Genomic DNA, 144179 nt, shown 5'->3' with positions numbered 1-144179 from the left:
AAATCAAAAGCTGGCAATGTGGCAAACACAGGTTAGGCAGCATCTGTGGGAAGTGAAAGAGCTAACATTTCAGGGTTGAGACCCTTTGTCAGAACTGAATAAGAAAGTTGTAGCTTATTTCAAGAGAGCCAGACCGTAAAAGTAAGGAAGTTCTACAGCAACTGTACAATGCACTCGTAAGACCACAAACAGTTTGATTCCTCCATTTAAGGAAATTATTTCATTGGAGGCATCTCAGAGCAGGTTCACCAGAATGATCCTGGGTATGGAGGGGTTGAGGAATGGCAGATTAGCCATGATCTTATTGAATGGTGGAGCACGCTCGAGGGGTTGAACAGCCCACTCCTGTTCTTCCTTGTGCTGTCAGACTCCCTCAGGCTTAAATTCTTAATCAATGAGTCGCTGCCTTCGATGGGGAAATAAGGGAAAGAAATAATTCTAGAGGCCTCGATAGTTCCAAGAATAATGTGCCTGACCAAAGCACTTCAGTAATGTCAAACTGATGTAGTGGGAACAGCCAACTACGTGGTCTGCAGTGTTCCACAACCTCCCTCTCCTGCTCAAGGGCAAGATTTACTCCACATTGCTTAGATGCAGGACTGCCCTGCAAGGTTACCAGTGGTCTCCTGGAGCTGTGAGGTTAACTGCTACATCACCGCACAACTCGACTGCTGACCCACCCTGAGAAAACCAAAGCTCCAAAATAGCCCTGCTGGACTGCAGCGAGGTTGAATCTGACTTCCACCAGATCCCCTTGGAATTGTGTTTTACCAACAACAGGATTGAAATGTGGACAATGATCCATTCTTCACACCATACAAAGTTACACTTAAAATAAAAGCACATACTCATCAAAATGATAGAAATTTTATTACAAATGACACTAAACAGACAACGTGTCATCACTGGGAAAGTGACAACAGATTGAAAAAACAAAATCTAGCTTTAATTCCCGAGTATTTATTCCAATGCTATAAGTTAGAACTCTCTCAGAACCTGGCCATTCATTTGCCCGTGATCAGTGGGTTCCTAAGTACAACAATCACAGAGTCCCCTCGAAGGAACATCTTAGAGATGTATCGGTCCTTGTTGACGGGTTTTGACTTCTTCTTGCCTTTTCCACTCTTGGGCACCTCGGTCCACATCTCTTTAACATTTTCTAACACCATGTTGCAATGTCTGAAACAGGAAAATGGGAAACAATGCCTCAAAGCCTTTTCAGAAGAAACCACTATCGCTGTCAAATTTAAGCCTCTACTTGCATTAAGTTCTTACTCTGTACTGACTGATTAAAAAGGCTTGTCTGATTTAATCCAAGATCTTAAAGAGTTTATGACCTCCTTCATTCAAATCATTGATGCTGATTTTGAATGTGGGGATCCCTGCAGCACCCAACAGGTCACAGCTTCGAACCTGAAAATGACCCATGTATTCCTATTCTCCACTTTCTATTGGTTAACCAATACTCAATTCATGCTAACTTATTACCTCCAATACCAGGTCCCGTAGCGTTTAATAATCTCTTGCCTTGCACCTTATTGAAGGCCTTCTGCAAGTCCAAATACAAATGGTTCAACCTTTATTTATTCTGTTAGTTACAGCATCAAAACTAATAGATCTGTCATTCGTGATTTCCCTTTCTTAAATCCATGCTCGATCCTATTATTTTCCAAATGCTTGTTACCAGTTCTTTAGAAGGGAAAATGCTGAACCTTATTGCTAAAGTCAACTTAAATGGTTCCCTGTTTTCCCTGCCTTCTTTCTCAGACTGGGTGGGTTACATTTTTTATCTTCCATTCTGGGGGAACCGCTCTTGAATCTATGGAGTTGAGAAAGATAGCAAGCAAAGCATCATACTAAGATCACAATGAAACAAAATTCTGAGAGGTTGTTTCTTCTGGTTAAAAAAATCTAGAACTAGGAATCAGTCTCAGGATAAGGGGTTAACTAGATTGGAATCAGCAATTTCTTCAGAGGACTGAAAAGCTTTGGAATTTTCTAACACAAATGGATGTGGATGTTCAGTATATTCAAGGCAGAGACCGCCACATCTTCAATGTGGGAAACAGAGTGCATTTGAAATAAAGCAACTGGCTTGCTCTGACTAAACAGCACACTTGAGGCCATATTACCCATGTCTTTTACCTGTGAGCAGCCAATTATACCCGATTACCTCAATAACAAGATTATAAGCACCAAGGGAAGGATTCTGACTAAATGAGATGTCATATTTATTTTAAAAAGGTGGTGGAAACTTGTTGTTTTGGTTTAGCTTTTGACTGCATAACTGGTAAGGTGAATGCAAGGTTGGACTGGATTTCAGAAATCAGAAACTCTGCTGCCCAAATCTGACAGCTCTTCAATCTTACAGCTATTATTTTGCTCAAAGTGAGAGGCGTTGGCACTGATTTGTTTGCTCAATTATTTTACCACCACAATTATCACGTCAATCCCTGCCGAGGCTGCCTAATCCCCAGAGTACACACTATCCACATGCTACCAGATTCATTTCCCAAAGTTTTATTAACTTATTAAGAACATTAAAATGATGACAATAGTTGAAAAGTGATTAAGAACTTATGGTAAAGCTATACAGCATCGAAAGATGCAGCTTGGTCCTTTCAATCTGCACTGATTCTTTTGATAAGACTGCCAGGTAATCCCACTCCCTGACCATATTTCTGCAATATTTTCCTCTTCAAGTGTTTACCAAATAACTTTTTGAAGGGTTCTGTTGAAACTAATCAGGCAGAGCATTCCACATCACAAACACTCACTCTCATACAAAGAGGTTTTTCTTCACATTGCCTCTGGTTCTTTTGCCAATCACCTTAAATATGTGCCCTTTGGCTAGTGACCCTTCAGCCCATTACAACTGACAGAAATTCAGCTTAGCAGCCCGAAGACAGAGTGGAGACTATCACACAATCAGTCTAGGCTATTTTCAAACCCAGCTTTCACCCTCTAACCTCTTTGCTATTACAGGCCCCATTGCTTTAGGTGGCAATACAAAAAACAAAACGATAGAACTAAATAACAAATGGGTAAAAGAATTCTCTTCATACACTTACTGGGAAGCTTACATCGACAATCTACTAACTTTTGCTGAAAGTAAACCCCCTCAAACTGACAGCTCTAACTCTTTCATCCTAAGATGAAGCTGGAATGTGTCACCTGAATTCCTCCTTTAAAACAAAACTGGACCATAATTATTGCCATTATTTAAAGAAATGCTAGAGTGTATCTGGGTCAGCAGTACACAAAACAAGTAACTGCTCAATAAGGTGGTATGTGCAGCAATATGGATTGCTTGAAGCAACCAAGTTGTTTAACACAGTTTGAGCAGTACTTTGTAATGCAGGTTTATCACAAATGGTCAGAGCCGAAACCTGATGTAGGCATCTCCCCCCAAGATCAGCAAGAACTACACCATTGATGATACTTATAGATACTTCTGAAACTTCAAGAGGCAGTGCACTCAAAGGCAAGACCCTTAATAGTGTTGAAGAGCAGAGAGACCTTGGGGTGCAAGTCCATGACTCATTGAAAGTGGCTACACAGGTAGATAGGGTGGTTAAGGCGGCTTATGGAATGCTTGCATTTATTAATCGAGGTACTGAGTATAGGAGTCAAGAAGTTATGATGCATCTCTATATAACCCTGGTTTGGCTGCATTTAGAGTATTGCGTGCAATTCTGGTCACCTCACTATAGGAAGGACATTGAGGCTTTAGAGAGGGTGCAGAGGAGTTTTACTAGGGTGCTGCCTGGATTAGAGGGCATACGCTATCAGGAGAGGCTCTTTTCTCTGGAGCGGCAGAGGTTGAGGGGTTATCTGTGGGAAGTGTATAAAATTATGAGGGGCATAGATAGGGTGGACACGCAATATCTTTTTCCCATTATTGAGCGATCCAATACCAGAGGGCATGCAGTTAAGGTGAGAGGGGGTAGGTTCAGAACAGACGTGAGGGGTAAGTTTTTTTTACTGAGAGAGTGGTGGATGCCTGGAACGTGTTGCCTGATAGGGTGGAGGCAAATTCATTGGGGGCTTTTAAGACGGGCTTGGATGTGGACATGGATGAGAGGAAAATGGAGGGATATGGGCATTCTGTAGGTAGGAGGGATTAGCTACATCGGCACAACATTGTGGGCCGAAGGGCCTGTTCTGTGCGGTACTGTTCTATGTTCTATAAACTACAATATGTCCAATGCAGATGCACTGAAAAGAAAAGGATACTATCATGTTTCGTGATTTGACTGATGAAACCAAGTTCTTTAAGCTATTGTGACAAGCTAACCTTGCCTTGCTAGGAGCCAACAAGACTATGCATGCGCACTGTCAGACAAAATGCAGCACTCTTCCTTAAAGTTGGAACCCAGATACCAAAGACATCTCAATATTGCCTCACATACACATAAAATGGGCACTTACCTTGCCAAGGGCTGGCTTTACAATACAACATGAAATCCTTTGTGATACACAAAGGTGAATACATTATCAGTAAGGATGACTGATATAATTTTATTTGTTATTCAATCATTTAAGAAATGTCACTGGACCAGAATTTGGTGTTTTTGTAAATTAGATACAACCGCAAAAAAAAATCCCAGTAACAAGGTCCACTGATGCGAGATAACACAGCTGTGGATCATTCAAAATGGGACTGGTTCAAGCTGAGGTTGTGCCCTTGTGAACCGCAGCCCCTCACTGTTACTTCACCCAAGCTGTTGCTTCTTACTTATGCTTATAGTGCATGCGTCTGTGTATATCTAGATAGAGAGGAGGAAACCGATTCACAACAGGTCACTGAAGTTCATGTTTGACAAGGTCTGAGATGTTTGAGGGAGATCGTGAAGCCAACTGAGTAAGTGCCTTACCTGAGACACAATTCAGTAATGGGATCTTTAAGCAACATTGCTTTAAACTAGGAATTCTGTAGCCAATTCTAATGCTGCTGTAGCTCATTAAAAAAAAATTCAAAGTTATCTTCCTGGTGTGCCCATCTCAGTCCTACACAGGGAAATATTTGCAAGTCAAACAAGAACTATTATATAATCCTCTCATCCAACACAGATGGCCATCTTATAGAGAAACTCAAATTCCAATCCACCTGGTTTTTCTGGTGGTGACAAATATTTTCGTATAGCCCATGGCATAAAATATATTCCTGAGAAAACCTTCCTCTTATTACATGCATTTTGTTTTGTGTTTGGAAGGGAAGGAGAGCAAGTGATCAGAAAATAACTACCTGTCAAAAGCCTTGACTCTGCCAAGCAGCTTCTTATTGTTGCGACAGTTAATGAGAACCTGTGTATTATTTTTGACAGACTGTGTCAGAACAGAGAGGGGCCCCGTGTTAAACTCCTCTTCCTCTCTCTTCTGAAGCTCCTCAGGAGTCATCTCGCTCTTGGGCTTGTTTAACAGACTCCTAGGGTAAAAAGAACAAAAAATAATTTATGTGACGCTCACTGTTAGGGGTGCAATGTTAGATAGCATGACAGTGAAAAACCACTGGCCTGTTCCACCAATCAGGTGTACGACCAACCAGGTCGTACATCAAAAACAAACTTTCAAAGTCCTTAGGATACCCATGCACTTCATAATCAACTCTTCCATAACAGTCACAGAACAAAATAAAACAGTTGATTTCAGGTTAACGTAATGCTGGAATAATGCAAGAACTCCCTGCTTCTTTTGAATGGAGCTTTTATTCAAGTCAAGTCGAGTTTATTGATTGTAAGATGTACCCAGAGAGGACTGAAAGATGGCATCTCCTTCAATGTTGTACCTTCCCAGCCCTGCACTAAAGCAGCCTGGGTTATTGGAGGGACTATTTGGGATGTGATCTCACAGCCTCCCACTGCAAGAGCAAACATACTGCCAACTGAGCCATGCTGACGTGAACTGATCTGTAAAACAAGCATGTCTATCACTGCATCAAGTGACTGACTGGACATGCACACACTTACATGCACCCACAATGAAGAAAAACAAAATCTATCCAGTATAACATGCCAATTAAGTGCGGGTAAAGCAACCTGCTACAAGTTTCATGCCAATATACTGTGCACCATTCGCTTTGGGGGAAAAAAAAAGCTCAAATGGCAGAAAAATTATCCACAAAGGTTCAAAGCTAATTGATTTCTTTTTAAAACTTATAGGGTGATTTAAGAGAGGTACATGAAATAATTAACAGGCTTGACTGTATTCCAGTGGGTGAACTGGGGAGATCAAAGGATGTATGGAATAATCTATGCAAGGGCAGTGCTTTATCCCCCTAAGGAAATGGGAAAAGACAGTGTGACTGAATTATTTACATAGAACAGTACAGCTCAGGAAGAGGCCCTTCGGCCCATCATGTCTACACCAACTATGACGCCAATCTAACTAATCCCATCTGCCTGTGGTCTATTCCCTGCCTGTTCATGTGTCTGTCTAAATGCCTCCCCTGGAAGTGCATTCCAGGCACCTACCACACTCTGTAAAAATAAAACTTGCCTTGCACATCTACTTTAAACTTCCACCTCTCACCTGAAACTATGCCATCTAGTATTTGACATTTCAATCCTGGGAAAAAGACCGACTATCTACCCCATGCCTCTCATAATTTTATACATTTCTATCAAATTCTCCTCAGACTCCAGTAAAAACAATCCAAACTTTCCTTATAGTTATTACATTCCAATCCAGGCAATATCCTGTAAATCTCTTCTGCACCCTCTACAAAGCCTCCACATTCTTCCTATAGAATGACAACCAGAACTGCACATAATAGTCCAAATGTGGCCTAACCAAAATTTCATGACTTCCCAACTTCCCAGCTCAATGCCCTGACCGATGAAGGCAAGCATGCCGTACACCTTCTTTACCACCTTATCCACTTGTGTTGTCACTTTTAGGGAGCTATGGACTTGCACCCCAAGATCCCTCTGCACATTGATGCTCCCAAGGGTCCTGCCATTTACTATATACTTTCCTCTTGCATCACCTCACACTTGTCCAGATTAAACTCCATCCGCCATTTCTCAGCCCAAATTTGCAACTGATCTATATCCTGCTGAATCATTTGACAATCTTTCTCGCTGTCCACAACTACATTCATTTTCATGTCATCTGCAAACTTACTAATCAGACCACCTACATTTTCATCCAAGAGGCCGCAGCACCGAGCTTTGCGGAACACCACAGGTCACAGACCTCCAGTAAGAGAAACACCCTTCCACCACTACCCTCTGTCTTCTATGACCAAGCCAATTTTGTGTCCAATTTACCAACTCAGCATAGATCCCATGTGATTTAATCTTCTAGACCAGCCTATGATGAGGGACTTTATCAAATACTCTACTAAAGTCTACATAGACAACACTCACTGCCAATCATCTTACACCAATATTGTTCACTGTGAAGTCAATGAGTCAGTGGCAGGTTCAAGGTGTAGCACTCTAACTAATTTTTTGATATTTTAATTTTTAAAAAATTTCACTGTCAAACAAAAAGAGACAACACTACACAAATATTTCTCCCATCATATTCTCCTTTCATGCAGCAGTCACGTTCCAATTGAATCAAAAAGCAACAAGTTATGAGCTCAATGATTAATGGAAACTCTCTGGGCATCTTCAAGAGCACCCCTTGGTCCAGTTCCCACATGGGTGGATGATGGCAGATAAAGCTCTATAATGCATATAGTTTGTAGGATTAATTTTTATTTTAATTACTTGTCCACAGGATGTAGACGTCACTGCTAATGCCAGCATTTTTTAGCCATCCGAACCTGCCTCCTCAGACCAGGGCAGGTAACAATCAACCATAATGGTGGGTTTTAAAATCACCTATCGACCAGAGAGGGAGTGGCAGCTTTCCATCCCTGAAGGGCATTAGTGAACTTTGATGGGTTTTTACTCACAACCTGATAGCTTCATAGTCACTTTTACCAGACCTGACATTTTATTAAAAGTTCCAGATTTATTTAATTACTTGAATTTAATTTACCCAGCTGGTGGGATTCAAAAATCACAGAATAGGATCAATGCTGCTAGTTAACCACTCCACTATCAATCCCCTAGCGTGTAAAGAATTTGAATACAAAGTTCCCAACTTCATCTCATCTCATTGCAAGTCTTCCCCTCCTGCCCAGACACTTTATTTTGTTGTCACTTAGATGAACAATGGTGAGTACGTGAGTACACAAGAGACTGCAGATGCTGGAGTCTGGAGCATCAAACAATGGGCTGGGTGGACTCCCGAGTTCAGAACCGCTGAGTTCCCCCAGCCCATTTGTTGCACGTGAGTATGTGGGTGGTTTTTTTTTTGGGAGGTAAGGGAGCCTAGTCATGACATTCTGAGGCAGGCTAGATGAATCAGTCAGGATATTTTGTATTTTTGCTTTCATTAAACACGAGGAATCTGAAAAAGCAAATAGGATGAAGCGGCGATTGCTCAAACACTAACTTCTATTTTGAAAAAGGCCCGGCTAGTTGTTGAAGGCCGAGGTACGAGACATGAAAGTCGTGAGCAACTGCACAGAGCTCTGTGGAGTGTTATATTTCAGTTACTGACACATTCAAGTGCTCGAGGCTGTGCAGAAAAGTGTGTCAGGAAGGTAATCTTGTGGAGTTGTAATGAGCAATGACATGGATATAGTTAATCTAAATTAGGTCGTAAGAATTGGAAAAGAGGCAGGTGTGAACTAGTAAAACACGCAAGATGCAAGACGTACTCTTGGAAATAATGGTAGCAGTGACTTAAAAACCATATGGGTTGTAAGCTAAGATTTATAACTCAAAATCAAAAAAAATTGCATGTGCTGGAAATTAAAATTTAAAAAAAACAGAAAATGCTACATATAATCAATAGGTCTGGATGCATCTGTGGGAAGAGAAACAGCCTTCCACCTGAAACATTAGCTCTGTTCCCCTTCCCACAAGTGTGTCTGACCTGCTGAGTATTTCCAGCATTTTCTATTTATTTAAAATTTATGCACAAAAACAATTCCACAGCATTGCTCAAAAGAGCTGGGCTGTTCAAATGGTGCACTACACAAATCCGACAATCTTATGCACACATTCATTGCTCTTTGTGGTGTGGCTCAGTGTGTAGTGAGGTGTGGGATTTATAGCCCACTCCAGAGATGGCAGGCAGTGGGTGAACCACCAGACAGGTAGTGCAGGGGTCCCCCAAGCCTATCTTGCTCACCGACCAGTGCTGAGTATAGTGAGGGCAATGGTTCTTCTGAGGAAACTGTCAACACAAAGCAAGGTGCCCTCAGGTTTGCTTGGAACTTATTGATTTTCCTGAGCAAGGCATTGTCCACAACTGAATGCGACAAACTGGACAGCTCATAGGTCCAAGACTATTTACTAAGATACATGCTGAAGCTGGGTATAGCCACTACAAGCAGAAAAGCCACAGATGAGGGCTCTCCTGCCACTGTACACAAATTAGTCAAAATCTGTGTAAAAAAATCCCATGAACTACTTGCTTGAAGATTTTAAATGAATGATAACTGATAATGTGCTAATGTTAAGTAACAGGGATAACATGACTTGTCATGAACAATGAAAGTGTTCCATATTCTACAATTCTGATTTGTTTTAGATGAATAAACTATATTTTGAAGTAAAAAGATGTTTCCTCTGGGGATTGAGTCAGAGTCAAGCTCACAGCAGACTCAGCTGCACGGAGACAGCTATAGTGGTAAGGGATTCAATAATCAGGGGGACAGACAAGTGTTTCTGCAACTACAGACATGATTCCAGGATGGTATGTGGCCTCCCTGGTTCCAGAATCAACGAGGTCACTAAACAGCTACAGGGCATTCTGAAGAAAAGCAAAAGGTCATGGTTCATACCAGTACCAAAGACGTGGGTAGAAAGAGGGATAAGGTCCTAAAGGCAGAGTTTAAGGAGCTAGAAAAGAAATAAAAAAGCAGCATCTCAAAATGTAATAATTGGAAGATAGAACTGATGAGTCTGCATCTGGAGAGATGGAGGGAGGGCTTGAGATTCCTGAGGAATTGGGACTATTTCTTGGGGAAGAGCAACTTTGTCAAGTCAGAGAGGTTGCACCTCATTGGGAACAGGACTAACATCCCAGCAGGAAGTTTTGCTGGAGCTATTGGGAAGTGCCTGGCAGGGGGATGGGAACCCAAGGAGAGTCAGAAAGGAGAAAAGCTTAGATGGAAATAGAAGACAGGTTCAGGGGAAAGGGCCTTTAGGAAGGTAAAGCGGAAAGAGAAGGCAATGGTGCAAGACATTAACAGGAATAATTATACTCACAGTGCATCAGGAAGCAACACAGCTTACGAGCATAAATGTGCACCAACAAATAAAGTTACAGTAAGAAAAAAATGAAAGGCTCTTAATTTGAATGCATGCAGCATTTGAGGCAAGATAGAGGAGTTGATGGCAGGGGTATGATCTAATAGGCATTACAGGCACGTAGTTGCAAGGCCACCAGGATGAGAACTGAATACTCAAAGGCATGCAACATATTGTTCATAAAGGAGTAATCACTGCATTAGTGAGATTGATATTGGCGCAGAAGCTGAAAACACAGAACTAACTTGAGGTCCCAGCACAATGTAACATGGCAATTCAATGGAGGATGGAGACTAAAAACAGGAAACTATAGGCCAGTTAATCTAACGTCTGTCATTAGAAAATGCTAGAATCCATTATTAAAATAATAAAGGAGACATTTGGAAAGTTGCAAGACAATCAAGCAAAATGAACACAGTAATATCAAAAGGAAGTAGTGTTTGACAAATGTTCTAGTTCTTTGAAGATGTAACAAAAAATGGTTGAATGGGGACAACCAATAGATGTCATGCATTTGGATTTCCAGGACACATTTGATAAGATGCCACACAAGAGATCAACTGGGCTTGGGGATATTGGCTAACAGAAACAGGGCTGTGATAAGTGGGTCATTTTCTAATTGGCATTCAGTGACCAGTGGGATGTTGCAGGGGTCAGTGCTGGGACTCTATCTATTTACAAATGCCCTGTAGCCAAATTTACTGATGATATAAAGACATGTGGGTTGACAAGTTGTGAGAAGGACACACAAAAATAGTGCAAAGGAATATTGATAAGTTAATTGAGTGAGTAAGAAGTTAGCCGATTAAATATATGGGGGGGGGGGGGGGTGGAAAGGAAAGGAATGTGAGGCTATCCACTTTGGAAGGAAGAAGCTAAATTATTTAAATGAAATGATACCACAAAATCTTGCAGTTCAAAGAAATCTTAAGATCCCAGTGCACAAAGCACACAAGGTTGGCATGCAAATACAGCACATAATTAGGAAGGCTAAATGCACGTTGGTCTTTATTGCAAGGTGTATAAAACTAAGGAGGCTTTGACATAACATTACAGGGAACTGGTAAGCCACAAACGGAATGCTGTGTATTTAGTAAAGGATATACATGCCTTTTATATACATGCAGAAGCTCTTTCTGTCTGTTTTTATATCATATGCTAGCTTTTCTTCTCATAGTTCATGCTTAATAAAGGATATACTTGCACTGGAGGCAATGCAGAGAAGGATCGCTAGATTAATTCCAGAGATGATAGAGGTTGATATATGGAGGAGCTGAGTCTATATTCACTGAAGTTCAGAAGAATGAGAGGTGACTAATAAATTTTACAATATTCTGAGGGGTGCTGACAAAACTAGATACCAAGAAGATGTTTCACCTAGTTGGGCGAACTTAGAACTAGTTTACACATTTTCGGAATGAGTGGTCACCTATTTAAGATGGAAACAAGGAATTTCTTCTGAGGTTTGTGACTCTGGAATTCTCCATCTCAGAAAGTTATGGAGGCAGATATTCAAGGCAGAGAGATATTTCAATTACAAGGGCGTCAAGAGGTCTGGGGAGGGCAAAGGAAAGTGGCATCGAGGACAAGACTGGATCCACCATGATCTCAATGAACGGTGGAGCACGCTCATGGGGCTAATTGGTCCACTCCTACTCCTGTTTCTTGTGTTGCTCTGAGACTCCAGTACAAAATCAAAGTGGGATATTAGACCAAGGCTTCATCTGCCCTTGTAGATGGAAATAAAAGTTTCCACAACAATACTTCAGAGAAGGTGAGGCTCTGACAAAGGGATAGATTCATTTGCTGAGCCGAAGAATAAGAATAATCTGTCTTTACATCTCTCACAGAGTGCCACAGATCAAACTAAAGCAGTATAACTGGCAATGCAACCACTAGGCTAGAAAAGTCAGATGAAGATTGGATTTAGCTCGGCAGTGGCACTCTATTGTTATTGGCTGGTGAGGGAGGAGAAAAAGGGCAACATAGAAGGAAAGCAGGGCTTAAGGATGGTACAAGAGAATGCAGGAGCTGGAATCTGGAGCAAAGAAATAAATTGCCATGCCGGGAGTAATGCAGGGAGCAATGCAGGGAGCAAGGGGGTACTTACTGGGGGAAATGGCAAGGAGTGGGGGTGGGGGAAATTTACTGGGGGAAAATGGCAAAGAGTGGGGGGAGGGAATTACAGGGGGGCAACGGCGAGGAGTGGGGGTGGAATTACTGGGTGTCAACGGCGAGGAGTGGGGGTGGAATTACTGGGTGTCAAGGGCGAGGAGTGGGGGTGGAATTACTGGGTGTCAAGGGCGAGGAGTGGGGGTGGAATTACTGGGTGTCAAGGGCGAGGAGTGGGGGTGGAATTACTGGGTGTCAAGGGCGAGGAGTGGGGGTGGAATTACTGGGTGTCAAGGGCGAGGAGTGGGGGGGAATTAAGGGGGTCAAGGGCGAGGAGTGGGGGGGAATTAAGGGGGTCAAGGGCGAGGAGTGAGGGGGGAATTACTGGGGGTCAAGGGCGAGGAGTGAGGGGGGAATTACTGGGGGGCAACGGCGAGGAGTGGGGGGGAATTACTGGGGGGCAACGGCGAGGAGTGGGGGGGAATTACTGGGGGGCAACGGCGAGGAGTGGGGGGGAATTACTGGGGGGCAACGGCGAGGAGTGGGGGGGAATTACTGGGGGGCAACGGCGAGGAGTGGGGGGGAATTACTGGGGGGCAACGGCGAGGAGTGGGGGGGAATTACTGGGGGGCAACGGCGAGGAGTGGGGGGAATTACTGGGGGGCAACGGCGAGGAGTGGGGGGGGAATTACTGGGGGGCAACGGCGAGGAGTGGGGGGGAATTACTGGGGGGCAACGGCGAGGAGTGGGGGGGAATTACTGGGGGGCAACGGCGAGGAGTGGGGGGGAATTACTGGGGGGCAACGGCGAGGAGTGGGGGGGAATTACTGGGGGGGCAACGGCGAGGAGTGGGGGGGAATTACTGGGGGGCAACGGCGAGGAGTGGGGGGAATTACTGGGGGGCAACGGCGAGGAGTGGGGGGGAATTACTGGGGGGCAACGGCGAGGAGTGGGGGGGAATTACTGGGGGGCAACGGCGAGGAGTGGGGGGGAATTACTGGTGGTCAATGGCGAGGAGTGGGGGGGAATTACTGGGGGCCAACGGCGAGTTGTGGGGGGAACTACTGGGGGTCAACGGCGAGGAGTGGGGGTGGAATTACTGGGGGGCAATGGCAAGGAGTGAGGGGGAATTAAGGGGGCAACGGCGAGGAGTGGGGGGAATTACTGGGGGTCAACGGCGAGGAGTGGGGAGGAAATTACTGGGGGGTCAACGGCGAGGAGTGGGGGAGGGTATTACTGGGGGTCAACGGCGAGGAGTGGGGGGGAATTACTGGGGGGCAACGGCGAGGAGTGGGGGGGAATTACTGGGGGGCAACGGCGAGGAGTGGGGGGAATTACTGGGGGGCAACGGCGAGGAGTGGGGGAGGGAATTACTGGGGGTCAACGGCGAGGAGTGGGGGGGAATTACTGGGGGGCAACGGCGAGGAGTGGGGGGGAATTACTGGGGGGCAACGGCGAGGAGTGGGGGGGAATTACTGGGGGGCAACGGCGAGGAGTGGGGGGGAATTACTGGGGGTCAACGGCGAGTTGTGGGGGGAACTACTGGGGGTCAACGGCGAGGAGTGGGGGTGGAATTACTGGGGGGCAATGGCAAGGAGTGAGGGGGAATTAAGGGGGCAACGGCGAGGAGTGGGGGGAATTACTGGGGGTCAACGGCGAGGAGTGGGGAGGAAATTACTGGGGGGTCAACGGCGAGGAGTGGGGGAGGGTATTACTGGGGGTCAACGGCGAGGAGTGGGGGGGAATTACTGGGGGTCAACGGCGAGGAGTGGGGGGGAATTACTGGGGGGCAACGGCGAGGAGTGGGGGGGAATTACTGGGGGGCAACGGCGAGGAGTGGGGGGGAATTACTGGGGGGCAACGGCGAGGAGTGGGGGGGAATTACTGGGGGGCAACGGCGAGGAGTGGGGGGGAATTACTGGGGGGCAACGGCGAGGAGTGGGGGGGAATTACTGGGGGTCAACGGCGAGTTGTGGGGGGAACTACTGGGGGTCAACGGCGAGGAGTGGGGGTGGAATTACTGGGGGGGCAATGGCGAGGAGTGGGGGGAATTACTGGGGGGGCAATGGCGAGGAGTGGGGGGAATTACTGGGGGGCAATGGCAAGGAGTGAGGGGGAATTAAGGGGGCAACGGCAAGGAGTGGGGGGAATTACTGGGGGTCAACGGCGAGGAGTGGGGGGGGAATTACTGGGGGTCAACGGCGAGGAGTGGGGGAGTTAATTACTGGGGGTTAACGGCGAGGGGGGGAATTACTGGGGTTCAACGGCGAGGAGTGGGGGTGGAATTACTGGGTGTCAAGGGCGAGGAGTGGGGGTGGAATTACTGGGTGTCAAGGGCGAGGAGTGGGGGGGAATTAAGGGGGTCAAGGGCGAGGAGTGGGGGGGAATTAAGGGGGTCAAGGGCGAGGAGTGAGGGGGGAATTACTGGGGGTCAAGGGCGAGGAGTGAGGGGGGAATTACTGGGGGGCAACGGCGAGGAGTGGGGGGGAATTACTGGGGGGCAACGGCGAGGAGTGGGGGGAATTACTGGGGTTCAACGGCGAGGAGTGGGGGGTAATTACTGGGGGGTCAACGGCGAGGAGTGGGGGAGGGTATTACTGGGGGTCAACGGCGAGGAGTGGGGGAGGGTATTACTGGGGGTCAACGGCGAGGAGTGGGGGGGGAATTACTGGGGGTCAACGGCGAGGAGTGGGGGGGGAATTACTGGGGGCAACGGCGAGGAGTGGGGGAGGGTATTACTGGGGGCAACGGCGAGGAGTGGGGGAGGGTATTACTGGGGGTCAACGGCGAGGAGTGGGGGGTGGGATTTACTAGGAATAATACTCAAGCAGTGGGACTCAACCAATCAGCCCGAGGGTGGGCCCACCAAGCTGGGAAGGACCCTCCTCCTCCCTCTCATCCTCCTCCTCCTCCTCCCTCTCCACCCACCCGGCCTGTCCCTCCCCCCGGCGGTGCCTCGGGCTCCACCAACTCCCGGGGCCTGGGCCTAGGCCTTGGCCTCACACCGTCATCGATGCGGTCTCAGCAGCGCCGCTGGGCCTCGAATGTCTCCGGGCAGCCTGCGGAGAGCGAGAGGAGCGCGGGCCGCGCCCCGGAGCCGGGCCCCCCGCCCGTTCCCCACCGACTCACATGTTTCTCTCCGCCGCCGGCTCGCCGCTTTCAACCCACAACCGCGCTTCGTCTCCCGCCGGAAGAGAAGGGCCTACTTCCGGTCGCCGGCTGTCGTGCAAAGCTTGATGGGAGTTGCAGTTCCTGTTCCACCGCCTTCGCGCCAAGAAAGGCAATGTCGGACTACAATTCCCAGAATCCTCCAACGTCCCTCACGGAGATGTCCAGGCAGGAGTTCTTAAAGGGACAGTAGCATGAAATGTGATTGGGTAAATTGTGCAAATTTCCATTCAAAAGTTAAATTTTGGTGTAAATGTATGGATTTCATTAGCAAAAATACCACAGTTGACATGAACAAACGTGTATTTTGCACAGCATGTAGTTGTGATCTGGAATGCTTTGCTTGAAAAGTAATATTGGTAAATTGGTAAATGGTTTATCATCGTCACAAGTACTGAGGTCGAGTGAATAAACTTTGTTTTGCATGCCATCCAAACGGATCTTTTCATTGCAACAGTGTATTGCGGTCCAATGCACTCTGTACTAACCCAATGTAACTGCACTGTGGAATGCATTGACCTGTACGATCGGTATGCAAGACAAGTTTTTCACTGTACCTCGGTACAAGTGACAATAATAAACCAATACCGATACAGGGGAAAAGCAATAACAGAATGCAGAGTAAAGTGTTACGGCTGCAGAGAAAGTGTATTGCAGTCAAACAATAAGGTGCAAGGCCATAACAAGGTAGATTTTGAGGTCAAGAATCCAACCTTATAGTACTAGGGGATAGCAAAAATACTAGAGTTGATATGAACAAACATATATTTTGCACAGCATGTAGTTGTGATCTGGAATGCTTTGGCTGAAAAGTGATATTTTCCACATGAACTTTCAATAGGCAATGTTTAAAAAAATTGAATATATCAGAATGTGAGATAAAAAATGAAGAACTAGGGTTGATCAGGTGCAAAATTATGACAGGCTTTGTCAAAGAAAGACCTATTTGACAGAGGTAGATAGATTAGAGGGGTGTTGAGGAAAATGTTTTCACTGAAAGAGGTTTGGAACTCACTACCTGAGGAAGTAGTGGAGGTGAAGACCCTCATTCATATTTAAAAGGTACCTGGATAAACACTTGAAGAACTACAATCCTACAAAGCTTCAGCCTCGGATCCGGATAGTGAAATTAACCCAAAGAGCTCAATTTTTGGCTAGGATAGACACAATGAATCAAATAGGTTTGTTAGGTGTTGCAACTTTCTGTGATTCTATGGATTATAGGTGAGGCTTATTGAAAAAAAAGGTACACTTCCTTAATGCCTTTCTTGACATCACGTTCCAAATTCCTTTATAGCTCATGAAGTGCCTCTGAAGTGTGTTCACTGTTCTAATGTCAGAAGTGCAGCAGCCAATTTAAACACTGAAAACTCCAAGAAAAATCAGTGATATAGTGATCAGATCATCAGTTGCTTGGGGGTGAGTTATTGGCCATAAAAAGATGGCGAGGACCTTCTCTGTAGGTGGGATTGTGCAGATGAGATTCCCTATTAATTCTGTCATTTCATTTAAGGAGGGAACCTGTCTACAATATAATCCTTGCCTCATGCTCAGTCCAAACTGCACCCATAAGCAGCTCTGTGGGACCAACCAGCCTGGAGATCTGGATCCCAAAGCTTGCTGCCGTCAAAGAGCTTTTTGTTACAATTTTTAAAAGCCTCTGATAATCAGACAATTACAATTAGTTCAAATAAATTTAAATAATTTTAAAAGATAAAAGTTATTTGAAAATATTTTTACTTAGAAGTAGCTTAAAGTAATAGAAATGGATTAAAAACAAAGAAAAATAAGCAGCCAATCACCAACACTTTATTGAAGTCAGGGACCCTATTGCTGAAGCACAGTTGAGAGGCCAGACGTAGTGTCCAATTTCTTAGCTCAGAACATGTGTTTCACCACTGAACTTTGTACTTCAGTTCACTGGTGTTTCTCTCCAATCCAATACATTACCACAACAATAAAAACTTCTATTTATAATGCACCATTAAAATTGCAAAAATGTCCCAAGGTACTTCATCTGAATGTTGTCAAAACAGATAACATCAAATCATGCAAGGAGATGTTAGGGCAAGTGACCAGAAAGTTGGCCGTACAACTAGATTTAAAGGTACTTCTTAAAGGGGAAAATAGAGGTCCAGAGGGCGATTTCCAGAGCTTTGGGCCGAGGCAGCTGAAGACACGGCCACCAATTCAGGGACGAGCAAGAGGCAAGAATTAGACTACACATACCATTGATGAACATAAGGCTGGAGGAGATTACAGAGTCACAGAGTAATACAGCATGGATACAGGCCCTCAGCCCAACCAGTCCACACCAACCACATTTTCCACCCAGGTAGCCCCAATTTCCTGCATTCGGCCCATATCCCTCCAAGCCTCGCCCCTCCATGTACCTAAGCAAATACTTCATGAATTATACTATAGTACCTGCCTCAACCACTTCCTCTGGCAGCTCATTCCAAACACTCACCACCCTCTGCGTAAAAATAAAGTTGCCCCTCAGGTCCCTTTTAAGTCTCTCCCCTCTCACCCTAAAACCTGCACCCCCTAGTTTTGGACTCCCCTACCCTGGGGAAGAGACTGTTACCATCCACCTTATCTATGCCTCTCATAATTTTAAACACTTCTGTAAGGTCGCCCCTCATTCTCCTACGTTCCAAGGAATAAAGACCTAGCCTGGCCAACCTCTCCCTATAACTCTAGACCTGGCAACATCCTCGTAAATCTCAGTACTCTTTCCAGTTTAACCATGTCTTTCCTATAATAGGACGACCAAAACTGTCCCCAGTGCTCCAAGTGTGGCTTCATCAACGACTTATACAACTGCAACATGATGTCTCAACTCCTGTACTGATGAAGGCCAGCAATGCTAAATGCCTTTTTCACCACCCTGTCTACCTGTGACGCTGCTTTCAACAAGCTATGCACATACTCCTAGGTGCCTCTGTTCCATTACACTCCCTAGTGCCCTACCATACTATAAGTCCTACACTGGTTTGACTTTCCAAAATGTATCACCTCACACTGAAATACATCTGCCACTCCTCGGCCCACTTCCCTAGCTCATCAAGATTCCCCTGTAATCTATGATAACTTTCTTCACTATCAACAACACCTCCTAATTTCATGTCATCCGCAAACTTACTGATCAAGCGCGTCCAAATCATTCATATAAGTAACAAATAACATCAGTCCAATGCCGACCCCTGCAACCTCCGTGTCACCTGCCTCCATTCTGAGAAACAACCTTCAACCACCATCCTCTGCTTCCTAACTCCGAGCCAATTTTGAATCCACCTAACTGGCTCTCACTGGATTCCATGGGACCTCACCTTCAGACCAGCCTACAGAAAAGTCAAGACCACGGGAGAATGAAAATTCAGATCGCAAAGTTTAAATCATAAAGGCGGCATGGTAATGCAGCAGGTAGTGCAGGTCATCTCACATCCCCAGGCACCTGGATTTGATCCTGACCTATGGTGCTGTCTCTGTGGAGTTTGCACAGTCTTCCTGTGACTGCATGGGTTTCCTCCACATGCTTCCAGTTTTCCCCAACACCCCTAAAGTGTTCTAAAACAAAAACAGAAAACGCTGGGAATACTCAGCAGGTCAGGCAGCATCTGTGGGAAGAGAAACAGAGATGACAATTCAGGTCGAAGATTCTTCACAGAACTAGTAAGGAGACAAAAGAAGCTCATTAAGCTGTAGAGAGGATAGTGTATGGGATGCTTTTGATAAGGTAAAACCAAGGTGACCACGGGGATAAGTTGTGAACATGTGGTCAATGAAGGAATGGGAGTAGCACATTTGTCCTCACCATCAGTAGTATCTACATGAGGCGCTGCCTCAAGAAGGCAACATCCATCATCAAAGATCCCCACCATCCGGACCACGCCATCTTCTCGCAGTTCCCATCGGGCAGGAGGTACAGAAGCCTGAAGTCCCACACCACCAGGTTCAGGAACAGCTACTTCCCTTCAACCATTCAGTTCTTGAACCAACCTGCACAACCGTAATCACTACCTCAGCATAACAACACTATGACCACTTCACTGCAATGGACTTTGCTTTTTATTTGTTCTAATTGTGTTCTTTCTTCTATAATTTTATATAATTTATGTTGTTAATTTATGTTTTTCTTGTGAATGTTATGTCTCTGCTGCTATGTACCTGTGATGCTGTTGTAATTAAGTTTTTCATTTCACATGTGCATACATGTACTTGTGCAGATGACAATAAACTCAGACTTTGACAGAAAGTGAGAACATTGACAAAAGAATGTAGGAGTTGCAAAATACAGAGCAGGATGACATGCCCGGCAGTAGCAGTATAGGAGGCCACCGACTGATAGGCCAGAGTGGGAGTGGGATGGAGAATTAAAGTGACAGGCAGCAGGATGCTCTGTGGACTGAACACTGCTGTTCTACAAAGCGACGTTCCAACTTGTGTTCAGTTTCTCCAACGTAGAGGAGACCACTTTGTAAACACCGAATGTAATACAAAGGCACGCTGATTGGTAGGTTAATTGGCCAAATTACCCTGAAGAGCCACGTGAGAGAAAATAGATGGGATAAGTGGGGGAATGGGATTCATGGGAATGATCTGAGAGCCGGTATAAACTTGATGGGCCAAATGGCCTCAGTCTCTGTCATAGGTAAATATGAGGTCGTTAAAATATGTGATTTAAGACTACTCGTTACCTCAGGGCAGTCATTTGCGGGCCTGTTTGAAAGGAAGCTCAATGTTGAACCAGACTGTAGCCCTGCAGTTGCTAATTAGCCTAAGGGATAGATCTAATACTTGTTAACTTAATTTTAGCCATCTTTCCTTCATGCAATCAAAACAGCTTCATACCAGCCCAACACTCAGTGAGTGACGACTGGGCTAAACCGTTGTAACATGATAAAGATTTAAGTAAAATTTGCAGAATGAATTACCTCAACAAGGAGTAAATACACTTCAAAGCATTTGGGTTTCCAGATATCCTCATTGACACAGCCTACATCAAAGACCATGAGAGCTGTCGTTGTGGCTCATTTGGAGAGACACGCTCCCGTTGAGTCTGTGCTGGTGAAGAAAGACCAGCTTAATCCCACCTTTCAGCACTGGGTCTGTAGTTTAGCTGCTCACAGCTTTTCAAGTGCACACCCCAGTACTGTTTAAATGTGACACTCATCTCCAACACTCATTCAGGGCAGTGAGTCCTGGACTCCCACCAGCCTCTGGGTGAAACCATTTCTCCTCATCTTCCCTCTAATCTTGCTCCCAGTTCTCAATGATTCAGAAACACCTTCTTCCCTTCCGCCATCAGAATTCTGAGTGGTCCATGAACCCAGGAACGCTACCTCGTTATTCCTTTTTTTTTGCACTATTTATTTATTTTTGTAAGTTATAGTAAATGTTTGCACTGTACTGCTGCTGCAAAACAACAAATTTCACGTCATCTAAATCAGTGATAATGAATCTGATTTTGATTTTATCTCCCTTTCCTGATTTCTGACCCTTCTGTTAAAGGAGCAAGATCCTTCCTATACAAGAACCCCCATAACTTTAAATGGATTATCTGATTATCAGCACATGGGATCTTGCTGTGCACAAACAAGGTGTCATGCTATCCACATTACAAAAGAAGTCATCGAACAGTTGCAGAACTAAACTTTCAGATGAATTGAAATTTCTTTCTGAAATGAATTGGATTGTACAGAATCCCCACCACCGAAGACAACAAGGGACTGCAGATGCTGGAATCTGGAGTTAAAAAACAAACTGCTAGAGGAACTCAGCGGGTCGAGCAGCATCTGTGGAGAGAAATGGACAGTCATCTGGACTGTATGCATCCAGCACATTATTCTTCAACATTCCCAACCCTGAACCCTTCTATAATGTAACTGGATCTTGCTGTGTCAGGAAATCTCCTGTTAGAAACTGGGTAAAACACACAGGTATATTGCAATAGGTCCGGAGAAGGCATCCTCTCTGCCACCAACAGCTCCTTCCAGCAGTTGCCAAGCACTGCAAACTGCATCAGTGTGAAGCAAACAATTGCTGTTAACTACCTCCAACCAGATGGGCAGACACGGTAGTGTAGCAGTTAGCATAACACTATTACAGCGCCAGTGACCCGGGTTCGATTCCGGCCACAGTCTGTAAGGAGTTTGTGTGTTCTCCCCATGTGTCTGCGTGAGTTTCCTCCGGGTGCTCCGGTTTCCTCCCACGTTCCAAAGACGTACGGGTTAGGAAGTCGTGGGCATGCTATGTCGGCGCCGGAAGCGTGGCGACACTTGCGGGCTGCCCCCAGAACACTCCACGCAAAAAGATGTATTTCACTGTGTGTTTCGATGTACATGTGACTAATCAAGATATAAAGATTTAAAAAAGATGACCCGAGGCAATTCCAGATGGACATCACTCCAATTATTCCACAGGATATTACATATCAAATGTTACTGTCAAGACATCAGACTCCACACGATGGATTCCAGGTGTTAGTCCAGATATCACCCTCCAGGGATTTAAACTCTGGATGTTTCCATCAGTAGGAGAGTCTAGTATCCAAGGGCACAGCCTCAGAATAAAGGGACGTCCCTTTAAAACTGACATGAGGAGGAATTTCTTCAGCCAGGGGGTGGTGAATCTGTGGAATTCGTTGCCACAGACGACTGTGGAGGCCAAGTCACCGGGTGTATTCAAGGCAGAGATTGATGGGGTCTTGATTGGTAAAGGGGTTAAGGGTTACAGCGAGAAGGCAGGAGAATGGGGTTGAGACAAAAAGAATGTCCTGATTCTGCTCCTTTTTCTTGTGACTGCCCATCTAGATTTTACTTTCTAGATCTTACAGTCTAGACATCACATGAGTGTGACACATTTCAGATGTCAAGGACTGACTGTCACTCCAGGTGTCAGCATTCCAGATGTGACACCCTGGGTCTCAGCATTCCAGATGTTGCACATATCATGGATGCCAGAAGTGGGCTGAAACAAGATCTTGAATCGCACATATTAGGATCCAGAGTTATTTCTATTTTTAATTGAGGAGCAGAGCCGGCATTTTGATCCACCACTTGATCTGTAACCAATCTCAGGGTTCCTTCCCAGGATGCCAATCAACTGTATCTTAAAGGGAAGGGCATCTGCTCCCTTAGCAACAGAATTTATTGGTCATTGGTTTATTATAGTTGCACAGAGGCATACAGCACAGAAACAGGCCCTTTGGCCCAACTCGCCCATCTTGACCAAGTTGCTTGCATTTGGCCCATATCCCTCTAAGCTTTCCTACCCATGTACCTGTCCGAATGTCTTTTAACTGTTGATATTGTACCTGCCTCAACCACTTCCCCTAGCAGCTCATTCCATATATGTACCGTCCTCTGCATGAAGAAATTGCCCATCAGCTCCCTTTTAAATCTTTCCCCTCTCACCTTAAAACTATGCCCTCTAGATTTTGGTTCCTTCCCCTGGTAAAGAGACTGTGTATATTCAAAAAAATGTTAATAGAATAAGATAAGATAGATGAGATAAGATATCTTATTTGTCACATGTACATCAAAACACAGAGTGAAATGCATCTTTTGCGTACAGTGTTCTGGGGGCAGCCTGCAAGTGCCACCTTGCTTCCAGCGCCAACATAGCATGCCCACAACTTCCTAACCTGTACGTCTTTGGAATGTGGGAGGAAACCAGAGCACCCAGAGGAAACCCACGCAGATACAGGGAGAACGTACAAACTCCTTACAGACAGTGGCTGGAATCGAACCTGGGTCGCTGGCGCTGTAATAGCATTACGCTAATTGCTACACTACCGTGCCTGCCCCAGAATAGATGGTATAGAATTGGTATAGATAGGTACTTAATGTACTGAGATAGTGAAAAGCTTTGTTTGCATGCTATCCAGACAGATCATACCAAAGGTAAGTACATCGAGGTAGTACAAAAGGAAAAACAGAATACAGAATATAGTGTTACAGCCACAGAGAAAGTGCAGTGCAGGTTGATGAATAAGAAGCAAGGGCCATAACGAGGTAGACTGAGAGAGCAGGAGTTCATCTTTGTCGTACAATTGGTCCTGGATAGTAACACACAAGAAGAGATGGTGAACTGGTGGTTCCCTCTATATCCTGCCAGAATTCTTTTCCTGATACGTGAGGCAGATTGGCGATTTCCTTTCATCCAATTTCCAGCACTAATATATATAATTAACCCATTTAACACATTGAATCTTTAAGTTGTTGGAGCAAACCAAAAGTCTGTGGAAGTATTATAGTGTTGCAAAGCAGACATGCCACTTAAATCTCCTGTCCAATAGGATCACAATATGAGCACACACATGGATCAAAGTCAAAGTTGAGTTTATTGTAATCTGCACAAGTCCACGTGTGCACAGGTGCAATGAAAAACTTACTTGCAGCAGCATCACAGGCACATAGCATCAGATAAGCAGCATTCACAAGAAAAACATAAACATAAATGATGTGCAATTTTTACAAGAAAGGACACAATTTCAACAAAAAAAAGTCCATTTTAGTGCAAAGTGGTCATAGTGTTGCTAAACTGTAGTGATTAGGGTTGTGCAGGTTGGTTCAAGAACCGAATGGTTGTAGGAAAGTAGCTGTTCTTGAACCTGGTGGTGTGGGACTTCAGGCTTCTGTACCTCCTGCCCAGTGGGAGCTGCGGGAAGATGGCACGGCCCGGATGGTGGGGATCTCTGATGATGGATGTTGCCTTCTTAAGGCAGCGCCTCATGTAGATACGACTGATGGTGGGGAGGGATGTGCCCGTGATGTGTAGGGCAGAGTCCACTACTCCCTGCAGCTTCTTATGTTCCTATGAATCTGAATTGCCGTACCAGACCGTGATGCAACCAGTCAGGATACAGGGAGAGCAGTAAGTTCCATTCTTAAAGATACACTCCACCTCTGTGGTATGTTTTACATTGTAGAAAGCTTCTATCCTTAATTCCCTCACTTCCACTGATTTACTATCAACCATGCTCCAGTGAGTTTGTCCATTGGCTTTGAAGTGTATCTGACATATGGCAGATGGCAAGTTGTCAAGTGAGTGGAACATCATCAGGTGAGCTGCCTTTCAGGTGAAATCTTACACTGATAGATGTAAAAGATTTCTTGGAACTATCAGGAGGAGGAAGAGAGATCTCACCTATGTCCTGGGCCAATATTTGCCCTGACCCCAGTGTGGGATCTTACTGTGCACCCATTCTTTGATGCATTCCCTACAATGTAACAGTAACGTACATCGTCGACTGTAAAACTATTCGGGATGATTAGAGCCTATATATGAGACGCAAATCTTTTCTCCTGACAGAATTTCCCTTGGAAAATTTGCTTTGTGGGCGGTGATGCAGTGGTTAAGTTGGCAGATTAGTAACCCAGTTGCTGGGGCTACCAATTCCGGGAACTGGGTTCGAATCCCATCACAGAAGCTGATGAATTTAAGTTGGACAGGTACATGGATTGGAAAGATTTAGAAGGTTATGGGCCAAATGTTGGCAAATGGGACGAGCTTGGATGGGACACCTTGGTCAGCATAGATCAGTTGGACCGAACAACCTGTTTCCCTCCTGTATAACTCAATGAACTCTACGACAGAGTTGTCTCTGCCCATATTTATTTGGGTGCCAAAGGTGACTGCACTTCAAGGTAACTGACTGGTTGTAAAGTTGCAACATGACAGGTCTCCATATAAACCTAATAAATGCTGGAAACACTCATCAGGTCAGGCAGCATCAGTGGAAAGTGAAGCAGAATTTTATATATATATATCTATCTATCTCCCGCTCCCTCTCTCCCTCCCTCTCCCTCTTTCTCCCTCTCTCTCCATGAAGGCTGCCTGAACTGTTGACTGTTCCCTGCATTTTTTTGCTTTTATTTCAGATTTCCAGCATCAGAGGTGATTTGATTTTCCGTGTAAATTCAAATTCTTTCATCTAACCTTGCAGCGTAGAAATTGGCTTAACAAACCCTCTCTCCATCTTCTCCCTTGCAAGTTGTTATCCTGCTTCCTTTCAAGAGTTACCTTTTAATCCTGTTCCTGCAACCTAGGAGGTAAGTGCCTTCCGCATCTCGCTGCTTAAAAGGAATTCTCTCCCCCTCTGTTTTCTTTGTGAAGCTCTAATAATATTTATTTTCTGTTACTAACCCTCACTCTCTCAAAACTCGTCAAAATTTTGAACACCTCGACTAAATCTCCTTTAACCCTTTTTTCTGCTGAGATTGGTCTCAGATCTCTCCGTTTAACCGAATTCCCTCATTCCAGGTACCACCTTGTAAATCTCCTCAGCACCGACCCTCCCCCCACCTCCAAAACTCTTTGACTCTCTTCCTGAAGTGGAAGGAACCTAGAATCGGACACAATACTTTGGCTGAGGAACAACCAGCGATTTATGTAGGCTTAACATAACTCTCTTAATAACTAGGTTCTTTCTTTTTATCCCTTCTGCTTTGGGTCCCCTGGAGGGTTAAATGAAGTTAAGTATTCCAGGAAGTTTGATATGACAGTGGATGATGCATCAGCTTCATTCTTCTGTGATCATTTTGTGGGATGGGTTGTCACCAAAAAAAGATAATATCAAGTATTTGTCTACACTCCAGACACTGTGAAGGAGCCAAAATCATCAGCATGGCCAGATCTAAGGTGGAGTCTCTCTCCCGTGTGCCAGCATTGTGTCAGTATACGTCTCGGTTTTGATCTAAGCCTTTGTTGCTTGTTTTGTGCAGATAAAGTTCTCCCATGTTACTCCCCAAGGTGCTGGATTGCGCCAGGGTACAATTACACAGGCCCTCGAGCACCATATCACTTTTAAAAAATTTATTCCTTTGTGAGATATGGACGTCACTGGAGTTTCTCATCCACCCCTAATTACCCCAGATCTGACAAGGCAGGTAAGAAATAAAAACAAAAAATGCTGGAAATACTCAGCGGTTCAGGCAGCATCTGTGGAAAGAGTTAATGTTTTAGTTGTGACGAAGGGTCCCCAACCTGAAATATCGACTCTGTTCCTGTCTCCACAGACACCGTCTGACCTGCTGAGTGTTTCTAGGATTTTCTGTTTTTATTTCAGATTTTCAGCAACTGCAGTTTTTTTATATATTCAAGACAGTCAACGATATTGGTGGGATCACAGTTAGGCCCAGATTGACGAACAGATTTCCTTTCCCAAAGGTCATTAATGAAACGGCAGGAATTGTACATCAATCCAGTAAGTACATCATTACTGTTAATAGCTCTTGTTTTAATCTAAAAAAAACAAAATTTTACCTTAATTATTTGAATTCATATCACCAGCTGCCATTTTGGGATTCAAATATGCCCTTGGATTAATGGTCTGGAACTTTGGCAGCTAATCTAGTAACATAACTGGATTGAATTTAGGAGCCAAGAGGTAATGTTGCAGCTATATAGGACCCTGGTCAGACCCCAGTTGGAGTATTGTACTCAGTTCTGGTCACCTCACCACAGGAAGGATGTGGAAGCCATCGAAAGGGTGCAGAAGAGATTTACAAGGATGTTGCCTGGGTTGGGTAGCATGCCTTATGAAAACAGGTTGAGTGAACTCGGCCTTTTCTCCTCGGAGCGACGGAGGATGAGGGGTGACCTGATAGAGGTGTATAAGATGATAAGAGGCATTGATCGCGTGGATAGTCAGAGGCTTCTTCCCAGGGCTGGAATGGTGGCCACAAGAGGACACTGGTTTAAGGTGCTGGGGAGTAGGTACAGAGGAGATGTCAGGGGTAAGTTTTTTACTCAGAGAGTGGTGAGTGCGTGGAATGGGCTGCCAGCAACGGTGGTGGAGGCGGATACGATAGGGTCCTATAAGAGACTTTTGGATAGGTACATGGAGCTGAGAAAAATAAGAGGGCTATGGGTAAGCCTAGTAATTTCTAAGGTAGGGACATGTTCGGCACAACTTTGAGGGCCGAAGGGCCTGTATTGTGCTGTAGGTTTTCCATGTTTCTATAACAACAAAGATTTACCAGAATGATTCCAGGGATGTTGGATTTGCCATTTGCAAAGAAGTTAAGTAGACTGGGATGGTGTTTAAGAACTTAGAAGAATAAGGAGAAGTCTCATCAAAACTTACAAAATTGGTAAAGGGTTCGACAAGCTAAACACAGGAAGTTTGATTCCCCTGACTGAGGATCCTCAGATCAGGGAGCACAGTTTGACAATAAGGGGTAGGCTATTTAGATTGGAAGGAGGATGAACTCAGAGGAGGGTGAACCTTTGGAGTTCCCTACACGAGACAGTTGTGGAAACTCTTTCATTGTGTTCATCCAAAAGAGAGATCATCTGAGCCTATATGGGGATGGTGCTGAGGTAGATCAAGATGAATGATCAACAAGTTTGAGATTTGTATGACCTACACCTGCTCCTATTTTATGTTAACCCCGACTCTACTGTACCCCTTAATGATTCAATCACCTGCTTGACAGATGACCCACAAAACGTACTACAGTTTGTACTTACATTATTTCCTTAATGCTCCACAGTCAGAATGAAACCAAAGGAGTTGTTTGGACAGGGAACCAAAACTTGGTCAAAAACAGAAGTCCCTGACTGATTTGGGAATGCCTGGTATTGACGTCGGGTGTTGATACATCTCTTTGACACCGTACAAGCTCAAACCAGAAAAGTGCCAACCAACGTCTGGTTCTGATGCAACGAGTGGCTCAGACAACACCTTAATATTCAAACATCTAATGCCGCAGATGCTAGAAATCAGAAACAAAACCAGAAGAGATACTCAGCAGGTCAGGCAGCATCTGTGGAGAGAGGAAGACTCTTAACGTTAACTCTAACACTTCAAAACAAGCTTAAGTCATCCTTGTTTTCTAGCTTCAGAAGAAAGGTCATGACCTGAAACATTAACTCTGTTTCTCTCTCCACTGATGCTACTTGACCTGCTGAGTGTTTCCGGCATTTTGTGTCTTTGCAACAACTTAAAAGCACTGCAAGTCACTCAGGTAGTTTTTATTTTGATTCCGTTATATTCTCCTCCTTTCCTGAAGGCATTGGAGTCATCAGTAAATTTCTTATCTACCTGGATAAGGTGGATAAGATAAGATATCTTTATTAGTCACATGTACATTGAAACACACAGTGAAATGCATCTTTTGCGTCAAGTGTGATGGGGGCAGCCCACAAGTGTCGCCACGCTTCTGGCGCTAACATAGCATGCCCACAACTTCCTAACTCTTACGTCTTTGGAATGTGGGAGGAAACCAGAGCACCCAGAGGAAACCCACGCAGGGAGAACGTACAAACTCCTTACAGACAGCGGCCAGAATTGAACCCGGGTCGCTGGCGCTGTAATAGCGTTACGCTAACCGTTATGCTACCGTGCCGCCATGTGGAATATCGTGAGCAGTTTTGGGGCCCATATCTAAAGAAAGACATGCTGGCCCTGGAGAGGGTCCAGAGGAGGTTCACAAGAATGATCCCAGGAATTACAGGTTTAATGTATGAGGAGCGTTTGATGTCTCTGGGCCTGTACTTGATGTAGTTCAGAAGGATGAGGGGGAATCTCATTGAAACCTACCGAATACTGAAAGGCCTGGATAGAGTGGACATAGAGAGGATGATTCCATCAGTAGGAGAGTCTAGGATCCAAGGGCACAGCCTCAGAATGAAGGGATGTCCCTTTAAAACTGAGGTGAGGAGGAATTTCTTCAGCTAGATGGTGGTGAATCTGTGGAATTCATTTCCACAGAGGACTGTGGAGGCCAAGTCATTGGGTGTACTTAAGGCCGAAATTGATAGGTTCTTGATTGGTAAGAGGGGGTTAAGGGTTACGGGAAGAAGGCAGGAGAATGGGGTTGAAAAAAGTCAGCCATGATTGAAAGGCGGAGCAGACTCGATGGGCTGAATGGCCTAATTCTGCTCCTATATCTGATGGTCTTGATCGTTCTCTGTCAACACTTGGAGGCTTTCTGCCCAAAACCTCCTCAGTGGCAGTCGCAGTGATCTAGGTAATTCTAGGTAATCTTCACACAGGGAATCCAATTCTAACTTTCCAATGACCAGACAGAATTAGCTACCTGATGCTCAAAGCTTTATTGCAACTGGAGTCGATGAAAAAGGTAATGTGGTGAAGGAGAAGAATCCCAGCTTTTTCCTAATAGACTCTCGTCATTTTGAAAATGATTTATTATATGGATTTGACTGCAATTAGTTTCAGAGTTACAACTGCCTGTTGTTCATTACAATGATTTAGGGTATGGTGCAAAGCAAGTTGGTGTAGAGTTCCACCCTTAGGCCCATAGTACTGGTAACGCCTCATTCCGCAGAGATGATACACTGTGAAGCTGGTTATTTTATGAGTAAGAACATAACAGGTCAAACTCCGTTCAACTCAGTCTTCACCGAGAGGGTTACGTTGAAGAGTTTGGTTCCTCATAACAGAGGACTTCCCATTGATTGTGGCACATGATTGAGCCAAGGGTATGGTTGTGAGGTTGGACTCCCCAAAAAAACCTCAATGAAGAATGGGGAGAAGTAAAATTTTCCCCAAGGGGTCCCATCCAAAGAGTTCCAGTCGTTATCTCACTTCAATGGTCTTCAGTTACAAGATAAGGCATGGTTCATTTAAGACTGAGGGACTTTGAGATTTTTTCTCTCAGGATTCTCTGCCCCTGAGGGTGGTGGAGCCCCGATCACTAGAAATATTTAAAGTGGAGATAGATAAATACTTGAAAGATTGAGGAATTGAGGGTTATGGGGAACTGCACAGAAGAGGAGTTGAGGGCAGTATAGATCAGCCATGATCATAGTCACAGAGTTAGAGTCATACAGCATGGAAACAGGCCCTTCGGCCCAACTGGTCCATGCCCAACCAAGATTCCCATTTAATCTAGTCCCATTTTCCTGTGTTTGGCCCATATCCCCTCAAACCTTTATTATCCATGTACCTGTCCAAGTACTTTTTAAATGTTGTTAATGTACTGCCTCAACCACCTCCTCTGGCAGTTCATTCATATATTGACCATTCTCTGAGTGAAAAAGTTGCCCCTCAGGTTCTTATTAAATCTCTCCCCTCTCACCTTAAGCCTATGCCCTTGAGTTCTTGATTCACCAACCCTGGGAAAAAGACTGTGCGCTGTGACGAGTGTGAAAGGCTGTGTTGAGTGTTGTCGAAGCCACACCCATCCACACAAGTGTCAATTAAAGTTTCCCGATAATTTCAATTCTTAGTCATAATTGCATTTTTTTCCTGTTTTCTAATGTCACAGAAGGAGACAATTCAGCCCATTGAGTCTTAAGCTGGCTCTTGGACTAGTCCTTTAGTGTCTTTCCCTGACTGTGTGATCAATTCTCTCTGTCCTCCCCTTGAAGTATAGAAGGAGGTCATCTTCCTTGATTCCCACCCAACTACATAGTGAATGGTAGGACAGGCTTGAGGGGCTCAGTGGCCTACCCCTGCTCCTATTTTCTTGCGTCCTTTGGTGACCTGGTGAGAAAGTGTTGAAGGGACGATGTGCCTTTATAGGGGAGCTGGATCCAATCCTATGAGTCCCTTGATGCCCACGTTCCATCGTAACATGATCACGTGTTGATTACAAACAGCTTCAGCAAATTGGAGATCAGTTTTTCATCAATCAATGAAATCGCCCTCATGTTGGAACAAAGAAGCAGTGATAAATGACCAGATAATTTGTTCTGGTGACATTGAAAGGAGAGACATTTTTGGCAAGGATCATTATTTGCTATAATCAGGACATTGAGCCACTAATGCCTGTTCCTCCATTCAATAAGATCATGGACGGCAGTTTACCCCAGGGTTACTTTCCTACCGAGCTCTTGACTCCCTCAATATTTTGTTAAAACTGTTCTTTCCTGAGGTACATTAGATCCATTGTATTATTAAAAAAAGTGAAGAAGTTCAGCCATGACCTCAGGATTCCAAGCATTACAAGCACCATTGTAATCTGTGGAGCAGTGGGTAGCTTCCTTGCCTCTGAACCTGAAGACCGTGGGTTCAAGTACAACTCGAGATCGCTGAACACAAAAACTGGAGACACAAGAGACTGCGGACGCTGGAATCTGGAGCAACAAACAATCTGCCGGAGGAACTCAGCGGGTCGAGCAGCATCTGTGGGGAGGGGGGGGAAGAGGAATTGCCGATGTTTGAAATGTTGACAATTCCTTCCCCCTCCCCCCAACAGATGCTGCTCGACCCGCTGAGTTCCTCCAGCAGATTGCTTTGTTGCTCTTGACTTATACTGCACTGTTAGAGATATTGCATTTCAACTATCTTAAAACGATACCCTTGCCTACTTTCCCAGTTTGATCAAAAATATCCCACGGAACTAGGTCAAAGACGAGCAGGGGGTGGCTCCTGGTGCTTTTGACCAGTTTCACCTCTCAGTCAACACCACCTAAAACAGATTATTTGGTAGTTATCACATTGCTGTTTGTTGGATGCAAATTGGCTGCCAAATTTCCTACATTACAACAGCAACCACATTTCAAAAATTGCTTCACGTAATATAGGAAATGCAGCAGCCAATTTGTACAAGTTGACTCCCACAAAAAGTGCTAACGATCGGGTTATCTGGAAAACTTTGGCAGGGTTTAGTTCATTACTCTTATTATCTTGTAGTTAATTTTCCATGGTATTTGTCTCTGCATGTGAAAGGATAATTTTCACAGCCACAAACCTATTACAGTAAAACCCCATCCAACTATTTGGAATCCCAGTTGTTTGACATGTGGCTCACCAGGTAATGTTTGCCGTGCTCCCTTCCAACTTGCCGGGGCCTGGCCTTTCCATGCTTGCTCTAAACTTTACTGGGAAGTTTATAATAATATTGTAGGAATTAAAGAAGTGTGTGGAGTATTAATGAGTAACATCTGATAGTCCAGAAAATCTGCTGTCCAGCGCCACCAAAGTTGGATTATCAGAGTTTTACGTCTACTATGGTTCCTGCTGCTGACTGTTAAACACCCATTACCATTGGTACTTGTGTGTGGATCCCAGGTGAAGGATTAAAGGTAACAACAATGTCATATGATGCAGCTCTATAAAACTCTGGTTACACCACACTTAGAGTACTGTGTCCAGTTCTGGTCACCTCATTATAGGAAGGATGTGGCAGCATTGGAAAGGGTGCAGAGGAGATTTACCAGGATGCTGCCTGGTTTAGAGAGTATGCATTTTGAGGAGAGACTTAAGGGAGCTAAGGCTTTACTCTTTGGAGAGGAGGATGAGAGGAGACATGATAGAGGTGTACAAAATATTAAGAGGAATAGATAGAGTGGACAGCCAGCGCCTCTTTCCCAGTGCACCGATGCTCAATACAAGAGGGCACGGCTTTCAAGTAATGGGTGGGAAGTTCAAGGGAGATATCAGAGGATATCTCTGATATCTCCCTTGAACTTTTTACCCAGAGAGTGGTTGGGGTGTGGAATGTGCTGCCTGGGGCGGTGGTGGAGGCAGGTACATTTGTCAAATTCAGGAGATTGCTAGATAAGCATATGGAGGAATTTAAAATAGAGGGATATGTGGGAGGAAGGGATTAGATAGTCTTAGATGAGGTTTAAAGGTTGGCACAACATTGTGGGCTGAAGGGCCTGTATTGTGCTGTACTGTTCTATGTTCTGTATGGTGTCTTTACTGCAGTTAAAGGAGCTCACAATTATCAGTCAAAACAACATCTGGTGGACAAAAGTTTGGTCCAAGAGGTGGGTTTCAGATTGAAGGAGAGAGTGTCAGGAAGTTTCAGGGAAGGAATTCCAGAGCTCGGTGTCCTGGCAGCTGAAGGCAGGGCCACCAATGACAAGTCTGGGATGTGCAACAGGCCAGAAGTAGAGGGGCACTGATATCTAGAGGGGCTTTAAGGCAGGAGGAGGTTACAAAGAGAGGGAGGAGGCAAAGCAACGTAGGGATTTGACGTTAGTTGAAGTTTAAGATCAGTGGACGGGGAACTAATATTAATCACTGAGTTCATCTTGGCTAAGCATAAAACTCTTAGATGACACTGTCTCTTCTACACACATCAAGCTCAGTGAAACACTCCGTTACAACCTTAACTCCATTACAAATCCTTCAGTTATGATTCTCAAAAACACCCCACCCTCACTCACCCCCCATTCCTCCATTTACAAGTCTGTTCTATGGGTACTGTCTGTTATTGAGTATATTATATTCACTCCTGTTGTTTCTGTGTTACACGTTACACTGTGTGATATGATAGCCACTGATATTCACTTGTTGGAACACGTCAAACTGTTGCTTCTTGCAATGAACATAGAGTGACTTCTTAAAGCTTTGTAACATGAACCTGATGCTTTGCAGCACAATATGTCATTCTAAATGAATATAAAAACATAATTAAATCTCCTCCAGTAGGTTTCATAAAGTGTGCAGTATGTTAGGACATGTTTTGTAACAAAATTGATTCCAACTTCAAGTATAATTGACCGTAAGGAGTATTACAGTGAACTGTAACACTTCAACTCAATACAATTAATCACCTTCACCAGGAACATTTGCATAATATCATATTAATCCAAACATGATATCATAGAGCACAATACCATACTGTAGCAGTGCACAGTGACACAGTGATCTGCTGTAGTGCAACAGTTCACAATACTACCATGATGTGGAATAGCATGGAAAAATGCAACCTGGAATGCAGCTCTGCATAGGAGCCTGGAAAAAAAAAAGGCCATTTACCCTCTTGAGCTTGTCTCAACATTCATGGGACTATGGATGGTCTGTGACCCCATACCTTTCCCACATACCTGGTCGGCAACCGAACATGGTCTTCAGTAGGTTGCCGTGGCCCTTATACTGACCTTAGACCTAAACTACTATTCTTTCTGAACTGTTGCATTAACTTGCAGCCGTGAACTCTTGTCATTCTAGATTACATTAACGTGACCCAGAATCACAAGATCACAAGATAAGGGAGCAGAAGCAGGCCATTCGGCCCATCGAGTCTGCTCCAAGGAAAAGGGAAAAAGAAATGGGGTGGGAAAAAAGAGAGAGAAAAAAAAACTATTCTAATCCCATTTGCCAGCCTTATCCCCATATCCCTTGATACCCTGACTATTTAGATATCTGTCTATCTCCTCCTTGAATACCCCCACTGATCTGGCCTCCACTGCTGTGCGTGGCAAGGAGTTCCACAATTTCACCACCCTCTGGGTAAAGAAACTTCTCCTCATCTCTGTCTTGAAACTGTACCCTCTAATTCTAAGATTGTGCCCTCTGGTCCTGGCAATCCTATTGCTAAACTGAGCCCAGTTGATCCAGAATGGCCTTTCATGGCAGTGCAGAGTAAATTGATCTCTCAACGTTGATTTCGGGCAGAGAGCGGTAAACGCTGCCCAGTCCATCACAGTAGCCTCACTTTCTTCCATCCAGTCCATCTCCACGGTGCGTTGTTTCAGGAAGGCTGACGGTATCGTCGAGGATGCCCGGCACCCCGGCCATTCCCTTTTCTCTCTTCTGCCTTCTGGGAGAAGATACAGGAGCTCGAAAGCCCAGACGACCTAAGAACAGCTTCTTCCCCATTGCTGTCAGACACCTTTTTCACATCCCTTTCCCGGTGGTGCTGACGTGTTCTCGGACTCTTAATTCTCCCTCTCTCGGTTATTCTGTTATCGACCCTTTAGCACTTCTTTTCGCACTATTTCAGACTGCACTATAATCTTCGCACCATTCTGCTGTTCTATGTTCACCGCGATATTTATTGGTGTAGTTATTATTACTGTGTGTACTGTTTACTTTGCGAGCTTCATGCGAGCATGAAATTTCATTGCACCCTGGTGTGTATGACAATAAACTAATCTAAACTGATTTGCTCTGACTGAGCTTGATTGACTTGGGACACTGGCTACCGTCGAACATTGTTCAGTCGAGGTGTGAACGGGAACTTGAGCTACTCCCAGCAAGGGTGGCACGGTAGTGTAGCGGTTAGCGTAACGTTATTACAGTGCCTGCCACCCAGGTTCAGTTCCATCTGTGCGTTCTCCCCGTGTGCTCCGAAGGAAACCCAAGCAGAGGAGATTTGGGCATGCTATGTTGGCACTGGAAGAGTGGCAACACTTGCAGACTGCCCCCAGCACATTCTCAGTAACACAAAAAGACACATTTCACTGTGTGTTTCGATGTACATGTGACTAATAAATAAGTATCTTAAAAGAGCAAAGTGAGGCATTTACATTCCCTGAAGACATTTGTTGTCATGAAAATCAAAAAATCTACAGATGCCAGAATTCTAAACTAAAAACAGGACATGCTGGGAGCACTCGGCATCTGTAGAAACTGGAACAGGATGTTTCAGGTCGGTGACTCTTTACATTCGTTGTTAGGCCTGTGTTGTGATCCTTTTGTCCAACAGCCCCTCTCCCTTGGGAATGATCTACAATGCCCAAAGTGATTGACTCGTAATTTATTAAAAGTGATATGGCCCCAATCCATTATAAATTATAGTGTGGACATTTATATGGACCTGCCTAAGTAAATGTCAGGCTGTAATTACAGCTGCCCCATCAGTGGAGTGCAATACCATCACCATTTTACTTATAGAGCAATAGAGCACAGAAACAGGCCCTTCAACCCAACCGACCAAGATGCCCATCTAAGCCGGTCCCATTTGCCCATGTTTGGCCCATGCCCCTCTAAAACTTTCTTGTCCATGTACCTGTCCAAGTACCTTTTAAATGTTGTTAATGTAAATGTGTTGGTTCATAGGTTAATTATCCACTGTAAATTGACCCAAGTATAGCTAGGTGGTAGGAGACAGGGAGGTGATAACAGGCATGTGAGAGTAGGGAAATAAATTGTGTGTTAATGTACCTGCCCCAACCACTTCCTCTGGCAGCTCATTCCATATACTGACCACCCTCTGGGTAAAAAATTGCCCCTCGGGTTCCTATTACATCTCTCCCCTCTCACCTATGACCTCTAGTTTTTGGTTCCCTTTCCCTGGGAAAAAAGACTGGGTGCATTCACCCTATCTATGCCCCTCATGATTTTCTACACCTCTATAAGGTCACCCCTCAGTCTCCTACGGTCCAGTGAATATAAAGTCCCAACCTGCTCAACCTCTCAGTCACTCCTCCTGCTCCTGTGGAGAAACAGCTTCACTTTAATTACTTCTGCTTCCCAAATTGTTATTAAACAATAAATAAGAAAACATCATCTGAGAAAATAAAAGTAGGGACAAATATGGATGAATTACCCGTGTAGGTAAAATATACTCCATCCTCGAACTATTCTCCACGTTTGCAAAGACATGTTTCCCTGTTTGTAGAAGGTATAAGAAATGAACTGACATATAATGCTTCACTGTTATCCTTCTGAGAAGAAGGAGATCTGCATTTCTTGTCCATTCTGGGGAATGTGTGATGCCGCCACCTCATCACTACCGTCTCGTCACTCCAAGGTACAGTAGGCTATGGACCAAATACATTTAAAAGCTACCTTATTATGATGCTAAACATGGTCAAGTTTCTTGGCTTAGCTTTACACAAAGGTTTATCCATTGCTCAGTGTGCAGAACTCATGCCCCAATTCCCAGAGACTCAAACAGCAGAACCTCGCCCCATCTCCACAAACACTACATTCCTTAATGGAAAGTCAGGTAGATCACCTAATGATGACCTAGGGACTGGACAAGACCTTGAAAACTGATATTCAACACCATTGCAATTTAGCATCAACCATTGCAATTTAGCATGCTCATCTCCTGCTGTGCCTGAGGCATAGTGTTATGGTACAGTAGAGGGAGCTTCACTCTGTATCTAACCCATGCTGTACTTGCCATGGCGTGTTTGGTGGAACTATGTCGAGGGAGTTTATCCCATATCTAATTACTTATATCCTTGTATAAGTCATTGGTGAGGCCACACTTGGAGTACTGTGCACAGTTTTGGTCACCCTGTTATAGGAAAAACTGGAAAGAGTGCAAAAAAGATTTACAAGGATGTTGCCAGGACTAGAGAGCCCGAGTTATAGGGAGAGGTTGGGCAGACTAGGTCTCTATTCCTTGGAATGTAGGAGAATGAGGGGCGACCTTACAGAAACGTTTAAAATTATAAGAGGCATGGCTAAGGTGGATGGTAAGTATTTTCCCCCAGGGTAGGGGAGACCAAAACCAGGAGGCATAGATTCCCAGGAGAGAGGGGAAAGATTGAAAAGGGACCTGAGGGGCAACTTTTTCCACGCAGATGGTGGTGAGTATACGTATGGAATGAGCTGCCAGAGGAAGTAGTTGAGGCAGGTATGATAGTATTATTTAAGAAGCACTTGGATAGGTACATGGAGGGGCGGGGCTTGGAGGGATATGGGCCAAACGCAGGAAATTGGGACTAGCTGGGTCAGCACCTTGGTCGGCATGGACTGGTTGGGCTGAAGGGCCTGTGTCCGTGTTGTATTGCTCTATGACTCTAACATCAGGGGATGTGTCAAAATTGGGAGAAACATCTCACAAGTAATCAAACAATAGTTAACACACAAAATCATACTTTCCAGCCCATGTTCCTCACTCTTCCACCATCATCTCTGGTTCGGTCCTGACCCACCTTCAGGACAGATCCACCCGGGGACTACTCTTTGGTGGACAGACAGGAAGCAGTGGTCTTGGGAGTCTGCAATAGTGACTCTCGACCCCTTGAAGTCTCACAAATGACCAATCCAGCTTCAGCTGATGAACCTTCTGATGGCAAGAGTAGCAAGCATTCAGATTGTACTCTGGGTTAGAGCCTTGTTGCCAAATGCAACCCAACTATACGTGTGGGGTTTGAGTTGGGCTGAGTGTGTACCTTTGGGCTTAAATCGGATCTTTCCATCGCATCCCATGATGTTTCATCCTCAAACATGTTAATAGCAAGTTATATTTTGTTGGATAAGTTGTCATGTTTACAATGATGGCCAGATTATTTCTGATAAAAATTATAAGTACTCGGGTCTGGTTTGGCTCTGGTTCGTTTGGGTTCCCATTTTATACCCAAGCATTTCCCAACACTGGATGGGATCTCCATCACTGAATGGCTCAGTGCTGCCACCACTGGTGGGGTTCTGAATGTCAGGGTGCCAGACTGAATCTGTGGTAGGTGAGGAGTGAACGATAGTGGAACTAACACAAATGCATCCTCACCAAGCTGCAGATACAACTGTCCATCACTGTGTTGCTATAAGTGACCATTGCACAGTCACTTGGAGACAGTCTAACCTTTCCTCAATTGTGCTGTGGGGAACCATCACCGTGCTAAGTAGAAGGCTTAAGATAGACTGGCAGCTCCAAAATGGGCATCTATTAGGTGCTTTGGTGCATTGGCAGAATAGTAGCCCACTGCAGTCCACAACCTCTTGGCCTGGCAAAGCCCTTGCATCTAACCAATGAGGACTGCAGATGGACATTCTGGGACCAACAAAAGGCATAATCTAAAAACATGAGATGCCAACCTGGCAAAGCTACAACACAGGAGCACATGTATGTCAAAGTGCAAAAGTGGCATGTGATAGACAGAGATAAGCCATCCCACAAGAAAAAGATCAGATCAATGGTTGGATTATTAATATTATTGTCACATACACTGAGATGTTGTGGAAAAACTTGGCAGATCATGCCATGCATAAATACATTGAGGTAGTAAAAGAAAACAATGCAGAATATAGTGTAGTATAGAAAAAGTGCAGGTAAATAAAGTGCAAGGTGGATTGGAAGATCAAGAGTTCATCTTTAGCATGAGAGGTCCTTTCAAGAGTCTGATAACAATGGGATAGAAGCTGTCCTTGAGGCTGGTGGTAAATGCTTTCAAACTTTTGTATCTTCTGCCTGACAGGAGAGGGAAGAAGAGAGAATGAGCGGGGTTCTTGATTGATTATCTTGGCTGCTTTGCTGAGGCAGCGGGAAGTGTAGACAGAGTCAGTAGAGGGGAGGCTGGTTTGTGATGGACTGGGCTGCGTTTGTCAAGTGGGCTGCTTTGTCCTGCTGTTGATTGCACAATGTTCAGTTCCACTACAACTGCAAAATGAATATGGCAATATCTGCAATGCAACAAGATCTGCATAACATTTGGATGCACTATTGTAATAACAGGTAATATTTGTACCACATAAGTTCTAGACACTGGAGAGTCTGTAACTGTTTCCAATTGATGTTCAACAGTACTACCATTGGTGAATCTCCCAACATTAATATCTGAAGAATCGGCATTGACCAGAGATGTAAAATAACCAGCCACACACTTCCTTTATCTACAAGAGAAGGTCAAAAATTCAGGCTTTAGGGGAACCCCTAAAAAGTCTTTCCACTGTCCACAAGGTATAAATCAGGAACGTTGTAGAATACTCTTTTTGCCTTCTTCAGGAACTCCAAGACTCAAGGGGAAAAGTGGCAACCTACCCCACCATCCTAAACATTCACTTCCCACCCCCAATGAACCTTGGCTGCAGCACATCCTGTTTACAGGGAATATACCACAGCAACTCCCAAGGTTTCTTCAACAGCGACCATACCCTCCCACTTCTAAATCCGTGATTCTATCACCAAGAGCAAGGGCAGGTGAAGCACCACCACCTACAGGTTCCCCTCCATCTAGCACTATCCTGACTTGGAAATGTATCACTGTTCCTTCATTGTTGGTTCCAAATCCTGGCATCCTCCCTTATTCCTGCTTCAAGAATTTGGTTTACCACAACCTTCAAGGTGATTAGGGACAGGTAATGAATTCCTTGCCACTGATGTTCATGTTCCTTAAGTGAATGGAAAGATACCATTGGGATTGGCCCTTCAGCCCAACTGGTCTATGCCAACCAAGATTCCCTTCTAAGCTAGTCCCATTTGCTTGTTTTGGCCCATATCCCTCTAAACCCTTCCTATCCATGTACTGTCCAAGTTCCTTTTAAATGTTGTTAATGTACCTGCCTCAACCACTTCCCCTGGCAGCTCGTCCCATATATGGACTGCATTCTGGGTGGAAAAGTTGCCTCTCAAGTTCCAATTGATTCTCTCCCCTCTCACCTTAAACCTATGCCCTCTAGTTATTGATTCCCCAACCCTAGGAAAAAGACTGTGCATTCACTCAATCTATGCACATCTGTAGATCAGCACTTATTCTATGCTCCAATGGAAAAAGTCCCTGCTCAACCTTTCTCCATAACTCAGTCCCAGCAACATCCTTGTAGATCTCCTCTACACTCTTTCCAGCTTAATGCATCTTTCCTATAGCAGGGTGACCAAAACTGATCTAAATGCATCTCACCAACATCTGTATGCAAGACAAGTTTTCCACTGTACCTTGGTACAAGTGACAATAATAAACCAATAATTAAGTTCTTTGTAATAAGACGACAAAGTATAGATAATGTTCTAAGGTGCTGACTACAAGATTGCTCCCCATCTCCTTTTGGGGTCTTCCTGGGCAATCATTGTATTGACATCACTGGCCCTCTGAATCTGCATCTTACCTCAATCATCCTTTTGCTTCTCAGTTGCTCAGACACTGATGGTTACTGCCCATTTGACATTTCCCTCCCCCCCCCCCCAATAGTTACCCCTCAACCAACGTTACTAAAAATAAAGACAAAAGAGTCTGCAAATGTTGGAATCTGGAGCAACAAACAATCCGCTGGATGAATTCAGCCAGTCGAGCGGCATCTGTGGAAGGAAAAGAATTGTCAACGTTTCAGGTCGAAACCCTGCTTCAGGACTTATTCCTTTCTCAGAATTCCTCCCACAGATACTGCTTGACCTGTTGAGTTCTCCCAGCAGATTGTTGCATCACTAAATTATGTGATCATGTTGTCTGTGCTCAAACTTTGCCACATGTTCTACATTAGGGCAAATGACTCCACTTTCAGCACTAATTTTATTGGCTGTGGGATGCTTTGGTAGGTCCTCAGGTGCTAAACAGATAACAGTTCTTTAGTTTAATGTATATTTGACATGATATATAATGGGTGATCAAGTTTGCTGGTTTTACACCACAGGGTTAAAATTACCCTCTGTGTCCCTATTTTACCCTCAGCGACTGCAGTGTTCCAGCAGAGGACATCACTGATTGGTGAACAAGCACACTATCAACAGCGAGCACATGATGGTGATGCTTTATTTAACAGTTTTTCCAGGGCCCAGAGATGAGATTCTTACCTTAAAGTGCATCACATTCAATGAGTAAATTGGAAAGTGATTGGTAAAGAGACCAAAAGCTTTTCCCACTCCCCTCTCCTTATCCACCACTGCATAAGAAATGATAAACATTATGGGTTAGACCAAGGGGAAAGTATAGACCAGCACATTACAGGGTGTTTGTCAAATAATTTGTGGGGAACATTTACGTGACCAATGCATATCCCATAGTTGTTCTATATGATATAGGTACTTACCCATTTTGAAATAGCGAGACCATTCAGCCCATTAGAGCCACACTAGCTCCTAGTAGAGCAATCCCATCAGTCCTTCCCTCTCCTTATTTCCCTGTACACCCATACTCTCTCATGCCCATCAACCACCCTTTGATTATTTTGCCACTTACCTGCACAAAGGGTTAATTTACAGCAGCCAATTAACCATTCCCTCCCACTTTCTCTCAGAGCATCCAGGAGAAACCCATGCAGTCATAGGGAGAACATGCAAACTCCATACAGACAGCACCAGAGGTCAGGATTGAATCCAGGTCACTGGAGCTGTGAAAAAGCAACATTAATGGCTGTGCTACCCTGCCTGTGTTAAGGTACAGTGTTGTCACCCAGCTTAACAATATCCAAAACTTTGCTGATGCTCATAAATTAAATCCCATTTGTTACAATGTCACACAAAGAGTAAGATCACAGAGAACCCAAATGCAGAACACCAGAACAAGACTGGAGTCAGGATGCTTCCTCAGTACAAAACACAGAGCAGCAAACAGAAAGAATCTTGCCTTGGGACTCTGTCAGACAGAGTCCCAACACAGAAACAGCAAAACCAGGACTGCTGTAGAGTTGCCCACTCTAAGCAGCCAGGAGACAAAATATACCCAGAGACAGACCAATAATCTGACAACCAGTGTTTGTGAAACCAGGGTTCTTATACTAGTCTCCTGATGGAACTCAGGTGTGTCTCATTAGGCAAGTAGTAGTGCATGGAAACCATGTGCTGCACAACAAGGCCCCATCAATGGGGATAAGGCGCAGAATTGAGAACCAGCACTCAGAACCATGACACCATTCCTGTTACCTGCAGTGTCCACCCTCTACTCTACCCCAGTGTTATAGTGTTAGACAAGTACCATGAATGCTGTATCTGTGTTATACAGTGGCACACCTGCACACACCAATACTATGTTTTATTATAGTGATACACCTGTGCTACTAGTACACATACATGGAGACTTGCACCCACCAGTTGTATATCTGTACTACCAGTACTGTTGCTTTGTTTTTCAGCGACAAACCTGTACTTACTGTAACCCACTATTCCATAATGATTTGGAGCTAGCTCCAGGATTACAGAGTGACAAACCTGTACCTCTCTCTACTATCCCTCAGTGTTAGACAGTGACACCAGGTGTTATATACATCAAACTGCTCTCTCCACTCAGAAAGCCCGAGAGGGCAAGTTTTATACACACCAATCAAATGGGGAGAGGATACAAATATTACTCACTCACCAAAAGATTCATTTATATCCCGAGGCCAGTGGCATGCTGATTATATGAGAGTCTAAGCTATTGGCTACTGCGATAAGCAGCGGTACAAACTACAGAGTCTCTCGCACCATTTTGGTTTTATGACAATGGAAACCCATACTCTACATAATTAAAATCCACATCTCTATCCATTGACCAATGGCTTCAGTCACTGGAATGATAATTACATCAAAACTTTTGACAGATATATTTGAGTGATCAGCAGCTTTGTGAAACATTTTGTGTTATCAATGTTAATTCAGTTAATTTTTCCAGCTGCAGATGAGAGAGCTTCGATTATCAGGAGCAGCATACAAGTGTATCCCAGGAATCTAATTTAGGATCAGTCCTGCAGTGGGGAAACTCCCTCTCCTGCTCTGCAAAATTCAAAATTCACCTGTAGGACTGAAACTATGAGAGAGCATGTTCTATACACACAGAAATCATAATGATTCACTGATATACTGGGGTCAGCACTGTAACAATTGCAGAAGAGTCTAAACTATCAGCTGCTGTAATGGACATTGCTACAACTACTGGGTTTTTGCCTTCAATGAGTAGGTTATCAGCAGTTTATACAAGCCAATTTCATGAGCTTTGTATTTCTTTGGACCTTTAGTATTCCTTGCCGGATATGCCAAAGCGATTTTACAGGTAAAAAGTACTTCTGTAGTAAGGTAGGAAACAAGGCTGACAATTTATGCACAGCAGGCTCCCACAAAAATCAATGTTATAGTCATCTCTTTTTGAGATGTTGGTTAAGGATTAAGTATTAACCAGGACACTGGGGAGATCTCCCAACCCTTCTTTGAAATAGTGGCCATGGGATCTTTTACATCCAGCTATGAGGGGAACTGCAACATCTGCAGTGCGTTGTAGTGTTACATAACGTCACCTCCCAAAGAAAGGTTCTCCCTCAGCACTGCTATGGAATTCCTGCTTAGAAATTCGTGCCACACTAAAGAGAGACTTGCATTTCTATAGCACCTTTTTCATTTCGCTCAGGAAATCACAAATGACTTTACAATTTTGTAGTGTTGAACAATAGGGATTAAATAACCACAGTTTCCATTCAATGATAGAACAGTTATTCATTTTTGCATATTCTATTAACTATCTTATGAAAAAGATCAAAAGGAATTGTGCACAAAGATTAATAGTTCCTCCCAGCTCCAAGAACCTGGGTTCAATCCTGTTCTATCTGTGTAGAGTTTGCACATTCTCCCAATGATTATATGGGTTTTGATCAACTTCTTTCCATATCCCAAAGATATGCTTGTGGGTTAATTGGCTACTGTAAATTACCCCTACTGTGGGTAAGTGGCAAAAGTATTAGAGAGGATTGGCATGTGAGAGGAAATGTATTGAAGAGAACAGGGAGGATGGCATGAATGGGATTAATCTACTGGGAGCTGTTATCGACTGTGGAATCTGCCCAATACATCACGGGCACATCCCTCCCCACCATCGGGAGTATCTACAGGAGGCGCTGCCTCAAGAAGGCAACACCTATCAAAAATCCCCAACATCCAGGCCACACCATCTTCTCGCAGCTACCATCGGGCAGGAGGTACGGAAGCGTGAAGTCCCACACCACCAGGTTCAAGAACAGCTACTTCCCTTCAACCATTTGGTTCTTGAACCAACCGGCAAAACCCTAATCACTGCAGTTTAGCAACACTATGATCACTTTGCACTAAAATTGACTTTTTTTGTTCTGATTGTGTTCTTATAAAAATTGTGCATAATTTATGTTTTTCTTGTGAATGCTGCTTATCTGATGCTGTGTGCCTGTGATGCTGCTGCAAGTAAGTTTTTCATTGCACCTGTGCACACACGTACTTGTGCACATGGCAATAAACTCAACTTTGACTTTTGACCTGATCGGACGTTTGACCTCTTGTGCTGTAATAAGTAATTCAATGGTAAATTATTTATTCCTCTATGCCATTTCCAATGAAGGTATCAGATCCAAAACCCAATTGGATTTACACAAGGGATATTCCTGAAATTTGCCCGTCTATCTCTCCACAACACATTTCACTTTGCATTGCTCTAGGCACATACTCTTGCTAGAATACATCTCAATCCATTCAGATATAGACAGCTATTTAATTGCAAAAGGTTTCATCGTACAAGTCTAATCATGTCCTACCCCAGAGTCAATACATTTAAACACATTGCTGAACAACTTCGGAAATTATGGATGATTTGCAACTTCTCTCCACAGTCCCATTCCCAACACCACAAGCACTGAAGCAAAATCACCACCAAGGCACCGATTCCCCCTTCACAGCCGTTGGTGTTTGTGGATAAATCTCTGAACGGAGACAGTCCCCGCGTTGCCACGGGGTTCTGTTCCGGAGAACGGTCCAGGAGCCCAAACTGTTTGCTAGTCTGTTGGGGGGGGGGGGGTAGAGGGGGGGTCACAGATACAGGGGTAACAGGAGAGGGGGCAGGTGCGTGGTGCGGCCGCCTGCCGGTCTCGCTGACTCAGTGAGCGAGTGAGTCTGCTCAGCGCTGCCGGCTCTGCTCGGCTCCACCCAGCCCCCGATTGTTGCGGCTCGGGGGGTGGGGGGATGAGAAGGCAGACGGAAACGTCAGGTTCCCAGCCGGCAGAAGATGCCTAAAGCTCCGCAGCAGCCGGCAAATCCATCCCCCTGGCCTCCCAAACGCTCGGGGTGTCCTTAAGTCGGGCACTCAAAACCCGGGGAAAACCTGTAATTAAGAGCTAGACACTGCTATACTGAAAAAGAAACCTTGGCTATTTTAACCCCATTCTAAAATATAGGCAACACTTAACCTTCAATACATAAGAGGGGACATTACTTGACCAGCTTTCTGAGGTTGACTCAATTGATCTGGGGACATGAGTTCGAATCCCACCATGGTAACAATAAATCACAAACTAGAGACTATTGGACACTGCCTGAGGTAACTGGACGTCAGGTTCACAAACACCTTTCGGGGAAGGAAATCTGCCGTCCGTGGCTTATACGTGACTCCAGGCACACAGCCCTGTGGTTGACATCTGCCCTCTGAAATGGACCAGTAAGGCGTCAGTTCGACAACTCCCACACCCCATGAAGGCAGGAAAGTAATGGTCAGAATGGCGACGGTTTTTAAGGGAGCTTTCTCTGCGTCGGATCCTTCAACAGTGACGCAGTTCGAAAAGTTTGTAAGGGGCTGGAAGGTGCTTTGAGATGTCCTGGGGTCGTGAAAGGCAGGTATGCCTGGTTGGTGCTGCGTGATCACATTAACCCCTTACTGACGCACCTCATGCACAGTGTCCCAACATGAAACCGGGCTTGGTATGGCAACTGCTCTGCCCGGGACCACTAGAAACTGCAGAGAGGTGTGGACACAGCTCAGCACATCACGGAAACCAGCCTCCCCTCTATGGACTCTGTCTACACCTCTCGCTGCCTTGGTGAATCAGCCAGCATAATTAAAGACCCCACCCACCCCGGACATTCTCTCTTCTCCCCCCTCCCATTGGGCAGAAGATACAAAAGCCTGAAAGCACGTACCACCAGGCTCAAGGACAGCTTCCATCCCGCTGTTATAAGACGGTTTCCTAATACAATAAGATGGACTCTTGACCTCACGATCTACCTGATTATTACCTTATTGTCTACCTGCACTGCACCTTCCCCGTAGCTGTGACGTTTGATTCTGCATTCTGTTTTTGTTTTACCTTGTACTACCTCAATGTACTGTGTAATGAATTGACCTGTACGATCGGTATGCAAGACAAGTTTTTCAGTGTACCTCGGTACAAGGGACAATAATAAACCAATTCCAATTTTATAGTGTCACACTGCACAGAAACAGGCCCTTCAGCTCACCATCTCCACGCCGACCATCAAGTACCTATCTATTCTAATCCCATTTACCAGCACTTGGTCCATAACCTTCTGTGCCTCAGCGATTCAAATGCTCGTCTAGATCTATAGAGTGAGTCCTCAGCTCCCCATTCAGTAAAACCCAGCGAGCTCACAGAATCCAGATGGAAACAGATTGCTGGAAAGGAACAGAAGGTAGCAGAACAAGTTACAAGTGATGTGCCTTGCATCTGAACCCTAACCGTGGACAGCCACTGTAAAACATGATGAGGTGGCAGAGGAGAAGGCAGCTCCCTCTGCCCTGCCGATGAATTATCAGTTTGTTACCTCATCAATAGAGAAAGAAAATGTTGGAAGCACTGGGCATGCATGGAAAGGGGACTGCAGTTGGCCATCTATCTGCCTCCACTAACCGTATGATTGCCTTTGTTACATTAATGGCCAAACGATCCATTTTGCTTCGATGGAAGGACCCAATCCCCCCGACTACTTTTCAATGGTTCTCTCAAACTATATCATTTTTAAACTTGGAAAAAATTAGGAGTGGTACTGTTGATCCTTCGCTTAAATTTGAGGAAGTTTGGAGTCCATTTATTCAATATTTTCGCATGATATAGATCCCCTTGTAATAACCTTTTAACTTAGAGGAACGGAATTGACGACATAATATTGCTCTTTTCTATTGAGAAATTTTAGTCCAGTTTTTTTTCTGTTTTTTTTTTAATTTTTTTTTGTTTAGCTTAGTTTGGTTTGATGTACTGTTTATAAATTTTCTTATTGTTTTGGGGATTTTTTTTCTTTCTTTTATCTTTATATAATAAATCTTTTTCTTTCCTTTCTTTTATATTATATTCATTCACTAAGAGATCATTGGATCTACAGATTTTATTATACTTTAATGTTCTTTATGATTATCCATGTCATGATTGTTCTCCTTATCTCTTTGTATTATATGTACAAACATTGATCTTATATATTAATCCGTATTAATTTGAAAACTAATAAGAAGATTGAAAAAGAAAGAAACGACCTGCACTTAATGTTTTAAATCAAATCCCCTTCACCAGAACTGGAAAAGAGATAAAACAGATTCTGCCTGAGCTGCTGTGTGTTTCCAACACTTTCTATATTTCATGTCAGACTTCCATCATCTCCCGTTTGGTTTTCAGTCCCTTTAAGCTGTGTGTTCATGTTTAATTCCCATTTTGAAAAATTCCTGCTGGATCTTTCTTGTGTGAGTTCTACTGAGGCCGTTCCAATGGATGCATCTCCCTGGATCTCACTGATGTCACTTTCAAAAGAGCTGAATTCAGATAATTCAGTGTCGAGCTTTCGTTAGACGCCGTACCATCGAATGAAGTTTAGAAAATAATTCATAACCAGTGTACAGAGAAAAGCAGCAACCTTCTACAATTTGTACACCTCTCCCCTCCGCTATCCATATCGAAGCCTGTGCCCCACATTTCCAATGCTATTGAAAATGTAACTCGGATGCTAGGAACTGAAATAAGAAGAGAGTGCTGTAAACACTCAACAGGTCAGGCAGCATCTGTGGAGAGAAAAGCAGAGTTAAAGAGAAAGGAAGGATAACCCGTCTGAAAGATTAACTCTATTTCTCTTTCCAAAAGACTAAACAGATTGTGGTGGATTTCAGGAAGTCAAGGAAAATAGATCTTGGTCCAGTGTTCATTGGTGGCGAGGCTGTGGAGAGAGTCTCCAGTTTTAAATTCCTGGGGGCATATATCACCGAGGACTTTTCCTGGGCAATACACACCTCAGCTGTCGTTAGGAGGGCACAGCAACACCTCTAGTTTTTGAGGAAATTGAGGAGAGCCAGACTGTCTCAGAACATTCTGGTGAACTTCTACCGGTGTGCGGTGGAGAGCATCCTGACATACAGTGTTACTGCTTGCTATGCCAGCTGCACTAGGAAGGAGCAGAAGGCTCTGCAGAGGGTCATCGAGACCACCCAAAACATCATTGGGACTCAGTTACCAGCGATGGAGGACATCTATCAGGCTCGATGTCAGAGCAGGGCTTCAAACATCATTCGAGAACCAGCTCACCCTGCTCACTACCTTTTTAAACTACTCCCCTGTGGTAGGCGATACAGGACAATACATGCACACACTACAAGACTGAAACACAGCTTTTTTCCCAAAGCTGTTCGGTTGTTGAACATGGACTGACACCTCCTGTACACACATACACACACATACTGTGTCTTCCCCCCTTTACTGGCTGGACTCATCATGGTGTTATTTAATATATTGATATAGATATGCTGCTCATTATCATTATTAATATTCTCACGGTTCATTTGCACACTGCCTGTTTATATTTTTTTATACTTTATATTTGTGTAAGTATGTTTGTTTTATTTTATAGTTATAACTGTTCTTATCAATTTACTGTTTTGGTTTTTATTAGGCAAGGGAGCGCCATCCTAATCTCGTTGTGTTGTTGTTGCAACAGTACAATGACAAATAAAGAAACAATAAATGATGCAGGGTTTCGACCCGAAACGTCGCCAGTTCTTCCTTCCCCCCCCCCCCCCACCCGCCCAACACAGATGCTGCTCGACCTGCTGAGATCCTCCAGCAGATTGTCTGATAGACACAAATTATAAAATCTGAGCCAGGAAGGCGGGTTGAAGGGTCTCCCTGACCTGAAGTTAACCGTTCCTCTCTCCACAGCTGCTGCCTGACCTGCTGAGTGTTTACAACATTTCCTATTTTTGTAAGAACTTCCAACACTATTTACAGTTTGAGTTTAGAAACGAGTTGTAAAAATTGTCACCATCTTTCTGACTTTAGTTTTTAACTCAAACGTGAGCTTTAATATTGAAAGATTTTACATACCTCGTTGCAAATAAACAAAAGTTCCTCGAATACTGACATTATACAGATAAACGGTCTGCTTTTAAATAATTTATTCCCCTCCCATTACACTCATTAGTAGATTAGTATTTACATAATAAATAATCCGGCCCTGGGTCCTTCAGAGGACCAAGGGGTTGAAGGGAGAGTTTTGGGTCTGGCTAGGGAAGAAAGTATTGGGAAAACTAGGGTAAGGTCTGCCGAATTCTTCGCTGTGTTTGAGCGGAGGGGCGATCCCACCGAGGGAGGCGGCCGGCCCCGTCACTGGAGGGTGCGGGAACTGCGAGATAAAGTAACTGGCTTGACCGGCTAGCAAGTTAACGGAACACGGTCTGTAGGAGGCCGGGATGGCGAGTCGGTGGGGCAGAGAGGTGGCCAGAGCGGCTGCCGTGACCTGGTGATGGGAAGCCCCGAAGGGCAGGTCGAGGGCGGCCAGTTTGTCGCCGCCGGCGCCCAGCTGCTGAGACAAGACGGCGGCGTAAGAAGCGGCGTGGTCCGGGTACGAAGAAGAAGCAGCGGCGTTGAGGCTCAACGGATGGGCTTGATGCAAGGAGAGGAGGGGAGACATGGGCCAGTAGAGCGAGCCGGCCAATGCCAAGCCCGGGGAGGCGAGCCTAGCTCCCCTTTTGAAAGCCAACTTCGCCCTGGTCGAAGTCGACCTCCTCCGCAGTTTGCCCGTGGCACCTCCTATGAAGACATCGTCGCTGGAAGGATCGAGCATCCAATAGTTGCCCTTGCCCGGGTCATCGTAGTGTCTGGGGACCTTGACGAAGCATTTGTTGAGGCTCAGGTTGTGTCTGATGGAGTTCTGCCAACCTTGTTTGTTCTCCTTGTAATAAGGGAAATTCTGCATTATGAACTCGTAGATAGCGCTCAGGGTCAATCTCTTGTCCGGACTCTGGCGGATAGCCATCATAATCAGAGCGTTGTAGCTGAAAGGAGGCTTTTCGTGTCTGACGCTCTCTGTATTCCCCTCTCCGTCCCTTCCTCCTTCTTGGTCTGCTTCCTTCCCAGGGACGTCCCGTGCCCGCGCCGTCCCGACTCCGGACGGTCCACCCGGATCTCTCCCAACTTCCAGCTCGGGGCTCTCACTGACCATGGCTTCGGGCAGAAGGTTCTTGATGGCGAAGGACGCTCTGTGAATCACTCTGGGCTCTTTCAGATCTCCCATGGCCAACATCACATCCAATTCCCCCGGCAATCACCCCTCGAATGTCCCATTGCGGAATCCAACCCTCCCCTTCCCAATGCCTGGAAGATTTCCCGGGCCACTCCCTCTCGGGTCCCAAAACCAAGAGCCAATCGCCTCCCAGCTCAACGCCACTGGAGCCAATCAGCTTACCCCGACCTGCCCCAAACCACTCAAATTATCCTTTCCCAAATCTAGGCTTGGAGGCCCACTCAAAATGTTTATGGACTTTAGTTATTTTCTGTCCTCTTCGCGACGAAAGTAAGAACTTCGGGTAATCCCAAATGTCTGGACGGTAAGGACCCTGTTTTCAATTCTCCTGTCGTGTTTATATTGTGTTAAGTAAATAGACCCCCCCTCATGTCTGAAGCAGAAATTCAAAGGCAGGGGAACAGGCTCAAAAACGATTTAAAAGTCACACAGATTAAACAGACTCAGTCATACAGAGGGAGATTAAAAATAAATTTATTACACACACACACGCACTCAAAACACAAATGTGGATCGATGTGCTCAAGGAGATGTTTTTTAAAGAAAAGTTACGCATTAACGCAAACTCAAGTAAATAAATACAAACTCAAACACACACTTGCAAACATTCCTTAATATACTTGGAGATAAACATTCCTCAGGCGCGCACACACACACACACACACACACACACCCCATATGGACAAGTATACAGGGACAAACTCAAACATGTATAATTCAAATTCTAACGCACGAACAGATTTTTCAAAACCCGTACAATCCACAAAGAAAGTATCCCACATACATATGTATCCCTGTAACACAGTCACACGGTAAATCGGATTAAATCTGTTTAATTATAATTCCAGTTTTGAAAAAAGTTATGGGTCATGACATGAATTTGAAACCGCTTTAAGGAACAAACCGCCTGAAGTGAATCGTGCCTTTACAGAAGACAAATTATGAAGGTTTTTTTGTACTTGTCAAGTGAAACTAAAATCTATAAAAAATGGACATTTTTAAGATGAAGTGTCATCTGTTCCAAAGGCGCACAGACACCTATATAAAATATGTTTAATTACAATTCCAGCTAAATTTAGAATAAAGGTCAATCTGACAGATTTGTCGTTCTCCTGAAACAGCGCGCGAAGTTCCTATCAAATCGGGATAAGTGACAGAGCCAGAAGAAGGCGTTTGCTCACGAGTATAAAATAATAATTACAGGGAGATTAGGAGTTACAGGGAGAGAGACGCTTGGAAAATCGAGACAGCCACTGGAAGTAGTGAGAAATGGTAGATCAGCGGTAGGACAGACTTAGAAGATCGATCTAATACCTGTAGAAATTAAATAGATTAGGAAAAGCCACATGAACAAAATTTATTCTAAAATAAAGAATTGTTTAAGGCATTGCGTCCTAGGGGAAAATATATGTCGCAGAATTACAATGCAGTAACTTTGAAGAATAGGTGCATTTAGCAAATTATTCCTCGTCAATGTTTTGTGTTTTAATTCATTTTAAGGTTTCAACTAATAACGTGTAAAAGCATATTTCTGTTTCCTCCCTCTTACCGCGACAGTCACCCGAACTTAACATCCGCAGGTGAGGTAAATCCCGCCATTAAATACTTCAGTCAGAGAAGGTGAGGTGAACTGAAAGTCTTCAAGTTTTCTTTTCCAACATTTGAGTTCATCTTTGGTGTTCGCAGTTTCCTTTAATCAATGAAAGGAAGTAACAAAACCTTGCATGGGTCGCGGGGGCGGTCAATTTATTTATAATTGTAAATATAATAGAAAGTTGGAGTAATTGTAAATATTTATAGAAAGTTAGAGGGAGAAAAAAACTAAACCAATTATTACTAAAAGTAATTTAAGTAACACTATACCTAATTGCCCAGGGGCTTAAAATTAATTAAAATTATTCGACCCAGTTTGAGGAGGAATTATATTTCTAATTTGGGGGAATTATTTGTGATTTACATTTAAAATTTAGCTTGTCGCTCTGTTACTGATGCTCACACCCCGAACAATGTAGTTTAATCGCCTGTGTTCAGATTCAATTTAAGTGTGGTTTAAACAAATAAAGCAAAGGCAACAGTCTCCATGGCCGCAACTGCGATAGAAGGAATTGTACCGAAGTTCTCTGGTTAAAAACCTATGAATATCCAGCAATATATTTCAACAACCTCTCTGAATTAAATAACCCCGCTCTCTCTCTTCAATTTCTTAACTGGGGTTAAAGTGTATCTGATGATAAAATCTACAGTAATTTAATCATTCCCGTTGAATATCATTTACTCCAATTTGTGGTAGTTAAAAAAAAACCAAACCTGGGATTTAAAATCGCGATTAAAATCAGTGAATATGATTTTTAGACACTCGCTACGGGGCGTTTTTGTTTCAATGACAGCGTTTAAATTTCAGTGAAATCTTTACAAAATACATTCTCTTTTTTTAAAAAAAGTTCTGTTTTTGATAGATTTTTATCTTCACTTTATTTTCCCGCTCTCAACCCCTTTCTTGAAGGCGTGACATAAAATAATATCGAATCTCTTGCTCTCCCACCGGTTAAAACACGGCATCTGTTGGCTTTATGAAACTAATGCAAGTTCTGCGGATGTCCTTAATCTATAAACTTTCTTAAACCCCATCATGTAACACGACATATTCCAAATTACCCTTAATTTCTGTTGGATAATTTCTTCCCTCCGCCACCGCAACATTTTTTTTAAAAAGAGAACAAAATAACCAGAGATTTATTTAACAAATTCAGTTGTTAGTTGATTTCAGTTAATTGTCCTGCGATTTTATTTTAAAATTCTGTGTCAATTCGCTCCTCCTGGCAATGAAATAACTAGAACGGGCTGAAATTATCCTGATTTTAAAAAAACAATTAAATTATTTAGGGGGCTTTTGGATCCGGTTTTAAGGTAATTTAACGCCGAGAGGTGCGGACTGGAGAACAAGTCGACAGAAATTTTTTTTTAAACTGCGAATGCTGGAAATCTGAAATAAAAATTGCCGGCAGTTACACACACTTTCGAATTATTCCTGGCTCCAAAAGGGATTTTTGACCATGTCACTTGTGTGTTGATTGAGAAACAACCCCATCGCACACCTGGAATCTCCTGAATTATATTTCGGAAGCGCAGATGCACTCACACAGCTATCTGTGTCATTTACAAGTTCTCCCTGTGGGTTTCCTACGAGTGCTCCGTTTCCCCCTCGCATCCCAAAGTCGTGCGGGTTGAGAGGTTAATTGACCGCTGTAAATTGTCCCTGGTGTGTAGGTTGAGGGGTAGGATCTGGGGGGAGTTGATGGGAATGTGGAGAGAATAAATAGAATTACTGTAAATGGGCGCTTGATAGCATGGGCTGGATGGGCGGAAGGGCCAGTTTCCTTGCTCAATGACTATCAACCTGTGAGTACCCTCATCACCTCTTCATCCTTGTGCTAATTATCTAACCAGGTTCAGCTGCGTATCATACACCTTCAGACAGGGATTACCAGGGACTAGGGACGGCTGGGTGGATGGTGAGGTGACTGCTTTCACTGGAGCCTCTCTAACCAGTCCCAGAGTTGAGAAACTTAGTGAGGGAAGCCGAGAAAAGCTTACACACAAGAGATTAATGTGATCCCAGAGCCGCTGCCTGAGGACGTGCAAAAAGGAACTTTCATTAAATTTATCCTTAGCAGGGAAGCGGGAATGATTTGGAATCTGATTCCCTACTTAGAATGTACAGAATTCCTTCCTTCAGAGAATGACAGGTTGCTTTCCACCCAAATCAAAATTCCCACTGATGTAACATTGGATTTATTCATTTATTCTCTGTGCGTTGTCTGTACCTCTGTGCCTGTGATGCTGCTGCAAGCAAGTTTTTCATTGTACCTGTACCTCCCCGTACTTGTGCACATGACAATAAACTCGACGACTTGATCAAAGACAGGCAGGGTAGTGTAGCAGTTAGTGTAACGCTTTACAGCACCAGTGACCCAGGTTCAATTCTGGCTGCTGTCTGCAAGGAGTTTGTACGTTCTCCCCGTGTCTGTGTGGGTTTCCTCCGGGTGCTCCGGTTTCCTCTCACATTCCAAAGACGTACGGGTTAGGAAGTTGTGGGCATGCTACGTTGGTGCCAGAAGCGTGGTGACACTTGCGGGCTGCCCCCAGAACACTCCACGCAAAAGATGCATTTCACTCTGTGTTTCGATGTACATGTGACTAATAAAGATATCTTATAAGGAACAATTTGGGCTCTAATTGGGTTGACTCTGGAGGCCAGAATTCAGCTCGGAAGACCCTATAAGCGTGAGATTTCCCACCCAAAGCAGACAAGTCACCCACCGCACGTGTTGGGGTAGCAAGAACTTCCCCCAGCCCTATGCAGATTTAGGGTTAAAATGTTAAAACAGAGTTGCAACCCATGATCCAGACAGGGGGAGAAACAGCCACAAAATGTGGGGGTGTGAAAACATTCCTAGAGCTTGGGATGCTTTCTCAGGAACATTCAGGGACAGCAGGAAGGAATGGTGCTGTTACCAGTTTAACACCCACAATGATCAACTTCTTAATAAAAATGCCAGCATTTTTTGCAATCCCTAACTGCCCCTGAACCTAGGAAATGGTTTAGAGGTCACCTTGTTGGTGGGTCTGGAGTTGGATAGAAGGATGGCAGATGTCCTTCCCTGTGAACTAAATCGGTTTTTACGACAATTGGGTTTTCTGGTGACCTTTAATGAGATTTACTTTTATTTAAATTCCAGATTTATTTATTGACTTGAGTGTAAATTCCCCAGCTGCTTTGGTGGGATTTGAACCAGGGGCAATGGTCAGACCAACCAGTCCATGAATTTAACCAGCTCGCCTCTGCAACCCGTACGAAAGGAAAAGCTCTGTTCGAGTCAGAGAGTCACACAGCCGAGAAGCAGACTGTCAGTTATCCATCTACATTATTCCCATTCACCAACAGTTGGTTCATAGACTTCGACACTTTGGTGATTCATGTTTGTCTGGATACTTCTTAAATACTGTGCAAGTATTCTCTCCACATTCTGTCACAGCTCTTCCTTCCTCTCCCCCTCCTCACTGGTTCTCCTCACTCTCTCCTCTTTCCTCACCCTCCCCTATCCCCATCCACCCCTCTTCCCACCCTCCCCTATCCCAATCCACCCCACTTCCCTCTCTCCCCACCCTCCCCTCTCTCACCTCTATCCCCATCACCTTCCTCTACCCATTTCTCTTTATCCTCCCCTCCATCTGCCGCACCCCCCCCCCCAACCCCACTGTCTCTTCCTTTTCTCAGTATTGATTACCATTTTAATGTTAATGGAATGGGTATCCACTCTTCCATCAGGATTCCTCAAATTTCCCTTAACTGAAGTAGACAGAACGATCGACAGGGCATTATTCTGACAGTGATGGACACTCATCCTATCCTTCTTACAAGGTATTCCAAGAGTTTCTCCTGTTGATTGGGGATCTGATTCTAAAATTCCACTACAATATCGTGAATGCGCTTGTCACATTGTCTGCGACTGGTTGCATCACGGTCTGGTACGTCAGTTCGAACGTGCAGGAACATAAGAAGCTGCAGAGAGTAGTGGACTCAGCCCAATACATCACGGGCACATCCCTCCCCACCATCAGGACGCACTGCCTCAAGAAGGCAACATCCATCATCAAAGATCCCCCACCATCCGGACCATGCCATCGTCTTGCAGCTACCATCGGGCAGGAGGTACAGGATCCTGAAGTCCCACACCACCAGGTTCAAGAACAGCTACTTCCCTTCAACCATTCGGTTCCTGAACCAACCGGCACAACCCTAATCACTGCCTCAGTATAGCAACACTATGACCACTTTGCACTACAATTGACTTTTTTTGTTCTAATTGTGTTTTTTTCTTGTAAAAATTGTGTTAAATTTATGTTTAATTTATGTTTTTCTTGTGAATGTTGCTGTGTGCCTGTGATGCTGCTGAAAGTAAGTTTTTCATTGCACCTGTTCGCACATGGACTTGGCCAGATGACAATAAACTTGACTTTGACTGAATTGGATCCCAAGAGTTCATTAATTCCATTGGTTTCTGGCAAAATGCAGAAAGTAAAATGAGAAATGTTAATCATCGGTTCCCATATTGATAAAATTATCTAACAAATGAAATATCCATCACTTCCTCACACAGCCCTCAAGTACAACTGAGAGTCATATAATTTTATTTAAAAAGATACAAATTGTTTGTAAAATGTTTTTGTTTAAATCTCAGGTATTATTCCTGGATCCTCTTCAGTTTAGTAACTGCAAATGGTTTAAGGAAAGATTTACATTTCATGATATGGGAACAGAAATCACTGGAACACTCAGCAGGTCAGGCAGCATCTGTGGAGAGAGAAACAGAGTGAATGTTTCAAGTCAATGATCCTTTGTCAGATCTGGGAAAGAGAGAGAACAATTTAGCTTTAAGTTGCAGAGAGTTCTGATGACCTGGAAGGTGCTATAGAAATGTAAATTTCTCTGAACTTGTTGCCAACACTGGAACAACCAGTGAATGGAGGGTAGGATGGGGAGTGTGACTCGTAGCAGTTTACTCTACAACAAAGTCAGTCTACTCGGTAAACAGTCCAGTTACTGAGCAGAGATAAATAAACTATTGAAACTTTTCCCAGTACAGGAAAACTCTGATAATTAGGCATCCAACTGTTCAGAAATCTTGATGGTCTGGCACCTGGTTTGCTCATTAGTCCAGAATGTGAGCCATTGAGCTACACAGCACGGAAACAGCTCATCCATGCTGACCAAGTTGCCCCTGAGCTAGTCCCATTTACCTGTGTGTGGCCCATATCCCTCTAAACCTTTCCTGTCCATGTAACTGTCCAAATGTCCATGAAGTGTCGCGGTTGTACCCACCTCGATCACCTCCTCTGGCAGCACAAGTCAACGATCCACAGTGCAAGCCAGGTTGAGTGGCCAGAGCCGGGGTCCTGAGCGCAACTCGAGTCCAGGGTCTGGAATGTGAGCCAGCTGGGATTGGGTTCTGGAACACCAGGGTCAGGAATGTGGGTCTGGAGTGCTTGGAGGTACAGGAGTCTGAAGACCCACACCTCAAGGTTCAACAACAGCTTCTTCCCCATTGCTGTCAGGTTCTTGAACCCACCTGAAAAACCTCACCACCACCTTGGACTGTATTTCCCTCAACTTGCACTATTCTGTTTATTTTTATTTTGTCATGTAAATTATGTATAATTTATGTTAATTTATTTGTCCTGTCTGTAATGTACAGTGCTGGAAGGCTAATCTTCGTGGCAGCCAGGCAGGAGAGGCTGAACAACCTTTGTCATGCAACTATTTTCAATGTCCTAGTCATACAGCACGGAAACAGGCCCTTCGGCCCAACTCAACCATGCTGACCAATTTGTCCACTTGAGCTGGTCCCATTTGCCCACATTTGGCCCATATCCCTCTAAGCCTTTCCTACCCATGAACCCGTCCAAATGTCTTCTAAATGTTGCAATTGTACCAGCCTGTACCCCTTCCACTGGCAGCTCGTTCCATATGCCACCAGTTGAGTAATGCAGTAAAAAAAGTGAAATAAAAGTGGGTTTAGATATTGATATAGTCTAGAGAATTTGTAAAATGCCCCTGCTGTGTAGCTGGGTGACACGAGAATAAAGATCACAAGACAAAGGAGCAGAAGTAGGCCATTCGGCCCATCGAGTCTGCTCCGCCACTTCACCATGAGCTAAACTATTCTCCCATCTCGCCCCAATTCCCAGCCTTTTCCCCATATCCCTTGATACCCTGACTAAGTAGATACCTATCAATCTCCTCCTCAAACACCCCCAATGATCAGGCCTCCACAGCTGTACGTGGTAAAGAATTGCATAAATCCACGACCCTCTGACTAAAGAAATTTCTCATCATCTCTGTTCTAAGTGGGTACCCTCTAATTCTAAGACTGTGCCCTCTTGTCCTGGACTCACCCACCAGGGGAAACAGCTTAGCCACATGTACTCTGTCCAATCCTTTCAACATTCAAAATGTTTCTTTGAGGTCCCCTCTCATTCTTCTGTACTCCAATGAATACAGTCCAAGAGCCAACAAACACTCCTCGTATGTAAGCCCTTTCATTCTGGGAATCATCCTCGTAAATCTTCTTTGAACCCTCTCCAACATCAGTACATCCTTTCTAAGATAAGGGGCCCAAAACTGCACACAGTATTCCAAATGAGGTCTCACCAGTGCTCCATAGAGCCTCATCAACACATCCTTACTTTTATATGCTATTCCTCTTGAAATGAATGCCAACATAGCATTCGCTTTCCTTACCACCGATCCAACCTGGTGGTTAACCTTTAGGGTATCCTGCACGAGGATCCCCAAATCCCTTTGCACTTCGGAATTTTGAATTTTCTCCCCCTCTAGATAATAATCTGCCGTTTACTTCTTCCAAAATGTACAACAGCACATTTCTCAACATCGTATCTCATCTGCCAGGAGCTAGAATATAGAACATACAACAGTACAGCACAGGAACAGGCCTTCGGCCCACGATGTTGTACTGAACTAATTAAGCCAATTACATTAATATACTATCAATAGGTGGCACAGCTGCCCCATAGCTCCAGTGACTCAGGTTCAATCCTATGAAAAAGTTGCCCCTCAGGTCCCCTTTAAATCTTTCCCCTCTCACCTTAAACCTGGACTCTCCTACCCTGGGAGAAAGACTATCTACCCATCTATGCCCTCTAGTGTTAATTAATGCACAAATTGTCTATGATCTAATTGAATGGTGAAATAGGATTTAGGGTCTGAATGGTCTATATTCTGTGGAACTCAACTCTGTTACATTCACTTAACCAAATTATTTCACAGAACATAAAACAGCACAGCATAATACAGGCCCTTCAGCCCACAATATTGTGCCAACCTTTAAACTTGCCGAAGACTATCTAACCCCTTCCTCCCACATATCCCTCTATTTTAAATTCCTCCATATGCTTATCGAGCAATCTCTTGAATTTGACCAATGTACCTGCCTCCACCACCACCCCAGGCAGCGCATTCCATGCCCCAACCACTCTTTGGGTAAAAAACCTTCCTCTGATATCTCCCTTGAACTTCCCACCCATTACTTGAAAGCCATGCCCTCTTGTATTGAGCATTGGTGCCCTGGGTAAAATTTCACAGAAAAGTAAATTTTAAATGCCAAGTTCCTGCATTTAATAAACATAATATATTAGTTACCTTCACCAATGTATCTTGCATTATTTGATCCACAGAATTTAAGGACAAATTTGAGAGTGGATCTGTTCCTGCCATAGTGCATAGAATGTGCCAACATGACAAATATATAGACCCAATAACACTATCAATGTATAGACTGGTCGACACTATGAACATTAAGAAAGCCATGCACTGTTTTGGATTTCTTCTAGATATTTTTTATGAATAATGTATATTTTTGAAAGAAAAACATAACTGACCCACCACAGGGCACACTGAATGTGGCTGATGTTAGTTGCTGTTCCTTTGGAACACTTCTGCCCTCTGGTGAACAATGTAGAACCAGCAGCTACCGACAGGTCTGGTTTCACTGGCGTCATCCTACTTAACTTGGTGGAGGCAGGAAGTTTCCATCAGCTCCTGCCTGCCCTGTTCACACAGCTCTTCAGCCCCGTTATCGCATTGCAAGGTCATTTTTCAATCCAGCAAGTAATGAGGGTTTGGGACTCTCTGCCCGGAAGGCTACTGAAACCAGAAATGTTCACCACATTTAACAAAATGACCTCTTGTGGCGTCTGAAGTAGAAGGCGACAGGCCGAGAGCTAGGAGCAAGGGTCTCCACTGCAAATTTCTAAAATTCCAGCATTGATCTTGCTATCGGTGGGTGGCACAGCTGCCTCCCAGCTCCAGCGACCCGAGCTCCATCCTGACCTCTGGCGCTGTCTGTGTGGAGTTTGCATGTTCTTCCTGTGACTGCGTGGGCTTCCTCCTGTTGCTCGGTTCTGGGTGGGTTAATTGGCCAGTGTAAATTGCCCCGAGTGTGTAGGTGAGGGGTAGAATCTGGGAGGAGTTGATGGGAATGTGGGGAGAATAGACTGCAAAGTAAAAAGAGGGGGAAACTGGGTTTGCTCTGTGAGCCAGCATAAACTCAATAGGCCAAATGGCCTCTTTCTCTGTCATATGAACAAGTGAGAAACCTCTAACCGTGGGTGATAGAGCGGCGCAGCGGGTAGAGCCGCTGCCTCCCACTCCAGAGACCCAGGTTCGATCCTGACCTCCAGTGCTGTCTGTGTGGAGTTTGCACGTTCTGCCTGTGGAGCGTCTAAGCATTGCTTCCAAAGATGTGGTACACCTCTGCGGTGAATGTTTCTGGTTCTCATGCTTCTGGTTCTCATGCTGGTAGGTTAATTGAGTGTAAATTACCCCCTAGTGTAGGCAATCAAAAGGAGAGAGCAGGAAGTTTATCCTTGGAGCTGACGGAACACTGTTCAATCTACTGGTGACTACATCCCAGAACTAAGGTCACCCACACTTCTGCCGACAAGCTGCGGTCCACAGACAACACCCACATTGACACACACTCAGGCAGAGTTTCAAGTCGTCCTTGTTCACTGCAACTGCCTCCTCTATACAACTCTACCCTCCAATAATAATGGCTCATGGGGAAATCCCTTGGATATGAGGACTCACACCTTGGGAGCCACCTCTAGGCAAAGGTATTCGTGATGAAACTCGTCACTGCCTCCACTGCACAGGCACAGTCTGTGGTCGATTGAGGGAATGGTGTTTGAAGATCGAGGCTCGTGGTTCACTAGGCAGCAGTAATCCCTGCCCTTCTACGTGCTCTCCAGACTTGGACTACCAGCAGCAGACACCTCAGCTGGAGAAACTGTCTCTGAATGATTAGCAAACATCAGTGTCCTGTCCCAGAACAACACCCCTAGTACTGAGGGTCCGATTCCTCCCTCAGGAGGCCTCATTCCCACATCCAACACTGGGCTCCCTGAGACACCCCGAGCTCCGTCGTGAGACGTTACCAGGAGAACTGAGAGGGGAACAAAAATCAAGGTGGTGCTCAAAGCCTGCTTAAAAAAATTGACAACGTCCCCCAGTCTCCTGGGAACCTCTGGCTTACAACCACCTGAAGTGGAGAAGCAGCATTTGGGATGTTACCGAGAACCATTGTGTGCTTGCTGCCAGACCTTTGAATATAGTTTGCCATTGACAACTCCCACCTCTTGCCTTCTCTAGTTTGCTTAGATTTAAGACCTAGGACTAAATCATTTTCAATCTTTATATAAAAGTCAGTTTTTGATCATTCTTGAAGGTCTCTTTACTGTCAGACTGACTAACTGTCAGATTATTAACTAATCCTTTTAACTAACATCAATACTAACATAGCTTGTTCTCACATTACAGAACATAGACTACAGCACAGTACAGGCCCTGCGGCCCACAATGTTATGCCGACATTTTATCCTGCTCTAACATCTAACCCTTCCTTCCCACATAGCCCCCCATTTTTCTATCATTCATGTGTCTATCTAAGAGTCTCTTAAATGTCCCTCATGTATCTGCCCCCACAACCTCTTCTGGCAGTGCGTTCCACACACCCACCACTCTCTGTGTAAAAAAAACTTACCCCTGACATCCCCCTTATACCTTCCTCCAACCACCTTAAAATTGTGCCCCCTCAGGTTAGCCATCGTCACCCTGGGAAAAAGTCTCTGACTGTCCAGTCGACCTATGCCTTTTATTATTATTATTCAGAAACCCTTCTCTTAAACTTTCAATAACTCATCCTCCACATTACTGTTTGTTTGGCTAATCCTTGTAGATTCCAACCCCCCCCCCCCCCCCATAATTATTCTGTTACCCTTGTTATACACATCTCTAATTCCCTGTTATAATCTGCCCTGCATTACACCACTTGTGCATCCATATACAACTCCCTGGCTGTTTCTTGGATCCACCTCGTCTTGTAATACTCTGCTGCTGCCACTGTAAAAAGCTCATTTTCAGGCAGGTGTGCCCAGGGTATAAATGCCACAACAATGAACACTTTGCCAACTTGAATGCTGCTGTACCATGGTTCTTTGCTGTTTGCTTATTCTACCTGCGTTCTCTGCCCTCGTCTACAGAGTTCACAAGAAGTGCTCACCTAGAAGGGTTGAAGTCCCTCCGATGGCGTTTTCTGGATCCCCACACCTTCCTCACTAGTCTTCCCTTTTGACTGACCTACCGTGCTTAATCCAAGGAATCTAACTGCCCCCTGGAAGGAAGGGTCTAGCTAAATTTTCCCCTTCCCTGAAGCATTCCGAATCTTGGACTCCAGCTCATCAGCTCTGTCCCAAAGTTCCTTGAGATGCTACCATTCCCAAAGTGCCTTGAGATGCTACCATTTGTTGTTGATGTGGCTGCCATGGACCACAATGGTTTCCATCAGCTCCCACACACTGCCCTGACATCCCTGCCCCAATGCAATTAAATTTAAAGAAATTAATTGCCCCATTGCTCTTACATCACTGAATTCCCCCACCGACTCCAGTGGGCACTGCTTACTGTGTTACAACATGCTGTGCCTTAGCAGAACCCTCAGGCTTGTCTTGCTGGGCGCTGCAGGTTCTGAGCTAGCCAACCATTTCTAGCCTGTTGCCCAACTGCTTGACAGGCTACTCATTTACTGCTCCAAATAAAATACACAAGGTTAGAAACATCTAACGCTTAAAACAAAATCACACCTTGCCCAAAGTCTGTACTCCATAGGTACAGCTCTGTAAGTACGTATAAACATTTATTACAGCTCACTTTAAGACACGTACACACCCATCAATGGTACTGGAGACCAGATCACCCTCCTACCACTTGCCCCGAGCTCCAGGGTCCTTTGATACTTCCTTGGGTACCAGGACACCATAACTACAGAGCTGCCCAGTGGCATCGTTCCCCAAAAGATCAATGTCTGTCCATACAGATCCCAAGAGACACCACTCCAAGTGTAAGTTCAAGTGTCAACAGGCCATTCGACTGCAGAAGGCATCACATCAAGCCTGCTCTTGTGCTTGGGCCCCAGTGGGTAGATTCTGGAAATGGCCCTGGCACCAAGGGCAAGGCTTTGCCAACTTTCCCTAGTGCCACCTCTGCTGAGAGGACTTGTCCTGCCTGGGAAATTCTCCTGATATGCACCAATCAAATGGCTATGTTAAATTAATTATGAACCATTAGTTGGACTGAAGACTTCTCTTAGGGTGTAAAAAATATCACCAAGAATCAGACAGGAATACCTTTTACAGGTGTATAAAATCATGAGGAGCACAGATAGGGTGAATCCACAGAGTCTTTTTCCCAGGGTTGGGGAATCAAGAACTAGAGGGCACAGGTTTAAGGTGAGAGAGGAGAGATTTAATAGGAGCCTGAGGGGCAACTTCTTCACCCAGAAAGTGGTCAGTATATGGAATGAGCTGCCAGAGGAAGTGGTTGAGGCAGGTGCATTAACAACATTTAAAGGCACCTGGACAGGTACATGGATAGGAAAGGTTTAGAGAGATATGGGCCAAACACGGGCATCTTGGTCGGCATGGACCAGTTGAGCCGAAGGGCCTGTTTCCATGCTGTATGACTGATCATCAACCCCACGACCTCTTTTCGTAGAGGACCAGGGAGTGGCTGTCACGCACAGGCCTCAAACCCCTTTGTAGTGAAAGGTGGAGGTTTCCGGTATACTGGCAAAAATGTCAGCCAACTGTGTGCACAGTCAGATCCCACAAAGAGCCAGGGGGTGCAGGTTTGAAGATGGAGACACCAATTCTTCGTCAGACGGCGGCACCAGATGCTCAGCAGACAGAAGGGGTTTCAATTAAAAGGATGGTGACTGCAAGGTCACATCGGTCCGGCTAATGACACAATCCTGGTGCAGGACCTGCTAACTCAGGAGATCAGAGTACCTCACTCCCGCTATCGAGTCACTTCCCTTCCCCAAGGCCCTCGTAAGCATAGGGGGCTCACAACCAGCATCACGAGGGGGAAGAAGGGGCAGGTGTCACCAACGAGAAGGGGTGGGGGATAACAGTGAAGGAGTCAGGAGCCCTGGTAATGGTACGAAGGGCGTCTGCACACTGTGTCAGTGCAGAGAGAAAATAATCAGGTAAACAATGGTCAATCCGGCACTTTCAAAGGGTTCCAGGGATGAGGGGTGGTCGAGACAGGAGGCGAGGCCACAAACTGTCCTCGAAATCAGTGGCCAAGGGCAGGACTGGCAAGAGTGTCAGGCACAGCGACCCTCTCCTCCCCGGAGTCCCCTCATCAGCTGCCGTCCCTCTGCACTGCTTTGAGATGGTCCCCTCACAACAGACAGACACAGAACTGCACACACACTGAACAGAGACACCACGTCATGCCATGATGGTACTCTGAGTGGGGGGGGGTGGGGGGGGGGGGTGGGGGGGGGCGGAAGAGGTTAAAAGGAGATGAGAGAGAGAGAGAGAGAGAGAGAGAGAGAGAGAGAGAGAGAGAGAGAGAGAGAGAGAGAGAGAGAGACGCACCCACACACACAGCATGTGACAATATTCATACACACGAAACAAAGAATTTGAGACAAAATAAAACACGTGACGAGAGGGCTCAGGGAATGAAACGGCCATTCACATCAGACAGACCTGAGGAGTGGTTACATGCAACTGTCAATTAAGAAAGACTCAAATCTTCACTGTTGTGGGACAAGTTGAGCAATTCTCTGCCCAATGAGACTGTGTAGACGGTCAAGTGTTCAGTGTATATTCTCTGCAGTACAGTTGGACCGAAGACTCTGCCTCTTTACACGGAGGGAGGTCACTCCTTTGATTGCGTCCAAAGTCCACTGCCTCACAAGAGCCACGGTGTGCTTGTTGTTATAGTCCTAGGTACTCCACCACGAAGATGCTCAGGATCTTGCACAGGTTCTCAATTGTGGGTGGATGCAAATTCTCAGACGTGTCTTCCATCGTGTGCCAGACCCAGGGAAACGGCGTGGAAATCAGGTGCAGGATGGGGACTCCTGGAAACCAAACACAAGAGCTGTGAGAACCACATGGACCTTCGGCACTAAAGGGGCCAATGCCTCTGCAGCTGCCACCAATCCCCAAATCCGCTGCCTCGCCAAAAACCTGACGAACTGGTGTGTGATGCACACAAAACGCTGGAGAAACTCGGCGGGTCAGGCAGCATCTACGGAGGGAAATGAACAGTCAGCGTTTTGGGTCAAGGCCCTTCACCGGGACCAGAGAGGAAGAGGGCAGAAGCCAGAATAAAAGGGTAGGGGGAAGGGGGAGGAGAACGAGCTGGTAGGTGACAGGCCAGTCCAGGAGCGGGGGGGGGGGGGAGCTGGGGCGATGTGAGAAGCTGGGAGGTGATTGGTGGAAGAGGCAAAGGGCTGAAGAAGGTGGAATCTGATTGGAGAGGACAGCGGCCCATGGAATAAAAGGGAAGGAGGTGGGGAAATAGGTGATGGGCAGGGCATGAGGGCGAGGGAGGGGAAAGAAGAGGTGAGGGGGCCACAGGAATGGGGGGAGAAAAGGGAGGGGGAAAAGAAGACGGATGGGTTAACCAGAAGTTAGAGAAACCGATGTTGCTGCCATCAGGTTGGAGACTACCTGATTGGTGCGGTGAAGCTTATTCCACTTCCTTCACGCCTTGTGTTCCACCAAAACACATTTTTCTTAACCTTTTTCATTAAATCTCACCTCCACATTTATAGGAAAACCTCAGCTATTTGACACGTTCCTGTGAGGGTTAAAGTCTGTCATACACAGCACTCTTTGGGCAAGAGGGGAATCCCAGTCATGAGTATCAATATGGATCCGGTTCCCATTGAGGGCCCGGCCTCACTGGTTTTAACTGAACTTTTCTTGCAAAACCTGTGGATCTTTCCCTAATGCTGAATAATATTTATAATCGAATGTTATTAAGCTGGAAAGGCTGGGTTCACGAGGATGTTACCGGGCCTTGAGTTAGGAGAGACTGGATAGGCTGGGACTTTTTCCCCCTGGAGTGTAGGAGGCTGAGGGGTGACCTTATAGAGGTTTACAAAATCATGAAGATCGTAGATAAGGTGAACGGTCACAGACTTTTTAACCCAGGGTAGGGGAGTCTAAAACTAGAGGGCAGAGGTTTAAAGTGAGAGGGGAAAGATTTAAAGGGGACCTGAGGGGCAAGTTTCTCCCCCACACAGAGGGTGGTGGGAACGTAGAACGAGCTGCCAGAGGAAATGGTAGAGGCAGGTACAATTAGTGTTTAAAAGACATTTGGACAGGTACATGGATAGGAAAGGTTTAGAGGGATATGGGCCAAACACGGGCAAGTGGGACTAGCTCGGGTAGGCAACATGGACGAGTTGGGCTGAAGGGCCTGTTTCCGTGCTGTATAACCCTAGGACTCACTCCCTCCATCCCCACGTGATCCAGAATTCCCAAGCAATACTGGAGATAACTAATGCAAATGTCAGGACGGTGGAATGGGAAACCAGCACTGAACAGTGTTACTGACTCACTACAACACAGGAGGCCATTTGGCCCATTGGGTCCGTGCCAGCTCCCAGCAGAGCAATCCCACTCCCACTCTCTTCACCTCCCCGCACATTGTTCTCTCTCCCCTACACGTGCCCATCAACTAATAACAACAGTGAAAAGACATTTGGACAGGTACCTGGATAGGAAAGGTTTAGAGACAATGGGACTAACTTAGATGGGTATCTAGGTCAGCATTGGCAAGTTGGGCCGAATGGCCTGTTTCCGTGCTGTATCGCTCTATGAACCTCTTTGGTTCTTTCTATTGCTTATCTACACTAGGGGGTAACTTGCAGTAACCAATTAATCTCCCAGCACATCTTTGGGATGTGCGAGGAAAAACAAGGGCACCTAGGAGAACGTTCAAACTCCACACAGACAGCACCCGAGATCAGGATCAAACCGGGGATCGCTGGAGCTGTGAAAGTGCCAACCACCGCGCCAACCTCACAGAATGCGGACCCCTCCCTCCGACATATCAGAGGCAGGCAGACAGACAGCGCTGGACTCCCGGCGCAGGTACACCGCGCCCATTACCCTTCTGCAGAAACGGAACGTGGTCGTCCTCGATGGGCGCATAATACGTGTCGCCGTTGAAGTATGCCACCTCGACTGGATGGAGCTGCAACAGACCCAGCCTATGGAGCCTCTTCTCTGGAGAGAAAGAGGAGAATTAGAGTGAAACACACACTCACACACACAATATAGTCCCCAAGCCTTGACCAGTCTACAAACTCAATGGGGAACAGGAGCAGCCCTTCACATGTCACCAGGGGAATCTACAACCTGATGGCAAGAACATTGAATTCTCTAGTTTCAGGTAACCAGCTCCCTCTCTGTCCCTTCTCTCTCTCCTCCTGATCTACCCAGTTACTCCTACACCCACCCCAGCACAACCATCTCACTTTCCCCTCCCACACCATCTGCCCTCTGCCCTCCCCACCTCCATGGTCCCACCTTCCCCTATCAGATTCCAGCCCTTGGTCCGCTCCACCTCCCAGCCTCTTGTCGCTATTCCCACTCTCCCCTCCTCACCTGGATCCACCTATCACCTGCCACCTTTTCACACCGGCTATCTCCCCCGTCTTTCAGTCCAGCTGAAGGATCGCGACCCAGATCTTCGAATGTCCCATTTCCCTCCACAGATGTTCCTCCGGTTTTTTTTTGCTCCAGATTCCAGCATCTGCAGTCTCTGTATCATCTTTCAAAGTGGTTTTTGCCTCTGTCCAGAGTTCCCTCTACTCTCCCTCATCTGCAGGTCAGTTGAAAGACCCTCCATTTTGGTTTGGACTCACAAGGCTGGTACAGCTGTACGGTGATGCCCTTCCTCGTTGAGCAGCCTGCCATGTACCCACAGCCTGGGTGTGCACGCAAGAACCTTCCCTTGAACAAAGGAAGGGATGCGATAGGATTTCCCCGTTGGGGGTGTGGTGGGAGCAAAAAAATCGGACCCTCCAAGGGGAGGAGGGAAACGAGCTCATGGCAAAGTTTCAAGGAGACAGTCCCGTACCAATCCCGACCAGCCGATTGAACCAGCGGGCTGTGTTCCTGAAGTGGTTCAAGAAGATAGGCTTGCCTACACCCAGGAGATCCAGCAGCACGAACAAGTCCTGTGAGAGACAAAAACTGGTCAAAGTTAGAGGAATCAACACCCTAGGTTCCTGTCCAACACCCTATCTAGAAGTATCCGTAGCTCTTTATGAGTGTTCCATAGGCAACCCAGTCCTCTCAAGGCTTACCCACCACTATAATGCAGGAAATGCAGCAGCGTTGTGCACAGCAAGATCCCACAAATAAAAATGTGATACCAACGGGCCTCGAGCACGGGGTGAATGTTGGCCGTGACACTCGGGACCCTTCCTGCTCCCCAGTTTGACATCGTATCCTGAAGAGGGTACCTCCAACGGAACCGTCACCCGGACTGCCTGCTGTCAGAAGCCCGTCACTCAGAGCTGAGGGTGCCCCCACTCATCTTCTGGTGCCCACACTGGAGAGGTGGGGAACGGGAAGACATCAGTCCAACATTTAACAGGTCAACTGCACAACTGGATGAAGGAATGCAACAGAAAGTTCATGACATCCAGTCTCATCACACACTCCCAGGGCAGGGACAGCGTGGGTCAGACACAGAGTGAAGCTCCCTCTACACTGTCCCGTCACACACTCCCAGGGCAGGGACAGATCTAGGCTGATTGGAGTTTGGTGTTCCCAATCCCCCAATTAGAGAGCTGCTGCTGTGGGCAGTGTGCAGGACCTCTGGAGGAGCGATGAGGTGGAGAGAGCTGCAGTTTTCCATTCAGTTTGCCAGTGGGAGGGAGGAAGGAAAAGGATTTTACTGCTGAAACAGAGGTAGGTCTAGCTCAGGTAACAAGGTTGGTGTCCAAATGCAGGAGGATAGTTGGGGGAGGCAGGAGAGGCTGGAAGGTCACTGGGGTGGGGCTGCGACGTTGAGAGGGAGCTGGTTGGCTCCTTTGACGGTGGACACCTGGGGAATTCTCCATCCCGGCTCCAACGCCTTCACCTGGAGGTCTGGAACAGGAGCCCAACACATTGATGCACTCACGAAGAAGACATGCCAGTGGCTCTACTTCATTAGGAGTTTGAGGAGATTTGGTAGGTCACCAAAGACTCTTGCAAATGTACGGTGGAGAGCATTCTGACTGGTTGCATCACCGCCTGGTATGGAGGCTCCAATGCGCAGGATCAAGAGAGACTGCAGAGGGTTGTAGACTCAGCCAGCTCCATCACGGGCACAACCCTCCCCACCATCAAGGGCATCTTCAAGAGATGGTGCCTCAAGAAGGCAGCGTCCATCACCAAGGACCCTCACCACCCGGGACATGCCCTCTTCACGTTACTACCATGGGGGAGGAGGTAAAGGAGCCTGAAGACCCACACTCAATGATTCAGGAACAGCTTCTTCCCCTCCGCCATCAGATTTCTGAACGGTCCATGAACCCACGAACACTACCTCATTGTTCCTTTTTTTTTGCACTATTTATTTTGTAATTTATAGTAATTTTATATCTTTGCACTGTACTGCTGCCGCAAAACAACAAATTTCATGTCATATAAGTCAGTGATAATAAACCTGATTCGGAGGCTTTCGAATCAACTGCCTGTACATTGTAGGTGTATGTCTCCTGTATCTCAGCAGCCTCCGTGCATCTAGTGCTGAGCTCTGACCACAACAGGGCAAGGGCAGAGCTCATCCCACTGGGCACGTGGGAGGGGTCCGTGTACTGGCACTTCAACAACTGACTCTGGGATCCGTTCCATTGGTTCTGAACTGACTGGAGGAGGAAGGAAGGAGGGCTTCCCCCCCTCGTGGCTACGGTGGGACGCGGGCAAGATACGCATTCGTCTCTTCCGTCACGAGCACGCGATGGGGACAACCAAGGGGCGGAGGTCCGAGATCGGAGGTCTTGAGGGGGCCCTCAGCTTGGAGTTCCGTCTGGGTCGAGCCATTGAGGACCCAGCCCTGCGGCAGGTGCACAAGGAAGAGGGTGCGCTGAGGGACCAGCGGCTCGAGAAGTCCCCGAGGCACGTGCACTGTGGAATGGCGCAGGCGGGTTTACCGCTCCTGCATACTGGGATTGAGGGATTTCCACGGGGCTCTCCTGCAACAGACCTTGAAGCAGATTCATGGGACCTGTGGCCTGGAGGAGTCAGTGTTCCGAGTGTACATAGAATGTGGGAGATTGCAGCCACCGAGAACTTCAGGTAGTATCTACAGCAGGTGCTGCCTCAAGGAGGCAACATCCATCATCAAGGATCCCCACCATCAAGGCCCTGCCATCTTCTTGCAGCTACCATTGGGCAGGAGGTACAGAAGCCTGATGTCCCACACCACCAGGTTCAGGAACAGCTACTTCCCTTCAACCATTCGGTTCTTGAACTGACCGGCACAACCCTAATCACTACAGTTTAGCAACAGTATGATCACTTTGTGCTAAATTGGACTCTCATTTGTTCCAATTGTGTCCTTTCTTGTAAAAAAGGTGTATAATTTACGTTTTTCTTGTGAATGCTGCTTATCTGATGCTATGTGCCTGTGATGCTGCTGCAAGTAAGTTTTTCATTGCCCCTATGCAGATATGTACTTGTGCAGATGACAATAAACTTGATGCATTCAACCCCACAGTCATAGAGCATGGAAACAGACCCTTTGGCCCAACTCGTCCATGCCAATGGTGTTGCCCAGCGAGCTAGTCCCATCTGCCTACGTTTGGCCCAAAGCCCTCTAAACCTCTCCTATCCATGTACTTATCTCAATGGCTTGTAAGTGTTGCTAACGTGCCCGCCTCAATCACTATTTCTGGCAGCTCATTCCCAATATGCACCACCCTTTGTGTGAAGAAGCTGCCCTTGATGTCCCTTTTAAACCTCTCACCTCTGATCTTAAACCCATGCCCTCTTGTTTTCAGCACCCCCTCCCTGGGGGAAAAGACTATGTGCCCTCACCCTGTCTATGCCCCTCATGATCTTATACACCTCTATCAGGTCATCCCTCAATCTCCTATGTTCCAGGGAATAAAGTCCTGGTCTGTGCAACCTCTCCTTGTAACTCAGGCCCCCAAGTCCAGGCAACATCCTGGTAAATCTTTTCTGTACTCTTTCTAGTTTAATAATGTCTTTCCTATAAGAGGGCGACCAAAACTGTACACAGTCCCGATCTGATAGCTCTCGGTGTGGACGGAACGTGGCAGATCGGTCAAGGGACGTCCATCTGCTCCTTGTGACCTTTCACAGATCCTGCAAGCCATCGAGGGTTCTGTCCATGCTGACTGCCAGCCCCTCTTCTGAGGTAATATTTGTGTCCTGGTTCCCATGGAGAGGGAGTGCACTAGAGAGGGTTCGACTGAAATTTTCATGACCAGTGGAACCACAAGAGCTGGAGGACGACCTGAACACCAAGGACAATATTTTAATTTAATTTTGTTGCTAATGATATTACTGAAGGGAACGAACACACACACAAAATGGGGACTTCAGTATAAAAGCTAAAATCAAAACTATTTAGATTTAAAGGATACGTAGAGGAAGCTTTACTCCGTACAAATGTCCAATCTAACACGGACCGGTTGCATCAAGGTCTGGTACGGCAATTCCAACGCACAGGAACACAAGAGGCTGCAGAGAGCAGCGATCACAGCCCGGTCCAGCAAAGGGGACAGCCCTCCCCACCACTGACAGCATCTACAGGAGGCGCTGCCTCAAGAAGGTGGCATCTACCACCAAGGATCCTCACCATCCGGGTCATGCCCTCTTCTCGCTGCTACCTTTGGGCAAGAGGTACAGAAGCCTGAAGTCCCACACCACCAGGTTCAGGAACAGCTACTTTCCTACAACCATCTGGTTCTTGAACCAACCTGCACAACCCTAACCCTACCTCAGCAATGGAACACTACAGACCACCTCTTGCGCTACTGTGGACTTGTCTCTGGTTGTGTCTATTTTTTGCACCAAGGTCTTGTTTTTGCAGTTTTTTTCTCTCTTCACTGTCCAGTATAATTTATACTCTGTGCATCGTCTGTACTTGCGTGCGTGTGATGCTGCTACGAGCAAGTTTTTCACTGTACCTGTACCTCACCGTACTCGTGCACATGACAGTAAGCTTGACTCGACTTGGCTCCCAGGGTGGGTACACGTTCACCTCTCTCCACACCATCCTGTGCAAAGTGAACCTCACGGCTACAGGTTCCCTGAGGTGACGCACCACCCCAATCCGACGTTACAACCCGAATCCCGATGCATGGCCACACACCACCACCGTCACTAGGCAGTCCTGCAACTCTGTCCCCCTCAGCACCTCCTGAAGGACAGTTAGTGACGGGCAGTGAGATGCCAATGATACCCACATCCCATTGGTGACAGAGAACTCACCACAGAGTCGATCAGGGTGGTGCTGGAGGTGTTCTCTGGGTGTTTGGTCCTTGACATCCGCTCAGCCAAGTGGCGGGATCCATAGAGAGAGTCCGTGGGGGTCCAACTGACCAGAGCCTCCTCTCCATCCAGGAACAGCAGCTGGAGGGTCAGATCCTGCCTCTGTACAAGAGAGGTGAATAAAATTTACTACTGCGAACTTGGCCTTGAGGACATGTTCAAGACCCACTGTAGGGTGCTGGATATAGATGCAATCGTAAGGAAAGCAAGCCAGCCTCTTTACTTTCTCAGGAGGTTTGGCTTGTCACCAAACACTCTAACAAACTTCTACAGATGTACTGCTGGAAGTGCCCTGACTGGTTGCATCATGGTCTGGTACGGCAATTCCAATGTACAGGAACACAAGAAGCTGCAGAGAGTAGTGGACTCTGCCCAATACATCATGGGCACACCCCTCCCCACCAGTGGTATCTACGTGAGATGCTATCTCAAGAAAGCAACATCCATCGTCAAAGATCCCCACCATCCGGGCCGTGCCATCTTCTCGCAGTTCCCATCGGGCAGGAGGTACAGAAGCCTGAAGTCCCACACCACCAGGTTCAGGAACAGCTACTTCCCTTCAACCATTCGGTTCTTGAACCAACCTGCACAACCCTAATTACTGCAGTTTAACAACACTGTGATCACTTTGCACTAAATTGGACTTCGTTTCTCATTTGTTCCAATTGTGTTCTCTCTTGTAAAAATTGTGTATAATTTATGTTTTTCTTGTGAATGCTGCTTATCTGATGCTATGTGCCTGTGATGCTGCTGCAAGTAAGTTTTTCATTGCATCAGTGCATACATGTACTTGTGCATATGACAATAAACTCGACCTTGACTTTGAGGACCTGAGACAAGAGTGGGAGACGCAGTGGTGTAGCTGTTAGAGCTGCTGTGTCACAGCTCCAGAGACCTGGGTTCAATCCTGACCACTGCTGATGCTGTCTGTGTGGAGTTTGCACGTTCTCCCTGTGGCCACATGGGTTTCCCCTAGGTTACAGCTGGCATGGAAACAGACCCCTCAGCCCAACTCCTCCATGCTGACCAAGATGCCCATCTAAGCTGGTCCCATTTACCCACATCTGGCCCATATCCCTCTAAACCTTTCGCATCCACGTACATGTCCAAATTTCTATTAAATGTTGTTAATGTACCTGCCTCAACCACTTCCTCTGGCAGCTCGTTCCATAGACTGGCCACCCTCTGGGTGAAAAAGTTGCCCCTCAGGTTCCTAGTAAATCTCCCCCCTCTCACCTTAAACCTGTGCCCTCTAAGTTCTTGATTCCCCAACCCTGTGAAAAAGATTGTGTGCGTTCACCCTGTCTATGCCCCTCGTAATTCTGTACACCTCTATAAGATCACCTCTCATTCTTCTAAGCTCCAATGAAAAAAGTTCCAACCTGTTCAACCTCCCTGCACCACTCAGTCCCTCAAGTCCCGGCAACATCCTCGTAAATTTCCGGGTGCTCCAGTTTCCTCCCACATCCCAAAGACGTGCAGGTTGGTAGGTTAATTGGCTGCTCTAAAATGCCCCTCGTGTGTAGGAGAGGGGTAAAATCTGGGGGGAGTTGATGGTAATGTGGGGAGAATAAAACAGGGTTAGTGTAAATGGGACAGGAGCGGAGGAGTGACTTTAAAGAGGTTTATAAGATTATTATGGACAGAGATGGGACTGATAGAATCTTTTCCCCTGGGCAGAGCAGTCTGGGGCACAGGTTTAAGGTGAGAGGGGAGGGGAGATTTGAGGGGTACATTTTTCACACAGAGGGTGGTGAATATCTGGAACAAGCTGTCAGAGGACGAGGTGGAGGCAGATATGATAGAGGCATTTAAGAGGCTTTTAGACAGACACGTGAATATGCAGGGAATGGAGGGATTATGGACCATGTGCAGGCAGAAGAGATTTCATTTAATTTGGCATGGTGTTTGGCACAGACATTGTGGGCTGAAGAGCCTGTTCCTGTGCTGTATTGGTATATTATTGTCACTTGAACTGAGGTACAGTGAAAAACTTGTCTTGCATACCGATCAATTCATTACACAGTGCAGTTACATTGAGTTAGTACAGAGTGCACTGAGGTAGTACAGGTAAAAACAATAACAGTACAGAGTAAAGTGTCACAGCTACAGAGAAAGTGCAGTGCAATAAGGTGCAAGGTCACAACAACGTAGATCGTGAGGTCAGAGTCCATCTCATCGTATAAGGGAACCATTCAATAGTCTTATCACAGTGGGGTAGAAGCTGTCCTTAAACCTGGTGGTACGTGCCCTCAGGCTCGTACTGTTCTATGTTCTGCAATGTTTAAAAGGCGTTGGGACAGATACTTGGATAGAAGATGCCAGAAGATACAGTCCTAATGCAAGCAGGTAGTGTAGATGGGCATCAAGGTCCTGCTTCTGTGCTGTACATTTCTAAGATTCTGTGGGTGTAAATGGGTGCTTGTTGGTCAGCACGGACTCAATGGGCCAAAGGGCCTGTTTCCCTGCTGTACGACTTACCCTGTCCTTCAGCTTGACCAGCTCCTTGTCCAGCGAGTGCACCAGTTCCAGCATCATGGAGCACGGTACCGCGGAATCGGTGGCCCCCACGTACACCCGCCCCCGATCGTCGGGGGGGTAGTACTTGGAGTCGTAGTGACAGGCGAGGACGAGTCGCCGGCGGGCCGAGGGGTCGAGGGTGGCCACCATGTTGGAGAAGGTTCGCCTGCCGAGAGGGGTCCTGTCCTCGAACGTGTCCAGCTCCAAGGTCCAGCGGGCAGACAGCGACTCCATGTACCCTCTGATGTGCTGTGGGGGCGGAGGGGGGGGGGGGGGGAAACAAGAGCAAAACACCGTCACAACGCAGGACCCAAACCCTCTACCCCATCCAATCTCAGGCACACCGTGTAACCTGGAGCCCCCGTCTGACCCGAGTGTGAAATTCAGCAGGAGATATTCGACTGCAGGAGGCTGTACTTGCACTGCAATGAACTTTGTGTTCTTTCTCGTACACAGTAGCGTTGCAGTTAGCGTAACGCTTTACAGCACCAGCGACCCGAGTTCAATTCCGGCCACTGTCTGTAAGGAGTTTGTACGTTCCCCCCGTGTCTGCGTGGGTTTCCTCCAGGTGCTCCGGTTTCCTCCCCCATTCCAAAGACGTACGGGTTAGGAAGTTGTGGGCATGCTATGTTGGCACCGGAAGCGTGACGACACTTGCGGACTGCCCCCAGAACACGCTACACAAAAGATGCATTCCCCGAGTGTTTCGATGTACGTGTGACTAATAAAGAAATCTTATCTTAAAGACAGCATGCCAGTGGCTCTACTCTGTTACGTTTGAGGAGATTTGGTATGTTTCCAAAGACTCCCACAAATTTCTATAGCTGTACAGTGGAGAGCATTCTGACTGATTGCATCACCGCCTGGTATGGAGGCTCCAATATGCCAGATCACAGTAGACTCAACCAGCTCCATCACAGGCACAACCCTCCCCACCATCAAGGACATCTTCAGGAGGTGGTGCCTCAAGAAGGCGGCATCCATCATTAAGGACCCTCACCACCTGGGACATGCCCTCGTCACGTTACTACCATCGGGGAGGAGGTACAGGAGCCTGAAGACCCGCACCCAACATCTTAGGAACAGCTTCTTCCCCTCCGCCATCAGATTTCTGAACAGTCCATGAATACTACCTCGTTATTCCTTTCTTTTTTGCACTATTTATTTATTTTTGTAATTTGATGTCTTTGCACTGTACTGCTGCCATAAAACAACAAACGTCACGTCAGACAAGCCTGTGATAATAAATCTGATTCTGATTTTGACTTGGAGTCCAAAACCAACCCTCAACCAGCAATACCACAGAAGGTCCAGCAGAGGTCACTGAAAGGCAACTGGGAACACTATGTCTGGGACGCATTCCTTCATTGCAAACCAGGCAATTTGATCCTCAACCAGAGTTACCTCAGCCCAAAGAATAAAGGCGACCAGCAACTTTGCACATCACACACGGTGCAGCACAGATCAGTGGAGTATGCCCAACTCATTAAATGCAACAAAAAAAACCAGACATTCAGCTTCTGAAGTCTGCTCTTCCATCCAGTATGACTATGACTGATCTAGTTCAAGTTTACTGTCAGAGGCACACATACACAGGGTAGAAATGCCATGAAAATTAGGTTTTTGCAGCAAGTTCAGACAATCTGCAGGAATTCACACCTCTCCAATTCCTCTCACACTACATCCCAAAATGTTGCTTTCCAGAAGACACACTTCAATGAAACTGCTGCCTTCCCCAGGAAGTCTGCCTCCCACAGGCTGAGCGACCCCGGAATCGTAGAGAAAACCCACCCGATTTCCCAATGCCAATCGATACAAATTCCCAGAATTCATTAATAAATCTCGGGGGCACCTTCCGTCTGGATCACACCTTAAATACATGGTAACTGGAGAAGATCGGAATCTGTTATACTTCTGAAAGGGATTTCTTGTTTCGGTAGAATCCCACTTCCGATGCTAATTTTACTTTTGTAATCTAACCTGAACCACACAATAACTTGCATTACAATAATTTCTCGATTTACAAATGTTCGACTGATGGATTTCTGCTACAAAGCCTGGACTCCGCGGGGTACGTCCTTGATTTACAAAGCTAATCTTCATTACAACAGATATCACACCTAACTCTCCCACATGGGAATACACAGTACTGAAACAACCAGTATGCATTTTGCCCAATTATTTCAAATTACAAAATTTCATTCAACAGATGTTTTCCTGGAATGTAATCCTTCGCATGCACCAAGGAACTCCTGCATGTGAAATGAGAATGGTAAATTGGTTTATTATTGTCACATGTACCGATGTACAGTGAAAAACTTTGTTTTGCATGCCATCCATACAGATCATTTCATCACATCAGTGCATTGAGGTAGTACAAGGGAAAAGCAATAACAGAATGCAGAATATAGTGTCACATTTACAGAGAAAGCGCAGTGCAGGCAGACAATAAGGTGCAAGGCCATAACAAGGTAGATTGTGAGGTCAAGAGTCTATCGTATCGTACTAGGGGACCGTTCAATAGTCTTGTAACAGCCAGATAGAAGCAGTCCCCGAGCCTGGTTGTACATGCTTTCAGGCTTTTGTATCTTCTGCCTGATGGGACGGGGGAAGAAGAGAGAATGTCTGGGGTGGGTGGGGTCTTTGATTATGCTGGCTGCTTTACCAAGGCAGCGAGAAGTATAGACAGAGTTCATGGAGGGGAGGCTGGTTTCCGTGATGTGCTGAGCTGTGCAACAAACTGTAGAGAGGTGTGGACAGTCTCGGGCAGAGCAGTTGCCATACCAAGCCGTGATGCATCCGGATAGGATGCTTTCTATGATACATCTATAAAAGCTGGTGAGGATCAACGAGGACAAGTTGAATTTCTTTAGCCTCCTGAGGAATTCGAGGTGCTTGTGAGCTTTCTTGGCCGTGACTTCTACATGGTTGGACCAGGACAGGCTATTGGTGATGTTCACTCCTAGGAACTTGAAGCTCTCAACCATGGTCCACATCAGATCACTGCTGTTCCAATGCGGGACTATCAAACTGTTCAGGGATAGCTTCTGCTAAACAGAGTATTGGGGTGTGACCCAAATGTTAGAACCAAAATACAGGCTTTGTCCAATCTGAAATTCTTATGCCAATCAGGGGACAAATGGTATTGGTTTATTACTGTCACATGTACCATCAGTGCAGAAGAATGAGAGGGGACCTTATAGAAACATATAAAATTATGAAAGGGACAGATAAGATCGAGGCAGGAAGGTTATTTCCAATGGTAGGTGAGACTAGAACTAGGGACATATCCTCAAGACTCGGGGGAGTAGATTTAGGACGGAGATGAGAAACTGCTTTTCCCTAGAGAGTAGTGAATCTGTGGAATTCTCTGCCCAGGGAAGCAGTGGAGGCTACCTCATTAAATATATTTAAGGCACAGTTAGATAGATTTTTGCATCGTAGGGGAATGAAGGGTTATGGGGAAAAGGCAGGGAGGTGGAGCTGAGTCCACGGCCAGATCAACCAAGAGTGATGGAGCAGGCTCGACGGGCCAGATGGCCGCCTCCTCCTGCTCCTATTTCTTATGTTCTTATGTACCGAGATACAGCAAAAAGCTATTGCTTGTGTGTCATCCAGGCAGAATTATAAAACGACCTGATATCAGTGATGCTGAGGGAGTCCCAAGGAAATTTGACCCATCAACCTGGCACTAGCTGCTCACATTCAGAGCCCACACATTGTGTGTCAGTGTGGCTTGGGGGATGGCACTGTCAGCGGGCTGTAGTTTCCAATCCTGAGCCAGCGGCAAACAGAGCAAACAACACCACAATGTTGAAGATATTGTCTCTCACAATGGTGGCTGTGAACGCTGGCTGTTTGAGGAGTGAGTGCCCCTCCTACATAGCAACTCTTCAATGCTAATTAAACTCCTTCCTTCACACGTGGATCTAACGGTTAACGGTCACACTCCTCGAACACATCATGCTATACACAAGTAAGTTGAAGTAGTAAAAACAGGATATAGAGTCACAGAGCAATACAGCATGGATACAGGCCCTTTGGCCCAACCAGTCCATGCCGACCATGGTGCCCACCAACTAGTCCCAATTTCCTGCATTCAGCCCATATCCGTCTAAGCCCCGGCCCTCCGTGTACCTATCCAAGTGCTTCTTAAATGATACTATTGTACCTGCCTCACCCACTTCCTCTGGCAGCACATTCCATATACTCACCACCCTCTGTGGGAAAAAGTTGCCCCTCAGGAACCTTCTAAATCTTTCCCCTCTCACCCTAAACCTATGCCCCCTGGGGAAAAGACTGTTAACGTCCACCTTACCTATGCCTCTCACAATCTTAAACACTTCCACAAGGTCACCCCTCATTTTCCTACATTCCAAGGAATAAAAGACCTAACCTCTCCCTATAACTCAGGCCCTGTAGTCCTGGCAACAACTCTAGTCCTGCACTAGAGTTACAGAAAAAGTGCAGTGCAGGTAGACAAATAATTGGAATTGGTTTATTATTGTCACTTGTACCGAGGTACAGTGAAAAACTAGTCTTGCATACCGTTCATACAGATCAATTCATTACACAGTGCATCGAGGTAGTACAAGGTAAAACAATACAGAATGCAGAATAAAGTGTCACAGCTACAGAGAAAGTGCAGTGCAGGTAGACAATAAGGTACAAGGTAGATTGTGAGGTCAAGAGTCCATCTTATTGTACTAGGGAACCGTTCAATAACCTTTCCCGCCGCTGTCTGTAAGGAGTTTATACGTTCTCCCCACGACTGTGTGGGTTTCCTCCGGGTGCTCTGGTTTCCTCCCACATTCCAAAGACGTACAAGTTAGGAAGTCGTGGGCATGCTACATTGGCGCCAGAAGTGTGGCAACACTTGTGAGCTGCCCCCAGACCTTTTACACAAAGATGCATTTAACTGTGTGTTTCGATGTACATGTGACTAATAAAGATCTTATCTTATCTAGAAGCTGCCCTTAAGCCTGGTGGTATGTGCTTTCAGGCTTTTGTATCTTCTGCCCTATGGGAGGGGGGGGAGAAGAGAGAATGACTGGGGTAGGTGGGGTCTTTGATTACATTGGCTGTGTTATCGAGGCAGCGAGAAGTGTAGACCATGGAGGGGAGGCTGGTTTCCGTGATGTGCTGAGCTGTGTCCACAACACTCTGCAGTTTCTTGCTGTCGCAGGCAAATAAAATGCAAGGGCCACGAGGAGGTAGATTGGGAGATCAAGAGCTCACCTATAGCACGTGAAAGTTGCCCCTGTAACACCAATGCTACAACTCAAAAAAGAGACAATTTAACTGGGGACCCACCTGTCGGACGAATTCAATGCCTTCTGACCCTGGGTATCGCTCAATCAGCATCGGCACCAGAAACACATTCCACAGGCGATGGGAGTCGATGAGCGAGGCAAAGTGCCTCACCTGACTGGACATGATGCTCTTCGGTTTGTGGTCGAGCTGTTTGAAAATAGCGCACAGAATTTAGCTTCACATTCGACAGAGCCGAGCGTCTGAATCAACCGGGTCTGGAGACTCCGGACCGAGTGTTGGTCAATAGGATTAGTATGGATAGGACTTGATGGTTAGCATGGATGGAGTGGGCCAAAGGGCCTGTATTGTAAAGTAGCACACAGAACAGCAATGGGCCTTTCAACCCAGCTTGTCCACATCGACCATTCTGCCCATCTATGCGTCATGTTTGTCCATGTTAGGACTGGATCCCAAAGACAGAGTCGAGTTTATTGTCATCTGCACAAATCCATGTGTGCACAGGTGCAGTGAAAAACTTACTTGCAGCAGCATCACAGGCACATTGCATCAGATAAGCAGCATTCACAAGAAAAACATAAATCATACACAATTTTTACAAGAAAGAACACAATTAGAACAAAAGAAAAGTGCATTTTAGTGCAAAGTGGTCACAGTGTTGCTAAACTGTTGTCATTAGGGTTGTGCCGGTTGGTTCAAGAACCAAATGGTTGAAAGGGAGGAGCTACACCTCTCTACACCTTTCCTATCCAAATGCCTTTTAAATGTTGCAATTGTATCTGCCTCCACCAGCTCTACTGGCAGCTCGTTCCATCAGGTAGAAGATACAGGAGCCTGAGGGCATTTACCACCAGGCTCAAGGACAGCTTCTATCCCACTGTGAAAAGACAATTGAACGATTCCCTTATACGATGAGATGGACTCTGACCTCACAATCTATCTTGTTGTGACCTTGCACCTTATTGTCTACCTGCACTGCACTTCCTCTGTAGCTGTGACACTTTACTCTGTATTCTGTTATTGTTTTACCCTGTACTATCTCAATACACTGTGTAATGAATTGACCTGTACAATCAGTATGCAAGACAAGTTTTTCCACTGTACCTCGGTACAAGTGACAATAATAAACCAACATTCACAGCCCTCTGTATGATGAACATAACCCTGAGATCTCATTTAAATTTCTCCCCTCTCACTTAAACCTGCGCCCTCTCACTCTGGACTCCCCTGCCCTGGGAAAAAGTCTATGCCCCTCATAATTTTATAAACCACTATCAGGTCACCCCTCAGCCTCCTATGCTCCAATGAGAATAAACCCAGCCACACTTATTCTCCCCACATTCCCACAGATGCTGCCTGACCTGCTGAGTGTTTCCAGCATTGTCTGTTTTAGTTCAGATTTTCAGCATCTGCAGCTTTTGTTTCCTACCTGTTCTAACAAAAAAAGCCTTATTTTTTGCTTTAAAAACTGTACATCTTGCTTTGCAGTTCCTCATTGCAAAATAACTGAACACAAATTGCGTAAAACTATGCATATTGCATATTGTCAAAACCTTTCCACAGATACAGAAATAAAAACTTGTGGTAGTTTAACTGGTCGAATTGCTGCTACATTTTGGTGCATTGATTGTCACACAGTTGGGACATTTTGAAATGCATGATTAAAAAAATTACTATAGGGTATACAGGGTTCACTTTACAGCGCCAGCGACCCAGGTTCAATTCCGGCCGCTGTCTTAAGGAGTTTGTACGTTCTCCCCATGTCTGCGTGGGTTTCTTCCGGGTGCTCCGGTTTCCTCCCACATTCCAAAGACGTATGGGTTAGGAAGTTATGGGCATGCTATGTTGGCGCCGGAAGCGTGGCGACACTTGCGGGCTGCCCCCAGAACACTCTACGCAACAGATGCATTTCACTGTGTGTTTTGATGTACGTGTGACCAATAAAGAAATCATATATTTCATTTTACTATATATTTTTCAGAAAACCCAGTATTCTAATTTCTTTATTAACGCCCTTATTCACTTGAGCTGCTGCTTCTAATATCTTGTGTACTGGGACCCCCCCCCCAATTTCCTGAGCTCTTCAAGTCTGTCCTAATATTCCTAATAGCCGTCACCCATTCAAAGATTTTAGACTTTCAAACACTGTGGGGACCTTTATTCAACTATTTCCAAAATCTTTGATCTGGTGGCTAAAGCACAGATATTGACTGATATCGTTATGTGTCAAGGGTTTCTCCTTGTCCTTTTTTTTAAACGAAACAGCTCCGGTCTTGGTAGTGGGTTTAGATTTTTTTTATAATAAAATTATTCCAATTTATTCATTATTAATTATCATGTGTGTAATTAATATAGACTATTGTGACTTCAAGTATGATTTAACACAATGTACTTAGTAGTATTTTTTCTTTTTGATTCATGTACTCTGTATTTTCTTTGCAAAATTAATAAAAATATTGTAAAAAGAAAGAAAGATTTGTACCACGTTTCAATTTATTTGCTTGCAACAAACTCAACTGGACGCGCGGATGCATTAATTTGAGTTACTGCAAACTTAATAATAAAATTTATTAATAAAATTTAATAATCGTTTGAGTGGGATAATAAGGCCGGAAAAGGTGCAGAAAAGATTCACGAGGATGTTACTGGGACTGGAGGGCTCGAGTTACAAGGAGAGACTGGGACTGTTTTCCCTGGAGCAAAGGAGGCCGAGGGGTGACCTTATAGAGAGGGATCGACGAGGTGAATGGTCACAGTCATTCTCCCGGGATAGGGGAGTCTAAAACTCGGGGTGAGAGGGGAAAGATTTAGAAGGGACCTGAGGGGCAACTTCTTCACCCAGATGGTGGTGGGGAGATGGAACGAGCTGCCAGAGGGTGGCTGAGGCAGGTGCAATAATCAACGTTTAAGAGAGATTTGGACAGGTATACGGATAGGAAAAGTTGAGAAGGCTATGGGTCAAACGCAGGCAAATGGGACTGGCTTAGTTGGGAATTTTGGTCGGCATGGACGCGTTGGGCAGAAGGGCCTGTTTCCGTGCTCACTCTACGACTCCAAAACGCAGCCAGAACACCTAAAATCTAAAAACTGAGCGACATGTTTTCAGACCACAAACCCTCAGTCGAGATTAGACACGTTGCAAACTCACGTTCAGCATTTAACTGACAGAATTCCCAATAAATTGTTTTATATCAAACACATGATAAATCGGAACTTACAACTCAAATCGGTAAAATAAAGCGATCTTTATGCAACAGAGGCGAAATTAATTTGAAAAAAAATCACCCAGAGCTGCAGTTTGATTGGTTAATGCAACATTGTTGCAATTTTCATGTAACATTGTTGCAATTTCAGGTCACATTGTTGCAATTTCAGGTTACATATGGGAGGCCACGTACCTTCCGCTGGCTCCAATCCGCCTGTGTTACATCGGGCTGCTTAGAAGTGAAACAAAGCCCCCGGATAATGCACAGAACCGCAAGAACCAACGAAGCCGAGAGCAGGATGATAACCCAGGGCAACCTGCCCACCCCGGAGCGCTTCTCTGGGCGAGAGGCGCGGAAATTCCGCGCTGATTTAGACATGATGGGTGCAAGGGGGTCACATTTTGCACCGGCGAATATATACAGGAACGTGTCAGTTCCAGGATGATTCCTCAGCCCCAATCTACTGCCCCAAAGAGGCGACGCCGGATGATGACATCCCCGGAGTGGGTGTACCCTAGGAAAAGCCACCACCCCTTTGTTGACTGACAGATTTTGCAGGAAGAGCGTAAAATATTATCATTCATCTGCAAAAAGTTACGAGTGAATCAGAACAACGCCCTGTTCGGGATTAGCATGCATTCACTTTCAGTACGGAATGACAGTAGTTCGGCCCATCTAATTCATGCTGACTCGCTGCAAGAGGATGTTATTCGCCCCTTTCTTCTGAGCCCAGTCCTGTATTTTCTTTTATAAGTATTTATCCTCGTGTTCTTTTTTCTTTTCCCCTTCCTCGCATTTCCTGACAACGCCAGAGGCCGTTTGGCCCGTTGAGTCCATGCTAGCTCTCAGAGCACAATCTTCAGTCTGCCACATCTTCCCTCTGCACCTCATCTCTCTCACATGCCCATCAACTACCTCCATCCCCCCCCCCCCTCACCCAAACACTAGGGGCAATTTACAGCGGCTAATTAACTTTTCAGCACGTCTTTGGGACGTGGGAGGAAACCGGAGCGCCCGGGGGGAAACCCACGCGGTCACAGGGAGAACGTGCAAACTCCACACAGCACCAGAGGTCAGGATCGAACCAGGGTCACTGAAGCTGTGTCATCTGGTTCCTTTTCTTAAAGCCATGATCAGCCTCCCTAAGCTTCACACGAACAAGGAATTTCATTGCGCCCTGATGCATTTGACAATAAACTAAACTACCTAAATATACCCTTCTACTTGAAGCTGGGAAATCTGGGTCCAGGGTGGAACCACATGACCTACCTGCCTCCATCCCCACTGCCACTGGCTACCCAACACGCCAGTTATCGTGATACCCCATCTTCCCAAGGATGACACTTGACTATTGGCCCACTTGCCCGATAAGAGTAAACCCGGCATCCGATTGGTCAGAAAACCGGATTGGTTCAGCATCTGGCTCACTCATTGGTCCAGAATGTGAGCCAAGGGGACCTGAGCGCAACTGGGATGTGTGGTCAGTGCCAGGGTCTGGACTGTGAGCTGGGTTGTGGTCGGGAACAGTAGGTACGAGGCTGGAGCCCAGATCCAGCGTGCTTGTATATTTCCCAATTCCTTTAAACTCACTGGAAAATTTATTATCCTGCTGTTTAATATGTAAATTGACATAACAACATGTAGGGTGTGAGTAATATCCGATAGTCCAGAAACTTCTCTACTCTCTCTACACCCATGACTACGTGGCCAAGCACAGCTCAAACGCCATCTATAAATTCACCGATGACCCCACTGTTGTTGGCAGAATCTCAGATGGAGACGAGGAGGCGTACCGGAGTGAGATAGGTCTGCTGGTTGAGTGGTGTCGCAACAACAACCTTGCACAACATCAGTGAGATGGAGGAACTGATTATGGACTTCAGGAAGGGGAAGTCCGGAGAACACACCCCAGTCCTCATTGAGGGGTCTGCAGTGGAAAGGGTGAGCAAGTTCCTGGACTTCAACATCTCAGAGGATCTATCCTGGGCCCAACACATTGATGCAATCACGAAGAAGGCACGCCAGCGGCTCTACTTCATTAGAAGTTTGGGGAGATTCAGTATATCACCAAAGACTCTTACAAATTTCTACAGATGTACAGTGGAGAACATTCTGACTGGTTGCATCACCAGTCACCAGATATGGAGGCTCCAATGCGCAGGATCGCAAGAAGTTGCAGAGGGTTGTAGATTCAGCCAGCTCCATCACAGGCACAACCCTCCCCACCATCAAGGACATCTTCAAGAGGCGGTGCATCAAGAAGACGGTATCCATCCAGCATCTGATTGGTCAGTAAACCTGATGTTCAGCATCAGGCTCACTCGAGGCAGCATCCATCAAGAAGGACCCTCACCATCCGGGACATGCCCTCTTCTCGGTACTACCATTGGGGAGGAGGTACAGGAGCCTGAAGACCCACACTCAACGTTTCAGGAACAGCTTCTTCCCCTCCGCCATCAGATCTCTGAACGGTCCATGAACCCATGAACACTACCTCGTTATTCCTTTTTTTTGCACTATTTATTTATTTTGTAATTTATAGTAATTTTATATCTTTGCACTGTACTGCTGCCACAAAACAACACATTTCACGTCATATAAGTCAGTGACAATAAACCTGGTTCTGAAACTCTGATAGTCTGGCACCTCCAAAGTCTTGTGGGTATGGTATTCTTGGAATGTTAAGACATGTATCACATAGATATGGATAAGTTGGGAGAAACTGAGAGACGCAGGATAACACCGGCTGTGTCCAGAGTATTCTTCAGTTCCTGCGGACTCTGGAAGTATTGGCAAGCCAGGACATCATTCCATTTTCAAGGATTGTGAAACCGGAGACCAAAATATTGCAGATGCTGGAAGTATGAAATAAAAACAAATAAATGCTGGAAAAACTCAGCAGGTCAGACAGCATCTGTGGAAAGAGAAACAGTTAAAGTTTCAGGTCAAAGACACTGCCATCAGTTACATCTTAGCTGCTTTTCTTTCTACAGATGCTGCCCGGACCTGCTGTGTTTTTCCAGCAGTTTCTGTTTTATTGTGAAACTGGACCTTAGTTACCTGACCCAAGTCTCACAGGACCCTGGTGTATGTGTTGAAGTTGTATTGGGTCGTATTCAAAATTTTTCAAAGTCGAGTTTATTGTCACATGCGCAAGTCCATGTGTGCACAGGTGCAATGAAAAACTTACTTGCAGCAGCATCACAGGCACAGAGCATCAGATAAGCAGCATTCACAAGCATAAATTACACATACATTAACCACAATTTTTACGATAGAAAAAACAATTAGAACAAAAACAAAGTCCATTTTAGTGTATTATTCCAAAAATACATTCAGCTCCCACTTGGGATGGACTGACCTTTCTCTCGATCAGGGTCATTTGCTTCTTACATCCTCTATACTTGGCGAACAACAATGTATATCCAACATCTAACAAACTGCTGGAGGAACTCAGTGGGTCAGGCAGCATCTGTGGAGGGAAATGGACAGTCGATGATTCTACCGCCTGACCTGCTGATTACCTCCAGCAGTGTTGCTCCAGACTCCAGCATCTGCAGTCTCTTGTGTCTCCATGTACGTTCAAAATGGCAAGTTTAGTTTTCCATTTTTCCGCAAGTACATACGGGTTGTGTCAAGTTGGGGCCAGGAAGCATGTACATGGAACTCTCATTAACCAGGGCCGGGGATCTACAACTGGGAACAATTAACTTTTATAAGCTTGCATAGACATCTGGAACAAAGTGAGGTACAGCTTTGAAGCAGTAAAGAGTAGTGGACTAAACAGTCAGGGTACTTTGAACCTGAGAAGGTTACGGAGGTTCAGCTTGTCACCGAACACTCTAACAAACGTCTACAGATGTGCTGTTGAAAGTGTCCTGACTGGTTGCATCATGGTCTAGTATGGCAACTCAAATGCGCAGGAATGTAAGAAGCTGCAGAGAGTAGTGGACTCAGCCCAATACATCACGGCACATCCCTCCCCACCATCAGTAGTATCTATAGGAGATGCTACCTCTAGAAGGCAACATCTATCATCAAAGATCCCCACCATCCGGGCCATGCCATCTTTGTGCAGCTCCCATCGGGCAGGAGGTACAGAAGCCTGAAGTCCCACACCACCAGGTTCAAGAACAGCTACTTCCCTTCAACCATTCGGTTCTTCAACTAACCTGCACAACCCTGATCACTACCTCACTATAGCAACACTACAACCACTTTGTCCAATGTAATTGTGTTCTTTATTGTAAAATTGTGTATAATTTATGTCTAATTTATGTTTTTCTTGTGAATGCTGCTTATCTGATGCTATGTGCCTGTGATGCTGCTGCCAAGTAAGTTTTTCATTGCACCTGTGCACACGTGGACTTGTGCAGATGACAATAAACTCTACTTTTGAAACTTTGATTGCTGTAAATGGGTGCTTGATCCTTTCGAGTCCTCGTCGACCATCACGCACCCATTTACACTACTCCCATTTTATTCTCCCCACATCCCATCAACTCCCCCCCAAGATTCTACCCCACACCTTGGGGCAATTTACAGCAGCCAATTAACCCCCCAACCTGCACGTCTTTGGGATGTGGGAGGAAACCGGAGCACCCGGGGGTGGAAACCGACGCGGTCACAGGGAGAATGTGCAAACTCCACACTGACAGCGCCCGAGGTCAGGATCGAACCGGGGTCACTTGAGCTGTGAGGCAGGGGCTCTACAAGCTGTGGTGCATGGACCAGTTGCACTACATGGTTGTTTCTGCGCTGCCCATTCTGTTCTGACTGACAGCACACCCCATCCCCAAATGCCAGCTCCCCCATCACTACCTCCAATGAGGGCAGGTCAGAGGTGGAATCCCCTAGTCTCCAGCACGCCAGTACCTTCATCTTAGGAGAGCTCCCTGTTGCGAGACTAAATTACTTACTACCAGTGCTTGCTAACACGTTAGAACGTGACAGAAAGGGCAAGTAGCTCAAACTTTTTTTTCTTGGAAAAGCTGAGGAGTGACCTGATGGTGTTTAAGGTTATGAAGGGATCCAACAAGGCAGAAGAAGATGGTCCCAAAACCGACAGCCACAAATTTAACAGTCCATTGGGGAATTCAGGAGAAACAATTTTAATGGGAGATTGGGGCAAGCGTAGAGGGACCTTACACTATGTTGTTGGTGTCCTGGGAGTGTTGCACAGGGCAGTGTAGAGGGAGAGACTTGCATTGTTTAACTCATGCTGTCCAGATTCCAGGAGTTATTTGATGGAACGGTGGAGAGGGAGCTTTACTCTATATCTAAGCCATGCACTAGCTGCCCAGTGAATGTAGAATGGGACAGCGGAGAGGGAGTTTTATCTTGTATCTAACCTACACTATATCTGGACTCTCTAAATCATATATGATGCATGTTATATATGATGCATATATGATGCATATATGATGCATGTTCCTGTTACCCCTCACCAATTTTTATAGATGCACCATAGAAAGCATCCTATCTGGATGCATCCTGCCTTGGTACAGCAACTGCTCTCTTAAGACTGCAAGAAATTGCAGAGAGGTGTGGGCACAGCTCAGCACATCACGGAAACCAGCCTCCCCTCCGTGGGCTCTGTCTACACTGCTCACTAGCTTGGAAAAGCAGCCAGCATAGTCAAAGACCCCTCCCACTCTGGACATTCTCTCTTCTCTCCTCTTCCATCAGGCAGAAGATACAAAAGCTTGAAAACATGTACCACCAGGACCAAGAACAGCTTCAATCCGGCTGTTATAAGACTCTTGAATGGACCTCTTGTACGTTAAAGATGGACTCTTGACTTCACAATCTAGTTTATTATGGCTCTTGCACCTTATTGTCTGCCTGCACTGCACTTTCTCCGTAACTGCAACACTTTATTCTGCATTCTGTTACTGCTTTTTCCTTGTACTACCTCAATGTATTACTGTATGCTTTGAAATGATCCGTACAGATGGCTTGCAAAACTAAGTTTTTCACTGTACATGCGACAATAATAAACCAATTCCAATACAGTAGTTCCCACATTACACAGTTGAAAGCTACGAGTCCTTTACAACAGGGTTCCATTCCTGTGAACTGTTCGTAACCCAGTTTGCACGTCGGAAAAGCAGCCACAAACCAAGTTCCCAGGTGACAGAAGATACCTGCAGCTCCTCAGCAGCCGGCAAATCCATCCCACCGGTCTCCCAAATGCTTGCTCGTATGTACAGGCTGTATATAAGTCAGGCGCTGGTAACCTGGAGAGGGCCTGTATCTAGTTTAGCACCACCACAAACTTATAGACAATCTTCTCAGTTGAGATCACCACCAGCTGTATCATCCAATATCTCTGTTTGTCTCCACCCAGTCAGATAGTCCTACACATGTACAGGCACACCAGCCATCTTCCGCTGCCTTAGTGAACCCCTTCAGAATCTTAAACACAATCAGGAAACTCCTAATCCTTTCCAGAAAAAATGCTCAAGCAACTTGCCACATTCAAAGTGTTGTCAAAGTGAATGGAAAATGGAAATATATAACTGAATGCACGATACTAAAGAGACACTTCTAGCTCTAATGAAGCTCCAATCTCCCACAGCACCTGTCCTGAAGACTGCATTTTGTTGCCTTTCTTTGAACAATACTATAGGTTCAGTAGTCTCATATATTTAAGGTGCTGACACCAAGGTTAGCCGTTGCTCAGTGCGAGTGGATCACAGGAAGAGGTAGAGTTAATTTCAGCCCTTGAGCATGTTCTGTCATTCATTTGGAATGTGGCTGATCTCCGCCTCGACCCCGTTCCCCGCCTTGTTTAACACTAATCAGTTGCTATCAGATTTGAAATTTGCAGTTGAAGCTGCCTTGCAGGGAAGAGTGGTCTGGAGATCTGAAATCAACCCCAGCTCTAATTTTTTTAGATACACCCATTATTCTAATCTCCCACTCTCAGGGGACATGGAGTGGAAAGAGAGAGACTATCTAATCCATTAATCATAGTAAGTATCTCAATTAGGTTACTCCAGGGAATGCAAACTTCATCTAGGCAACCTTTCATAATTTGACCCTTTTAGTTCTGGTATCATTGAATGGTGAATGTACATTGCATTCATGCACAATCGATACTTGTTTGCTTAGATATTCTGCACAGAACTGAACATTATTATTACAGATATTAGTAGTGTAGCGGTTAGCGTGATGCTTTACAGCGCCAGCAACCCGGGTTCAAATCTGTCCACTGTCTGTAAGGAGTTTGTACGTTCTCCCCATGTCTGCGTGGGTTTCCTCTGGGTGCTCCGGTTTCCTCCCACATTCCAAAGACGTACAGGTTAGGAAGTTGACGCCGGAAGTGTGGCAACACTTGCGGGCTGCCCCCAGAACACTCTACGCAAAAGATGAATTACACGTGACTAATAAAGAGATCTTATCTTATTAACCTACCAGCACACCTGGGAATGTTTCATGGGTTCACCCTCAGATCTTTTAGGCATCAAGTAGTCTTTGGGCCCATAACTCCCCAATCCACACCGAGCATAGCCCCGGTGTGCATGAACAGGTCAGTGTTAACAAGCTCTCTAGGGCAGCACAAGTGGTACAACTAATAGAGCTGCTACCTCACAGCTCCAGTGACCCGGGTTCAATCCTGACCTCGGGTGCTGTCTGTGTGGAGTTTGCACGTCCTCTTTGTGACCACATGGGTTTCCCCCGGGTGCTCAGGTTTCCTCCCCCATCCCAAAGGTGTGCAGGTTGGTAGGTTAATAGGTTACTGCAAATTGCACCTAGTGTGTAGGTGAGGGGTAGAATCTGGAGGGAGTTGATGGGAATGTTGGGGGAATAAAATGGGATTGGTGTAAATGGGTTGGCAGGGACTCAAGGGGACTTCTGAACCAATCAGCTCTTTCACATCCCCTTCCTGGTGGAGCTGCCACGTTCTGGAACCCTAATTCTACTTCTTTCGTTATTGTCACTTTAGCGTTCCTTTTTGCACGGCATCAGTTGCACTACTGTACCTTACACCATTCATTATTTTTGTGATCACCGCTGTATTCATTGTTACCACATACACCGTTAACTCTGTGAGCTTCACGCGAGCAAAGAATTTCATTGCACCCTGGTGTATATGACAATAAACTAATCTGCTGGATGATTCTATGACTAAACCTGCTAATTTTCATAAATTACTGGAGAGTTCCTAGGTGTGCTAACCAGATCTATTCAGCTGTCTTCCGCATCTCCTGGCAGATGTAACCAGGCACCTGACACTCTAGTGCAGGGTAGCAATTAAAGTTTGAGTAGCTCAGAGCATTTGGTTACTTCAGAGTTTTCCAAAGCAAAAGCCCCAGAACCTATCACTGAAGCAAGTGTGCAGAGGTGATGCTGCAGTGTTGCAGAAAACAGCACAGGTCAAGTACAACTCCCCGCAGGCAGACTGCATACATTTGCAAACTGACAGCACTGAGACAGATTAGTTAGTCTGATCCATTATTGCTCCACAGTGAGTCTCCTTCCATCTCACCCGTCACCATACAGGCTTCCAAACAGCCTAGACGGACACCCCTACATATGAATGAGCTCCTATATTAGTAAATTCAAAATATTAATATTAGTCTTAATATTAATACTATATTAAATTAGTATTAATACCAGTTTTAATAGTAATACTGGTATTAATATTAGTAATTAGTAGATATTACTACTAGCATTAATATTAGTAAATCCATACTACATACATTTGTCTCTGTAAATGGCAAATCCAGTTTCCTCTTTCTCCACGTTCTTTCTTACCAGTCTTATGTGCTTTTGACGCCTTTCATTACAACACTGTGGTGATGCAGTTACCATATCAGTGGATTTTTGTGTATTTTCCAACTTAGGGACAAAATCGACTTAAGGACACCTGTAAAGACGGAACCCATTCATTACCTGGGATGGCCTGTATTTTGTTCCTATCCCTTTTGCATGCTTATTTACTCTAACGGTAACTCTGTTTCCCTCTCCACAGATGCTGCCTGACCTGTGAGATATTTTGGACAAAATTGACTTAAGGAAGTCTGTAAAAATGGAACCTGTTCGTTACCTGAGAGGGGTCTGTATGCCAGTCGAAAAGAGGCAGCATCAAAGATTCCCACCATCCGGGCTATGGCATCTTCTCGCAGCTACCATCGGGCAGGAGGTACAGAAGCCTGAGGTCCCACACCACCAGGTTCAAGAACAGCTACTTCCCTTCAACCATTCAGTTCAACCATTCAAAATTGACTTTTTTCTAGTTGTGTTCTCTCTTGTAAAATCTGTGTTTATGTTGTTCTTGTGAATGCTGCTTATCTGATGCTATGTGCCTGTGATGCTGCTGCAAGTAAGTTTTTCACTGCACCTGTGCACACATGTACTTGTGCAGATGACAATAAACTCGACTTTCACTTTGAATGAGGCTTGAACCCCCTATGCTGGTCCAAGGACCGATTACACTGCCCAAATCAGAATGCCCGATATTACAAAAGAGTAACAGGTCTGACTAGGTAATGGGTTTGAATTCTGGTTAAATATCCCAAACAGACCACATTTACGTCACTGTTTGAAACAAATTTATTACAAGGTAAAACAAAAAAGAATTGGGAGGGGTTTTAAACCTCCCAGTAATTTAACCAACATAATTTTAACTTCTATCCCAGAGGTCACAGCTCCTCAACTGAACATTGAGTATTATTTAAGTGCATTGAGGGTTTCCACCTCCACAGCACTTTCAGACAATGAGTTCCAAACCCTCTGGAGAAAAAAAACATTTCACTATTTCCCATCTAATCCTATACAATCTATGCCCCTTGCCTTTGATCTCAACAAAGGGAAATAGGTCTTATTTATCTACTGTGGCCCCTCATAATTCCCACTGGATAAGCAAACCAATGTTAGTGTCCTCTCCCAGTCCAACATCCCCAGCACGGAGGCTCTAGTTGCCCAGAGTCAGCTACAATGGGCAGGCCAAATCACTCACACATCCAAAACCAGACTCCCAAAACAGACATTGTATTCTGTTGAGGGAGATTTCCAGGGAAAGAAGATTCAAGATATGTTTAAAGCTTCCTTGAAGAAATGCAACATCCCGACCGATCACCGCAAACCTCCAGCCCATGACTGCTCAAAGTGGAGAAGGTTCATCGAGCCATTTCCGAAGTGGAGAAGGTTCATTGAGCCATTTCCTTTTCTCCCTTCCGGGAAAAGATACAGGAGCTTGAAAGCCCGGACATCCAGACTCAAGAACGGCTTCTTCCCCACTGCCGTCAGACTTCTGAACCAATCACCTCCTCCACATCCGCTTCCCGGTGGAGCTGCCACGTTCTTCAACCCTTAATTCTACCCCTTCCGTTATTGTCACTTTAGCATTTCTCTTTGCACTACCTCAGTTGCACTATCATTCTTTTCTTTTGGGCTCATCGCTGTATTTGTGAGCTTCATGTGTGAAAGAAATTTCATTGCACTCTGGCGTATCTGGCAATAAACTAATCTGAGGGACAAATGGAGAACTCTTGTCTACGCATTGGGAGTGCACAGAAGCCCTGCGTAAGCACCAGAAGGAGCGCAGCACCTCACCAACTACCCACCCAACATCCACCTCCATACCGCAATCAGTGAGGATAGGCAGCAACATCTCCGCCACGATTATCCTCAACACTGGGTGCCTCAGCCCTCTACTCTGCTCCCTATACACTTACAGCTGTGTGGCCAGATTCTGCTCTAACTCCATGTACAAATTAGCAAATGACACAACCATAGAAGGCCGAATCTCGAATAATGATGAGTCGGAGTACAGGATGGAGATAGAGAGCTTACTAACATGGGGTCATGACAATAACCTTTCCCTCAATGTCAGCAAAACAAAAGAGCTGGTCATTGACTTCAGGAAGGTGGTGGTGGTTGGTGCACACACTCCTGTTACATCAATGGTGCTGAGGTCAAGATTGTTGAAAGCTTCAAGTTCCCAAAGGAGTAAACATCACCAATAGCCTGTCCTGGTCTAACCACGTAGATGCCACAGCCATGAAAGTTCACCAGCACTGCTACTTCATTAGGAGGCTAAAGAAATTCGGCATGTCCCCTTTGACTCTCACCAATTTTTATAGTTGCACCATAGAAAGTATCCCGTCCAGATGCATTACGGCTTGGTATGGCAGCTGCTCTGCCCAAGACCACAAGATACTGCAGAGAGTTGTGGACACAGCTCAGCACATCAAGGAAACCAGCCTCCCTTCTGGACTCTGTCTACACTTCTCACTGCCTCGGTAAAGCAGCCAACATAACCAAAGACCCCACACACCCTGGACATTCTCTCTTCTCCCACCTCCCATCAGGCAGAAGATACAAAAGCCTGAAAGCACATACCACCAGGTTCAAGGACAGCTTCTATCCTGCTGTTATAAGACTATTGAACGGTCCCCTAGTACGGTAAGATGGACTCTCGACCTCACAATCTACCTCGGCAGGGCCTACCTGCACTACACTTTCTTGTATTCTGCGTTCTGTTATTGCTTTTTCCTTGTACTACCTCAATGCACTGATGTGATGTGATGATCTGTATGGATGGCATGCAAAATAAAGTTTTTCACCGTAGCTCAGTACATGTGACAATAATAAACCAATTTACCCCTGCCCCATCTGTGGAAGTCTGCAGTTCCCACATTGGTCTCATTAGCCATCTCCGAAACCACAGAACTGGAATAGGTGCAAATCCTCAAACCTAGAAACTGCCCAAAGGCAAGAACATAATTAATACACCACTCAAGACTCCTGACTGGTTGCATTATGGTCTGGTACAGCAATTTGAATGCACAGGAACACAAGAAGCTGCAGAGACTAGTGGATTCAGCCCAATACATCACGGGCACATCCCTCCCCACCATCGGTGGTATCTACAGGAGGTGCTGCCTCAAGAAGGCAACATCCATCATCAAAGATCCCCACCATCCGGGCTATGCCATCTTCTCGCAGCTACCATCGGGCAGGAGGTACAGAAGCCTGAAGTCCCACACCACCAGGTTCAGGAACAGCTACTTCCCTTCAACCACTCCGTTCTTGAACCAACTGGCAAAACCCTAATCACTACCTCAGTATAGCAACACTATGATCACTTTGCACTAAAAGTGACTTTTTTTTCTAGTTGTGTTCTCTCTTATAAAAATTGTGTATAATTTATGTTTTTCTTGTGAATGCTGCTTATCTGATGCTATGTGCCTGTGATGCTGCTGCAAGTAAGTTTTTCATTTCACCTGTGCACACATGGACATGTGCATCTGACAATAAACTCGACTTTGAATGAGGCTTGAACCCCCTCTACTGGTCCGATTGCACTGCCCAAATCAGAATGCCCGATATTACTGTGGAGTAACGGGTCTGACCAGGCAATGGGTTTGAATTCTGGTTAAATATCCCAAACAGACTACATTTACGTCACTGTTTGAAACAAGTTTATTACCGGATGAAACAAAAAAAAAAGAATTGGGAGGGGTTTTAAACCTCCCAATAACAGGACACTGAGCCAAGCCCATTTTGATACTCTGTTAAACCAGAAAAGCTTTTTAAACCAACCAGCTTGGATTTGTGCATCTCGGTTTGGACAATAGCACCCAGCTGCCCAGATGTGGTTCAGTGAGACTTTTTTTTGCTGATGGTGAGGTATACAGGTACATTATCTGACATCCTGGGAGGTATTGAAATCTGGCACACCCGTGGTTTAATACTTACCACAGAGGGTGGGGTAAAACTTGGCATGCCCCCTCACTCAGATCACAAGGCCCCAAGAGTCACAACATCCGGCCCCAACAGCCAGATGTTCCCTGATCCGGCAAGGACTAAGCCGATGATGGGGGCTCATCCGTAACACCTTCTGAGGGGCTGGTGGAGTGAAATCGCAAAGGGCAGCCCCAATAACCACTCCGCCTCCTCCCTCCCTCCCCCCACTTCCCCTCACAGAACCATTAACACTGTGCAAGTCAGAAGGGGACAGAGAGCGCGTTTTGTTAACCAACACCCCGGACTGTGAAACTCATTGAGACAGAAGTAGTGGTGTCTATTTTCTCCTCAATTGTCTAACACCAAGGTGAGTGAGGTGTGGGATTAAAGTTCGTCTTAGATCGTCAATGCCAACCCACTTCCAAAACTTGCTTTTATTAAAATCAATGGGATTTTGGAACTAGGATTAGAAGCTCTGAGGTGACTCTACTGAGCTTGTAGCATAAGCGGCTCAGAACGAACTAACTTTCTAACTTCTTAGATCCCTTGGTTGAGCTGAAGTCAAACTGGGTGGGCTTTGTGAGCCTTGTGGTTTGAGTCCGACACACCTTCTTGGCTGCACTTCGTGATGACTGTTATTTTATTTTAAATCAATCCTCAGCAATAATTGGTGGGCTGCCAAAGAGCAGGTACTGGTTTTTGGTTGTGACTTCCCCTCATCCTCACCACAGTATACCCCCCCTCACATCCCGTTGGGGGTACACTTCCAGTTGCCTGTACTCACTGAGTGCCAGTTGGTGGGGAGGGTGGGGGGTGGCGCAGGGGACATCAATCCTGCGCACTTTCATCAGTGGTGAACGACTAACAATGGAGGGGGAGCCTTGGCGAAGTGCCAGCAACCCCCTCCACTCCAGCTGCTAAATGAGTGTGCGGAGCCCTATTTGCCGTCTCCCTGCTCCCCACCTGGAAAAGACGTCAAGCTAACTCAACTCAGGATCTTCTGTCTTGGGCAGGGAGAGTCGGTGAGGGGAGGGTTGCCTTCCGTGGTTGGAATGGGGTATGCGGCTGCTAGTTTTGTCTCCGAACACATAAATCTACTAATGCCCCCCTCCGCCGCAAACAAGGCATGGGGCAGTAGACGGTTGGCGAGACCCCTTTGTAGATTCGGTGAGAGTGGGCAGATGAGGTGAAATCAGCTGCAGTTTGACTGAAATTAAGTTACATTATGGTAATGTACTTTATATAACAGGGAGAAAAAAACTCTCTCACACTCACACTCACACAATCTTTATCATGCTTCCAACAGTTTTTCTCATATCTTTTGACAACCCCTTCCCAATTTCAAACAGATCAAAAATTAAATAGCTCTAGCATACACAAGAAGCCAGAAGATTCAATCACAGGGCAGAGCGGTGAGGGAGGGCAAGTTTTTTTTTGCAAAAAAAAGTTCCCTCCATTAGTTTCTTTTTACTTTCTCATTTTACCTCCCCTCCTCCCTCTTTGCTGTGTCACTGGGCTGCACCCAGTTATTGTCATGGAGTCCGATGCGGCAGCCAGGAGTGTCCCTGTCTTTCCGGCGGCAGCACATCCAGTAAGATCGTCCGTAAGGCAAGTCATGGTGGTAAGGTTTGGGGTGCCATCGGCAGAGGGAGACGTCACCCCTCACGTAGTGCTTCTTGCACTGCTTGCAGGGGTCGTCGCGGTAGAGGGGGTCCCGGTTCCAGCGCGAGTCGACGGCGCGGATCCCGTAGGCTTCGATCACCCCCTTGAAGTGGTGGCAGGCGCATTTGAGGGCAGCCAGAGCCCGGGTGGGGAGGTAGCCGAGGATCTTGACCGTCACGTGGTCGGGGAGGAGGAGCAGGTATTGGCGGGGCTCCAGGAGACGCTGGATCTTGAACCGGATCTCCAGGAAGTCGTGCGAGACATGGCGGTAGAGGCAATAGAGGGGGGCTTCCGCTTTGTCTGACTCCGGGGGGCTCAGCAGGGAGGACTTCTCCTCAGATTCCGGGCCGCAGATCCTGGGGGTTCCAGACTTTCTCTCTTGGGGTTCGCCTGCCCTGGTCTGCTCGGCCTCGGGGCTCTGGGCCAAGGAGTGCAGGAAGAAGAGCTGCCCAGGGGGAGGCTCCTCGCACGCGGGGCACTTGGAGTCCTGGCTGACCGTCACGCACACCGCGTCCTCCTTGTTGCCCGGTGCCCCGTCCCGGCCAAAGACGACGCACTGGTCAACCCCGCCGGTGACCACCACCTCCACATGGAAGCCGCTGCGGCAGTCCCGGACCGCTGCCTTCTCCGAGGAGGTAGAGAGGGAGGAGGTGGGAGGAGGAGGGGGGGCAGCGGTGGCGCCCAGAGGGGTGTCCCGCCGTGACTCTTCAGCCGGGTGAGGCGTTGCCATCTCCACGTCGGGCCGGGATCGGGCCAGGGGGCCGGGGGCAGACGGTGGGTCCAGGGAGGGGGCGGAGGGGGACGGGGGTGAGGGGGAGGTGGTGGGGGGCAAGGGCGAGGAGGAGGAGGAGGAGGAGGACGAGGGGGGGCTGACTATCTGATAGAGGTCGCAGGTGATCTTCTCCACCGCCCCGCCGCACACAGAGTGGTTGCAGCTCATGTAGATGCTGCCCGCTGGGGCCTCGGACCCCGAGCGCCCGTCCCCTCCGCTCGCCACCCGGAAGGCGATGCGGACCTCCCCAGCGGGGCAGGGGCCGAAGTCCCCGGCAACCGCCCCCTGCCCCTCGCCCTTGGCCAGCCCGTTGCGCCTCGTCCCCCCTCCTCCTGCGCCGGCTCCCCGCTGGGCCGACTCGATCCTGGCGATGGCCTCTGCCACCCGGCTGGTGTCCCCCCCTCCGCCCTCCGTCTCCTGCTCCTCCTCCTCCTCCTCTTCCTTGGAGGTCCGGCCCGGGGGGGACGGCGGGGGCTGGGCTTCCGGTCCAGACCCCGCCCCCACTCCGCAGGGTCCCGGGGGCAGTCTGGCTGGACCGGGAGTCCGAAGCGTAGCGGTGGAACGCTGCTCTACCCTGGCCACCATCTCGGCCACCGATACCAGCTCCGCCTCGCATAGCGGCTCCGAGCAGGGGCACGGCCCGTCCGGCAGCCGGCAGGGCTCCCTCGAACCCTTGGCCGGGTCATGCGACTTCCTCCTCCTCTTGGGTTTGGTCCCGTCCATCCCCCAGCTGCCCTTCACCTTGACCGCGTTGCTCCGGCCGTTATTCCCGCCCCCTGTGCACTGGTGGGCCACGAAGAAGGCGATCTTCTCCTTGGTGTTACCCGGTTTGATGACGTACCAGGTGTCCAGCATGACTCTCCCCTCCTCCCCCTGTCCCTCACCCTGCCCATTGCCCCCTCCGGCTCCAGGAAGAGCGGGTGGAGTGTTCTCTGAGCAAGCCGGCTCATTCTCTTTCACCTTGGCGTCTCCGGTGGCTTTCTTCAGGCTGATGCAGCACTGCTTGTTCTGCAGGTAGGTGCCAAAAGGGCGGGGGCACCAGAGTCTTATCCGAGAGAAGGTGTTTTGCTCCATGATGCACTCGCACCAGGTCCCCAGCACTCACGGGACTCCGCTCTCCTCCTTTGGGTTCATTCAGTGCGAGAGAGGCGCTTCCAGTTTCGACTTTGCCTGAAAAATGCAAGGGAACCTTAGTTCTCAGGAAGTAGCTTGGCTAAAGCAAAACAAAAACTAAAAAACGACAAAGTGCTGGAAAGACTCAGCGGGTCAGGCAGCATCTGTGGGGAGGGAAACCGTAAGTGACCCTTCATCAGAACTGGGAAAGAAAGCACGTTAGCACAGAAGGCGCGAAGCTAACGCATTTAGATTTACAAGGATGATGCAAGCACTTGAGGGCCTGGGGTATAGGGAGGGGTTGAGGAGGCTAGGACTTTATTCCTTGGAGCGTAGGAGACTGAGGTGTGACCTTATAGAGGTGTATAAAATCATAAGGGGCACAGATAGGGTGAATGCAAAACGTTCTTTTTCTATGGAAAATGAATCAAAAACTCAAAGGGAAAGGTGAGAGGAGAAAGATTTAAAAGGGACCCGAGGGGGAATTTCTTCATGCAGAGGGTAATGGGTATATGGAGCTGCCAGAGGAAGTGGTTGAGGCAGGTACAATAACAACATTTAAAAGATACCTGGACGGGTACATGAATAGGAAAGGGTTAGAGGAACATGGGCTTAATGGGACTAGCTTAGATGGGCATCTTGTTTGGTACGGATGAGTTGGGCTGAAGGGCCTGTTTCTGTGCTGCATTACTCTGTGACTCAATCCACGCCCCCTACCCTGAAGAGGAGTCCCCAAAGCCTCCACTACTGGAGATGCCAAACATCCTCCACTGCATCACACAATAACAACTTTCATCAATGGGACTTAGACTAGATTAGCTTATTGCTCTATAAGCCAGGGTGCAATGAAATTCCTTGCTCGCGTGAAGCTCACAGAGTAAACAGTGTACAGGGCAATAATAAGTACAGCAATAAATACAGGGATGAGGGCAAGACAACAGAATGGTGCAAGGATTGTAGTGCAGTCTGTAGTAGTGCAAAAAGAAATGCTGAAGTGAGAGGAACGGAATAACCAAGAGAGGGAGAGTTAAGAGTCCGAGAACATGGCAGCACTACTGGGAAGGGGATGTGAGAGAGGTGATTGGTTTAGGAGTCTGACAGCAGTGGGGAAGAAGCTGTTCTTGAGTTTGGACGTCTGGCCTTTCAAGCTCCTGTATCTTCTCCCAGAAGGTAGCAGAGAGAAAAGACAACGGCCAGGGTGGCAGGTATCCCTGACGATACCGTTAGCCTTCCTGAAGCAATGAACCCAACAGGGACTGGACAGGAGGAAGTGAGGAGCCGGTGATGCACTGGGCTGTGTTTATCACTCCCTGCACATTAAATTTCCCAATTCAGAGGAGTGTTAACAGAGGGTTAATTGGTTTTATTTGTTAATTAACAGATTTTTTCATTAAATTTTTTAAAATAAAAAATAGATAATTTAGGTAGTAGGTGTTAACTGATGGTTAGCCACACAAGAAAACGGATGCGTAAAAGCCTGCTCAACGAGTTAACATTCAGGAAGCTCTCAAAGGGAGATCCTTGCTGAAGCTAGAGAGAAGGAAGTGGGAAGGATTTGAAATTCACATTAAAATCCAGGCGTGACTCTACCGGGAGCTACTGTAGGTCGGAAGGGACAAGTCCCAGAAAGCCTCCCTCCTGACTTACAGTCTAGAAAATACTTCACAAGGTGTACCCAATGTTGAATGTTAATTTATCAAAAAGATCCCATGAATATCGAAGTGATAAATGATCTTTTTTTTTTGGTGTTGACCAAACCATCAAGGAGAACTCAGTTGCTCATCTTCTAGTGGTGCCTGAGATCGTTTGTGTCTGCTCGAGAGGTTCAACAGGATCTTGATTTAACTTCTCATCCAAGTACACTAAGAACATAGCACGTAAGTCCCAGCTCAGAACCCACAGCTTTTCTACACAGGGGTAAGAGGGGTACAGCTGAGAACAAACCGCTGGAGGAACTCACCGGATCAGGCAGCACGATGCAGGGTCCTGATGCAGAGTCCTGATACACGGTCTCGACCCAAAACATCAACCATCGCTCTGCCTCCACAGACACTGCCTGACCCGCTGAGTTCCTCCAGCAGTTTGTACTTTGCTCCAGATTCCACAGTCTGCAGTCGCTTGTACTTCCAGAGGTACCGCTGAGCCTCAGCTGATACCGGAATAGTCCTATTTTACAAGGATGTTGTTAGTCACAGTTCATACCATCAACCACCCATTTGCACCATTTCTTATTCTCCCAACTTTCTCATCAGCTCCCCCCATGCCTGGGATTCTACCACCCATCGAGGGGCAAATAATAACAGCCAATTAACCTACCAAACCGCACACCTGTGGGATGGGGGGGGGGGGGGGGGGGAAATCGGAGCACCCGGGGGAAACCCACATGGTCACAGGAAGAACGTGCAAACTCCACACGGACAGCACCCAAGGTCTGTCAGGTCCTTGGAACACTGGTCCTCGGAACTGTGAGGCAGCGGCCTACTAAAATGTGACACCCCTGAAGTATTAAATTGGAACATCAGTCAGCATCGAGACTGACCTTACCCCTGAATGCCCCAGCTCCAAGTTCTGCGCTCAACAATCCTTCCACTCCAAGAGGTACTGAGGCCAACTGAAGAACTCTTACTCCCTGTGATCAGGTGACCTCGCATGAAGCCTGGTGCCAACCTGTAAGCATTGCACCCCACTGAAGGTGATGTTCACACATGACCAAAAAACCCACAGCTTTCAATTTACATTTTCAATAAGTTCTAAAGAACCCCACACATTCATTATTCGTTCATAGAATATATCAGTTGTTCAAGCAGTGAGAACAGCTAGTATTTCTGTTGCACCTTTAACATCACAGGAGTGCTATCAGAAAAAAATTCACCACATAAACACTTGAGGGTGAGCTGATAAGACCAAGTTACAGCTTCCCTCTTTTAAGTCTCACTTGCAAATATATCGAGAAAGAGACACAGAAGATGGCAGATTCTGGAATCTGGAGCAACAAGCAATCTGCTGGAGGAACTCAGCGGGTTGAGCAGTGTCTGTGGTGGGGGGGGGGGTGGGGTGGGAGGGAAGAGGAATTGCTGATGTTTAGGGTCGAAATATGTCACTTTTCTTTCATCGCCACTGGGTCACAGCACTGAGGGAGCACCTTCACCAGAAACACTGGCAATTCACTGTCCCATGAGGCAGGACATGCTGTTGCAAAAATGGAGTCATTCACGTACAATTTTGTTTCCAATTATGTGAAAAGAGTTGATGTAAAAAAAACATTCTTAAAAACCATAATTTTATAGGTTTACGGTGAGAGGGGAGAGATTTAATAGGAACCTGAGGGGCAACTTTTTCCACCCAGAGGGTGGTCAGTCTGTGGAACGAGCTGCCAGAAGAAGTGGTTGAGGCAGGTACATTAACAACATTTAAAAGGTACTTGGACAGGTACATGGATGGGGAAGGTTTAGAGGGATACGGGCCAAATGCGGGCAAATGGGAATCTTGGTCGGCATAGACCAGTTGGGCCGAAGGGCCCATTTCCATGCTGTATGACTCTATCTAACAAGACTGCAGTGGTTCGAGAAAGCAGCTTTCACCACTGCCTTCTCAAGGGGTAATTAGGGATGATCAATAAATGCTGGCCAGATCCAGTAGGAGCACAGATAGACTGGTAATCAAGTTGGACGAGGTAGTGCTGGCATAAGCTCAAGTGCAGTGCAGATCAACAGGGCCGACTGACACAATAGATTAGCGTGTGATTGGATACACCGGCACCATTAGAGTTGTTAAGAAGCTTGCAGGCAACAACATTGCAGGAGGCAACAGATGGATTCTGCTTTCTTGTTGGTTGAGCTCCTGAATTATAAAACGACCTGATATCAATGACGCTGATAAGAGTCCCAAGGAAATTTGACCCTGGCGCTAGCTGCTCACATTCAGAGCCCACACATAATGTGTCAGTGCGGCTCGGGGATGGCACTCTCAGTGGACTGTAGGTTCCAATCCCGAGCCAGTGGCAAACAGAGCCACAATGATGGAGGTATCGTCCCTCATGATGGTGGATGTGAAAGCTGGCTGAGTACTGACTGCCCTTCCTACATGGCAACTCCTCAATGTAATCTGGCTTGGGAAGTTCCAAGTACAATGTTAATTATACTTCCTTCACACATGATTCTAGTGGTTAGTGTTCACACGCCTCAAACAAGAAGCTAATAGAAACATCAGAGAAAGTCTGTACCATGCTTTGCAATGCTGATCTTATACATTTCTGCTGTGCTTATCCAATACCTTGGACTGTGTACTGGCTCATGTATAACAAGCTGGGTATTCTCACTATGCACATCAGACTGAATGTTAAGCAGTTATACAATGCACACTGAACTGTATATAGGCCTGTGACTATACTGTACAACACACAATGCACTGGAGGAACTCAGCAGGTCAGGCAGCATCAATGGAGGGAAATGGACAGTTGACCCTTCATCTGGGCCCGAAATGTAGACTGTCTTATTTCCCTCCACAGATGCTGCCTGACCCGCTGAGTTCCTTCAGTGGATTGTGTGTTGCTCCAGATTTCAGCATCTGCAGCCTCTTGTGTCTCCATTTTGCTACACAGCCTGTGTTTATATTAAATACCGCACTGGGTATGCGCTTTGTACATCAGGCTAGTATCGATCTGTGTTTGTACTGCACATTCGACTGTGTCTGGGGCTGTGTTTGTTATTTCACTGCAGATGGATGCAAAGTCTGCGTTTTGTGACAAATTACATTGGCCATTGTGACAAGGATCAACTTTCACACACACTGAGTCAGTCTTTCCTTTCAAATATAGTCACCTCTGTAATGTCTGCGCCTGCTGCAGCCATTCTATTTATTGCAGGGACCCACCATCGACAATGAAACAACCACTCACTGTTCCTGACTGCAGGAGGAATGCTGGCCAGGTCACTGGGAGATCTGCCTGCTTTTATTAAGGTCACGTCATAAAACCTTTATTATTTACTCACTCACGAGATGTGAGTACTGCCGTCCAGCCCCAGAGTTTACTGTCCGTTCCTCATTGCCATTAACCCAGGGGCTTGCTGGGCCATTTCAGAGTAAACCACAGGAAGAGTCATAAAGCATGGGAACAGGCCCTTCAGCCCATCAAGCACCCATTTACACTCCCCACATCCTACTCAACTCTCCATAGTTTCTATCACTCACCTGAATACTGGCAGCAATTTACAGTGGCCAATTAGTCTACCAACCTGCGTGTCTTTATAAAAGAAACTCAGTAAGAACCCACATGGTCACAGGCAGTACACGTAACCTCCACACAGACAGTGTTGTCCCGATTTCTGTCTGCTGCAAAGTAACACAGTGCCACCAGGTTGATTCAGTTAAAACGCTTTTATAAGCAGTATACTGCCAGGGAGGGGTCTCTTCAGCACTCTTTGAGAGTTACTTCCCGAGGTCTCTGCAGTCCAAAGGAGCAGACAGTGATTTATACAGATATTGTCACGCACACTTAATGAATTCAGCTCCACGGGTTTCGGGCAGGCCTCAGAAATCCAAAGGCAGACATCGCACCCATTGTCCAATATAATTGATTTACAATCAAGAGATTCAAAGACAGGTATCACCCTCATTGTTTAGGACAAGCTTCCTCCAGTCTGTTTATTATACCCACCACCCTTATTGTTTATATATTGGCCTACCACCAAGGTTCTGGACACAGCAGTTATCACCTAGCCGAGTCAGTAGCCTGCCTGCTCTTGCTTGCAGGTTATTTTTCCCATCGGTTATATGTACAGTTGCAGTCAGTCACAGTTTCTTAACCCTTTACATCCTCAACAGCACCCGAGGTCGGGATTGAACCCGGATCACTAGAGCTGTGAGGCAGTAGCTCTACCAGCTGTGCCACTGTTGTGGGTCTGGAAGCACAGGTAGTTACCCACACTGGGTAAGCACAGCACTAGTGTGTAGAACTTTCAGAGGGTCGTGAATCTCTGGAATTCTCTACCCCCCAGAGTGGTGGAGGCGGGATCATTCGATATATTTAACGTGAAGGTAGATAAATATTTATAAGATCGCAGAACTGAGGGTTATGGGGAACTCACAGAATCAAAGAGTCACTGGGCTATACAGCACGGAAGCAGGCCCTTCGGCCCAACTCGTCCGTGTCGACTAAATTGCCTAACTGAGCTAGTCCCATTTGGCCAATATCACTCTAAGCTCTTCCCGTCCATGTACCTGTACAAATGCCTTTTAAATGCTGTAATTGTACCTGCCTCAACCACTTCCTCTGGCAGCTCGTTCCATATATTCACCACCTTCTGTGTGAAAAGCTTGACCCTCAGGTCCCCTTTAAATCTTTCCCCTCTTACTTATGCCCTCCCCTATCCTGGGGAAAAGACTTTGGCTACTCATCTTGTCTATGCCCCTCATGATTGTATCAACCTCTGCAAGGTCACCCCTCAGCCCCCTACACTCTAGGGAAAAATGCCCTGGCCTATCCAGCCTCTCCTTACAACCCAAGCCCTCCAGCCCTGGTAACATCCTCGTCAATCTTTTTTGCACCTCCTCCAGTTTAATGACATCCTTCCTATAGCAGGGCAACCAGAACCATACGCCATACTCCAAATGTGGCCTTGTATAGCTGTGACACGATGTCCCAACTCCTGTGCTCAGTATTCTGACCGATGACAGCAAGCACGCCAGACACTTTCTACACCATCCTGTCTACTGGTGTTGCCACTTTCAGGGAACTAAGTACCTGCACCCCTAGGTCTTTCTGTTCTACAACACTCCCTAGAGCCCTACCATTTAATCTGCAAGTCCTACCCTGGTTTGTCTTACCGAAGTGCAGCACCTTGCATTTATCTGAATTAAACGCCATCTGCTATTCCTTGGCCCACTGGCCCAGTTGATCAAGATCCTGTTGGGATCTTAGATAATTTTCTTCACTCTACTATACCACCAGTTTTAGTATCACCTGCAAACTTACTAACCTTGCCACCTGCACTGTCATCCAACAGAAGAGGAGCCGAGGCCAGAACAGATCAGCCATGAACGTATCGAATGGGTAGGCAGGGTTCAGAGGCCCACTGCTGCTCCTAGTTTCTTTTGATCTTATAAAGGAGAATATTGAACCAGATAAGTATTTATAATAACTTGGCCCTTTCACAGTTACTGTTACTAACGACAGTATTAGTTAATTAATCAAATTTAAGTTCTTCACCAGCTGTGGTGGGATTTGAACTCAATTCGCTGGATCATTATTGCAGGTCTGTGATTATAGTCCAGTAAAATAACCTCATATTCCATCTGGGTGGTCTATAAACAGACGGTGTGAACACTGAATGCTCCAATTTCAGGTAAGCTGCTCCCTTTTCTCTCTCCTCCTCATCAACCCAGTTCTACCGACATCTCAGTTTCTTACCCCTCCTTCACCCACTCTATCTGCCCATCACCCACACACTAGGTCCCCTCCCCCCATCCCACTGTTCCCATCTGCCTCCCTATTTGATTCCTTCTGTATTCCATCATCGACTACCCATAGTTGCCTCCATCTATCACCCCCAGCCTCTGTCACTCTTCCCTCCTCCCTCTGCCTAACACCCCTCCTCACCAGGATCCACCTATCGCCTGCCAGCTCTTGCTCCACCCCTCCCCCTCACCACTTTATACTGGCTGCCTCCCCTCTATCCTTCAGTCCACATGAGGGGTCTCGACCCGAAACATCAACTGTCCATTTCCCTCCACAGATGCTGCCTGACCCGCTAAGTCCTTCCAGCTTCTTGGTTGTTGAATCGCAATCTTTTCCCTGTCCACTGAACAAGTAGAAAAGGGCCAACCAGAATTCAGATTTGCTTATGATTTGAAGGATGGCACCTCTGACGAAGCAGCACTCCTCAGTACTAATTAAGGAGTGAGGCTAGGTCAAAAATGGAGCTCAAAACCACAGTTCTCTGAGAGACATGAATGCCACAAGGAAAACTAAGCAGACCTCATCCCATTGATCCCTGTAGGAAAGAGGACATGTTTTGTCAGGTTATAACAGCAAGGACTTTGCTGCTACTGTATCATTAATGGCTATAATGTCCGACTGGTGAAGCTGGGCTTGTTCTCTTGGGTGCTTGGATGGTAGAGAGACAAAGGACTGCAGATGTTGGAATCTAGATAAGAACACTCTGATGCTGGAGGAACTCGGCAGGCCAGGCAGCATCCATGGAGAAAAGCAGGCGGTCAACATTTCCGGTCAGGACCCTTCTTCAAGACTGAAGATAGGAAAAGGGGATGGAAGTATGATTGATCATAATTAGTTTACAAAGGGGAAACAGAAGTTGTTCCCATTAGCTGACAATTCCAGTGGACACACTTTTTGGCAAAAAATAATACGAAGGTAGATATGAGAGAAATTCATGCAGAATTACAGTCATAGAGCCATACAGCACAGGAACATATTATGCCAACCACCAAGTACCCATTTATAGTAATCCTATTTACCCACACTTGCCAGAGCCTTCTAGGCATTGGCAATTCAAGTGCTCATCTATACACACACAATGCTGGAGGAACTCAGCAGGTCAGGCAGCATCTACGGAGGGAAATAAACAGTCGATGTTTCGGGCAGAGACCCTTCATCAGGATTGGAAAGGAAGAGGGCAGAAGCCAGAATAAAAAGGTAGGGGGAGGGGGAGGAGCACAGGGTGGCAGGTGATAGGTGAGTTCAGGTGAGAGGGGGAAGGGGGGAATGAAAGAGAATAATGTGAGAAGCTGGGAGGTGGAAGAGGTTTATTTACTTGTCCTGCCTCAAGAGGCCTGTTTATTTCCCTCTACAGATACTGCCTGACCTGCTGAGTTCTTCCAGCATTTTGTGCGTGTTGCTCCAGATTATAGCATCTGCAGAAACTCTTGCATCTCCAAGTGCTCATCCAGACATTTCTTAAATGTTGTAAGAGTCTCTGCCTCCATCAGTGCGTTCCAGAGTCCAACAACCCTCTGGGTGGGAAACTTCTCCCTCAGATCTCCTCTAGACCTCCTACCCCTTAGCTTAAACCTATGCCCTCTACTTTAGACACCTCTGCTATGAGAAAAATATTCCTAATATCTGTCCTACGTCCCTCATAATTTTGTATTTTCAGGTTCACCCCTGAGCTTTCTTGGATCCAAGGAAAACAAAGCTGGTTTATCATAACTGAAATACTCCATCCCAGGCAACATCTTGGTGACTCTCCTCAGCACCCTCTCCAGTGCATTGTGTTTTGCCTATAGTGTGGCAACCAGTGTCCCAGCTGTGGCCTAACCAATGTTATGATAGTTTATAAACATCTCTGCTCTTATATTCTTTAAATTCCTGGGCATTAACATATCAGACGACCTGTTCTGGCCCAGCACATAGATGCAATCACATGGAAGATGTGCCAGCGTCTTTACTTTCTTAGAAGATTAAGGAGGTTCGTTATGTCACCAAACACTCCAATGAACTTCTACAGATGCGCTGTTGAATGTATCCTGACTGGTTGCATCATGGTCTGGGATGGCTATTCCAATGCACAGGAAGAGAGTAGTGGACTCTGCCCAATACATCACGGGCACATCCCTCCCCAGCATCGGTAGTATCTTGCACTCCCTCAAGATTCATCATCAAAGATCCCCACCATCCGGGCCATGCCATCATCTCACAGCTCCCATCGGGCAGGAGGTACAGAAGCCTGAAGTCCCACACCACCAGGTTCAAGAACATTATCATAGAATAGAAAACCTGATCTTAACATTATCATAGAACACTACAGCACAGAAAACAGGCCATTTGGCCCTTCTAGTCTGTGCCGAAGTGAACAGCTACTTCCCTTCAACCATTCGGCTCTTGAACCAACCTGCACAACCCTAATCACTACCTCAGTATAGAAACACTCTGACCACTTTGCACTACAATGGACTTTGTTTCTTTTGTCTTAATTGTGTTCTTTCTTGTAAAAATTGTGTATAATTTATGTCTATGTTTTTCTTGAGAATGTTGCGTATCAGACTCTTGCAAATTTTTAAATATGTACGGTGAAGAGCATTCTGACTGGTTGCATCACCGCCTGGTATGGAGGCTCCAATGTGCAGGATCGAAAGAGGCTGCAGAGAGTTGTAGACTCAGCCAGCTCCATCACGGGCACAACCTTCCCTGCTATTGAGGACACCTTCAAGAGGCGGTGCCTCAAGAAGGCGGCATCCATCACTAAGGACCCTCACCATCTGAGACATGCCATCTTCTCGTTACTACCATCAGGGAGATACAGGAGCCTGAAGACCTGCACTCAACGTTGCGGGAACAGCTTCTACCCTTCCGCCATCATATTTCTGAATGGTCCATGAACCCATGAACACTACCTCATTATTCCTCTTTTTTTACACTATTTATTTAATTTGGTAACTTATAGTAATTTTTATGTCCTGCTGCTGCAAAACAACAAATCTCGCGACATATGTCAGTGATAATAAACCTGATTCTGATGCTATGTGCCTGTGATGCTGCTGCAATCGTCAGGAATCCTTGATCTTGTACACTTCAGAGTCATAGAGCAATACAGCACAGATACGAGCCCTTCGGTCCAACCAGTCCATGCTGACCATGTTGTCCACCCCCTTATCTGAGTTAAATTCCATCTGTCTTTCCCTTGCCCACTTTCCCAGTTGATCCACATCCTGTTGTAACCTTAGACAACCTTCTTCACTGTCCACTACACCATCAATTTTGGTGTCATCTGCAAACTTACCGATCATACCATCTACATTTTCATCCAAATCATTTATATGATAAAGCAACAGTGGACCCAGCACCAACCCCTGTGGCACACCACTGGTCACAGGTCTCCAATCTGAAAACAACTCTCCACTATCACCCTTTGACTCCTTCCACCAAGCCAATTTTGTGTCCAATATGCTCTATCGTTCTGTAACTCTGCATGTTCAGTCAAAGCAAGTACTGCCTCTGTCACTTCATCCACTATTTAAAGGATCATCAGCTACTCGAAATGTTGTTGGACGGCACAGTAGCATAGTGGTTAGCACAATGCTTCACAGTGCCAGCGACCCGGGTTCAAATCCGGCCACTGTCTGTAAGGAGTTTGTACGTTCTCCCCGTGTCTGTGTGGGTTTCCTCCGGGTGCTCCGGTTTCCTCCCACATTCCAAAGACGTACAGGTTAGGAAGTTATAGGCATGCTATGTTGGCGCCGGAAGTGTGGCGACACTTGCGGGCTGCCCCCCAAAGTCACTACGCAAAAGATGCATTTCACTGTGTGTTTCGATGTACATCTTAAGATCTTATCTTAAATATTTCTCGTGGCTGTTGCTACAATCTATGAATCTTTCTAGACTTGTTTAAAGTTGCAACAATCTGAAAGGTGTAGTGTTCTGGTGCTGAAAGCCTTTGTCTTGTACCAAACTGCTGCTCTTAAAATGGATGGATTAGTGGGCTTTTCTTTAGATTCTAAATATTTGAGGTAATGAACCCAATGGAACCCCAATAGCTGTAGCACCTGATCTTGGAAATGTCCCATTTATTCCTACTCTGTTTTTGTTCATTAGTCAATCGACCATCTGTGGTAATCCTTTATCCCGTACACGGAGGTCCCATTGTTCCTCAACAGCCCCCCATAACCCTACCATTCATTATGAGCGTCCCGGCCTTGCTGGTCCTCCGATCATTTTGCACCTATCAAGATTAAGTTCCAATTGCCATTGATCTGACCACCTTATCAACATCAATATCATCGTGTGGTCTAAGACCACCCTACTCGTGACCAGCAATGCCACCGATTTTAACGTCATCTGTAAATTATACTCCTTACGTTCACATCCAAAATATTAAATGTGTATGACAAACTCTACCAGCACCAGAATGGTAAAAGTTTGGAGCTTACCACTTGTGGGGGTGATGGAAACAGTCAATCAGAGCCTTCAGAGGGAAATTGGATGGGCATGACAGAGAGGATAATTTTCAGGGTACAGGGATGTGACTGATGATACGCTCCACCAGGAGATGGCATGGACCTGATGGACCAAATGGCCTCTCTCTGTGCTGTAATAATTCAATGACTGTGGTAAAACGTCACAAGCCACTTCTCAGGAATGTTTACAGGCAAAATTTAAAACTGAAACACATGAGATATTAGGAACTCAGAAGTGGCGAAATTCGGGGAGGGAATTCCTGGGACTAGGGCCCCAGCAGAATTAGGCACTGTTACCAGTATGGGAAAGACTGAAATAGGGGGCATGGAGGAGGCTAGAATTGGAGCAGTGCAGGGGTTTCAGCAAGGTGTGGGACATGGTGCAGGTTAACGCAATGGGTGAACGGGACTCCATTCGAGGTGGGGCATGGGCAGCAAAGCTCTGGACAATCTCAATTTTAAGGACAGGTTCAGACTTGGCTGCCTTACCCACATGCTTGAATAGCCTGTCAAAATTCAACGTTTGCACAGCGTAAATGTAGTTGGCACCTTGGCACTAATTTCTGAGGGAGTGGTGGGGAAAGGGTGGGTGAACGAAGCACACTATATTTCTTCTCTACTTGTATCTCCAAGCCCCTCCTGACAGAAGTGATTGGGCGGTGGTTAAACGGAGCCGACTTCCCTCTGGAGCCACAATCTTAAAGCCATTCATTTATGCACACGTCAGTACAGAAAGACTTACATTTATCTAGAACCTCGGACAATCTGAAGGTGTCCCAGAGCACTTTACAGCCAATGACACACTTCAAACCTGAAGCGGCAGTGGTAATAAAGTCATACACCATGGAAAAAAGGCCCTTCAGTCCAATTCGTCTGTGTTGACCAAGGTGCCTTCCTGAGCTAGTCCCATTTGCCTGAATTTGGCCCATATTTTTCCTATCCATGTACCTGTCCAAACGTCTCCTATCCATGTACCTGTCCAAATGTCTTTTAAACGTTGTAATTTTACCTGCCTCTACCACCTTCTCTGGCAGCTTGCTCCATATACACACCACCTTCTGTGTGGAAGAACTTGCCCCTCAAGATCCCCTTTAAATCCTTCCCCTCTCACCCTAAATCTATGCCCTCGAGTTTTACACTCCCCTACCCTGGGAATAAGCCATTCACCTTACCTATGTCCCATGATTTTATTAACCTCTTTTCGGTCACCCCTCAACCTCCTACACTCCAGGAGAAAAAAGCCCCAGCCTATCCAGTCTCTCCTTATAACATGCCATCCAGTCCTGGCAACATCCTCGTGAATCTTTTCTGCACCCTTTCCAGCTTAATGACAGACATCCTTCCTATAGCTAGAAAACCAGAAGTGTGCACAATACTCTGCGTGGTCTCACTAACATCTTGTACAGCTGTAACGTGGCGTCCCAACTCCTGTACTAAATGTCCTGACCGATGAAGGCAAGTGTCCCAAACGCCTTTTTCACCACCCTGTCCACTTGTATTACCATTGTCAGGGAACCATGTACTTGGATCCCTAGACCTCTCTATTCTACAACGCTCCCCAGGGCCCTGCCATTTACTGTGCAAGTCCCACCCCGGTTTAACTTTCTAAAGTGCAACACTTCAAACTTGTCTGAGTTAAATTCCATCTGCCATTACCTTGGCCCACTTTCCCAGCTGATCTTGATCCTTTTGTAATCTTAGGTAACCTTCTCCACTGTCCACCACACCCCCAATTTTGCTGTCATCCACAAACCTACTAACCATGCCAACTACATTCTCCTCCAAGTCGTTAATACAGACGGCAAACAACAGGGGACCCAGCACGGATCCCTGCAGCACACCACTGGTCACAGGCCTCCAATCTGAAAAGTAACCCTCCACAACCACCCTGACTCCTACCACCAAGTCAATTTTGTATCCAATTAGGTAGCTCATTCTGGATTCCATGTGATCTAACCTCCCGGACCAGCCTGCCACATGGGACCTTGTCATTGTATGTAGACGATGTCTACCGCCCTGCCCTCATCAATCCTCTTGGTCACCTCTTCAAAAAACCCAATCGTGAGACATGATCTCCCACACACGAAGCCATGTTAATCAGTCCTTGCCTTTCCAAATGCAGATAGATCCTATCCCTCAAAATTCCCTCCAGCAACTTTCCCACCACTGGTGTTAGGTTCACTAGCCTGTAGTTCCCTTGCTTGTCCTTGCAACCCTTTTTAATTAAAGGCACAACATTAGACATCCTCCAACCTTTCGCTACCCTACCCTTGGCTAATGATGATACAAATATCTCTGCCAAGACCCTAGCAATTTCCTCCCTGGCTTCTGACAACGTCCTAGGATACACTTGGTCAGGTCCTGGGGATTTATCCATCTTTATGCACTTTAAGACTGCCAGGACCTCCTCTTTTCTAATATTGTAAATGGTGCAGGTTAAGTTGTGCACGACAAGTTCCCACAAACAGCAAAGTGAATATTGACCATACAACCAGTAAGGGATGACTGTTCCAGGGATAGACATTGACTAGGACACCAGAATAAAATGCCCTCCTTCAAAATAGTACAACAGAGACTTTTACAAACTTCCAAGAGAGCAGAAGAGCCATAGTTTACTACAGTATCTGAAAATCAGTACTTCTACTCTGCAGTATGCCCTTAGAAAGTAAGGCTGGCTGAGTACTTTGTCGCTAGAATGGAATCTGATTCCGTGGTCTTCTGATACAGATTGAGATTGAAACAAGGAACTCCATATACCGTATACCACTTCTGGAATGGATCTAAGATAATTAGTTGTCCAGAAAAGCTCTGGCTTGAAGATATTCACTGGACCATAGAAGAATGAGGGGTGATCTCATAGAGGTGTATAAAATCATGAGGGGTATAGAAAGGGTGAATGCACACAGTCTTTTTCCCAGGGTTGGGGAATCAAGAACTGGAGGACATAGGTTCAGGGTGAGAAGGGAGAGATTTAATAGCAACTTTTTCACCCAGAGGGTGGTCTGTATGTGGAATGAGCTGCCAGAGGAAGTGGTTGAGGCACGTACAGCAACACTTAAAAGGTTCTTGGGACAGGTACATTGATAGGAAAGGTTTAGAGGGATATGAGCCAAACACAGACAAATAGGACGAGCTTACCGGTCGGCACAGACCGGTTAGGCCAAAGGGCCTCTTTCTGTGCTATATGACTATAAGTCTAAAACAGCACTTTTCTTTTTTAATATGTGCTCCTGATCACTGGATTGAGAGCAGAGGTTGTGGTACCTCTGGGTAGGTAAGGGAACTCAGCAGGATTAGATCCTCAGTATTTAACACATTCCTGGGATACACAGCTAGCTGAGGAGTCCAGCATTTATAATCCAACCCAACTATTCCATCAGGAGGGGGCAACTTGGAATCAACCACATTGATGCGGCTGGAGTCACATGGAGTCACCAGCCTATGCAAGGACAGGAAGTTTACATTCAAAGAGAACACCAATGGATTTCTAACAACAACTTGGTCATCTTTACTTTTCATTCCAAATTAATGTTTATATTAAAATATTCAAGTCCTCAGCTGCCAAGGTGGGAACCAAACCCGTGTCTGGATCCTGGGTCCAGGCCTCAGAACACAAATCCAATAACTGTGCTACCCCATACCACAACCTTGAGTGCCAAGAGTGTTGAATTAGAAAGTGGAAGCTGGTGTATGGAACTCAGCAGTGAGCAGGGAGAAAATTGTCTTGATTTGCTTGCTCCACACACACTGGCAGATCATTGGGCAAGGAGCTGGATTGCTGCTTCCCCCTTGAAGCATACTTTATATGTGGGGTGGAGAACTGAAGAAGGAACCAAGGAAATTACTTCAGAAAATGGTAAAGTTCTGAAATTTGACTTTTCCTTTTTCCTGAAAAACACACATTTCCAGTGCACTTCACTTGAACATTTCAGAACATCCCAATGCACTTTTCAACCAATAAAATACCTTTTTGAGGTTTAGTCCCTGTTAACAAGAGTATTATTTGAGGGAGGTTGCTGGAAGCATTTAGAGTCATACAGCTTGGAAACAGGCCCTTCGGCCCAACTGGTCCATGCTGACCAAGATTCCTATCTAAGCCAGTCCCATTTGCCCGGTTTGACCCATATCCCCCTGAACCTTTCCTATCCATTTAGCGTTGGGCAATAAATGCTTGCTTTGATAGTAACCTCCACGTCCCGGAAATTGACCCGTACTGTGGGGGATCAGTTCACCAATGCTGTAATGCATTCTACCACTGTTATACAGTATCATAGTATGTTGGTGGGTGAAAGAATGAATACTTGGGCTGGTGGACGGGGTCCCAGTCAAGCCCTGGATGTTGCCCATTGCCCTGGCTGGTGTCAAACTTTTGAGTGTTGTAGAAGATGCACATCCAGCTTTGGACAGTCTTTTCTGAGTTATTATAAGTGGAGAGCATTCCATCACACTCCAAGATGCTGTAAGGATTCTCCGGAATCAGCAAGTGAGTCATTCACCACAAAATAACCAACCTCTAACCTGCTGTTATAGTCTTGGTATTTATGTGACTGGCCCAGTTGAGTTTCTGGGCAATGGCAAACCCCAAATGGCTCGTGGTGAAGGACTTGGCAATGATAAATGCTAAGGGCTGGCAGTTAACTCTCCCTAGCTGGAGGTGGTTATTGCGTTGCAGTTTTGTGGCACCATTGCTACTTGCCATTTATCATCTCCCATGCCCGAACGTCATCCGGGCAACGGACCCCAAGCACAGGAGAGGATTCAGGGAACTGACCACAAGCAATGTTAAGGGATTAAAGAACTGACCTCCACAAGGGGTCAGGGATTGGGAAAACTGAACCCCACGAGGAGAGAGGGATTGGGAAACTGACCACTGTGAATTGGGGGATTGCCGCCCCCCCCCCCACCCCCCGAGGAGTTAGGGAATTGGACAACTGACCCTCACAAGGGGTCAGGGATTGGGAAACTGACCACTAATGAGTGGTTGGTGATCAGGAATCTGATTCCAACCCTCCCCCCAGCAAGGAGTCAGGGAAACAGGGAACTGAACCCCATCAGGAGTTAGGGAATTGGGCAAACTGACCCCCCAGGAAGGGTCAGGAATCGGGGAACCTGCACGGCTCAGTATGAGCCCACAACACCCCACTCAGAAAAGAGCAACTGAAGCTCTGAGTGTTGGGCTGGCTACCTCAGTGAGCCTTTGTGTCACGTATAGTGGGGATGCTGACAAAGGCAGTGAGTGGTGATGGACCCTGCCTCACCTTCACCTGCTGGCCCCTGACCAGTCACATTAATAACACTGCCTTACCCAGCAGACCGAGGAGTCAGTGCAGGCTAGAAGAGTTTATTTTCCTACAAATGCTTTTAAATAATGCCTTTCCGCTCCCCCGCCCCCCCTCCAATGGTTTGATCACCAATTATTGATCCACAGGCTGCCCTGGAAAGGAAGGGGCCATCTTGCAAGGTCAGCCTGCAACACAGCAGAAGCCCAGTCACCAGAGCAGTAGATCGATACCAGTAGTTCACCACTGTGCCATATCCTGGCTCCATCACCCCCAATGAACAGTGTCCAGCTCTGCGGCTCTCTCACCTAGCAGCCTATGACAATCCCAACCTTGGCGTTAGCTAATCCCAGCCTGCCCCCACCCCAGCCCATTCCTCCCCTCCTATCCGCATTGGGAAATTAAACTTCAGACTTCAGAGTTAGACAATAACAGCAGGTTTAAAGGGAGTTTCAATCTGACTATTTACACAGACTTTTTTAAAAAAACAGCAGTGACTCGTTTAACCCAGTTTTCTTAGGGGATCGGGTGTCAACATTAATCTGTTTATCCCAGGACAGTTGTGTGTGTGTGTGTGTGTGTGTGTGTGTGTGGGGGGGGGGGGGCGAAGCTGTGGGAAATCTCGGATTCCCTACTGTGTTTCACAAACACACCCTCAGGCTCTTAAGGACGAAACAGTGGACAGGCCCCAGTTACCAGGAGAACGTGTGGCTGGAGAGAGATGTCAACACAGAGGTGACTTCAGATCGGATCATAATAAAAGCCAGGCAACTCTCGCTGTGGAATGAGACGCATTAAAACCAGCGGCACGTCTTTCCAAATCAAACTGGGAAGGATTTCACTCCACAAGTGTGAACACCAGATACAGTAGCAAATATATCTGCAACACGCGACTGAGCTGAGGTTTACTAATTCCACAGCCAAGCCAATTCACCCTCCCCTGCTTCCCTTCTTACCTTCATCACAAAGAAGCAGACACCAGAAGTGTGGCGTCTTCTATCCAATGTTGCTGCTAATCTAGTCCCCTGCTCTGCCATGCAATCCAGGCCTGAAGTGGGACGGTTTTAGAGACACGCGTACAGACATACACACACTCACTCACTCACTCACACACACACATAGATTAGCAGGAGGGGTAGAGAGGAGGAATTAATTCATATTGTCTTGCATGGTGCATTCTGAATCATTTTGTTTTTTTAAAAAACTATGAATCCTTCTCTCCACCACCCCTAACACCTCCTCAGTCCTGAATAAGGTTGAGACTGGCTGTTGGGAGGCGAAAGGTTTGCAAAACTGCTCTCCCTCACATCTGCAAAGCTGAAGGAGGTAGGCCATTTGTTGACAGACACTTGCGAGAGATCGGGAGCCTATCACGGCGGAGAATTCACGGCATGTCTATATATGGACGGAGGAATTACTCTGATCTGCCAGGGCTTGTTAAGGGAGGACTGCGACTCACTGCTCTCAACTGTAGAGTGAGCTCTGCTCGCTCAGGGAGGGTTAACCACTTGCGCACCAGAGCTGTGACTCCTGGCATTTCCATTCACAAGTGGGTAGAGCCCCTGCCCAGTGAACCCAGCGATCCGGGATCAATCCTAACTGGAAGCAGAGTGGCCAATCTGTGCACAGCAAGATCCCGCCAACAGCAAGGAAGGGATGACTTAAAGTCACAAGGTGCTGGAATCTGGAGCAATACACAGAAAGTGCTGGAGGGACTCAGCAGGTCAGGCAGCATCTATGGAGGGAAATAAACAGTCGACGTTTGGGGCCGAGACCCTCCCGAAACGTCGTGTTTCTTTCCCTCCATAGATGCTGCCCGACCTGCTGAGTTCCTCCAGCACTTTTTGTGACTTGAGACTTAGTGCCGTGAGTTGGGAGATGCATGCTGCCCCCAGGGATAAGCTCTGAGAATGGTGGGACTTTACGTAGGAGGGAATAGATAGGGATCTTGGATGAATGTCCCATCCAAAAGACAGCTCCTGCAACACAACAGCACTCCCTCCGTTAACGTCCGCTTAGATCAACTTTCTGGGGTGTGACTTGAAGCCCATGGGCAGCACAATGGCTCAAATGGTACAGCCGTTTCCTCAACAGCTCCGGCGACCCCGGTTCGATCCTGACCACCGCTGCTGTCTGTGTGGAGTTTGCACGTTCTCCCTGTGACCGCGTGGGTTTCCCCCAGGTCTCCCATAGACACGCGGGGTTGGTGGGTTAATTGACCCTAGGGTGTAGGTGAGTGGCAGAATCTGGCGAGGGCGGCAGTTGATGGGAATGTGGGGAGAATAAAATGGGATCAGTGTAAATGGGTGGTTGATGGTTGGCACAGACTCCATGAACAACATGGGTGGGAGAGGATCACAGAAACAGCGGTGATGGCTCCACCCAGTCTCCCAATCGTTGCTGTTTGGGGAGGGAGGGTGGGGAGAGAAGGCGGGTAGAAATGCCCTGTCTCCACCAGGCAGAAGATGCCTGCAGTCCCTCAGCAGTCGGCAATGGGTAAGCCTAGTAATTTCTAGGGTAGGGACATGTTCGGCACAGCTTTGTGGGCCAAAGGGCCTGAATTGTGCTGTAATTGTTCTGTGTTCTATCCATCCCCATCCATTCCGCCGGTCTTTACGGGATATTTACGGGAGCTCGTTCATACGTACAGGTGTTCATAAAGGTGGAAGGAGCTGTAACCGCTAACTCTCCAGTCAATCCCATTCCCCCACATCCCATATTCTCTCACATGTCCATCAACTCTCCTCCAATTCTCCAACCACCTACCAACACTATCAAGGTCATTAACAGTGTGCAATTGACCTGATGTGGAATGAAACCAGAGCAACTGGAGGAAACCCACATGGTCACAGGGAGAACATGCAAACTCCACACAGACAGTAACGGAGGTCAGGATTGAACCTGGATTACTGGATCTGTGAGGGAGAGGCACTAACTGCTGCACCATTCTGCTGCTCTGAGTTGTTTGATAAAACTCGGGAGCCCCTCTCACCTGGACTCACCTATCACCTGAACTCAACTATCACCTGCCTCCATGTGCTCCTCCCCCTCCCCCAACCTTCTTATTCCGGCTTCTGCCCTCTTCCTTTCCAGTCCTGACGAAGGGTCTCGGCCCGAAACGTTGACTGTTCATTTCCCTCCATAGATGCTGCCTGACCTGCTGAGTTCCTCCAGCACTTTTTGTGTATTGCTCCAGATTCCGGCATCTGCAGAGTTTCTGGTTGTCTCTGGAGTATTGTGAATGAGGGGACACATGTCAACAACAACTCCTGTGTTCTGCAATTTATCTAGGTGTGTTTTACATCACATAAAGACATGTCTCTATGAAGCTTCATTCACAAGAATGGTTCAACTACTATTTTTGTACAGTAGGGGAATGAAGGGTTATGGGGAAAGGCAGGGAGGTGGAGCTGAGTCCACGGCCAGATCAGCTGTGATCTTACTGAATGGCAGAGCGGGATCGACGGGCCAGATGGCCTCCTCCTACTCCTATTTCTTATGTTCAATTCTTAATACAGGACATCCCCAGGTAATGAACAGGTTCGGATTTTACAGACGTCCCTAAGTCGATTTTGTCTGTAAGTCGGAAAATACACAAATCGCTCGATAGGGTAATCACACCTTCACAGTACTGCAAATGAATATCACCAAAAGCACACAAGACTGATAAGAAAGAATGATTACCAAGAGTGGGGGGGGTGGGTGGGGGGAGGTTGGGGGGGGGGAAGGGAGAGAGAGAGAGAGAGAGAACGCTACTTCTGTTGTACATAGGAACTAACGTCAAAGTCGTTTATTGTTATACACAAGTACACGTATGCACAGTATATACATACGTCGGATGTTTGAATTTAATAATGAGAGCTCTGTCATATGTACAGGTGTCCATAAGTCAGGTGTCATAACCCAGGGACAGCCTTGTACAGATGGGATTCTGTTGTAAGTAGAGTTTTGTATAATTGTTCCATGTCCTAATACCATAGAACCATAGAACAATACAACACAATACAGGCCCTTCGGCCCACCATGTTGTGCTGACCTTCAAACCACACCTAAGACTATCTAACCCCTTCCTCCACATATATATCATCTGTTTATCTTTTATACCCCTTTGTCTTTCTCTCTCTCTTTCCCTCTTTCTCTGTGCACGTGTTTGACAACTCTGATAAGCCATTGAAAACACAAGCAAAAGAGAGTAAGCTGGATAAGAGCAGGAGAGAGAATGCAGTTTCAGGGACGTTAATGGGATTAAAGGAAGTAGAGTTGGAGGAATAACACAGAAAAAAATCACTGGCATGGAGATGGGCCGAATGGCCTGTTTCTGTGCTGTTTGACTGGTTGCATCACCGCCTGGTATGGAGGCTCCAATGCGCAGGATTGACAGAGACTGCAGAGGGTTGTAGACTCAGCCAGCTCCATCACGGGCACAACCCACCCCACCATCAAGGACATCTTCAAGAGGTGATGCCTCAAGCAGGCGGCATCCATCGCTAAGGACCCTCATCGTCCGGAACATGCCCTCTTCTCAGTACTACCATCGGGGAAGAGGTACAGAAGCCTGAAGAGCCACATTCAACGTTTTAGGAACAGCTTCTTCCCCTCCACCATCAGATTCCTGAACGGTCCATGAACCCATGAACACTACCTCTTCATTCTTCTTTTGCACTATTTATTTATTTTTGTAACATAGTACAGGAAGTCCCCGACTTACGAACGCCCGACTTACGAACGCCCGTACTTATGAACCAACCCTCGTGGTCGGTTCGTAAGCGGGCCCGGCCCCTGATCCTACCACGGCAGCGCTACACCGTCTTTGGCCCAACCCCAGGCCAAGTACGCCTATGTGGCCGGGGAACCCCGGGCCAAGTGCGTATGTGCGGCTGGGGCCATGCGCGGTCGCGATCCCCGGCCCAAGTGTACATGCGCGGCCGCGATCCCCGGCCCAAGTGTGCATGCGTGGACACTGTTCCGAGTTACATACAAGATCGGGTTACGAACAGTCTCAAAAACGGAACTCATTCATAACCCGGAGACTTCCTGTAATTTTTATGTCTTGCACTGTACTGCTGCCACAAAACAACAAATTTCACGACACATCAGTAATAAACCTGATTCTGATTCTACAACGTGTTGCAAAACACAAAATAGACCTGATGTACTTAATACAAGGAACAGGCTAGCTCACTAGGAGTATCTGAAGTGGAGATAGATCAAGTATTGAGAGCTATGGGTAACGGGCGCAGAGGAGGTTGAGGCCTGGGGTAGATCAGACATGATCGTGAAAGGGAATCAAAAACTAGAGGACACAGGTTTAAGGTGAGAGGGGAAAGAGTTAAAAGGGACCTGAGGAGCAACTTCTTGTGGTCAGTTCTGGTCGCCTCATTATAGGAAGGATGTGGAAGCTTTAGAGAGGATGCAGAGGAGATTTACCAGGATGCTGCCTGGATTGGAGAGCATGTCTTATGAGGATAGGTTGAGTGAGCTAGGGCTTTTCTCTTTGGAGAGAAGGAGGATGAGAGGTGACGATAGAGGTGTACAAGATGATAAGAGGCATAGATCGAGTGGACAGTCAGAGACTTTTTCCCAGGGCGACAATGGCTAACACGAGGGGACATAATTTTAAGGTGAATGGAGGAAGGTATAAAGGGGATCTCAGGGGTAAGTGTTTTTTACACAGAGAGTGGTGGGTTCATGGAATGCACTGCCTGCAGAGGTTGTGGGGGCAGATACATTAAGGACATTTAAGAGACTCTTAGATAGTCACATGAATGATAGAGAAATGGGGGGGCTATGTGGGAGGGAAGAGTTAGATAGATCTTAGAGCAGGATAAAATGTCGGCACAACATTGTGGGCCGAAGGGCCTGTGCTGTGCTGTAGTGTTCTATCTATTCACGCAGAGGGTCATCCGTACATGGAACTAGCTGCCAGAGGAAGTGGTAGCGGCAGGTACAACAACATTTAAAAGACACTTGGACAGGTACATGGGTAGGAAAGGCTTAGAGGGATGTGGGCCAAACATGGGCAAATGGGACTAAGCTTAGGTGGGCATCTTGGTTGGCATGGACGAGTTGGGCTGAAGGGCCTGTTTCTGTGCTGTATTACTCTACGACTTTGAAGATCATATTGCATGGCAGGGCAGGCTTGAGGGGCCGACTGGCCTATCCCTGCTCCTATTTTATTGTATTTTTGTGTAAGAACAACTGCAGAGAGTTGTAGACACAGCTCAGCATATCACAGAAACCAGCTTCCCCTCCATAGACTGTCTACACCTCACTGCCTCGGTAAAGCAGCCAACATATTCAAAGACCCCACCCATCCCGGACATACCCTCTTCTCCCATTGGGCAGAAGATACAAAAAGCACGCACCACCAGGCTCAAGGACAGCTTCTATCCCACTGTTATAAGACTACTGAATGTACCTCTTGTAGGATAAGAGTCCATCTTATCCTACAAGAGGTACGTTCAGTAGTCTTATAACAGTAGTCTTGACCTCACAATCTAACTCATCATGGCCTTGCACCTTATTGTCTGCCTGCACTACACTTTTTCTGTAACTGTAACACTATGTTCTGCACTCTGTTATTGCTTTTCCCTTGTACTACCTCAATGCACTGATGTGATGAAATGATCTGTATGGATGGCATGCAAAACAAAGTTTTTCTCTGTACCTCAGTACATGTGACAACAATAAACCAATTTACTAATTTAAAAAAGCCTGTTCCACCGTTCAATCACATTTGCCTCCAAATTACATCCACTTGCCTTGGCTGCACATTCCCATAATATTCCTTGGAATTGGAATTTGCTTATTATTCTCACATGTACTGAGGTACAGTAAAAAGCTTGTCTTGCATACCATTCATACAGATCAATTCATTACACAGTGCATTGAGGTGGTACAGGGTAAAATAATAACAGAATGCAGAGTAAAGTGTCACAGCTACAGAGAAAGTGCATTCCAGGTAGACAATAAGGTGCAAGGTCATAATGAGGTAGATTGTGAGGTCAAGAGTCCATTTTATCGTACTAGTCCATCTTATCATACCTTGCCTAAATAAAACTAACCAATTCCAGTCTGAGAATTGTTATTGCAGCTGGTTTCAGTGGGAAAGACCCTGAACCGCATTTGCCCGCGTCTCTTCGCACTTTATATGTTTACGATCTCCCTTGACTTTATGGACGTGCCCCTACCTGCCTTCAACATCCTCACATGGAGAAAAGCCCGATCGTTATTTGATACAGACATTTCTGTAGCACCTCTTTCACAACCTCAAGGCGTCCCACAGCTAATTAAGTGCTTTGGAGTCCAGTCACAGTTGCAATGTAGGAAACGTGGTGGTCCATTAAAACACAGCAAGATCCCACAAACAGCAACACGGTAGCAATCCTTTTTTATAGTTTGCGTTGCTTGGGAGCAGAATACTGGTGACAACTTACCTGCTCTCCTTCAAAATGGTGACCAAGGATCTGTCATACCTCACTAGGAGGCAGAAAGAACATGGTTTGGAGTCTCTGCTGAAAGACCATTCGTTGTGTCCCTGAAAGTACTGGGGCTCACTAGTGCGGGCTTCAGTCTTACTGGGGAACACACTTTTTACACATGTGAGTGCGCACGTTCAGCAGGTTATTCGACTGGGGAAGAACCACACAGCGGGAGAACAGAACTTCTTGCTGCTCTTTATCAATGAGGAGGTCACAGGACAATTACCTTCCTCTAGAATTGGAAGATTATATCGAGGGAAGGGCACCTCTGAAAAGTTCAATCTCCAGGATTCAGTCAGTTGCACTTGAGTCTCGTAGTCACGGGTTCAAAGATGTGGTCCAGGCTCGGGTAGTGAGGGAGTGCTGAACTGTCAGATGTGATGTCTTTTGGAAGGGACCTTAATCTGAGACCTTGTCTGCTAATTCAGGAGGCCACAGTAAGTAGCTATACCAGATATCCAGGTTTTGGAGACACAAGAGACTGCAGATGCTGGAATCTGGAGCAACACACAAAATGTTGGAGGAACTCGGCAGGTCAGGCAGCATCTGTGGAGGGAAATGGACAGTCGATATTTTGGGTAACCTGCTGAGTTCCTCCAGCATCCAGGGTCTGGAGATAGTTATTGGACAATAGTAACAAGGTGCCTTTGTTTTGAACGGGGACATCCCATGACTTCTTTGCACTTGTACAGAATGCATCCAGAGCACCACAGGATCAGCAACCTCACCAGATGAGATTGGTCATGTCAGTAGGGGTTGGAGAAGGCCAAAATCCCGGTGGGATCTTCATAGTCTCACCCCTCCACTCCTTAATGTCTTCCACCCCTAATCGTACCACATCATTATGAATGCACTGAGAGATATATCCAAAAGAGATAGAAGTTTATTTACACTAAAAATGGCACGATGACTAGATGTCGAGTCTCTAGGATACCAGGTAGACAGAGGAAAAGATTGAAGGATGTGCTCGAAGCTCCCTTGAAGAAATGCAACACTGACTCCTGCGAATCGTTGGCCACGACTGCTCAAACTGGAGAAAAGGCATTCAGGACAGTATTGAGAACCCCGAGTCCATGTGTTGGAAGGCCAGATAAGCCCAGCGTAAGCAACAGAAGGAAAGGACCACCTCCGACACTATCCACCCACTTACCCCATTTGCCGCCGCTTGCCCTTTCTGTGGAAAAGTCTACGGTTTCCTAGAATGTCCTCATTAGTCACCCCTGGACTCATTAAGATGAAGATATTACAGACAATGTTTAAGCAGCAGGCACACAATACGGCTCTGCTGTGCAATAGGATCACAATGTACACACACAGAACCAGAGGGAACAGCATGCTCCATGCTTAAACATACCTTACAGACACCTCTCAGGACTTTCACACATCCCTGGTTCTCATTTCTCCACAGTCTGTAGCCGTGCCTTCAGCTCCCTGGGGCATAACTTAGAATTTCCTCCCTTAATCTCCTCCCCTCTCTTTTGTCTTTAGGATATCCCAGCTTTTGGCCTTTATATCTGCCATTATTTCTCCATCTCTGTGACAATTTGTGTCTAATAATACTTTAAAGATACTATACAGATAGTCCCCAGCTTATGGCAGGGTTCCATTCCTGAGAACTGCTCACAGAACAGTACAGCACAGGAACAGGCCCTTCAGCCCACGATGTTGTGCCAAACTAATTAAACGCCGAACTAAACTTGTCCCTTCTACCTGCACAATGTCCGTATCCCGCCATTCTCTGCACATCCATGTGTCTACCTAAGAGCCTCTTAAACACCACTATCATATTCGCCTCCCCTGCTCGTGACCCAATTTTTTCACGTCACAAATGAACAACAGCGTGGGAGAGAGGGTCACAGAAACAGGGGTGACGAGACAGCGAGCAGGCATGGGAAGAGTGGCCGCCGGTCGGCCTCACAGACACAGTGCGTGAGTGCTCCCAGCTCGACTTGGCTTGACCCAGCCCCCAGTCGTTGCAGCTCATTCAGTTAGCGTGACGTTATTACAGCGCCAGCGACCCAGGTTCAATTCCCGCCGCTGTCTGTAAGGAGTTTGTATGTTTCCCCCTGTGTCTGCGGTGGGTTTCCTCCGGGTGCTCCGGTTTCCTCCCACATTCTAAAAACGCATGGTTTAGGAAGTTGTGGACATGCTATGTTGGCGCCGGAAGCGTGGCGACACTTGCGGGCTGCCTCCAGCACGTTCTCAGTAACGCAAAAAGGCGCATTTCACTGTGTGGGTCGATGTACATGTGACTAATAAATACCTTATCTTATCTGGATGAGTGTCCATAAGTCAGGAGTTCGTAACCTGTGCAACAGCTGGTGATTCAGTGTATGTGCTGGCATGATCTGCAAGTCTGAAAGTGATTGAATAAGCCCAATGTTTAATGACAGAGTATCCCAGGAGCAGGTCCTGTCTCCGTTTCCATTCTCTGTCCAGGTCCTCCCGTAGTTACGACAGGGTTTCTTTCCTGTGAACAGTTTGTAACCCGAACAGTTCACAAGTCGGGAACCTGCCTGCGAACCAAGTTCCCACCCGACAGAAGATACCTGCAGCCCCGTAGCAGCCGGCAAATCCATCCCGCCGGTCTCCCAAACGCTCATTCGTATGTACGGGCTGTATTTAAGTCCAGTGTTCATAACCTGGAGAGAACCTGTATCTACGCCATGACTCTGTGCATTGGCAGAAAATTCTATCATGGGGGGTGGGGCGCGGAGGGGGGGGCCTCATAGCCAAACTCCTAATGACAATCACATTCAGTCCATCACCAAAAACAAAGACTTGCATTTATAAGATAAGATAAAATTTCTTTATTAGTCACATGTACATCGAAACACACAGTGAAATGCATCTTTTGTGTAGAGTGTTCTGGGGGGAGCCCGCAAGTGTCGCCACGCTTCCGGTGCCAACATAGCATGCCCACAACTTCCTAACCCGGAGTGTGGGAGGAAACCGGAGCACCCGGAGGAAAAGCACGCAGTCACGGGGAGAACGTACAAACTCCTTACAGACGGCGGCCGGAACTGAACCCAGGTCGCTGGCGCTGTAATAGTGTTACGCTAACTGCTACACTATGTACTCCTTATGCAACTGCAGGGGATTAAAAATGATTTTACAGCTATGACCCTACTTCAATGGGTAATGTAGGGAACAATGCAGTTAGTTAGGCCATAAGATATAGGAGTAGAATTAGGCCATTTGGCCCATCGAGTCTGCTCCGCCATTCAATCCTGGCTGCTTTTGTTCTCAACCCCATTATCCCGCCTTCTCCCCATAACCCTTAACCCCCTTACCAATCAAGAACTTATCAATCTCTGCCTTAAATACACCCAATGACTTGGCCTCCACAGCCCTCTGTGGCAACGAATTCCACAGATTCACCAGCTCTGGCTAAAGAAATTCCTCATCTCAAAGGGACGTCCCTTTATTCTGAGGCTGTGCCCTAGGATCCTAGACTCTCCTACTGATGGAAACATCCTCTCTACGTCCACTCTATCCAGGCCTTTCAGTATTTAGTAGTTTGTGCACAGAAAGCTCCCAAGAACAGAGACGTGATCATTGCTGATCAACGTTGGTTGAGACGTGACATTCGTCTGGCCAAATCCTTGAGAGCGCAGAGGAAATTTTGGTTTACTGCCTTGTATAAAACAGATACGTCCAACAGTGCAGCACTCCCTCAATGTTGCTCTGGGAGTCCCAGCCTAGCCTTCAGTGCTCAGCTCTCTGGATTGGGAGTGGTACTGACAGCCTCTGATTCAAGAGGCAAGAATATTTCCCAGTGAGGTGCAGCTACGTATACCCTGTCCTTAACTGCTAATGAACTGCCTGCACATTGGTGCTTCCCTAAACTCCTAGGTACTGCCACTAACTCAAATGACCCACCACCTTGAGATTAGAGTCATAGAGAGATTCAGCACAGAAATAGGCCCTTCAGTTTATTGTCGACCAACCATCCATTTACATATCATCTACATTCTTGCATTTATATTAGGTGCCTTTTCATAGGGTGTATCAATAGGCTCAAGACTATCATGCAGGTGCTTCTGCTATATATACACACACACACACACACACGCACACGCACGTCTCCCACCATTTTATCAAAACTCTACATACAATCTGCTGGAGGAACTCAGCGGGTCGAGCAGCATCTGTGGGGGAGAAAAGAACTGTCAATGTTTCCGGTCGAAACCCTGCATCAGGATTGACATCAGGTCCTGCTGCAGGGTTTCAACCTGAAATGTCGACAATTCCTTCCCCAACCCACCCCCACAGATGCCGCTCAACCCGCTGAGTTCCTCCAGCAGCTCGTTTTCCTGCTTAACACTTTCACCTTTACTGTGTCTGGAGATATCCATTCTCTTCCCAGAGTGGTGAAATTGTCAATTCATCCTCTGACATTCTTTCTGAGGTCTAAGGACTTTCTTGCAGTCTGGACCTTGATCTTCTGCGCTCGTTGACCAACCGATCCCCGGCAAATGTTAACGTTTTGAAGCTAGTGGAGCTCTGCACTGGGCACGAAAAAAGGACAGCCCTCTCCAATCCACAAGGGAACAGCTACTTCCCTTCAACCATTCGATTCTTGAACTAACCTGCACAACCCCAATCACTGCCTCAGTATAGCAACACTATGACCACATTGCACTACAATGGATTTTTTTTGTTCTAATTGTGTTCTTTCTTGTAAAAATAATAAACCAATTACCAGTAAGGTGAAGGGCTACTTGATAAATGAGGAAACAAGAAGACCTTGGGAGCAACTCTGCTCAAGTTCTGAAAGCCAGTGGTGAGGATGTTTGGTCAGAAATTTACAACTTCATCCGCCACATCTGGGATGAGGAGGATTCAGCAAGGTTCCTCAGAGAGTTAGTAATTGTGAACGAGAAAGGAGGCAAATCTGATTGTGGTAACCACTGGGAGGTCTCCCTGCAGTCTGACAATGGGACAGGCATCCTAGGGTCATCCTCAACCACTCCCTTCCAGTGGCATCAGTATTTTCAGGGTGTTCCCAGGATTGCGCCAACTTTTGTACCACCAGGTTCAGGAACAGCCACTTTCCTACAACCATCAGGTTCTTGAACTGACTGCACAACCCTAACCCTACCTCAGCAATGGAACACTACAGACCACCTATTGCACTACCACACACTTGTTTATTGTGTTGTGTAAGCTGTGTATAATTTATGTCAATTTAAGATAATTTATGTCAATTTAAGTTTATGCAATTTGTGTTTGTAGTGTACTGTGCTGCTGCAAAAAGCTAATTTTCATGGCATTTATACCCTGGGTATGTAAGACCATGACAGTAAACTTGAACTTGTCTCTGATTGTGTACAAAATATTAGTACAAAAGAAGTCTTTTTCTTCACTATCTTGTGTAATTTATGTTCCGTGTTCTCTGAATCTATGCTCCTGTGATGCTGCTGCAAGCAAGTTTTTCATTGTACCTGTACCTCAATGTCTCACTCATGAGACCATAAGATATAGAAGCAGAATTAGGCCATTCGGCCCATCGAGTCTGCTCCAGTCTTGGCTGATTTTGTTTTTAAACCCCATTCTCTCACTTTCTCCCTGTAAACCTTAACCCCCCCCCAACCCCTTACCAATCATAGTACAACAACCTCATTACAATTATATAACTTCATTATAATTATATGGTAATCATATGCACTATTATATTGCATTATTTAGTTTTGTAATTTATAGTAATTTTATGTCTTTGCATTGTACTGCTGCTACAAAACAACAAATTTCACATCATATAAATCGATGATAATGAATCTGATTCTGATTCAGAAACTCGACTTGGATCCCAGGGATCAACTGACTGTACCTCAGAGAAGGAAATAATAGATTTCCTCAGCATCCAGTTATTCCACAACCAAAATACAGTGACCTGACAGTCTGTGAGATCTTGCTGTGCACAAGCAGCCACGTTTGCTGCCCTGAGACAAAGATAACACCTCAACAGCTGGTTCCCACATCCAGCAGCAGATCCCACAGTGCAAGAAAATCCCACTCTCAGATTACAGTTGGTTTAGATATTATGGAATAATTTTCATCTCAAAAACCCAACCAGTCAAGCAACAAGTTCAAAAATGCAGAAGTACTTTGAAATGCTAAATCACACATGTTGCAATATTATTTGCATAACACACAAGTTCAAATATCTATTTAAATAAGTGTAATGTTTCAGCATTTGCATTATCTTCACTCCCCCTGGGACATGACACATTGCACAGGTGAGGTATTACCTGTTCTGCTATCCTGCCCCTCGCCTCCATTCAAGCCATTTAATCCCACTTCCGGGAGATGTACGTGCTTCAAAACCACAGATACGTCATGACGTAAGGAGGAGGCGGGGCCCCGCTGCCCTCACTGCAATGCCCTCTGGGAATCGTAGTTCCAAAACTTTGGCTTCAGGGGACTGTAGTTCAGCCCACTCCATAAGTTTGGGTCCCAGTCTCACCTCCCTGCTTAAACCAACTTCAGACGTTGCCCACTCACATCCCTCTGAGAAAAATGCAAAGATTATATTAATTTTAAAAGCTCACCCGACACAAAGCAGATTGGGACATGTAGTCCTAAATAATCTTCAGGTTCAGTGTTGTATTGAATTAGAATCAGGTTTATCATCACTGACGTATGTCGTGAAATTTGTTGTTTTGCGGCAGCAGTACAGTGCAAGACATAAAAATTACTATAAGTTATAAAAATAGATAAATAGTGCAAAAGGGAAATAATGAGGCAGTGTTCATGGGTTCAAGGACCGTTCAGAAATCTGATGGCAGAGGGGAAGAAGCTGTTCCTGAATCATTGAGTGTGGGTCTTCAGGCTCCTGTACCTCCTCCCTGGTGGTAGTAACACAAAAAGGGCATGTCCCGGATGGTGAGGGTCCTCAGTGATGGATGCCGCCTTCTTGAGGCACCACCTCTTGAAGATGTCCTCAATGGCAGGGAGGGTTGTGCCCGTGATGGAGCTGGCTGAGTCTACAACCCTCTGCAGCCTCTTTTGATCCTGGCCAGTGATGCAACCAGTCAGAATGCTCTCCATCGTACATCTGCAGAAATTTGCAAGAGTCTTTGGTGACAGACCGAATCTCCTCAAACTCCTAATGAAGTAGAGCTACTGAAATGCCTTTCATGACCCATTGAACAACCAAAACACGTTATCGGCAGTGAAGAACTTTTGAAGCACAGTTCCTGCAGTGAATGTGTGTGTAGCAAGAACTTACAACCAGCATTATAATGACCGTATCACTACATTAGTGGTGTCACTGAAGGATAAATAATGGTAGGCCACCAAGGAGATAATGGTTCCCCTTCTTAGCAGGATGTTTATGTCCTCCAGAGTGGGCAGATGCACTCTAAATTTTGTCCTTGAGTTCGTATCTCCAACTGTACTGGAGCATCAGCTGAGATACTTGCCACCTCACACTAACCAGTTCCATCAGCTATGGCTGACAAGCTTCACCCTCCATTCCCTGATTCAGAGAAGGAGGGCATGGTGACGGGCCTAATGGCCTACTCCTGCTCCTATTTTCTTCTGTTCTCATATCAGTGATTCTGCCTCACAGCTGCAGTGACCCCGGTTTGATCCCAACTTCCGGCGCTGTCTGTGTGGAGTTCACACGTTCTCCCTGCGACTGCGTGGGTTTCCATCGGGTGCTCCGGTTTCCTCCCACATCCCAATGACGTGCTGGTTGGTAAGTTAATTGGCTGCTGTCAAATGCCCCTGGTATGTAGTTGGGTGGGAATCAAGGAAGATGACCTCCTTCTATACTTCAAGGGGAGGACAGAGAGAATTGATCACAAAGTCAGGGAAAGACACTAAAGGACTAGTCCAAGAGCCAGCTTAAGACTCAATGGGCTGAATTGTCTCCTTCCGTGACATTAGAAAACAGGAAAAAAATGCAATTATGACTAAGAATTGAGATTATTGGGAAACTTTAATTGACACTTGTGTGGATGAGTGTGGCTTCGACAACACTCAACACAGCCTTTCACACTCGTCACAGCGCACAGTCTTTTTCCCAGGGTTGGTGAATCAAGAACTCAAGGGCATAGGCTTAAGGTGAGAGGGGAGAGATTTAATAAGAACCTGAGGGGCAACTTTTTCACTCAGAGAATGGTCAATATATGGAATGAACTGCCAAAGGAGGTGGTTGAGGCAGGTACATTAACAACATTTAAAAAGTACTTGGACAGGTACATGGATAATAAAGGTTTGAGGGGATATGGGCCAAACGCGGGCAAATGGGACCAGCTTAAATGGGAATCTTGGTTGGCATGGACCAGTTGGGCCAAAGGGCCTGTTTCCGTGCTCTATGACTCAAGAAGCTCAACTGACTGGTTGCATCACCGCCTGGTGTGGAGGCTCCAAGGTGCAGGATCAAAAGAGGCTGCAGGGGGTTGTAGACTCAGCCAACTTCATCACAGACATAACCCTCCCCGCCATTGAGGACATCTTCAAGAGGCGGTGCCTCAAGAAGGTGGCATCCATCATTAAGGACCCTCACCATCCGGTACATCATGTTACTACCATCAGGGAGGAGGTACAGGAGCCTGAAGACCCACACTCAACATTTCAGGAACAGCTTCTTCCCCTCCACCATCAGATCTCTGAACGAACCCATGAACACTACCTCGTTATTCCTCTTTTGCACTATTTACTTATTTTTATAACTTATAGTAATTTTTATGTCTTGCACTGTATTGCTGCCGCAAAATAACAGATTTCGTGACATATGACAGTGATAATAAACCTGATTCTGATACCCTCTAACCCAGGCAGCATCCTGATGAACCTCTTCTGCACCGTCTCCAAAGCCTCCACATCCTTCCTGCGACTGGGCAGCCAGAATTGAATACAATACTTCAGATGCGGCCTAACTAGAGTTTTATAAAGCTGCAACATAACTTCCTGACTCTTGAACTCAATGCCTGTACTAATAAAGGCCAGCGTGCCGTCCGCCTTCTTTACCACCCAATTGAGACAAATAAAATTCTAATGGGGCTTAGATTTTAATGGGGCTCACTGGGGTGATGTTTCCTCTATTTGGGGTGTCTGGAACCAAGTGTCAAAATGTCAAAGTAAGGGATTGGCCAATCAGGACGGAGGTGAGAATTTTCGTAATCTGGTATTTCCTGTCTCAAAGGGTTCTGGAGGCACTGTTACTGAGTTTCCAGAACACCAGAAGTCAGGAACACTGGCAGATCTGTGGCTGGAGTCTATTGCTCACTGGATTCAATGGAAAAGTTTTATACTACTGTGTAACAAGTTAAAAAATGAAATAAAAATATGTTCAAATAATAATTAGATTAACATCTAATAGTCTGCAAAATAGTCTGGATTATTGGAATTTCACTGTAGTGGCTTCTGTGACCTCAACATACCCCAATACACGTTCACCCAGTCGAGTACCTCTTGAGAGGTCACAAATGTAATTCACAATGAGGTCAGTGAGTATCAGTCTTGTCTCTTGTGTTTGGAAGTCTGTAGGTTCAAGGCCCGCTGAAGAAATTTAGGGTGAATATCCAGGATGAATGATGTTGTGTTGTTGTTCCACCCTTAGGGATTCCACCTGTGGTCTCTGAACTTGTGTGCCATCTGTGCGGAGTTTGCACGTTCTCCCTGGAACCACGAGGGTTACCCCTGGGTGCTCTGGTTTTCTCCCACATCCCAAAAATGTGTCAGTTGGAAGGTTAATTGCTGTTTCTGATGGATGTGAAGCGGCTGATGGGGGTAATTGGATCATCGTTGGTGCCTTGACCAATATTGACCCCTTGATTGGTGTCATTAAATCTGATGAACCGGACAAACTTCCTCATTGTGACCTTGCACCTTATGGGCAGCACGGTAGTGTAGCGGTTAGCGTAACGCTATTACAGTGCCAGCGACCCAGGTTCAATTCCGGCCGCTGCCTGTAAGGAGTTTGTACGTTCTCCCCGTGTGCCTGCGTGGGTTTCCTCCGGGTGCTCTGGTTTCCTCCCACATTCCAAAGACGTACAGGTTAGGAGCTGTGGGCATGCTATGTTGGCACCAGAAGAGTGGTGACACTTGCGGACTGCCGCCAGCACATTCTCAGTAATGCAAAAAGATGCATTTCACTGTGTGTTTCAATGTACATGTGACTAATAAATAAATATCTTAAATATCTTATCTTAGCATCAAATGCAAACTTCCGTGAACCATTAAAACTAGTATTCAAGGGATCTCAAGCTTCGGGACATTAACTCTTGGGCAAGGTAGTCATGGAGACGTAGAGTCACACAGCATGGAAAGAGGCCCTTCAGCCCACTGAGTCCGTGCTGATCATCAACCACCCATTTACGCTAATCCCATTTTACTCTCCACACACTCCCATCAACTTCCCCCCAGATTCTACCACTCATCTGCACACCAGGGGCAATTTACACTGGCCAACTAACCTACCAACCTGCACGTCTTTGGGACGTGGGAGGAAACCGGAGCACCCGGGGATGGGGGGGGGAGCCCATGCGGTCACAGGGAGAATGTGCAAACTCCACACAGGCAGCACCCGAGGTCAGGACCGAAGCCAGGTCTCTGGTGCTGTGAAGCGCCGGCTTTATCTGTGCCTCCCTGACGAGGGAACTTGCATAAGAAAAACAGAAAATGCAGCACCTGTGGAGAAAGAAACAGAGTTAATGTGTCAGGTCAGAGAATGAGAATTGGGAAATAGAAATAAAAACAGGGGAGAAATTGTGTAATGAGTGACTTAATATTTACTACAGTTTCAGGCCATGGGTATACAGCTGTTTTTTAAATTCACTTAAAGGTTTGAGTGTCACTGGCAATGCCAGCATTTATTGTCCATCCTTAATTGCCCCTGGTCAGAGAGGTAGTTAAGAGTCAATCTCACTGGTGAGTCTGGAGTCACATACAGGTCAGACCAGGAAGGACCAGACCAGGACCTTTCCTTGTGAACCAAATGGGTCTTTAATCCAGTGATTTCACGGGCATCGTTACTGTGAGTGGCTTTCTTTAATCAATTTCAGATTTATTTAATTACTCAGTGGAACGAGAAAAATTCTCTCCAACCAACTCCAATAACCAAACAGAACTAAAAGCCCCTAAACTTAAAGTGCATGGATTTCAAGTTCAAGTTTATTGTCAGAGGCACACAGGGTATAAATGCCATGAAAATCAGCTTTTTGCAGCAGCAGCACAGTGCATTACAGACATAAGTTAACATAAACTTAAATTAACATAAGTTATACATAACTTATGCAAGAGAATAAATTAAACATAACGACATTAGTGCTTGAGAGAGAGAGACAAGTAAATAGCGTCCGAGGTTGTACAATGGTTATTATAAGGATAGCCAATGTCTTCTTGCTTGCAGAGTTCTTTTGATGTTCATTTCTTTACTAAGATTGAGAAGGATGTTAGTTTGAGATTAATTAGCCAGTGAGACTCTTAGTCGAACTTGTTCTTGGAAGTGTCACTTAATGTTGTTTGGCTGTTTGTGTTTGAGCTGCAGAAATAATGTGTGGGATGGAGGAGGTGAGAGCCATCCTGAACTCAGTGATACGTGCTGGTATGGGGTGCCCTTAAGTGACGTGTTGTCCCGAGACCAAATAGGCAATGAAGCACGGTAATTAATACCACAGTGACCTGGCTTCAATCCTCACCTTCGGTACTGACTCTGTGGAGTCTCGATGTTCTTCCTGAGACAGCGTGGGTTTTCCCTCCAGATGCTCCGTTTTCCTCGCGCATCCCAAAGACCTGCAGGTAGGTTAATTGGCCGTTGACAGTTATCCCCAGTGAGCTGATGGGAATATGCGAGAAAAATAGGTTACAGAAAAATAAGTGGGGGGAATGGGACTGATGGGAAGACCAGGCCTCGACTCGATGTGCCAAATGGCCTCTTTTCCTATCATCAGAAGGCTGGATCCCTGTAAATCCTCTTGCAATATATTAGCGATTCTAGCCAGCATTTTCTGGTTTCTTTAATGGCAAATTGTACTGCATATGACTGGAAATGTATTGATTGGGGCTTTCGTTTCTGAATATTGTGTTTCTTTAAAACTTTCAGGATCTGGATCTCATTGGCAAGGCCAACATTTATTGCCTTTTCCTAAGTGCCCTCGAGAAGCTGGCGAAGCCTCCTCCCTGAACCACTGCAGTCCTCCTGGTGAAGGTGCTCCCACGGCGCTGTTGGGGAGGGAGTTTGGGGGTTTTGAACCAGTGACAATGAAGGAGCAGTGTTTTCTAAATTAGGATGGTGTGCAACTTGGAGGGGAACCTGCAGGTGATGAAAATTGGTAAATTGGTTTATTATTGCCACACGTACCGAAGTCCAGTGAAAAACTGTTTTGCCTGCCATCCATACAGATCTACCTATCTATCTACCTATGATAGGTGTCTACCTATCACCACCTTGCGCCCACCCCGCCTCCCCTCTTTTGTCCACCTATCACTGCTCTGCTTTTCCCTCCTATATATTGGGCTTCCCCTTTTCCTATCTTCAGTCCTGAAGAAAGGTCCTGACCCAAAACATTGACTGCCTGCTTTTCTCCACAGATGCTGCCTGGCCTGCTGAGTTCCTCCAGCATCATCATGTTACTTACCCTCACCTCTTTATACTGGCGATCTCCCCTCGACCACCCCTCCTTGGACTCTGTCTTTACCTCTCGCTGCCTTGGTGAAGCAGCCAGCATAATCAAAGACCCCACCCGGGTCATTCTCCCTTCTCTCCTCTTCCATCAGGTAGAAGATACAGGAACCTGAGGGCACGTACCACCAGGCTTAAGGACAGCTTCTACCCCACTGTGATAAGACTATTGGATGAGATGGACTCTGACCTCACGATCTACCTTGTTGTGACCTTGCACCTTATTGTCTACCTGCAATGCACTTCCTCTGTAGCTGTGACACTTGACTCTGTGCTGTTATTGTTTTTACCTGTACTACCTCAATGCACTCTGTACTAACTCAATGTAACTGCACTGTGTAATGAACTGACCTGTACGATCGGTGTGCAAGACAAGTTTTTCACTGTACCTCAGTACAAGTGACAATAATAAACCAATACCAATACCAATCTATCAGTCCAGATGAAGGGTCTCGACTTGAAACGTCAGCTATCCATTTCCCTCCACAGATGCTGCCTGACCCGCTGAGTTCCTCCAGCAGCTCATTTTTCGTTACTTATCGGTCTGTGCCTGAACCTTGTCTGGGTCTTGCTGCGTGCAGGCATGGGCTGCTTCATTTGCTGAGGAGTTTTGAGTGGAATTGAACTTTGTGCAATCTTCAACGAACATCCCTACTTCCAACCTTATGATGGAGGCAAGGTCATTGATCAAGCAACTGAAGATGATTGAGCCTCTGACACTGCCCTGTGGAACTCCTGCCATGACCCTCTGGTTCATATAACTACAAAATAAGGTACTTAAATTTTGTTAAAAGAATTAAGGCTTGTTGGTTGGTTTACTTTAAACTAAGTAAGTCAATCTTTGAAAAGATGAAGGAATATTTTCAAAGTTGAATAAGAGTGGTGCAATTTTAACAATTACTTAAGGATATTAATTGTATTTAAATATAAAACGTAGGCAGGTAGTGAAGCAGGCAACTGATAATTTAATAATAAAGAAATTTTTGTGACTCATCTGATCTTAAAAGCTACTGATATGAAATAATCTAATAGTTCACTCTTTTAATCATCAAAATCTTTAAATATTTGATGGTGGAAAAGTAACCGGTGCAAAAAAAAAGACAGGTTTGTTAAGTATTTGAGTCGACAATGTAAAGAAACAATGTATGGGAAATCTCCCCAGGGGCCAAGTGGCGCGGAGCCAGTAAGTCTGCAAGCTTCAACTGATCTTTCCCGATCCCCACTTTGCACCAATGAATGCAACTTAACCTTTCAGTGAGTTGATGGCAGTGTTTACTCAGCAATTAGTCTCTGCAGCTTTAAAGTGACCCACACCTATTCCTTGTCAGTGGATCTATTTCCCCTGGGTGGTTGCCGCAGGTCAGAATGAAAGAAAAAAGGTACCTGGTCCCTCAAACCTGCCCCGCTATGACTGATCTGCCCCAGGTCTCAACTCCTGTTTTGTATCAGTTCCCCAAAGACCTCTATTTCCTAATCCTTCAAAAATGTAGCTGACTCCTCCGTAAATGCCCCCAATGATCCAGCCTCCTCAATGCTCCGGGGAAGAGAATTCCAGAGATTCTGTGAGAAGAAATTCTGACGCACCTCAGTTTTAAATTGCTGCCCCCTTAGCTTGTAAATTGGTAAATTGGTTTATTATTGTCACATGTACCGAGGTACAGTGAAAAACTTTTGTTTGCATGCTTTCCGTACAGATCATTTCATCACATCAGTACACCGAGGTAGTACATGGGAAATGGAATAACAGAATGCAGAATAAAGTGTTACGGTTACAGAGAGAGTGCAGTGCAGACAGACAATAAGGTGCAAGGACATGGCGAGGTAGATTGTGAGGTCAAGAGTCCATTTTATCACACAAGGGGACAGTTCAATAATCTTACAACAGCGGGATAGAATCTGTCCTTGAGCCTGGTGGTACATACTTTCAGGATTTTGTATCTTCTGCTCGATGGGAGGGGGGAGAAGAGAGAATGTCCAGGGTGGGTGGGGTCCTTGATTATGTTGGCTGCTTTACCGAGGCAGCGAGAAGAGTCCATGAATGGGAGGATGGTGTCCGTGATGCGCTGCTGGGCTGTATCCACAACTCTCTGCAGTTTCTTGCGGTCCTGGGCAGAGCAGTTGCTGTACCAAGCCGTGATCCATCTGGATAGGATGGTTTCTGTGGTGTATCAATAAAAATTGGTGAGGGTCAACGGGGACATGCTGAATTTCTTTAGCCTTACATTTAGGCATGGTTACGTTTAGATATGTAACCATGTCCCCTCGTTCAAGATTCCCCCGCTGGTGGGAACATCTCAACACTCATCCCTTAGTGGCCCCCGTAGAATCTTATGTTTTATAAATCACCCCTCAACTAAACTCTAAAGAGTACAGAACTAATTTCTTTATCCACTCTTGGTAGCACAACCCTCTCATCCCAGTATTTAGTCCCATCAGAGTTAAAGTTTCAAGTTAAAGGGTCTTTGATCCAAGATGTTAACTCTGTTTCTATTTCAGTCATAGAGTTATGCAGCACGGAAACAGGTCCTTCGGCCCATCGAATTCTTGCCAACCATCAAGCACCCAGTTCCACACTAATCCTACCCCGACCCCATTTTATTCTCCCCACATTCCCATCAACTCCTCTTTACAACTGTCTTCAATACAACTCAGCGGCCTCCCCTCAGATTCAGGAGATTGTAGGTTCAAGTCCTGCTCAATAAGGATTGGCTTTGTGATGGTGCTGAGGGAGTGCAGCACTGCCTCGCAGCTGAGGTGTTAACTTGAGACCGTGTATGAAAGAACCCAAGGCCCTATTATTAAGAGCAAGTGAGACCTCCCAGCATTTAAGACTCAATCCATAAGCTGTCTGTGGGAGCGTGCTGTGCACACATTGTGTTTCCAGCAGTGTCAGAGTCATACAGACGGAAACGGACCCTTCAGGCCAACTGGTCCAAGCCGACCAAGATTCCCGTCTAAACTAATCTGTGCTTGGCCCATGAGGCCCATAAGCCCTTCCTATCCATGTACCTGTCTGAGTACCTTTTAAATGTTAATGTACCTGCCTCAACCACTTCCTCTGGCAGTTCATTCCACAAACGGACCACCCTCTGGGTGAAAAATTTGCCCCTCAGGTTCCTATTTTTCCCCTCTCATCTTAAACCTCTGGTTCTTGATTCCCCAACCCTGGGAAAAAGGCTGTGCACATTGGCCCTATCTCTGCCCCTCATGATTTTATACACCTCTATAAGATCACCCTTCAAACTCTTACACTCCAGTGAAAACAGTCCCAAACGGTGACCTTATATTACTGGGCTTAAATACCTTTGGGTCATCCTTTTGTGAAAGCTACAATAGAAAGCAAAACACTGTTGTAAAACAGTACAACCCATGAACAATGCCACAGGGGACTGGCGACTAATCCACGTTCTGTAAGGGTTCCGTTTCTGAGAGCTGTCTGTCAGCCCGTTTCTCCATAAGTCAGAAATGTCTGTTTTCTACAGTAACCCACATTGTATCGCTCTGCATACACTTGCTACATTTACAACATTTACAAGAAAGACATAAACTATACACAATTTTACTGGAAAGAACACAATTAGAACAAAAAAACAAAGTCCATTGCAGTGAAAAGTGGTCGTAGTGTTGCTATACTGAAGTAGTGATTAGGGTTGTGCAGGTTGGTTCAAGAACCAAATGGTTGAAGGGAAGTAGTTGTTCCTGAACCTGGTGGAGTGGGACTTCAGGCTTCTGTGCCTCCTGCCCAATGGTAGCTGTGAGAAGATGGCATGGCCCGGATGGTGGGGATCTTTGATGATGGATGTTGCCTATTACAAAAGATCTCCATGTCCTGCATTGCCATGTTCTGCAGTAAACCACTTCATTTAAATTTCCTATCCTGTTTTGTACCATTCTGTTCTTTGAGCACTATAACTCATCTTTCCTTATAATAGCTTGAAGGAAATGAGAGGAGCTGTGCACAGTTAATTATAGGCTTACATTTTAGATGACAGAACATAGAACATTATAGCACAGTACAGGTCCTTCGGCCCACGATGTTGTGCCGACATTTTATCCTGCTCTAAGATCTATCTAACCCTTTCCTCCCACACAGCCCTCTCATTCATGTGTCTATCTAAGAGTCTCTTAAATGTCCCTAATCTATCTGTCTCCACAACCTCTGTCAGCAGTGCGTTCCACGCGCCCACCACTCTCTGTGTAAAAAAACTTACCTCTGACATCCCCCCTATACCTTCCTCCAATCACCTCGTGTTAGCCATTTTTGCCCTGGGAAAAAGTCTCTGACTGTCCACTCGATCTATGTCTCTCATCATCTTGTACACCTCTATCAAGACACCTCTCATCCTCCTCTCCAAAGAGAAAAGCCCTAGCTCGCTCAACCTATCCTCATAAGACATGCTTTCCAATCCAGGCAGCATCCTGGTAAATATCCTCCGCACCCTCTCTAAAGCTTCCACATCCTTCCTATAATGAGGTGACCAGAACTGAACACAATACTCCAAGTGTGGTCCAACCAAAGTTTTAGAGAGCTGCAACATTACCTCACGGCTCTTGAACTCAATACCCTGACTGATGAAGGCCAACACACCATACGCCTTCTTAACAACCCTATCAACCTGCGCAGCAACCTTGAGGGGTCAATGGACGTGGACCCCAAGATCCCTCTGTTCCTCCACACTGCTAAGAGTCCTGCTATTAACCTTGTATTCTGCCTTCAAATTCGATCTTCCAAAGTGTATCACTTCACACTTATCCGGGTTGAACTCCATCTGCCACTTCTTAGCCCAGCTCTGCATCCTATCAATGTCTTGTTGTAACCTACAGCAACCTTCTACACTATCCACAACACCACCAACCTTCGTGTCATCTGAAAACTCACTAACCCACCCTTTCACATCCTCATCCAAGTCATTTATAAAAATCACAAAGAGCAGGGGTTCCAGAACAGATCCCTGTGGAACACCACTGGTCACTGATCTCCAGGCAGAATATACTGTATCTACCACCACCCTCTGTCTTCTGTGAGCGAGCAAATCCTGAATCCACACAGCTGAGTTTCCCTGGATCCCATGCCTCCTGATTTTCTGAATGAGCCTTCCAAGAGGAACCTAATCAAATGCCTTACTAAAATCCATGTACACCACATCCACTGCTCTACCTTCATCAATGTGCTTTGTCGCATCCTCAAAGAATTCAATCAGGCTCGTGAGGCACGACCTGCCCCTCAAAAAGCCACGCTGACTGTCCCTAAACAGCCTATGGTTCTCCAAATGCTCATAAATCCTGTCTCTAAGAATCTTCTCCAGTAATTTGCCCACCACCGAAGTAAGACTCACTGGTCTGTAATTCCCAGAGATATCCCTACTCCCTTTCCTGAACAAAGGAACAACATTTGCCACTCTTCAATCATCTGGCACTACTCCTGTGGCCAGTGAGGATGCAAAGATCATCGCCAAAGGCACAGCAATCTCTTCCCTTGCTTCCCATAATAACCCTGGATATATCCCATCCGTCCCGGTGACTTATCTATCCTAATATTTTTCAAAAGTTCCAGCACATCCTGTTTCTTCACGTCAACATACTCTAGAGTATCAGCCTGTTGTATGCCATCCTCACAAACGTCAAGGTCTCTGTCTCTGGTGAATACTGAAGCAAAGTATTCATTAAGGTCTTCCCTACCTCTTCCGACTCCAGGCACATGTTTCCTCTTTTATCCCTCATCAGTCCTACCCTCACTCTAGTCATCCTCCTATTCTTCACATATGTGTAGAATGCCTTGGGGTCTTGCTTAATCCTACTCGCCAAGCCCTTCTCATGCCCCCTTCTAGTTCTCCTAAGCTCACTCCTGGCTACCTTGCAACTCTTCAGAGCCCTGTCTGATCCATGCTTTCTAAACCTTAGGTAAGCTTCTTTCTTCCCCTTGACAAGATATTCTACGTCTCTTATCAACCACGGTTCCTTCACTCTACCATCCTTACCCTGCCTCAATGGGACAAACCTTTCCAGAGCCCCATGTAAGTACT

The 144179-nt window shown here is 46.1% G+C and overlaps 4 protein-coding genes across 10 annotated transcripts; all 4 read right to left on the bottom strand.

Annotated features, from left to right (window-relative positions):
- Positions 1–845: 845 nt before the first annotated feature.
- Positions 846–15677, bottom strand: snrpd2 (small nuclear ribonucleoprotein D2 polypeptide). Its single transcript, XM_052044322.1, has 3 exons — positions 15561–15677; positions 5249–5428; positions 846–1179 (listed from the first exon to the last, which is right to left on the bottom strand). Coding segments are annotated over exons 1-3 (357 nt in total). The 5' UTR covers positions 15563–15677; the 3' UTR covers positions 846–1004.
- Positions 15678–42146: 26469 nt separating this feature from the next.
- Positions 42147–51142, bottom strand: LOC127586244 (forkhead box protein G1-like; the record flags this gene model as incomplete). The annotated part of the gene is made up of 3 exons (XM_052044047.1): positions 50093–51142; positions 48714–48740; positions 42147–42155 (listed from the first exon to the last, which is right to left on the bottom strand). Coding segments are annotated over exons 1-3 (1086 nt in total), but the record flags the coding sequence as incomplete, so codon positions are not given.
- Positions 51143–63898: 12756 nt separating this feature from the next.
- qpctla (glutaminyl-peptide cyclotransferase-like a) lies at positions 63899–85098 on the bottom strand. The gene is made up of 7 exons (XM_052044394.1): positions 84796–85098; positions 81440–81586; positions 76088–76375; positions 73547–73708; positions 69171–69270; positions 68198–68314; positions 63899–66153 (listed from the first exon to the last, which is right to left on the bottom strand). Exons 1-7 carry the CDS (start codon positions 84979–84981, stop codon positions 66008–66010), a joined length of 1146 nt encoding a protein of 381 aa, XP_051900354.1. The 5' UTR covers positions 84982–85098; the 3' UTR covers positions 63899–66007.
- Positions 85099–97020: 11922 nt separating this feature from the next.
- fbxo46 (F-box protein 46) lies at positions 97021–131826 on the bottom strand. Of its 7 annotated transcripts, none has more exons than XM_052044422.1 (4): positions 131774–131809; positions 107827–107946; positions 102810–103015; positions 97021–100906 (listed from the first exon to the last, which is right to left on the bottom strand). In XM_052044422.1, the coding sequence occupies exon 4, from the start codon at positions 100808–100810 to the stop codon at positions 98783–98785; it is 2028 nt and encodes a 675-aa protein (XP_051900382.1). In that variant the 5' UTR covers positions 100811–100906; positions 102810–103015; positions 107827–107946; positions 131774–131809; the 3' UTR covers positions 97021–98782. The 7 variants fall into 7 exon arrangements, with proteins under 7 accessions (XP_051900382.1, XP_051900378.1, XP_051900383.1 ...); XM_052044418.1 differs by lacking the exon at positions 131774–131809 and adding an exon at positions 118995–119355; XM_052044423.1 differs by lacking the exon at positions 107827–107946 and having other exon boundaries at positions 131774–131808.
- Positions 131827–144179: the final 12353 nt, after the last annotated feature.

The sequence above is a fragment of the Pristis pectinata genome, chromosome 35, assembly GCF_009764475.1.
Source record: "Pristis pectinata isolate sPriPec2 chromosome 35, sPriPec2.1.pri, whole genome shotgun sequence".
NCBI lineage: Eukaryota > Metazoa > Chordata > Chondrichthyes > Rhinopristiformes > Pristidae > Pristis > Pristis pectinata.
The sequence above is the reverse complement of the archived record's forward strand: the minus strand, read 5'-3'. Positions and strand labels throughout refer to the sequence as shown.

Bases quoted from the DNA above. Each gene is read 5' to 3' on its own strand.
- fbxo46 (XM_052044424.1), bottom strand. From the start codon at position 100,810: ATGGAGCAAAACACCTTCTCTCGGATAAGACTCTGGTGCCCCCGCCCT.
- snrpd2 (XM_052044322.1), bottom strand. The intron at 1,180-5,248 runs GTAGTTATTTTC...TTCCTGTTTCAG, and splicing joins AGAGTCAAGGCTTTTGACAG to ACATTGCAACATGGTGTTAG.
- qpctla (XM_052044394.1), bottom strand. From the start codon at position 84,981: ATGTCTAAATCAGCGCGGAATTTCCGCGCCTCTCGCCCAGAGAAGCGC. The intron at 81,587-84,795 runs GTACGTGGCCTC...ATTTTCAAACAG, and splicing joins CGGATTGGAGCCAGCGGAAG to CTCGACCACAAACCGAAGAG. The intron at 76,376-81,439 runs GTGGGTCCCCAG...CCGCCCCCACAG, and splicing joins GCATTGAATTCGTCCGACAG to CACATCAGAGGGTACATGGA.